Source organism: Copidosoma floridanum, unplaced genomic scaffold (assembly GCF_036245765.1).
Source record: "Copidosoma floridanum isolate Cflo_tuat_1 unplaced genomic scaffold, Cflo_Japanese_pri ptg000006l, whole genome shotgun sequence".
Classification (NCBI taxonomy): Eukaryota; Metazoa; Arthropoda; class Insecta; order Hymenoptera; family Encyrtidae; genus Copidosoma; species Copidosoma floridanum.
Window position 1 is genome coordinate 24,080,976 of NW_028321883.1, and position 121,896 is coordinate 24,202,871.

Consider the following 121,896-nt stretch of genomic DNA (forward strand, 5'->3'; position numbering starts at 1 on the left):
GACAATTGTTACCAGAGTGGAGGCGTATGATTTCTATGTTTTGTGTCGAGCGAATCTCGGGTAATTTCCTCAATCGTCTAATGATGGTCTAATGCATATATTCCCGGAAGGTACCTCCATCTACCAGAATTTATCGTAACCTGCAATGCTTTTGAACTACGGTTGGTCACGTCAAGCTTCAATTTTCTTTAGCCCGTGTAATGGTTGATGGTAAGGGAAAATTCGATCTTTTTCAATTTTAAACAAACAAATCACCCTACGTGAACGTTTTTTAAAATCAAAGGCAAGGAGATAACCACAACAACACACAATACCGCACTTTGTTTTGTTTGACATCAATTACTTTAATATAAATAATACAATAAAATCCAAGGGAGCAAAGTAATTTTAAATAATTGTTAATAATTAGAAAAAAGGCCTTTAAAAAGCAAAAGTACGTCATTAATGTTGATTTACAATCTTGGGCGATCGTGAGAAGCAACGAAATTAATGAATAATATTGCATATGCCAATTGGCAGAATATTCCATTATTGTAAAAAATAGGTCATTGTACATATTGTACGTGTACTCGTAACATCGGACAGCCCAATATTAAAGTTACGTGTATCCGTAGTTTATGTCATGACTGAGAATTACAACTGTAAGAGCCCATACGAATCACTGTGGTTGTTCAGGAACCGCGTAAAACCGTAATCTGCAAAACAAAGTACAGGAATAAATTTTAAGCGCATTCACACGTCAAAATGTCACGACATAAACAGATGTCACTGTTGCATGCAAGTCGTAAAATTATATACACACAGTGAATGCATCACAAAAGAACTTAAAAACGAGCTATCGATGTTATAAGAAGTATATTTTTTCTTGCTGCGAGACTCTGTTGTTGCGGCCTGTAAAGGAACTTTCAAACGAGTCAGGGTCTTGGCGACAATTCCTTGACTTAAATTATGCATTTACCTTGATGGTATACATCTCGCTCTCCCTCTCGCACGCAACAAGAGTATTATTACGCGTTACAGGGGTCAACAACTCGCCATGACGCCTGACTTTTTTTTTTTTTTTTTTTTTTTTTTTTGCAGTGCGAATTGATATTTTCTCAAACTACGGAAAGTTAAATACAAATGATTTTCCACTCGATTTCATTGTAAAAAAAAAAAAAGAGCGGAATGTTTTGCTTGTGCATTCGATTCCATCGGTTGATTTTATCGAGCGATTTATCAAGTATTGTTACGGCATCTGGTTGCGATGATATTTTATAGTTTTATTTGTTTTGCAACGACAACAAAAAACTTTGATATCAGATATCAGCAGAGGTAAATAAATGAAGGGCACTTTCCGAGAATTTCAATTACATTGTTTGGATTGCGAAGGTATATGTATATTGGATGACAAAAAAAGCCGTAAATTGCTGTGAACTTGTCTCGGCGTACGTTAGTTTTAAAAATGGGCCTGGATCGATTTTCTATTAAAATCTTAGCTCGTAAAATATTGTGACAATAGGACCATTGCTTTCATCACGTGAGACTTCACGAGGTCCATGCAAGGCCGCAGAGCTAATAATCAGCACTACTCTCGAAAACTTTTGCTGCAGTCCGTCCCAATCGATCAGCTATAATGTTATACCAACGCCCAACACGACGGAGCACATGGCCCCTGAAAAAACACACTATTCGGCAACTGACGCGTCGGAGACCTTGTTATCGCAGCCTCACCAGATCACGCAAAATCACGGCCCCTCTGATTTCCTCGCGATTCGCGCGATGTTGATTTTTAGGTACATTTTTAAACCCGCGCTTATGTTATCGATCGAAAATTACCTGATGTATACCTTTCGTTCAGCGTATACATAGGATTTATGTGCATTTTAGGAGAGAGAAGCAAAAAGACCGACTCTGAAGGAAAATCGGAAAAAAAAAAAAAAAGAAAAAAAAAAATTCGTTGTTCTCCAAGTGTTTCCATACGGCGACACGTGTAAATGACAGCAATCGTGCGTAGCGTGTGGGAGCTGAAAAGCAAGGCCAGGCGAACGCCACGTACATATATTATATACATCATGCGAACATCCTCCGTTGCACCTTTGGCATGAAAAGGCGAGCTGGAGTTACATCACGCATCGCGTTGCAACTGTCTTTCGTGGCTCCCAAAAATGCTTGGCTTCTACGGTGGCCATCAAAGACTTTGCAAAATTTTCAGATGTAACTGACAGCTTAGATCACATCCAACTAATTTCTTAAATGAATTTATCATCGTTTTTGTAAATAAAGATTTAACCACAATATAATAATCTTACCTCCAACATCTAGGTGAGCAAAACAACTTATATAAATTTAAACTTGCAGGTGAATTATGTTGAGGGAATAAATCTAATGATAGACCGATCGATTATTAATAACAACATTGTAGGCTAATTTCGCCCACTGGTCTGCATTTATTATTGAATGTAACAAAACAAAAATAATTTCGTAATACAAAGAAAGTTAGCTTATAATCGCGTGTATTTTGTTTATAGACGCTTGAGAGAGAGAACTTTGCTAGCGCTAATCTGCATACCTTGAATTTTATTATTGATTGATGTTGAGGCTTCTTCTCTTCCGACGATGATCTCAATCACCGCTAACTGCACTGTCGTTTTAGTGTGAATCTTCGCAAATTCATGGGGCTGGTGGATATACATATATATATATCATCCTTGGGATAATTTGCCTTGGAGCTTCGTGATAGCCGACAGCATCCAAAGGTCCGTAGTCGTCACTACGTCGAGGCGGGGACGAGCTATGCTAACGTCGCCCTGGTTTGCTGCACTATCTCGCGGCCTTGGCTAAACCGAAATGATCGTGAGCTGCCTCGCTGATCTCCCAGAGTTCTTGGCCTCAAAATCGTTGAAGAATCACTGACTCCTGCTTGTCCTGCGGAGCCTATCTCCAAGAAAAATGACTCATCTCCCCTCTACCTTTCTCGTAATCAAATCTCCCTTTCCATCTATTGTTCTCCTTTTCTTTTGTTACCCGCGGCGACCATATATTGTATCTCCTGATACTCTCCTTCTTCACCTAATATTATCATAGTTCTCTCTCTCTCTTGTTCTCTCTCTCGCTCTTATTCTTATTCGCCTACTCCTCTATCTTTCGGATTCATATTGAAGTTTTTGGGCGCGTGTAACCGATCTACACGGTTACAACACCCCCCCGGTTAGTACCGAACGTAGGAGGTTAATGATATGGTCGGCGCAATCACTTCTCTACATATATTTATATCTATTTATAATCTATACTTATTACTAAACGCTCTTGTTTTGCAAAACAATACTTAAAGACTAATTCTTAGAACTATACGTAACTTCAATTTCACTTTCCACTCAAATTTACTTCACTTTGTTTTCGTGTTACCATAATATTCACTTTGTCTATAGTCACTTATTTATTTTCCTTATTCATTATTATAATGTCTGTTTTTTTTTTTTTTTTTTTTTTTTTTTTTTTTTTTTTTTTTTCTTGTTTTTTTTTTTTTTTTTTTTTTACTTGTTTTTCTTATGATATGTTACGCAATTATTACACTTTTACTATATCAATAAAATTTAAAATGCACAATTAAAAAAATTATAGCATCTCGTTTTTCCAATGTTAATATTAAATACGCCAAAAAAAAATTTTACATTTTATCTTAATCGCAAAAATTTTTCTTTTTTTTTTTTTTTTTTTATTTGGGCGTTTCTCCTACAAATTTTTTTAAATCGCTTATGTGACAAGAGCTAGATTTCTTTTTGTCTTTCTCATCCAGTAGTACTATGTTTTTATTAACTTTTCTGATTATTTTGAATGGACCGATAAATTTGGGTGCTAGTTTAGCACTTATATTTTTTTTTGATGACGATAAAATTTTATTTTTCCTCCAGACATATTCACCGACTTCAAAATCAATTGTTCTTTTATTTTGATTGTAATATTTTTCTTGTTTATCCTTCTCTCTATCAATTTTTGGTAATACACTATCATGAATATGTTTCATTTTATTCATTCGATTTGACCAGTTTTCTATTTCTTTTTTAGGTATTTGTGTTTGCTTAACTGTTGTTTCGTCTTTTCTTTCGTTGTTCTCTCGTGATTGTTTAGCGCGGCTACGCGTATTGTACCGCATTCGCGTTTCCGTTGAATCGCTTGCGTCTTGTTCCCCCTGATCGCTATTTTCGATTTTTCGTTTCCAATGTTTAGGAAGCTTAAACTCTTGACCGAAAACTAAAAATGAAGGGGTTTTTCCAGTTGTACTGTGAACGCTTGTGTTAAACGAAAATTGAAATTGATAAATGTGTTTATCCCATTCTTTGTGATTCTCTGATATATACGCAGATATTTTCGTTTTAATATCTTTCATTACGCGTTCAACGGGGTCTGCTTGTGGATGGTATGCAGGTATTCGTTCGTGTCTTATTGAATTCTCTTTCAAAAACAATTTGAATTTATCATTAATGAATTCTTTACCGTTATCGGATATAATAGTATTGGGTACACCTATTAAAGTACATAACGTGTTTTTAATCGCTTTTTCAACTGCCGTGCTTGTTTTATTTCTGAGAGGAATACAAAAAATGAAACGTGAGAATAAATCTTGTATTACTAATAAATATTTAAAACCTGCTTTGCTCTTAGGTAATTCTCCCATCAAGTCCATCGCAACTGTTTGCCACGGTCGCTCTGTTTCCCGCGTGCCCATTAAACCTACTTGCCCTTTTTGATCGGATTTACATTGTTGGCACACTAAACATTCTTTTACAAACGTAGCAACATCTTTATACATTCCAGGCCAATAATAACATAACGCTATTCTCTTATAAGTTTTTTCAACGCCTGCATGGGCTGCGTTTGGTTCATTATGGTTTTCTATTAGAATGTTTTTTCGATTTTCTTTTGGGATTATTAATTTCCACGCATCTAAATCTTCTATAATCTCATTTATCTCTTCGTCTGGCCGGTATTTGTATATTTTATTCCCAATAATTTTCCAATCGCGATATCTACGCGGATGAGATTTAATTTGATGGAACCGTTTTTTATACCACGTATCTTGTATTTCGTTTGTAAATTTTATTGAGCATATTGATAAATTCTCTTTGGTTTCGTATATGCGGGAAAGTGCGTCAGGAACTACATTATTCGATCCCTTCCTGTGAATTACTTTGAAATCATACGCCATTAAATCCTGAGCCCATCGTCCTAGCCTACCAACTGGATCTTTTTTGCTAAATAGCCATTTGAGTGCGCTATGATCCGTAATTACCGTAAAAGACGTTCCTTCAATATATGGTCTGAATTTTTCTACGGCCCACTTTACTGCTAAGCATTCCTTTTCTGTCGTGCTAAAAACTAATTCATTCTTTTTAAGACCTCTGCTCGCGTAACATATTACTCTTTCCACTTTATTTATGCATTGTGTTAATACGGCCCCAAGACCTGTATCACTAGCATCTGTTTGAACGGAAAACTCGCTGTTCGGATCAGGCATATGTAACATTGGTGCTTCGCACAACAAATTTTTGATTGTTATAAAGGATTCCTCTTGTTCTTTTCCCCAAAAAAATTTTTCGTTCTTTCTAGTTAATTTTATTAATGGTTCTACTAATTTTGCGTGATCTTTCAAAAATCTTCTATACCATGAGGCCATTCCCGTAAACCTGCGCAGCTGTCGCAATGTTTGCGGTTTAGGATAATTCCGAATCGCCTCTGTTTTTTCTTCGTCGACTGATATGCCGTTTTCGCTAACGATAAAACCTAAAAATTTTATGCTTGACCGTCCGAATTCGCTTTTTTTTTGATTTACTGTAAGACGAGCTTTTTTTATTCTACGGAAAATTTCTTCTAATACTTCTACATGTTTTCTTAATGTTTCTGTTACAATAATAAGATCATCTAGATAGTTGTACACGTGTGGTTCTAAATCACCAATTACCTCTTCTAATAGCCTTTGAAAAGCTGCACCTGAGCTCGATAAACCCATAGGCACTCGTTTGTATTGCCATAGTCCTCGACCAGGAATTGTAAACGCGGTAATTTCACGTGACTCTTTTTCTAGCTGAATCTGATAATACGCCGATTTTAAATCTATTGATGATATATACCGGGCATTTCTTAACTTTCTCAGAATTACTTCCATGTATGGAAGCGGGTAAGCGTCTTTTTTGATTAATTTATTTACAACGCGGAAATCAATACAAGTGCGATAAGAACCGTCTTTCTTTCTTATCATTACGACCGGATTATTCCACGGACTTTTCGATTTTTCAACGACATCGGCTTTGATTAATTTATCTAATTCGTCTTGTTGAATCTTTTCCAACTTATCTGATACTGCTCTGTATCGTTGCTTTATTGGCTTAACTTTTTCTAAGAGCTCTATTTTGTGCTCGCTTAAATTTGTTGCCGGCAAAATTTCATTCTCATTTTGATCATCGGGTAGCCATTTTTTTACTAAATCATCGATTAACTTCTTTTCACATTCTTTAATTTTTACTAAACCTATACTATTGATCAAAATATTTTCTTCTACTGGACGCAAAGCACTTAATTGAAATGAATGCTTTTGTTTATGTCTCTGATCTACCAACGAAAACGAATCATCACCCGTATTTATAATCATAGAAAATTTACGCAAAGTGTCTAAGCCAATAATAAAATCAATAGGTATTTCAGGTATTATTAAAATGGGTACCACTTTTTTTATACCTTTAATGTCTATTAAAGCGGAAATTTCACCCTCAACCTGTATCGCTGAACCGTTCGCGACCTCGGCCCAATCGTATACAGAAGGTTTTAATTTGCCTATGCTTTCTACTAAATTCGTCATATTACCGCCTAGAACTGTGCGCGCAGAACCCGTATCTACAAGAGCTGTCAACATATGTTTTTCAACCTTGACTTCGAGCCAGTATCTGGAATATTCCGCTGGTCTACTTGGATCTGGCATTGTATAAATACGCGTAATAATAAGATTTTCGGGTGACTTGTTTATATTTTTTTCGTGTTGTGAGACCTTCGTTCTTGAAGCCGACGTATCGGTCTCTTTTACTCGGCTTTCGCTTCGTTTCCCTGTCCGTTCGTTCGATTCTGATTATTATTATTATTATTTCTACTAGACTCGTTATTAGCGTTCCTACTGTTAGAGTTACTGAAATTATTTGCATTTCGATTTTGATTCTGATTTTGATTTTGATTAAGATTTTGGCGGTGATTTTGGTTTTGGCCCTGGTTTTGATTCTGACTTTGATTTTCTTGTTGATTTTGTCTTGAATTTCCCCTATACTGGTTATAATTATTCCTCCCATTATTATACGGCTGATTTTGCCTCTGATTATTGTAATTTGTATTGTTACTATAGCGACTATTATTATTATCATTGTTATTCAAATTTGAATTTGTAAATATCACCGAATTATTTCGAGCATTGGGTGGGCCGGATTGCCTACCTCTATAATTATTGTTATATCCTCTACTTTGATAGTTATTGTTGTTCTGATTTTGAAAATTTCTATTCTGTCCAAAATTATTATGATTATTGTCAGGCTTATTATTATTTGCGGATTTAAATTCGGATCGTAATTCTTGAAGTAACGAATTTTTAATCGCTTGTTTCATATCATTGAAAAGTTTTTTGTTTTCATCAACCGTGTTTACTTCTACTGACGCTATCGCTGTTTTATTTGAACTTTTTATAAATTTATTCACGTTAAATGCATCGCCTATCTCGCTTGCTTTCCTTCTGAATATATTTAATCCGCAGTCCACGTAACTGCATAATAATGGGTGAAATTCGGGCTTCATATTACAGAAAATTCTATCAACTCTTTTCAGCTCGCAGGGCGGATCGCTCATTCTATTATACATCGCCTCCATATCCGCTATATAGTCTTCGACATTTTCTGTTGGGCCTTGGAAACGTGCTCGTATTTTATCTTCTATTCTTTCTGAATGATGTTTACCTAAATATCTCGCGCGCAAGCCTGTTGTAACGTCCTCCCATGTTAGCCAATTTTTACTTTTACTTCTATAAAGTTTAATTGCGTTTTCTTTAAGTAAAGTTGGAATTGCTCTCACTAATTCTTCTTCTGACAAAGCTGACATTAATCTATGCTCTTCTACACTTGTCAGAAAATCCTCAACATCTTCGTCGTCTTTACCGTGAAACTTAATATTCCATGCAGAAACTACTTTAGCTATATCACGCGGTTTGTCCCTTTTATTTTCAATATTTTCATTTTCTTTCCGAATGTTTATATTTAACGATTGTCTTGCTAAGTCATCTCTGTCTACATCTGGAACGGTTGCAAATTTCGTTACTAACTCTTCGGGTAGTTTTATTTCCTCGCCATCTGGGCTTATCATTATTATATATTTAATTTGCTCGTTGTCTTGATTCATGTTGGATTTGTTATTTGAATTAGATAAATTAGTTAACCCTTCGTGACTTAGTTTATTCTTACGCTTCGTAATATTTGAATCATCTATTTTAAATCTATCAAAGAAAGACTGTAATAAGATTGATCGACGGCTTTCAAATTCTCTTTTGTCAAATTCCCCTTGCATGAAATCTTCATATACAGATTCACCTTGTATGAAACGTGATAATCGACTAAATTTTTCCTTCAATTCTCCCTCGACTACTAACTGATATTCTCTTAGCGTGCTATCAATCCCTTCCCTCGTTAATTCCTTATAAAATGTATTTACACGTTCGCAAACCTTGTCGCTTAAATTTTCCATGAGCACCCGAAGTGAGAACGAAAACAACAGTTAGCTTTGTTTTGATTTCAATCTGTACTTGTTACCAAGGGAAATAATACAGGGAAAGATTTAACGGCACGCACTTTGGCACTTCAAGGCCTTCTTCGTAACGAAAAATCTGAGTCACGTTCTTTGAAATTCAAAAATATACTTGTTCTCAAGTATGCTCGCATCTTGAAGAAAAAATGAAAATTTTTTTTTTTTTTTTTTTTTATAGCTTTCTGTATTATTGTATAATTTTCTATTTTATTCGTCCATTCAATTTAACTTTATTTATTTAGAATTTTCTTACTTCATTTTAAATCCTCAACTTATGCTCACTACACAAATTTAATTGTACTTTACTGGGAATAAGAAACAGAAAAAAAAATCTACAGTTAATTTGGTTCTACTGATATGGGAAAAATTTATACGATTTACAAGAAAAAAAAATTTTAATGTGAATTGTTTCGTCGAGCGCCATTTGCAACTGTCTTTCGTGGCTCCCAAAAATGCTTGGCTTCTACGGTGGCCATCAAAGACTTTGCAAAATTTTCAGATGTAACTGACAGCTTAGATCACATCCAACTAATTTCTTAAATGAATTTATCATCGTTTTTGTAAATAAAGATTTAACCACAATATAATAATCTTACCTCCAACATCTAGGTGAGCAAAACAACTTATATAAATTTAAACTTGCAGGTGAATTATGTTGAGGGAATAAATCTAATGATAGACCGATCGATTATTAATAACAACATTGTAGGCTAATTTCGCCCACTGGTCTGCATTTATTATTGAATGTAACAAAACAAAAATAATTTCGTAATACAAAGAAAGTTAGCTTATAATCGCGTGTATTTTGTTTATAGACGCTTGAGAGAGAGAACTTTGCTAGCGCTAATCTGCATACCTTGAATTTTATTATTGATTGATGTTGAGGCTTCTTCTCTTCCGACGATGATCTCAATCACCGCTAACTGCACTGTCGTTTTAGTGTGAATCTTCGCAAATTCATGGGGCTGGTGGATATACATATATATATATCATCCTTGGGATAATTTGCCTTGGAGCTTCGTGATAGCCGACAGCATCCAAAGGTCCGTAGTCGTCACTACGTCGAGGCGGGGACGAGCTATGCTAACGTCGCCCTGGTTTGCTGCACTATCTCGCGGCCTTGGCTAAACCGAAATGATCGTGAGCTGCCTCGCTGATCTCCCAGAGTTCTTGGCCTCAAAATCGTTGAAGAATCACTGACTCCTGCTTGTCCTGCGGAGCCTATCTCCAAGAAAAATGACTCATCTCCCCTCTACCTTTCTCGTAATCAAATCTCCCTTTCCATCTATTGTTCTCCTTTTCTTTTGTTACCCGCGGCGACCATATATTGTATCTCCTGATACTCTCCTTCTTCACCTAATATTATCATAGTTCTCTCTCTCTCTTGTTCTCTCTCTCGCTCTTATTCTTATTCGCCTACTCCTCTATCTTTCGGATTCATATTGAAGTTTTTGGGCGCGTGTAACCGATCTACACGGTTACAGCGTATTGTTCTCTTGCGCTCTAAGGTTTTAATATCTTTTCTGTATATTCCTCTTGGATAAGTCATTGATTCCTGTTTGCGATGTCGAGTATAAAAAAAGACGCCGCCGAACACAGGAGCTCCCGTGTGCCATACACTTTGGTGAATTCCAGGCGCGTGCTACTTAATTGCTTGTACACGCGTCTTTACTTGCACGCGTTCGCGCACATGTGGAACACAATGACTTTTTTTGTCAATGGGGCGATTAGCGGCTGATCGCGATCGACAACTGTGTAATAATAACAGAAACGTCGTTCAAGGTTTCACTGAAACTTAAAAAGGATCGAACGCGTTGATTTTCTTTTTTTCTTGAGGTAAATATCTTTGGATTTCGATGTACTTCTCGGCACTTCTTACCACTTTGGGGTGATACCAAGGACGCGGCATTGTAGACCATACATATACGATGCACACAGTGTATATAGGTACGCGAGTCGACAAATTTTTCATTGCTACGATTTTTCCTCCTCTTTTATTTTAATTGGCCAAGCTCTACATACATTTTTACGACATATACGTGCAATTAATCGCTTATACGTCAGCAGTATATCTCGAGTGTAAGATTATGAGATTGGGTTTAAATGCTTCAAAGGGGTTTTTCACGATATCGCAGCAAGATAGTTAGACACATATCACACATCACCTTTAAATGATTTACCATTCAACATGGAAAGTTTTATGGAATAATTTATTATTTTAATCAGCCGAAAATTGTATTGAATTTAACTTGGAGTTCATAATGAGCGTCTATTCAAAGCGTCTTTTCTTAACCAATGGACAACATCGTGTAACTGCAGTTTACAATAAATGATAACACTAATATCTTTTTAAAAAAATGTATCTGTAATATTTCCTTTTTCAAGTGCTACTTTCGTGAAAAATAAATAAATATCTCTCATACCTTATAGACGAAAAAAAAAAACAAAAGCTGTTGTCAAAATTTGTCCACGTGATGAAAAAAAGTTGGAAAACATCACATGCATGAGATTTTTAATATAAAGGTTACCTTCTCAGGCAGTCTTTTAGTATATTATCAATATCATTATTATTTTTTTTTTTTGTTAGTCATACCCAGAAACTGTTTTCTTTTTTTAAAAGTATAATCGACGGCTACAATGATTGCACTGCTTTCGATTTGCATATTTTGCAGCGAGACTCGATGGAATACATTTACGCACACGGTCGATTTAACGCACGCTCTGTGGATTCATCGGGTACTTATAATTTCAAAATTTTCCATTTTAACGTTACAACGTTGACCAGCAACTCCAGGGTTTCGTGAAATAAGTACAGGAGTTTTACATATATTATTTTTTATTTGTAGACACACGCACTTTCCTTCAAATGGAATTAATTCAAAGTTTACCGATTACATTTCAATAGCATTAGCATCGATTGAAACGTCGGTGAGCAGCAGTAACGACATGTGATGACATTTGGCACAAGAAGTTTTGCATCGGTCGAAAATAAAGTTTCGCTAAACATGTGTTGGGACAACAATACTACTACTACTACTTTTTTTTATTTAAAATATACATTTTTTTTGTCGTCACAGTTGCGAAAATGTATTCATTCTCTGTAATATTTTGAATCTAAAATATCTGCATCCCCGTTTTTTTTTTTTTTTTTTCATACTTAATAAGTAGCTCGTTCGTCGTCTCAATTACTTAACAAGTCATAATTTAACTAAGTATTTATATCAACGAGTAACATTTTCTACAAGTTCTTCCTCATGTTGATAAATACTTGGTGGCGCAGTTGTAGAATCGAAATTAAAAATAATTTGATATTTTAACGTTAAGTTAAAAATAATTATAACATCGGTAAATTTTTTACTGCATATTGCGTAGTTATTTTTTTTAAATTATGTGCAATACTTTTTCAGTCTACGTTTTCTGTTGATAATCTCAGTGATGGATTTCAGTACTTTTGTTGGGTAAGCAAAAAATTACAATGCTCTTGCACGATAATTAGAAAAATTACTTATTGAAAGGCTTACAATAAAAATATATGTGCATGATAATGATGCAGTACATAATTAACTTTTTATAAAACACGTAGCCTCGATTTATCCCAGCACCTAGTCTGCCACTTTAAGTACTAGGTAATATAATTTTTTACACTCATGCAGCTACAATTGTGAACTAGTTTTTCTCCAACTACACGTTATGGCAATATTATAATTATTATCCCACTAGTGTGTAGTTACGGTAAGAACGAAAAGAAAAAAAAAAAGATTCCTCCGCTTGTTTTGAGATCACAGGATTTATCTCGTTCTGACCTGATTTATTTGTTTGCAAATTTGATGTATTGGACAATGTACCGTTCACCGAAACGTACTACGCTGTAATGTACGAATCTCGCACAAAAGGGTCCACGTGGCGTCACAATAGAACCATTACGCTCAATAACTTCCGCGCTAGTTTTATTTACTTTTCAAAGACAACATGGTTTTCAAAGCAACCGTGTTGCTCCAGGCGTATGATTTTTTCTTTTGAGTCACGGGTACATATGGGTCACGTGTAAATTACTCGCACAAATATTATCCATCAATTCATCCCGGGTGAGTGTTACAACAATCACTAGTTGCCATGCTTGGAAATCGTCCATTGAAATAAATAAAATTCAGTGGCAATGATAACAAACAGTAAAACAAGTTACAAGCTAACTATAAATAACTTTTTAATTGTTTCGGAAACTTCTGTATATAAAAAACAAAAAAAAAACAGAAAAAATAATAATAATAATTATAATTTTAAAGGAAACGAAATTATAAATGCGACAGCATTATTAAAACAAGGTAATCCACGGAGAGGGCAGTGCACGCCAAGTACTCAACAATGAGCAGGAAGAGACGAAAAAAAAAAAAAAAAAAAAAAAAAAAAATCGATAAAATCAGGTGACATCAAGAATTATCATTGTCGTCATCCAGCGTTCCCGTAGAATTTACTTCCCAATAAAACTTACGTGCGATATGATGTAACAGCGAGGAAGTTGCAATTTTCGTTTTGTTTTGCCGAGTCGAGGAATGAATCCTGACCGGCGATCCAAAGCAGCCAACAGATGCAAGATAGACACGCAGTGTCGGGGGAAAAAAAAAAAGATTAATTTCCCATCAGAAAAACTGGAAATGTGAAATTGCCCGGGATAATGACACATAATGCGCGCATTATACACGTGCGATATTACCTACACGTATACATTCCATCCGAAGATTGTATCTCGCGTCACTTGTGATGGTTGTGTGCAAGTTGCTCGTATAGGTGCCAATCAATTGCACGTTCGAGTGCTTATCTTTTATCGCGATTGGATAATCATATGAATCGTAAACACAAATTTTCTCGCATCAAGGTAGAAACCGATCATAGATCGCGATGTATCATTTTACTTGACCTAGTTTGAACATGATTTCTCAATTTCACAAATATTACCAATTGTTTCGAGGTACGGGAGTAAAGTAAGGTAGGTATTTATTTTTTAATTTATTCACTCGAGGAGAAGACAAAAAAATTATGCGGGGCAAATAAGTCTTTGGCGTGGGTTTTCTTGTTTTTTGACCATCTATTTATACACGCCCGAGCAGAGAGAAAAGACGCGTATGTATACGTGTATATAGCGGAGCTGTGTCAGGGGGCGGCCTATTATTGGAGGATGAAAATGGATGTGGGACAGAAAGGTGTCGCCGCGCGGCCGAGAGATTAAAACAAACGTCAAGAGAAAGAGGCACCGGTGCCCCGAACTCGGGCTGCAATTAACACGCGGTAAGATGCACAAACTTTTGATACATACTCATCCACTCCTCGAACGGATGATTCTTTATTTATTTAACAATTACCTATATTTTGCATCTAATGGTAAAACATGTTGATCGTACCATTCACTTTTGCCGTTGTTCGACATCCAAAGTCTCTGATTTAGAATTTAAAAGTATAGTATGTATACGTTTTCCATGCATCTCAAGAATAACACACTTCTGAAGATATAAATGTATAATTGGATAGTAAAATCTTTTTCACCGCCGTATAGTTTTACAGACTTCTTACTCGTATACTTGTAATAAAAATATATATTTTAGTAATTAACTGTGGCCTCGATTAGTCGGACAAAATAAAGCGTACTATTAAAAATCCATATTTCACCAAGAGTTATACCGTCAAAATGCAACGCGTTGTCGTACGAAGCTTTCGTTACCCACAATATGCACCATCGGACGAGCCTAAAAATAAGCATTTTTCAAGGAGGTGTCTATAGGGGCAAAAATAATTCAAACACCGCGCAAGTGCCATCGGCGCGTAAGCTATACGTGTAAATACGTGATTAACGTGTGACGCGCGCGTGCAAATGTAATAAAATTAGTTGAATTACACGGGTGATGCACGCGACGCGCTCACATATATTATATACATGACCCTCCGAGATGTTTGATAAACCATTTTTAGATCGGGCCTGTGTAGCTATTAATTCACGACCGATTACACGCGTCACGCGTAAGTATAACACACGCTTTACGCGTGTACATGTATGTGTGTAATACAACGTGAGTTTATTATATTTCTCCCCCCCCGGCGCTGTATCTGTACACATGCATATATATGTACGTGTTTCTTCAATTGGCTCGAATCCTGATGAATTGGAAGCTCCTACAAGCGCTAAATCAAATCGGCGCTGCTGTGCCAAAAGGGTTGCGCTGCACCAACAAACGCCGATCAAGCTACTTGACTGTTTTTTTTTTTTTTTCTTCAAGACGCAAATCGAGACAAGACGGGGCGCCGCGCACATACACATTGTATCGTAAGTATTATCGGGTGTTGAGGAGAATGTCCTTGAATGAGTCAACGGCTCAGAGACTTTTTTTCTGTCTCGATCGCGTGTGAAGTTGGATTGATCATCGGCGTTATTCGGCCCAATGAGGAAATGTAGGTAAATTGCGGTTTATTGGCGATAAACATCGAACCATACGGTGGAAAAAGGATAAAAAGTAATGGCACGGAATTGAAATTAACGCTTGTAAAGACACGCATATTGGCCCAATAACGCATAATTTCTAGTCATCGATCCGATGTATGATTGATTTTCTTTTTTCTCTGGCTTGGTGTAACAAACATGTTGCATGTGCGCGTTAGAATCTTATATTTGAGTATACACGGAGGCAAGAGTAAAGGGTCAAGTGGAGTGCACTTGTTAATAAACTTATTGACATTTCATCGCGCGGAACAGACGCGCCGCCAAGTACGCAGAGATGAGTGGCGGAAAAATACGCGGGCACCGCACGTTTCAATGAACCGAATTCTTTTTTTTTTTTTTTTTTATTATTATTTTTTGGTACACATCGTAATTCTACCGATTTGTTTGGTCAATTAATGTTAATCCGATTTAAAATAATCGTTTCGTCGGGCTAATTTTTTTTTTTTTTTTTAATTTTTTTAATCCAAAACGTTAACAATCGAGCATTTATTCGTTTAAAATACATAATAAACTTTGTTCGCAAGAATGTTTGAGATAAGAAAATAATTTGTCATCAGAGAAGCGAACGATTGTAAAAATAAATTCCAACTTTTGTTGCTCGTAAATGATTAAAAAAAAAAGAAAGTTCATAAAGGATAATATTTTTCTTCCGAGACAATATTTTCAAATACGCAATAACGTCGCGTCCTTTGGAAAGAAAACAGCTCTAGTTGCAGCGCACGATTGATTGCAAGTGCAAAAAGCGGTGGTAGTGAAGGAAGCGAGGGCGAACGTGTTATCAGCTGTGGTAATAGCGATGCTCTTTGAATAACGCTACACATGGTTGATAATTGCCGTGTCGAATTGATAAAATGACATGTACACGATGTGTTATTATTGCTCGTAAACTGCAATATTGTTGCGATAAGAATGGAATGACAAAAAAATATATTATGGTTTACAATTGTTGCAAAAATTTATTTTTAAATTACACGTGGAGGTGTACATCATCTACTTGTATCGCGTAATGTTCCATCAAATCAATAATTAGAAATCGCTCAAAGACGAGTTTCGAAAAATCGGAAGTTTACCTGGTAATGACATTTTATCAAATGCGTTATGAAATAAGAAACAACGTTTTGTCCTGATTTTTTCTTTTGATGTCTGTATACTATTACAATTAAATTTGTATAGAGGCAATACAGTCGTTGTGATTTTACTTTTCCAATGATTATTTTTCGTTCGGTTTTTTGTTTCCCACAACTTTCAACCCTTTGACCTCAACACGCAGCTTCCACGAAAGTTATTCAATGCCAAGAGTGTAAGTATTTTTAAGTACGTCCGGATTTGGTGGTGGAATACGTACAAGTTGGCGTAAGTATACTTATGTACATGTAAGAGGGAGAGACGGACAAACGCAGCAAAACGAGAAAAGGAGGGAAAAAAAAAAAAAAAAAAAAAAAAAAGAGAGAGAAAGCGGCATGGTGCGGAGCACATGTCCGTATATACAACTGGTACTTCTTCCAGTACTTTTCCACCCTTTGAGCTCGGCCACACCAGATGGGTACAGTATTCGTAAGGAGCGATGAAAGGAAGGGAGGGGGGGGGAAGGGAGTAATTATTCTAAGATGCAGCCATCACCACGAGAGCAAAAAACACACATCTGGTGCCTTTCGGAGAGAAAAAATCGCGTATAGGTATGCCATCGCACGTACGAGTGTAAATATAGGAGGGAGCATCGACACGTTCTGGTGGTGGCACCTACACACAAAGAGCACGCAATGGTATAGACGTATCGCGTTTTATCTACACACACACACACACACACACAAGTGAACTGCGCGAGGGAGAAACGGCGACGACGAGGATGGAACACATTAGCGTCGGGCAGCACGTGTCTGCCGTGGCACAGGGGTGGGGTATACGGCAGACACGGCAGTCAGCCAGCCACAGAGCCGCTCGCAGGCTGTTGAGCGTATCTGCACCGGCCGCGTAAAAATATTTTGTGGAGCAGCAAGCAGCCCCCCGGCGTCCACGTAAAGCCGCAGTCTCGCCTCGGTCGTCGTACTCCACGCGCTACACCGACTTCCAAGTGCCAGGGGAGCCCCTCTCGGTGCAAATTCACCCTCCACTCGCATACGCATACACATATATATTTATATACATATACACACACTTGCGGTGACACGGACCTCGTAGTACGGGGCAACCTCGAGTTATCCGTAAAACTTCAGGCGTGTTGTCCAACTCGAGCGGCACCACGGCGAAGAAGACGCTGCACCCGAGCGCGAGCTACCGGGGGAGAACCAGCCGTCACTTATCAATGGGCAGCTGACCACGGGCCTACAATCGGATCACCAATACAGCACCCCCGTCGTCCACAGCACCGCGAGATACGAGGTTCGTTTTCCCTCGCCCGGCTAATATATATATATATATGTAAATATGTACAATACACCCACTATCCTGTAGACTATACTTTTATCTATTTTTATTTCCAATACATGTATGTACATCCAATCGAAACTATTTTGTCGATAAGACATGTTACACGGATAAGCCAATAGTGTTCCGGGACCAACGGAGCATTATGTTCATGTCGTTGTTATCAAAAAATTTGACACTTTGCTTTTTTTTTTTTTTTTTTTTTTTTTTTTTTTTTTTTTTTTCTGCAGCAAACGAGGAAATAGACTCGGGTGACACTTGGTACGCTCTTTCCCGTTGTTAAAAATAAGAATTAAATTAAACGCGGAGCCGAGAGTCAATACTTATAATTATGTATGTTACCTATACATGGTTGCGGAGCCGCTGGTAAGGAGGACAAAAAAAATTTCCCCACAATCTCGCGAGTCACCGATAAACGCTGCCGCGATTTATTTACAATCGCCTTAAACAATTAACCGCGATCTTTTTTTTTCCCCTCCAACCGCCGTGACTCTCGCAAAAGGGAGAGAGACGGCGTTCCTCAACCTTGCGTCTACCGCAAAAAAAAGAGCGAGGCGAGGGAAAAAAAAAAAAAAAAAAATAGAAACCTTAACCAGACCATCGCGCTGTTATACTCCAAAGCCGACTCGTTCGCACGCTCGCGTCGCGATCGAGCTTCCCCCCCCCCCCGACGTAAGATATACCTACATACTTTTGATTTCAATCGGATACATTTTTTTTCTCTCTCTTTCTCTGCTACGAGCACGAGTCTCTCCTTCCTCTCTTTTTTCATTGAACCACTGCCATAGTTTTACTCGCGAAGGAAGTAAGAGGAGAGAGAGCCGATGGACAATTATTACGATATGTACACAGAGGCCGCGAAGGACCTTCGAGCCGATATACCCGCGGTATACTAATGAATATCGAGTACTTACTTATTGGTGTACGCGACACGAGTGTTTTTTATCATGACGCACAAAGACCCGGCGGCTAATTTCATTGGCTTGACGAATCCAAATTATGTGTCCTATCGGTGTATAAAAAGTGGACAATTTATTGCAGTTGAAAGCAGTTCGAGCGATTACGCTGCGTCGAGTATTTAGGTACTCCTACACTTAACCCGATTATTGCGCTTAGTTTCGTATTTGTTTGTTACCTCCCCCTCCTCCCTATCACCAATTATCGATGCGCCCTGACCTTGGCCTAGCGGGTGTCTCTGTATAATGGATGCGATAGGTCATCGTTCCGAACTCGAATGTGTATACCGATAACAGGTTGCATGTATTCATGATAATACAAAAAATTCCGTCATTATTAAGTCATTAAGTAAGTTATTCCGTATTTCGATAGATTCGAAATAGCGTCATTGTGGAAAGGAAATCAGTTGAATGTGTACCAATAACAGGTTAAGAGTGTGAAAAAAAAAAAAAAAAAAAAAAAAACATTCCGTTATTATCAAGTCATTAAGCAAGTAATTCTGTATTGGTATGGATGGGAAATAGCGTCATTTTGGAAAATAGAGAAAAACACGGATTTATTTTTACGATAACCCGTTAGCCAACGAAGCATCAGCCCTTCCACGTATATGCACACTGCACATGCTCGCATGCGCCGCGCATTATCGGTATATGCACCTAAATATCTGCAAATTCGTCTTCGTTAGCAAGTCCCAAGGGCGTCGGCGTGCAGTGCGCTAAAAGCCAGGCTTTTGGCACGCAAACTTCCGAATCGAGCCTCCTTGTCTCGGAGATACACATATAAGTACACGTGCATCAGTGCATAGGTACAACGCGTGTGCGATGGGTTTAGCCCCCCCCCCCCCGTTGTAGACAAATGCGGTTGTACATGCACACACGTGCGCTTAAAGTTGGAGCGGCGGCGCACTCGCGGGCTTTTTTACACGAGCATATAGTTATACTTATAGATTTAATTCTAAACTTAGCTACGCTTCGAGCCGGCGATCGTGTTCAATTATTTTCCGAGCGATGAAACAAATGTTATTTCCGGATTTGCCGGCCGATTCATCTTTTCGAATGCATTGGCGTGGATTTTTGTCATACGTAAGTACGCATAATATATACACAGAAATCGGTATGGAAAACCAAGTGTTTACAAGCGCGCCCGAGGAGGAATCACAACCATCGCGAACTTTATATGCAATTGAATTTACCGGTGCTGTAAATCGCTCAGACGGATTGAGATAAGAAAATTTGTATTAGTCATTTGGCGATAAAAGCTTTTTGAATTTCGAGTCACGTCTCTTTTGATTCAAATATACTTTTGCCTTTATAACGGGAAAAGAGTAAATCTACCGCGAAAAAAAAATATTGTAAGCATATATAGTATATAAAAAAAAAAAAAAAGAAGAAATTTCATGCTGATTCAGCATACCGTGACTGCAAGTCTTTATTTTACCAGAGTTACTTGGTTATCGGCAAAAATGCATACCTTTATTCTAGCCGGCAAACTGAAGTGCCCATTCGTATATATCTGCACAATAACAAATCGTAAACGTGAATCATCCGCGTGATTAAAAACGCGTGCGCGATCGTTTTATTGGATAATGTTGCTGTTACAATTACACTCGAAATGCTGATGATTAAGGGTGATTAAAAAAAAAAAAAAAAAAAAAAAAAAAAAAAAGCTCATCGTCTGTTGTTCGTTGCAATTAGAGATCCGAGGCTCAAAGTATACAAACAACCATACCTACACACATGCACATACACTCTGGGGATTGAAAATGTGTATGTGGCGCGACATGATCCGCGGAGAGGCACGCGATTCCTTCGTTATTAAAATAACTCACGAAGAAGAAGAAGAAGATTGTATCAAAGCAGGAATTCCGAAACTTCGTGTCGATTAAATCGCGTGCAGATAAATCATGTGGTTACACACTCTCGTCGTGCACGCTTTTCTCACGGGACGCCTATATTATGTGAAACGGTAGTTGTTGCGCAATCGTTAGCTCATATTTGATCATTAGCGCATTCTTCCCCCAAGTGGTACAGGCTTCTCGGTAAAAATGACAAAAGAAAAGAAGAAGAAGAACACGCAGTGAGGAAATAATATATATATATATATATATATATATATATATATATATATATATATATATATATATATATATATATATATATATATATATATATACTTAGCGTGGCTCGATGGAACCTTTCGATCGGTACCAGAGATTTGTCAACACGAAATTTATAGCGTTTCGTTGGCTCTACTTGGATAGTACGGTATTACGAATAACTCGAGCAAAGGACAAAGGTCGTTTTTTTTTTTCTTATATTTTGGAGCCTGCAACAAAGCCCATATATGTGCAGGTTTGCGTCGAGTCTCTGGCGCAACATCAGGCGCATCCATTCGACAAATGCACGTCGGCTCAAGACTCGAGATCTATTTTGGCGCTTCGTGAGTTAAAGTCACTGCCAAACTAATCCATATCTCTATAACCAGCCTCGTATAGTCAAGTCCCCCCCGGTGACGCGTGTTTGCAGCCATCGGGCAGGTACACAGACTTGCACCAATACCAATACATTATACCTATGATGTATATAAGCTTTCGTCAGACCTCCCCGGTATACAACTAAATGGTATCGATCGAAGGTGATCGGCATCGATCCGTCAATCATTCGGTCAGTGTTGAGTGCGAGTTTGAAGATCAACGACTACTACGATCATCGGAGTATAAACTGCACCGGTTTATTGTTTATTTATTTTTATTATTATTTTTTTTTTTTTCGATCGTTTGTTGTTCGTGATCAAGTGTTCGTATCATAATTGGCACAACTGTGTCAATAATAACAGTGTTTCAAGTTCCTGGTAATGAGTGTGAATTAATTTTTTTTTTTTTTTAATAATTTTCATCGCCTCTTTTGAGAGATGCGTTGGTTTTTATGAGACACTCTAACGGTGTGTTTGAGCTAACTTTGCGGGTGTATCAACGAGACGTAATTTCGGTGTGATTGCATGCCGTCCAAAACTACGGGGAAAATCGTTAATCATTAAAAAAAAAAGAAAAAAAAAACTTTATTTAATCGAGAGAAACAAGTACACCAACGATGGTTCGCCTATTAGAAAAACATTGACCAACCATGATCGCTGCCAAAAAAAAGATACGCATTGAATACGTAAAAAAAAAAAAAAAAAAAGAAAGAAAAGAAGCAAGACACCCTACTGGAGTTCCATCTATTTGATCACGCGATCGGCTTCTTTGATAACGATCGATTGAAAAACATCGGTGACATCGGAACCTAATCGTCTATCTGTACATTTTTCAGTATATTTTCCCAACAGATCTCAATAGCGTCGGCGTCAGAGACAACGGTTGCGTAATTACAAGTAATACCCTCGTTATCCTTACGTAAGAAAATCAATCGGCTTTGCGAAGGAAAACAGAGCCCAAGGAGTCGACCGTAAAGCATACAAAAAAACGTAAAATACCTATACGTCAGTCTCGGAGACCGCTTATAAGTCGGAGACTATCCGGCTATTGCGTCGAGTCGCTTGCAGCCCGACACTCGTATATCGGATTTTCGTGCGGCGCAATCTTGGAGCACTGCCGATTTTCGATCTTTTTTTTTTTTTTTCTTCTCTCCCCGCCCCCTCGCTTTCTCACACTCGGGTGCAGTTGAAAATTTTCCGATCACGAGGTGTGAGAGCAGCAGCGAAAAAAGTAATTACAAAATCGGCCTGCGCAATCGGCGACCGAGCGTGGCAAAAACTCGACGGACACGCCGAAATAGTAGGACATTCCGGTTCGAAAGAGCAAAAAGGGCTTGGCACCCGCCAAAAGTCCCCGCTAAAGATAGCGCGGACCGTACCTATTGGCGTCGCGCGCTGCCGGCTCGAAGAAGACGCTATTCCGAGGGTCCCCCTTTTTCGGTGTGGGTATACACCGGCGCGGTCCATTTCGTGTCTCCCGTGAAAACCTCTCTCGCCAATGGGGCCGGTGCTCTGTATACACGCGAAATCGAGGAGCGACGACGGTGGATCGCGGCTCTCGTGCCAATTCAACAGGGGATGAGCGATTGGTCATTATATTTTTGTTTTTTCTTTCCTTTCCACGCGCTCTGTGGGTTACGCAACTCGAGGAAGTGAGATTACCTGACTGATGTCGTCTGGACTTTTGACTCGCCAAGAAGACCGCGGCGGACGAACAAACAAATTTACGATATCTTTGCCGAGACAACGCGCAGTTACGTCTATATAAATGGGTTAAAATTTCTCTGCGACAGCCGAGAGTTTAAATGGCACTAAAATTAGTACAGATGTTTATTTTTCGGATATTAGGCGCTTAGAACTTGTTCGTTGCATATAGTATCGCGGGTGGCGCTGTAAACATTTGACGGAAGCCAAAGTATATAGAGAAAATAAACGGGTACTTCTGAAACTAAGTTGAAAAAACAAAGAGTATACGATCACGATTGAACCGAGTTTATAGCCGATGTAGGGTGCAACAATAGTGATATCATTAGGGAATAACCAAATCTATCGAAAATGAATTCTTGGAGGTTACAAGCGTGCTGTTTATATTTAATCTGCAAGAGAAGTATTGTCTTTTTTCGGCCAATTGTTTTAAGAAAAATAAAAAAATTGATAAAACAATGAATGAATAACTGATTGATTTGTTGTTGTTGTTTTAAAACACTTATCACCAACACAGAGCAAAGAAAATAGACTCTCGGAGTTGCCGCAAAAATAAGAGCGCTTACTTAATTCAGCGACGGTCGTGTACTTGGAAGTAATTTTCGGTAGGAAAATTTCCAACGACGCATCATTTAGGTAATCGTTGGTCTTCGCTTCATGCGCACAATAATAAATCGTTGGGAAAAAAAGAAAGAAAAAAAAAAGTTTAATTCGCTCACGAGCCACTTGGGAATCATTGAAAGAGACGTTGAATGCAAAACGATGATTTATTTTTTTTCCCCTCGCGTTTTTTCATGCCATCCAAACAAAAGAAAGGGACGATGATTTAACGGCTACCGCTGCAAGTGCGTTATACGAACCACAGGCCGAATCAAGTGGCATTTATCAAAGTCAATCAGTGGCTCCTTGCTCGCTTGCTTCTTATTCTTTTTTCTCTCTCTCTCTCTTCTTTCCGGCCAATCAAATTAACCGTATACGTATGTGTAACACGACGATTTTGCCAGAGGTCACGGTTCCAAGTATTAAAATAATGAAAAGACCGGCTAAATCAGCAAGTTCGGAGCCATGTCGTCTTTTCTCTCTTCCTCTCTGGCTGTCGAAGCGCTCGTGCAAATGTCACGATTCCAAGACGACGAGATAGCCGATGTATAAATACACGCAGCCGTTCAATACCGATTGCGGCGACCGATCGAAAATACATTCGGAGCGCCGGATGCGGCTTTTTTTTCAAGTTGGCAATCGGCTCGTGTTACTCGGCGCGCCAATTGTTATTTATTGCCTCTTAATCCGCAAGCTTCGACATAGTAGAGTGTTTGGGGGTATACGGAGACGCCGATCTTTCGGGGGTGATCTCGTCGCCACGTCCGTACATGTATTTACGTGTATTATAGGTGCCTTGCATTATTATGCGACGCGGTGACGCGACCGTGCTTTTATTATTAACATCGTAGAGTCTTGAATTTGCCGAGAGCCGTGAATCATCCGATTACCGCGTAATTATCTTGATGCGGTCATCATTTATTTAACACTCGTTTGTTATACCGCTCTCCCGTGGGTGCTCGCTTCACAAGGTTGATCAGAATTTTCCCTCTTGTCGTTTCCTTTTTGACGAAATTTTTGCTTTTTAACTCGCGCAACGACCGATACTCGAATCGCTCGGTAATCTCTCCATCTCAAGGAGTAAGGAAATCGAAAACTCTTTAAAATCATTAACCGTCGTAATCACTGCTATGATTTATTGCAAATAAATTGATTGCACGAGTGATCGGAAGTTTGAAACATTGTTTACGAGTAAAGTTTAACAACCTTGTCCTTTTGTTTTATAGACATCCGAGAATATTAAATTTCGTTATCAATTGAAAATTTAACTATAGGTGATGAAATTTAAAAAAGCCCTACTTCAGAGGAATTTCTCGACACAGGGGCAATGGTATTTTTTAATAAAACTATGACAAATAAACCAATTTTATTGTAACTTCATACCTCAAAAAACCACGGTATCGATCCATCAATATTTAACGATCAAACAGTTAAGGAGATATATGATTCAAATAATTTAATTGCGAGAAAGAGAGGGAAATAGTCCTTTAGGGTATCTTTTTAAGCAAATAGCACCGATTATTGTGCAAAAACTTGATTAGTAAATCAATTGGACAATCATGTACGCCATCAAACATCTGATTCCATCAACGCCATAAAGTTAAAAAAAAAAAAAAAAAGAAAAGATGCAGCACTGATGATGATCTATAAACTTGTGTTAATTGTACAACACTGTAGGTACAAATGACTCGGGTGGCGAGCGAGGCACCTTGCATAGGCAAACCCTTGAAAAGTACCTTCGAGAAAAATACCATCGTCAGCAACGGTGATTAGCTGCCGCAGCAGCCACACTGGGCTTCGCGCCTACTCGACTCCCCTGTACCACACCGTCACGGACGTTTTAAGCCAAGGCGAGCCGAGATGGAGTCGGTGCGTCCATACAACTACGTGTGCGTGTGCGTGTGCGTGTGTATTTTACAGTTTCCCAGCAGGACCGAAATCCTCACGATTTACGATCCAGTGTTTAATGACTTCCTTACTTAGTTTTTAGTCCCCGCTGTTTTTCATGTTTGGTTGCCCGTAGATTATTTTACAGTTCGCAGCTGCGTAGCCACGGAAATTGTGCGATTCTACAACGACACACACATTTTAGTCGGGATCGAGAAGTACCATTCGGAACGGCCTATGTATATGTATGAAGAAATCTACGAAAAATTACCCGTTTTTGCGTCCCCCATTTAAATAAACAAATTTTTTCGAGCCATCTCCTTGAAACCGGGCTCATTTTACTCGTAGTGCCGTGTACATGGATTACAGTGAGGGTGACACCCTTTTTCCGCGATTTGCGTGTTAAAATTATATCTGTATAAATGATATAGGTTTAGATATAATAATAGCATATAAATTGCAAAAAAAAACGGTGTCACCTCCGTTGAAACCCATGTGCATGTTTTTCCTCTCACGGTGTACAAGGCATCACGAGTAAAATAAGCCCCATCTCGAAGGTGTACCTTAAAAAAATTGTTATTATTAAAATGGGAGACAAAAAAAGGGCCATTTTTTGTGGATTTCCTCATATACTTTAGTTCTCATGGATACTACTCGATATGACATTCCCCATGTCCTATTATCTTGAGCGGAAAAATTCTCCGGGAGGGGAAAAACGCCGTCGCGTTTATCGCCCAAGTTCTGACTCAGTGTGCAGAGGCTGCAAAAATTCCACAGGCCTGGGCGACTCGAAGCGAACTTTTGTACATACTTCGTACGCTCAATGTTTTGGAGTTTGAAAAAATAAAATAAAAATAATCGTCGACGGTTTCGCAGAGTCCATATGTCATTTTGCTTGCTCGATTATTTGGAAAATCTTTTAAAGAATTGCACAATAATCTGAATAGTTTTGCCGAAACGCATTTCAAAGGAGCACAAGTAAGTCTTAGCTTCCGAGCAAAATAGAGCTTCTGTAGTAATTGTACTAGACCATACGAGATACAATAAATAATGTATAGCATCTGGACAAACGCTGAAATTACCTTTCACTAGATAAGTGATGACCCGATGGTAATTGTACAGTGTGGAATGCGTCATTGTTTCCGACGACTTGGATCTTTTTTTTTTTTTTTTTCCTTTTTATTGCACTTAACTTTAAAACTACCCATTAAACCGGAAGACGAATTTCACGCAAGTCACTCATTCGTTTTTTGTGCATCTACTACTTTACTTATGTGGGGGGTATCGCATGTCATTTTAGATGGAGTTACACACCAAGACGACTCAAAATTCAGCAACCAAGCCGCCTATATACGTTTCCAAGGAAGCCCAGCAAAAAGAAGAGAAGTAAGCAATTTTCATTTTTTTTTTTTTTCTTCGTGCACGCGATTCGCATAATGTATTCAAAGTTGGCGCTTCGACCTTTTAATGAATGACCGGTGATGAACGTTGCCCGATATTCAGCTGCGATGCAGCACTATCACCGAGTTCCTAACTAAACCTCGAGTTTTAACGTGCGCGTGTGAGTTTATATATATACACGACAGATATGTACACTTCTGTATAAATAGTGATTGATATTCTACTTGGTCAGTTGGTAACATAACGTACTTCGAGATGAATTCGGACAAGAAAACAGCCAATATTGTTTTAATAGCACACAAACAACATCTAAGCGATACGTTCCATTTAAAGACGTAAGTTCAGTTAAAAAAATCTGTATAGTACAAAACTGTTCAGTGAGTAGAACAAAATTTATCACCGCAAACACGGATATGGCTTATCAGCCGCAGTTGGACGTTGGCTTTTGACAGATGTTTGTATTGATAGCCATTACGTTGAGGAATTTCATTTTTTTTTTTTAGTACTTACCTCAGTAAGTCCGAGGGAATGGAATATTTTACTTTTTCTTATCTCGTTCTAAATTACAGCGTATATCTATATGTACTTCAGTCCCGGGCGCGTGAGTAATTGATAAATCACAGCATCTTTTAAACGAGATAATTTTTTTTGGTCTTCATATCGTGCGATCAATTCATTGTATATGTCTAATATGGTGAGAGACTGATGTAAAATAAATCGAGAGATTATTTTTATTTAACTAAAACTTTTATATCACATGTAAATGTACATCATTACGATGTATGTTAATAAAGCTGAGATATGGGTAACTATTTAAATAAAAAAATAAAAAATTACAGCACTTATGGAGCTTTTCAATCAAAAGACCCGATTCTACGGCTCGATAAGGATATCGAGGCGCGGAAAAGCTGCGGCGACGATGGCCACGGCGGAGCGCCTGCCCACACAACATCGTAAGTCTACAATATCAATACAACAGTGCAATCGTTGCAAAAGAAAAATAAAAAGTTCGTTATTACACTTAAAGGTACGTGGAGACGTTGATGCACCACTTCAAGGGCAACGTCGGCTCGGGGATTTTTGCCCTCGGCGACGCTTTCAAAAACGCCGGTCTCCTGCTCGCACCGCCGCTCACCATATTCCTCGGCTTCATATGCATCCACGCCCAACACGTGCTCGTACGTATGGCCAACATATAAATGTATACCATTCATATATATATATTTATATATTCATGAAATTCGTTGGCGTGCATGTATTTTACTCATGCATATACAAAATGAGCTACCGGTTAATCAGATCAGTTGCAACATGCATTTTTTTTCTTTCTTCTAATTATATTCAAGGCTTCGCGTCGTCGCGCATCAGCGATGACTTTTCGTCGCGGTAGATATTCTTTTTTTTTTTTTTTTTTTTTTTTTTTTTTTTTTTTTTTTTCTTTCAACCACGATGATTCGTGGAGACGTTAATGAGATGATATTGTTGAAATTTCGACAGCTCAAGTGCAACGAGGAGGTGACGCGAAGGCTCGGCGATTCATCGGACGCGCAGACCGGCTACGCGGGCACGGTAGAGATGTGCTTCGCAACCGGACCCCTCGCCCTACGAAAGTATTCAGTATTCATGAGGTAAGGCATTTTCAGATGCCACACAATTAAACGAGTACTCGTCGCATGAGTTATTCAACAATTGTATACGCACTCATGACAAGCGTATAATTATATTCATTGTCGGTCGTTTTCATTTTCGCCCAAATATAATATCGATGAAAAATGATTTTTTGTACCCGTCAAATGAAAGGGACCGATTGATGGTCATTTAATTTCACACGTCATTTTTGGCTCATTTTGTCGTGCACAGTCGGAACTTGAAAAATATACACCTTGCAAAGATATGTATAAACAATATGTAGCTCGATCTTTCCAATTGTGCACTAAAACATATTCCGATCGAAGATAAAAAGAAAAATAAGACGCTGCCCAATTGATGTCGTTCGTTATTTTCGATGTGTACTTGATTCTGCTTACGTCAATGCATTGCACAGTTACAAACACGTGTAGTAAAAGGGGAAAAACAAATAAATAAACAAATGAAAATTGGCTAGCACACGTAAATGCACTTTTGCGCTGGGTGTTGAATTGTACAAGGGAACCGTAAATAAAAGACAAAGCTGGAGAGAAGGTTTTTTCTGGGTTTTGTTTCCAGGCTGATGGACTCTTGATAGAGAGAGTCCGCAAGAATCTCTCAGTCGCAGGTAGTATGGCAGCGGTTTAGAAGATCTATTGATTAAACAGCTCTCCGGTCTAGATAGCGATCAGTCGGGTAAGCCAGCCTTCATACGCATCGCCTTTGTTTTTATTTTTATTTCATCATTTTTTTTTTTCCGTTTCAAATTTATTATTGTTATTGCTACTACTGTCATTTAATTTTTTTTTTTTTTTTTTTTTTGTTTCGTAGATACACTACATATTTTATGGAAACAAAGCCCATTTTCTATCTATTGTTAAAAACAAACAAAAAATGGTTTTTTTTTTTTTTTTTTTTGTTACATTTACGTTCATTTACAATTTATTTTATTACTTACAATGTGTTTACTTTTTAATAATTTTTTCAATTCGGCAGCGTCAACGTCAGCGGAAGAATTAATTTTCTTTTTCTTTGAAAAAAAAAAAAAATAACAAATAAAAAAATAAAATAAAATAAAAATTCTTATTATGTAAAATTTGACTTTCCGTAAAATTTTAGCATCGTATATTATAAATGTCGTATTCATTGTGCAAACAATCAACTTCCAAGAGGCTCACATTGCTTGCAAAACAAAACAAAAAATGACAATGAAGATACAGTCTGCATCAAACAATAAACAATCGCATCAACAATATACGTCCTTCGACATATATTATATATAAAATATCATCTCCAGTAAACGACCCAACCATAATGAACTGTCCGTACTCACGCAGAGCGTTGATAACTTTCTATGTCTTTCCAGAAAATTAGTTAATCTGTTTCTATGCGTTACGCAACTCGGATTTTGCTGTGTCTATTTTGTCTTTATTTCTACGAATATGCAGCAGGTGAGATTTATTTTCGGGACGCGCTAGCGTTACCCGTATTTTATTTGTCCGTTTATTTTAACTGGGGTGCTCCATATATTTCACGCACGTTATTCATCAAAAGTTTCATATACATAACATGTGATTTGCAGGCTGTTTTATTTTCAAAACGAGCAACACAGTTTTGATAAATAAAATCAACAAAAAAACAAACAAACAAAATTTATTATAAGCCTGAAGATGAAAATATCACCTGCTCCATTTTCATAGTTTTTGTTACTTTCATGAAAATGGAGCAGGTGAAATTTAACTAATAACTAACGATTTTTGTGCTTTCCATTAAAAAACTATATTTATATGTGTATATCATCAATAATAAGAAATGTCGTAGTAAAAAGAGAAAAAAAAAACACAATTCTTTTACCTGCAACCACACAAAGCTTAACTCCTTTTTTTATTACAGAGACGACACCGTAAGTATCCTTGAAATAATGTTAGTTTGAAAAAAAAAAAAAAAATCACCGCAAATCTTACCTTGAAAAAAAACCTTGTCACGCCGTGCGATTTGTGTGCCAACAGGTGCTGGGAGTCTGGGGCCTCAACTTGGACGTCCACGTCCACATGATCATCGCACTGGTCCCCATAATGCTGAGCACGTGCATCCGCAACCTAAAGTATCTGGTCCCGGTGTCTTCCGTGGCGAACATACTTGTGATATCCGGCTACGCGGCGACCCTGTACATGGTGTGTCAGGACCTACCCCCCATCTCCGAACGAAGATACGTGGCCCCTTGGAAGAACTGGCCCCTATTTTTCGGCACCGTCATCTACTCCTTTGAGGGCATCACTTTGGTAAGTTGTTCATTTCACTTGCGCGTTGTTGCATCTTCAATTCGGATGTTAATCGCAAACAACCGATGGAAAGCATTTAATCAAATCACCTTGTATGCAAACATCATCCTCGTGACGTTTTGATCTAAAAGTACAGATAAACGATCGAGCGCTTTGCGTTTAAATTCGATTCTTATCGCGGAATGAAGTAAGACATTGAATGCATAAAAGACTTAAGTTATTGAGTTTTTATCAATGAAACGTCTGCGAATTTTATCCCGTATGCTTATTTACCGATTGCGATATCGTTTCCTCAACATCGCTCGTTAAAAAAAATCCCCAATAAAATTATTAATATGCACTTGTAGGTGTTACCATTGAAGAATGAGATGAAAAAACCAAAGAACTTCGACAGGCCAATGGGCGTGCTGAACGTCGGTATGATTATCGTCGGTGCTATGTTTGTGGCTCTCGGTTTCTTGTCGTACCTGAAATACGGAGAAGATATCTTGGGATCCGTCACTTTGAATCTCGAGCCCAAATCCGACACGTAAGTTACTTTTTATAATTCATTGTCATTTCATTACACACGAATCAGCACATACTACATTATTTACATTATTGAAATAAAACACTTTCGCTCAAAACATTGAAACATCATTTTTTTTCTCTCTATCTTATAACACAGTAACAAAAATAGCGAATTAACGACTAATAACACAATTTTTCACAACAACACGATGATCATTAACAAATAAGTCGCAATTTAATGTAATACGTTACTGTTATATCTTTTTTTTTTATTTCATATTGAAGGGTACCACGAGAAGGATTTAGTTTATACAACAGGTTAATATCTATCGACTTAACAGTAAGATAACGCACGCGTGTGCCAAAGCTCGAACAACTTGTTTGCATGAAAAGAGTGCATTTGTTGTTTTTATTCAATTTTATAACGTAGAACCTTGAATTGGTTTCTTTTATATACATTCAGTTGAAGCTTTAAAACGTAGACAGCTGTTATTTATTTATTTTTTAACCCCTAGAGCATTATTTTTCCTAATTAACAAAATTATACCTTGACTCCAGTGTATGAAAAGTGCAACCCAACGATCTGTCTACGATTGATTGCTTTGTCCAGTAGTTATAATAGTATGGCATTAACGTGTCGTACTTAGAAAACGCCGTGTCGCATCTGCGCGCCAAGAGGACTAATTTTGATTTTTTTAATTTTCAGCTTACCCCAGTGCATAAAGCTCGCGTTGTCGATGAGCATCCTGTTGTCCTATGCTCTTCAATTTTATGTACCTGTCGCCATCATGTGGCCCCAATTCGAGAGCAAGTACGGCCCGTTTGGCTGGCCCGCCTGCGCGGAGCTCGCGTTCAGACTGTCCTTGTGCTTCCTAACTTGTGAGTTGAACCAAAAAAAAAAAATAAAATAAAATAAAATAAAATAAAAGAACGAAGGCGTTGTGGGTTTTATTAATTAACACGCAAACTCTTTTACAGTCGTCCTGGCGGCGGCGATCCCGCAGCTCGGGCTCTTCATCTCGCTGGTCGGGGCGGTAAGCAGCACGGCTCTGGCTCTCCTGTTTCCCCCGATAATCGAGATCGTCGTTTGCTGGCAGAACGCGACCCTCGACAAGTGGACTATCGGCAAGGACATCTGCATCCTCGTCATCGGCCTCCTCGGCTGCGTGACCGGCACCTACGAAAGTGTCACGCAAATTGTCAAGGCATTTAGCAAATAGTCTTTTAACAGGGCGCGCGCGCGATCGGTATCATCCTCATCATTATTATTTCAAAATTGTTGTGTACTATCGTGATTTCGTGTAAAAGGAAGCGCATCGTCATTTTTTTTTTTTTTTTTATAAACATAATTTTGTAGATATAATCAGATTCGTCTTTTTAAAGTGTAACAAACAAAACGAAAAAGAAATCAAAAGCTGTTGGAAACAAATTTTTAGCCGCTGAGGTAAAAGATCGTATTACCAGAGACTATTGGATGACGATTTGGATGTAAAAAGTAATTGGATAACCATTTTTGTTTCTCTACTCCAGTGATAAGGAAAAAAAAGCAATATAAATACTGAATGCGTCTGATGCTGTTGTATTGCGTGTTTAATATCTTTTAGTATCAAGCGCTGTGATGCTTTGTTTATGCTGAAGAAGCACAGATAAGTTTCGTGATAAACGTTATATGAAGGAACGAACGCCGTCACCATGTTTCAATAGTTTTAATAACTCTTGATATAAACCTATTTTTTTTGTTTTTTTCATTTCAACTTTAATCACCTACGAGAAATCACTTTTTTCTTTTAATACTCGTTTTCTATAGATAGGCGTGTTAATCGAACATCTGTGTAAAAATGTACAAAATGTTTTCTTAGCTGATACTGTAATCTTAAGATTTCTATCAATTGCTGCTTCTAGTGAAGCAATATTATAGTCAACAGTATAAAAAAAAAAAAAAAAAAAAAAACAACCAAAAGTTAAAAGTTGCGTGTCAAATTTTTATAAATATTTATTATTTGCGTAAATATTTATAATTTTTACTGAGAAAAATCGTTAAATAGATTAAAATAATGAATTTTGTTAAATTATGATGACACAATGTTAATGGTTTTTGCCATGATTTTATTTTGTATTTCTTTTTACAAAATTATCAATTAAATACATCATTTTAACGTGATATTGCAATAGATTACAAAAATACATGTAGCGAAAATAATAAAATATCACCTTGAGAAGCCAACATATTTATTCATTCGCGGTAAGAGCCATTAGATGAAAGTGTACTTCATCTGGATTGCGTTTCATGTACTCTCGGCATACGCGGGCAGCGTCATCAAGAAAAGTTACTGGACTTGATGGACCATGATTGATTGGAAATGGTTTTCTACCATCTTTCATTGAAAGAAAAATAATTTGTTTGCCTTTTTTATCGATTTAATTAAAACATTTTATAGAAAGAAATTTACCTAGATCATATATTGATCCATCCCTTTCAACAAAAGCTATAAAATGGTACAACACTTTTTCATCCTCTGCAGGAGCCTATATAATGCAGTTACAATTTTTCACTTGCTCATCTGACAAATATACTATTAGAGCACAAAAAAAAAATTTTTACCTCAGTTTGTCCTTCTTGAGCGAATATTTCATGGGCATTAGTAATACCTTCAACCTTAGTAAGTTTTTCACCCCTTTCTGAAGAACTCAAATTTTTAGTATCTTCTAAGAACTTTTTCAGCTCTCCATCTTCCAGCTGAATTCTAAATTGAACACATCAAGAATGCAGAGCAGCAGTTTAAAAATAAAAATCAACTCCTACAGTGTTTTCATCTCATAATGTTTGAAAATAAGATCTTCTTCAAGTAAAGACTTACTGATTAAGATTATTTGCAATACTATGAATTAATGCTACAGTACCACAAGCATTTGAGACATACTGGATCATGTGATAAAGCTTATCACTACTAGCACCACTTTCCTTTTCTTTTGACTCTAATTCTACCTTATAATTCTCTAACTGAATTAGGTCAGTGGTTAAAAAAAATATACTGAAACTCGTTAAAAACTAATTTTTATGGTAAGATAAATTTATCTACCTTTGGATTAACAGGATAGAGAAGTATAATGGCTAAAACAGGCTTTGGTAACATAGCTAGGAGGTCTGGATCCAAGCCATACATATCCACCAGCCCCCATTGTGTAGGAACACCGAGTTTGTGCAGGTACTAAATAAAAGTAAAATATAAATAGGAATGCTAAAATTACCTGTACTCATTTAAGTATTTGAATAAGCGCACGCTCCTATAGCTGGAAAGCTTTCATTTTCATCTAAAAAGCGCGGAATCTCACCTTCGTCATAACCTGAAAATCATTGTTGACATTTAACACGATTATTTAGATTTTTTCCAATTTTAATAAACAAATTAACCGTACCTTTGGGTCGGATTCAAGCGGTATCCAAGACATTGTTTTTAATATGTGTTTTTATACTAGCGAACTTTTTCCTCTGCAAATATATAAGCAAAAAAACGAATCGCCTACTTATAATCTAGAATTTAAATCATTCGGTAACTCGCGTACTTCTGATACGCTCATTAGTAGGTAATATTTACAAAATTTAAGTATCGATGAAGTATAATTAATAAAAACAAAAGTTCAACAGATACTTAAATCACTTTTCTTTTTTTTTTCTCTATTTTAAAAGCTAAAAAAAATAAGTCCTGTACGGAAGCCCAGTCACGACATCTACATAAACACGCAGAAAAAATTGTCAAAAAAATAAAAATAAAAAAAGTATATATATATATATATATATATATATATATATATATATATATATATATATCCTATAGGAGGTCGATTTTCAGGCAAAAGATTATTTGTAAACTTGCCGTAAACAGCACAGCCAATGTCAACTTTTTATTTTCTATCTACACAACTAGTTGCGGCTGGTTTTAGCGTTTCAGATTTCTAAACTAAAAAGTGGCCCTAAAATTCTGAAGGAAAGCTTTAGATATTTTAGGCCCTAGAGCCATGTTGTCAATTATAAACCAGCCGCAACTAATTTCATAAATACAAAATAAAAAGTTAACGTTGTTTGCACTGTTTGCGTCAAGTTTACAATTCATCTATTACCCAAAAGTGTAAATATAAGGGAGGTCGATATTGGTGTAAAACATACACTGCAAACTTGCCGCAAGTAGCACAAACATCGTTAATTATTTATTTTGTATCTATTTCAAGAGTTGCGGCTGGTTTATAAGTGATTAAACGGCTCCAGGGCTAAGCTGCCTAAAGCTCTCCATCAGAATTTCAGAAGCAATTTTTGGCCAAAAAAATCACTACCGCTAGATGGCGCTGATCCAAATGATTATTACTACTTGTAGTAGAGCCATTTGATCAATTATAAACCAGCCGCAACTGATTTTGTAAATACAAAATAAAAAGTTAGCATTGTTTGTGCTGTTTGCGGCAAGTTTGCATTGCACCTTTTATACGAATATTGACTTCCTATATATTTATACTTTCGGGTAAAAGATACATTGCAAACTTGCCGCAAACAGCACAAACAATGTTAACTTTTTATTTTGTATTTACTAAATCAGTTGCGGCTGGTTTATAAATAATTAAATGGATCTAGTATAAGTATAGTTACTATACTTATACTAGATCCATTTAATTATTTATAAACCAGCCGCAACTGATTTAGTAAATACAAAATAAAAAGTTAACATTGTTTGTACTGTTTGCGGCAAGTTTGCAATGCACCTTTTATACGAATATTGACTTCCTATATATTTATACTTTCGGGTAAAAGATACATTGCAAACTTGCCGCAAACAGCACAAACAATGTTAACTTTTTATTTTGTATTTACTTAATCAGTTGCGGCTGGTTTATAAATAATTAAATGGATCTAGTATAAGTATAGTTACTATACTTATACTAGAGCCATTTAATTACTTATAAACCAGCCGCAACTAATTTCATAAATACAAAATAAAAAGTTAACGTTGTTTGCACTGTTTGCGTCAAGTTTACGATTCATCTATTACCCGAAAGTGTAAATATAAGGGAGGTCGATATTGGTGTAAAACATACACTGCAAACTTGCCGCAAGTAGCACATCAATGTTAACTTTTTATTTTGTATTTACTAAATCAGTTGCGGCTGGTTTATAATTGATTAAATGGCTCTACTACAAGTAGTAATAATCATTTGGATCAGCGCCATCTAGCGGTAGTGATTTTTTTGGCCAAAAATTGCTTCTGAAATTCTGAAAGAGAGCTTTAGGCAGCTTAGCCCTAGAGCCATTTAGTCACTTATAAACCAGCCGCAACTCTTGAAATAAATACAAAATAAATAATTAACGATGTTTGTGCTACTTGCGGCAAGTTTGCAGTGTATGTTTTACACCAATATCGACCTCTCTTATATTTACACTTTCGGGTAATAGATGAATCGTAAACTTGACGCAAACAGTGCAAACAACGTTAACTTTTTATTTTATATTTATGAAATTAGTTGCGGCTGGTTTATAAGTAATTAAATGGCTCTAGGGCTAAGCTGCCTAAAGCTCTCTTTCAGAATTTCAGAAGCAATTTTTGGCCAAAAAAATCACTACCGCTAGATGGCGCTGATCCAAATGATTATTACTATACTTATACTAGATCCATTTAATTATTTATAAACCAGCCGCAACTGATTTAGTAAATACAAAATAAAAAGTTAACATTGTTTGTGCTGTTTGCGGCAAGTTTGCAATGTATCTTTTACCCGAAAGTATAAATATATAGGAAGTCAATATTCGTATAAAAGGTGCAATGCAAACTTGCCGCAAACAGCACAAACAATGCTAACTTTTTATTTTGTATTTACAAAATCAGTTGCGGCTGGTTTATAATTGATCAAATGGCTCTACTACAAGTAGTAATAATCATTTGGATCAGCGCCATCTAGCGGTAGTGATTTTTTTGGCCAAAAATTGCTTCTGAAATTCTGATGGAGAGCTTTAGGCAGCTTAGCCCTGGAGCCGTTTAATCACTTATAAACCAGCCGCAACTCTTGAAATAGATACAAAATAAATAATTAACGATGTTTGTGCTACTTGCGGCAAGTTTGCAGTGTATGTTTTACACCAATATCGACCTCCCTTATATTTACACTTTTGGGTAATAGATGAATTGTAAACTTGACGCAAACAGTGCAAACAACGTTAACTTTTTATTTTGTATTTATGAAATTAGTTGCGGCTGGTTTATAATTGACAACATGGCTCTAGGGCCTAAAATATCTAAAGCTTTCCTTCAGAATTTTAGGGCCACTTTTTAGTTTAGAAATCTGAAACGCTAAAACCAGCCGCAACTAGTTGTGTAGATAGAAAATAAAAAGTTGACATTGGCTGTGCTGTTTACGGCAAGTTTACAAATAATCTTTTGCCTGAAAATCGACCTCCTAAAAGAATATTAATACTTTTGTATGAATAATAATTTATCAATTGCATTGTAAAATTACGTGTGAAATGAAGAGTTAAAAGTAAAGTTTGAAATTATGTCACTGTTTACTGTCATTGAACATTTCGCATGTGTGCAATAAATTGATACAGGATTATACAGATACCTATTATTTTGCTGGGTGAGAAAGACGGATATTTGGTTTTGTTAGCATATTCCAGCGGTAATAATGCATATTTGGAATCTATGTTATATATTTATACAGCTTAAAATGTTTAAATATTAATCATGTGTGCCTATATTTACCAACTTATTTGTATAAATTGAACTTTATACAAAAACTCATGATACAATCATTGATTGTCTCAATCATTATTCTAAACGTTAGTGAAAAAGGCGGTTAAGGACGTATACTTAGCCTGCGGACTATGGGTGTATTCCGCAAATGCTGCCAGCAGTTAAGTTACGTAGGTCGTGGTAACGCCGCATGGTCGGGTAGCGCTAGCGTCAACCTGTACTAACTGTCGGTGGGTTCCGCATGTCAACAAACTCCGAAATATCAGATGGCATGGGAGCGAAAACAGTAAAAAATATCAAAGTTTGTTGACATGCGGAACCCACCGACAGTTAGTACAGGTTGACGCTAGCGCTACCCGACCATGCGGCGTTACCACGACCTACGTAACTTAACTGCTGGCAGCATTTGCGGAATACACCCATAGTATACTTGCTCTTTTTCGTGACATTTTCCGACATTCTATCGTCTGCTTTGCTTTGTTTACAATCAGAAAATGTCACGAAAAAGAGTTATAGTAGACCGACGTCGTCTGCTTTACTGCTGGTGAGATTGCGGATCACATCACCAGTAAATCGACAGTAGCGCCCCCAACCACGCAACGTTGTCACGTCGTACATATGTAACTGCTGGCGGCGATTGCGGATTACACCCATAGACATTTTTTGCTTAATTCAATGTGAACGTTCATATTGAAAAGGGGGTTCCACTGTTCCTCTAAACTCAAATTGAGTGAACAGACTGAACAGACCTATATCTCTTTTTCCATCAGGTAACAAAGCCTATGCCTATGGTCGCAACTACGTTGACTGGCAGAGAACACAGCATAGGTCTGTTAAGTCTGTTCACTCAATTTGAGTTTAGCGGAACAGTGGAACCCCCTTTTCAATATGAACGTTCACATTGAATTAAGCAAAAAATGTTTTTTTTTTTTTTTTTTTTTTTTTTTATATTATAGTGCTCTACGTCCGGCTCCTTTAATAAAGGCACTACTATGGGCACTTAGCACTTGGGAAAGGGACAAGGAAAGGGATGGGAGGCCACCCATTACAGGGAGGGGGGTAGGGGGAAATTAGGCAATTATGCTGCAAGAAGGTCGCCTAAACCCTCCTCGAGGAGCATTGCGTGGTGAAAAAGCACATGTGAAAAATCACAGAGGTACTTGCCCGAAAAAGTCGCACTATGGCCGGGAATTGAACCACGGTCTCCCGCGTGCCAATTCACGACATAGCCGACCGAGCCACCGCGCGCTCTAAGCAAAAAATGTCTATGTGAACAGCTCCAATAAACCAGCCGTAACTGTCGGCAAAGTCGGCCCTAAACCAAATTTATTTATTGCTTACCAGACCAGTCGATATGAGAGGGTGCTTTGTAACACACGCAATTATAGACTCCTGCAATAAACATTTTATCGACCGTCGGTCTTTGAGTCTGGCGCGCAAATCTCGGAGAGTTTTGGAACCTAACCCAACTGATGCGTTTTCAGATTCAGATGTAGCAGAACGATTTTACTCAGTGTGCTTGTGTTGTGTAAAAAGTATATGTATATGCGCTGCATAATATAACCTATAAAATTTCGTTTATCATATAGCAATATTGAAATTATTTTTGAAATAATTAAATATTTAGAGAAAAAAAATAAGTTACACGACATTAAATATGAATCACATGACGGATCCTAATCTACCTGTACAACCGCGAGAAAACGTATGTATTTTTTTACTTTTTTAATAAATGATAACAAAACATACTAAGTTTTTCTTATAAAATGCATTCTGATTAAGTATTCCTTTCAATTTTTTATTTTTATTTTATTTGATGCCTTTTCATTGAGTTCAGCAATGATACATTAGATAAAAGGAGTTCATTACAAAAATTGTTACTACCTCTTATTTACGATTCAGAAACGAACTTATTTGTATACATACATTTATCCACAACAAATAAAGTATTCGAAATAAAATCGAATGCTGTTTTCTTTGATTTTTTTTTTGCACCATCAGAGCTTATTAAAGTAAGTTTTGAGGAAAATTAAAATGTTACATAAAGTATCATATGCCATGATAGGTAATGTTGACTCCTGAAGAGATAAGGATTCTGAAAGAATGCGCTAGAGAAGGTATTGTTCAAAGGGCTATTCCTTTGGGTATTGTTTTTGGTGTTGGTGGCTTTATGCTAGCCAGGTCAGGGGCCTTACATCACCGTGTGTTTGGAGCGATGCCTACTACTATAGGATTTAGTGTTTTTGGATACTTATTAGGAAGATTTACGTACAGTAAGGTTTGTCTCCAAAGAGTAATGCAAGTTCCAGATGGTACTATTAGAAAAATGTTCCCTCAAAATGAAAATACTCCTAGGTACAGTCACTTTTATAACAAAGTTCAAAATATGCATTTAAAATTCAACATGTTCTTTATGTGGATATAACTCTTTTGCTTAGGGATACACTACATAATAGTCAATTTCACACTACTGTTGAAATACCAAAAACTGATGACTCACTGTGGGACACAGTCACCCCAAATTCAGATATTGATGTAGCTTCAACTGGTAGTTTTGATACTGTTCCTTCTGGTATGTTAACCATATTTTTTTTTTTTTCTTTTTCTTTTATTTATTTATTTTTTTTTTTTTCTTCTCGTAGTTATAGTATTATATTTTGTTTAAGTCATTAATAAATTTCAGATTACTATCAACCACTTCCTGAAAACTCTGAACAAAAGACGCCTTCCCAAAACTTTACTTCTTATGATGACTTGAGGAAGCAAAATAGGGAACAATTTTCAAACAAGTAAGGCCATCGTTTATTTATTATTTATTGCTATTATAATTTTTATTTTCAATAAATTTGAAGCCTACTTTACCTATAAAAAATGTATGAGTACACAACTTTTATAGATATCGAGTTCAACCACAACCAGCACCTCAAGACAGGTAGATAAATTATTTGAAAGTTTTTTTTTTTTTTTGTTTTATCGCCATTTTGTTTCAAATTATTTTTTTTCAGGTTTTACCAGAGGCGGCCTTTATCACAAGATGCACAGCCCTCAGATTTGGGTAAAAAACAAACAAAATACGGGGACACGTGGGACTAGCTTTTTTTTAATTGAAAGAAATCAATTTGCAATTTGTAATTAATTCGATAGATTTTTATATAAGTATGTAAATAAAAGATGAAAGTGGTGAATAAAAAATAATATAATTTTATAATAATGTCCAAATATGTGTCATTGACTCCCATCCCTAATTTTATTCAAATATGTGACGATTTATTAGAAGCAAAAAAAAGGATGAGTAAGGAGAAGGCTTGATCGATGATTCAACGATTCATATTTTATTTATTATTACTTTCGTTACTATTTCAACGAATCTCGTTGAACACGATACAGACTAGGTTTATCGTTTTTTTTTTTCAATTCATTTTTTCGACTCGGTGTAGTTATGTACACACAGCTATATATCTATAATATATTACGAATACTTTTTATGTAAAAATTTCGCAATTACACGAGAATAAAATTATAAACGCATTTACATTAAAATTGCGCAACGGAAACACAAAATAAAAGACAAAACGATCAAAGTGCGAAGAAAATTCTTTTTTTTTTTTTTTTTTTTATTACTAGACGCAAGAGTTTAAACTCACAAAAAGAGAGATATGAGTTCCGGTAATTTCGCGTTCCCGTCGCTTTTGAACTGTACACAAGTATTACGAAGATACAAAGTCTTGGAAGAGACGCATTAAAGAATGATATGTACGTTGCTCTCTCGGTCGACACTTTCACCGGCACCTTTTCTTTTTTTTTCCTTTCTACAGAAACTTGTCGTAAGTACACAATTTGTGAAAGATAACGCTTGAAAAAACGCCTTGGCTAAAATTTTCATTCTACTCTTTTTTTTTTTTTTTCTTGTGAGTACAACAGTGCCGGCAAAGCGATTTTGCTTACTACAGTATTATTACGAGTAAAAAATATCATATATGTTTATCATGTTTGCGCAAAAAACGTCGTTAAAGTCTTTGGAAACTGCAGTGCGCTAAAGGTCTACAATACATTATCAATACATTAATATTATTATTACATTATTATCATTACTATAATAATTATTATTATAATTTATTATTATTATTATTCCCATCTCCAGGAGACGCGAATCACTTGCTTTTGTGCTCTACATAAACTTGATGTTTGAATGTGATATGTATTTGTGTACCAAATATTAAATAGCACATTGCGTCCTCTCGGACTAGTGACGTTGTATAAATATATCCTTTTTAAGGCACAATCATGCTATTTTCCATGCAATTCATCCTTAAAGTATCAACCGCGAATCACATTTTCGAATAATTGTCTTATGTCAATATGCCCGAATGGATTTCATGTCGAGATTTTCCAGCTGCCGTAAAGGTAATTTGTATACGAAAATCCTTCAATTTCAGGAAGAAATAAAAAACGGACGATGCGTTATTACTGAAAAAGGTGAACGTCAAAATTATTCGGGCTCAAGAAGAAGTAAACAAAATAGTCGAAGCTTAATAGCGACATTTATAAAACAACCGTTTATCACCATGAAAATGGTTCTTTTATAATATTACCATCTGGCTTTTTTTTTTTTTATCGGCAAGAAATTGAAATATACATCTAATTTTTATACGTATAGATATGTATACTTTTACTTTACATCTATCTATATGGTTTTTATTTTTTTTGTCAATAAGAAAGGTGGACCAGCCACCGGTAGCGCGCCGACAGCCATGCACGATTAATTAATTTTTATCTATAATTTTCTTCAAGTATATCACGGCTTATCATTGTATACCCTAAATCGTTTGATTCCATCAATTTGATTGTTAAAATTGCATATCAACAGCACAATGAAATAGTTTAAAAATCATAATTAAGTTTCATCACTTGAATGTGCTAACGATTAAAAATAACTAAGCTTCAATTTCAAATTGCACGTTTTTTATCACGCTCTAACCGAGTTACACAATTTTGCAAAATTCACAAATGTATAAATTTTTTCTCGCCTTGTATAATACTGAATGAAACTTTACATTATAATAAAATATGTTCTCGTAAGAAGTAAATGTCGAATCAGAAATTTAAGTAGTAGTATACACGTATCACTTGGCCGGGCTGATGTAAATCGCCCGTTACTACTGATGAACTCGCCACACGGTAGGTCACACACACATTCGCGTACTCGTAAAACCGTACTTAATACCTATCTTTTAAAAATTATAGCAATAGCTCGCATTAAAATTATATAGGTACTTTGCGTACGGATTAAAAAAAAAAAACATAATTTTGATGAAAATTACTCTCAACATAATTACAAACGAATGAAAACATGGTACATGAACAACGAAGAAATATCTCGGTTGTTCCAACAAATATGTACAATCAAGAGAAATAAACTTTTATTTGAGAGGGTACAGGTGATTAGTAGCGTCACCCCAAGGGGGGACAAACGAAAAAACCTACATATAGGTGTAACCTGGAGATCAGCTGTCGCAAGCTCGCGCTCGTAAATAAATGACAACACACCTATATGAAAACGGCCGTCGGCGCGCCGGGCACCAATGATCATGTAGCGTATGTTTAAGTAGTAACAGCTCCGTATATAATAATTATGTATACAATAAAATGCGCGGCGGGTGGGAAACACCATCCTCCTAATTCGCAAACACACACACACGCGCGCGCGCATTCAGTCGTCGTCGCGGGCTACTACACAAGAGACACTTTTTTTGCCGAATACACGATATCCATCATCATATAATGCACGTTATACCTATACATACTCAATATACAATACAATACAATAAAATATATATATATATAATTACAGAAGATCATGGAGATTCGCGGTCTAAAGGTCGTGGTAGACGAGAGCATCGAGGCAACGATATAAGGGTTGTGCACCGGTAAAAAGTCACTTGGGATGCTGCTTGGGTAGGTGCCGCTTCATGTGAAGGGCGAGGTGATCGCTACGGGCGAACGAGCGCTCGCAAACCCCGCACTTGAAGGGCTTGGCGCCCGTGTGCTTCCGATAGTGGCGCGTAAGCTCGTCGCTCCTCGCGAACCGCCACTCGCACTCCGGCCACTGGCACTGGTACGGCTTTTCACCTGCAACAACGTATAAAAATGCAAAACACCCATCACAGCAGGTACCTTTTGTTTATTGTTTTTCATTCCTAAATCTATGTACAAGCTTAGCCTGTCTAGAGCGAGACGTGTCCTCCTCTTACAGAGCCAATGGTATATATGCTCAAAAATCGGGAAGCGTGAGCTTTCGCTTGCATTACCCATTAGGGTAAAAACGTGCACGTGAGAATGCGAGGGCCACGCTCGAGCCCTAAACGTACACAAGACTCCCAAAATCGCTGCACTTGTAGTGCCTGATGAAAGAAAGAAAGAAAGGAAAAGCTGCCGGGGGAGAGAGAGAGAGAGAGAAGCACGTTATACGGAGGCGCGCAATTAAGCGATCGCGTTTTGCGCGCCCGTTGCGCAACCCCCCAACAAGGAGCCCGCGGAGGAGGGAATTTGCTCGGCATATACTGTACGGGCGATGGTAGGCGGTCACGACTGTTGATACCCCCATTATAGCCGTCAGCATCGGGGATAGAGAGCATACATATACTGCAACTCCGAAGAAAAAGAGACACACACGTACGTACCTTATAACCCACGTGTACAATATATTTATCTATATTTATGTATATGTTGCCCGTGTCCCGAGTTCAAAAGGAGCTCCATGGAGAGCACGTATGCACGTATACCTACGTATTATGTGCGCGCCACACAGACAAGGCGTATATCGAGAGAGGAGCGGAATGCCGCGCTCGGAGCAGAGCTTGTCTTTCTTTTCTTCTTTCGCGGCAGAGGATTAGGCAATCCGCGGCTTTACGGGGAGGCAGTCAATAAAAAATGGAATCGTGATCCTTTCCAATCGAGTGTAACCTTCTCGCCCGCTCTCGGCGGTTCTCGAGGCACAAAAGGTCACACGTATATAAGTAGATATATACGAGGGGGGAGCCGGCCGTATAAAGAGCGAGAACGTGTATATCATATATTTTCAAGCTATACCCACCTAGGTATATATGAGCTTCGTTGTCTTTGGAGGTACCTATATGGAACATAAAAAGGGGCCGTGCACATCATCGCGGGACCAAAACTCTGTATGTACCGTGTGTCTTCGGCGTATTCGGCTCGTAAAATATACGTATATGTGTTACATTACGTCTCTCATCGCGACTCCAGCTGTTATAACATATATGCCTGTACGTCATTTCGTGTCATCTATAATTGCGATCTCGACGGCTGGTTGCTCGCGTGCGGCTTATTTGTTTTTACTTTTCGGAATATTATTCATACACCAGCCTAGAAGTGTATGCATACACATACACCCCCGTTATTGTTTGTTCTTCGCATCAGATCGGAGGAACAAACAGCATCTCTCGGCAGCTCGTTTGAATTATTGCCCCCCCTCTGAGCTCGCGCGCGTTACTTGTACGTTGGTATACATACTTGTTATGACGGATGGAGGAGAGAAAAAAAAAAAAAAAAAAAAATCAAGCGTGGCGCGTAACATCACCAGCGCGCGGTTGCCCTTTCAATTAAGATCATGTCCTTTTGACCCAAGCGTTCGAATCCTTCCATTCGCGATATTATACGGCGCAGTGTGTTGCAGAACTGTGTCTTTGCGCGCGCACATTTGAAAGATCTGTCGGCTGGCAAATACTTCAGCTCCCCCGATGATGCCGCTGTTCTTTCAAAGGGCACCACGCAATTTTACGAGAATCGCGTTTACGCTGTTTGTAAAATCATTCTATCATCATAAACCGTCGATATGTATGAGAAATTATCGAATCGAAAACACAAATATGATATAATGTAATGTACACGCGTACAATAGGGTTTACCTGTTGTGCTCTAACAAGACGATGTAACAATCGTGGGGTGGGTGATATGTATAGTATACACAAGTAAACGCTCTTGTTGTCTCTCTCGCTCGATTTCTTTATCCCCTATAATATACTTTAATTACAACGTTGTGCACAAATTCATCCAACCACACGTCGCAAGGGAAGTCGTCTCGCGCAATTACGTCGATAAATTACAGAACTGCTTGCGGGTATAATTCACGCTCATTACGATAGTGGGAGCGTCAAAAAGATAGTCATCGTCGTGCATAACATTTGCACAAGTTGCGATAAAAGTACTCGGGTGTACATTAATTTGTCAATTGTGCGATTACATGTAAGGTACAGATGGGAAGCGCATGATAGTTCGATCACTTGCGAGAAAAGTATACATGAAGATGGTTAATAGTTTTTTGGCGATAACGACATAGACAAGAAGAACTGACCTTCGACTTATGAGCCACCCCCTAAGGATTTTTGCTCAGGTGCAACTGTATGATATTTACGGCTTATACATACTCGCGCTGTGGAATGGAATGCACCTCTAGATATTTTCACGGGCCTCGAAAAGACACGCGCTTCTTTAAAATTTGCAATTCGAAAGTACAAGAAGAGAACAAGACGCTCTCTTTCATCCGGCCAATACAAAACGCTCCGTTACGAAATTACGAAGCGCAGTTGCGCGGGGATTATCATTTTCGAGAGCTCGGGCGCGCGATATGTATACCTACTCGCCGCGCTGTAATTTGCGTGGGGTATATGGATACACACAACAGTCATGGAGCCCCATTGTGTGGTGATCGGTGTATGCCTGGTTTTTCTTTTTCTTTTTTTTTCTTTTTTTTCTCCATCTCCATCTGGCTATTTTTGTTCTCGTAACGGCTTGCTAATGCGGGACCTTTATTGTTTCGGTAATATTCTTTTTAATCGTCGTTCCGTTAAGTGGGATATGTGTAGGTATGTACATAACGAATAAACACTCCATCGAGCGGAAAAAAAATGAGATGTCGATCTTGCGACTTTAGAATTCAAACGAGCGCTCCTGAGAGTTTTTTTCCTGTAACTTTGGCGCGTAGGTGGTTTTCGGTGTTCTACACTCCGTATAGGAACCACCACGTATATATACTTACCGTGTTTTTACTTCGCGGTACACGTATCGGGCGAGAAATAATTCGTGTTTGAGATTCAGCCATTATTTACGTAGGTAATGCGAGTTATTTATCGAGAAAAGTGTTTTACTTTCCTATAGGGATATATATATATATTTGGTTGTCCAAGTTTTTTAGTTAGTAACAACGCTATCGCAAGTGAATGGTGTTTTCTTTTTTCTTTGTTAAGTTGATTACACGTGTAGATCGTAAAAGCAGATGAAGCCAGAGATAGGTGGCACGGGACTTTATTTTTTATTTTTTTTTATTTTTTATTCTTTTTACGATGAAAAGTTTGAAATTTCGAATGCTAAAGGTTTGACATTAAAGGATCGTATAAGTTTTATACCTCCGGTACGACGAGAATATCAACGAGGTATGCGTACACGTAAATTTTGAATTAGTTTATTCTAACGCGATTGCCTGTGTGAAAGCTCGCGTTTTTTTTTTATTCCCCTCCTCGGTAAATTTACGATTCACTTGAGTTTTGTGTTATACTCTGCAAAACAACCAATTAGGACGTCTTGGAAAAACGAAAAAAGAAAAAATATACGAGGTGAATCGTTGCTTTTTTTTTATTTTTTTGTAAGCTTGTCTGCTTTTGGTTCACGATCACGTCCGTATCTGAGTAGTAGGATCAAAGAAAAACAGAGCTAGAGAGAAATAAAAAGGAAAAAAAGCACACGTGACATGAAAAAAAAAGACGGAATTAATTACAAAAATTTTCTCTCCGCTAAACGCATGTGTGTATACGCAACTTTCTTTTCCAAGCACTCGTAGGTACATACCGGTGTACCTGCTTTACACCGGCATCTACGTATACAGAAAAAAAAAAAAAAAAAAAAAACTTATACAACGTGTGACCACCGGTGTGTCAGCTCGTATGTACTTCAGAATATGTGTACCGTACACAAAAGAAGTAAATTACGAAGATGGACCTCCCAAAAAACGAGTTTCCTCGGTGCGTGTTGTTGCTCATGTATATACGTATACCGATTTTCATTCATGAAGATTCGTTCTCCTCTCTATCTGTATACAACGCGCGCGAGAGCCTACATAAGTAGGTATACCTCAAGTGGCAAGATCGTCCCGTTTTCCGTTCTTATACTTATACAAGCTGTAAAAATGTTATACAGGTATACAACCACGGGTGATGGAAAACAAAAAAATGAAAAGAAGAAGCAGCAGCGCAGCCCCAAGTTGGAAGCGCCTATATAATGTGCTCAAGCCGAGCTCTCGCAGGAAGAAGGTGGAATGTTGCTCGCCTCGCGCCCGCGCATTCGAGTTTCGCCGGTGCGCTCTCCTCTCATTTATATACGTGTGTACGTATATTATTACGCGCACGCACGCACTTTCCTCACACAAACCGCGTACAAGTTGTATATACGTAACGTAAGGTATAAATGGGTGTAGGTGTACGAGTGTGTCCGCATCTGGTGAATGCTCTTTCTCTCCATGGTATACATAATGTATATATATATACATGTAAGCAGCGCGAGAGAGAGCTGTACCGCGCGTATTATAGCGTATAGGTCTTGGAGGAGGAGGAGGAGGTTGGCGTTCACGAGTTTCATTCACGAAGAGCCGGACGGCGACTATAGGTGTATTTAAGAGGCAGCCACGTGCCCGAGGCTCTCAACCCGTTAGGCGAGGGAGAGAGAGCGTGCAGCGCAAACTTTCCATACGCGCGACTCGCGGCCTCGGACACGTTGTGTAAAACGCACCATCCGTGCACATGCCGCCACCACTTGACATTGCACTGTATTGTATTGCAATAAATAACGAAAGCATGAACATTTAGGTATACAGTTTGGTTTTTAATTTTATAACGAGCTGTCATGAAAAACACAAAAAAAACAAAACATTTTTTGGGATACGCGCCGGAGATGAATGGAAACGACGCGACGCCTCTTTCGGATGAATGGGCTGCTCTTTATCTCTCCCTCTCTCTTTCTTGTATGTATTTATACGCGTGGTCAGCAACCGCAGGTTCGTGTAGAGCCGTTTTTTTGGCTCGAGGTTGCTCGCGCTGCGTTTTCGAGGAGTGATAGAATAAGATTTTTTTTTTTCCTGCGGACAATGTTCTCTTCGGATGAACGTGCTTGTACAGAGGCTCAATACCGATTTTTCAATACCGATCATCGAAAAATTGACGAACTCTGCAAACTCGTAATATTCGGATCACAGTAATCGTCAAAAGTATACAAACGTAATACACGAGTCACATGGGCTGTATTTAATAAAATCATTGAAAAGAAAGCAAATGCGTATACAAACAAGCTGCATTTATTGCACTCGTAAAGCTGCGCGTGGTTGATGATAATAAAAGATCGGCGTGTGCACGTGCGTGCGTGTGGCACACTAATCAGAGAAAGAGAGTACCGTAAGAGAGCGATAAAATCTCCTCGGACGGAGGGAAAATTAGTCAAAGCGCCGAGCTATCATTACGGGCTTAGGAAAGATGCCCGCTTGTATATTTATTTATACGAGTTCGTCTGATCCATTATCTCATTCTCTCTCGGTCGACTTGTTGGAATTTCACAAAAAAAAAAAAAAACTAAAACAACATAACGTAGCGACCAAATACGATTAATGAATAAATTTTAATAAAAATAACGCTACGAAAACACCGATGTAAGTACGTTTAGAAAGTATTTTACCACCAACGAAGCGTCGTCGAGTTACTGCCCATTAAAACCCCCCAGTGGGTATTTATACCTTATACCTATGATTTGCCTTTTCACTTAATACAGTTATTAGCGCATAAGTACGGGTTTTTTAGAAACGCACTCGAAGCCATTCTTTATTTTTACAATTATTTACCACCGGCATTAAAAAAAAAACCACGTCTCCGTGATCTTAATATACCTTAACAGCCGATTAGCTTCAACGCGTATTAAAAAAAAAAAAAACGATTTTCCCGGTTTTTATTCATTGACACCCAGGAGTAAATTAAGTTATTAAAAAAAAAAAAAAAAAAAAAAAAAAAGCTCAGGCTAACCCCCCCCGACATCTCGGTTGTACATCTCACCTCGTCATCTCAGTCCCGATAATCGCCAGCTCGGATGGCTTGCGTTTTCGCGCGCACCGGAGAAAGAACCACGCCCATACAAAGAAAGAGATGCGCTCTATACACGAGAGAAAGAGTATGTTTATAGGATAGAGACTCGAGAGCCGAGCATCGGAGACCGAACTACATACCTCATTATCATTCGCGCACGACTATCTTCCTATACGAGCCTTACCTATACCTACACCCAACAACAACAACAACAACAACCCTATAGCGAGACTATTCGTCAAGCCGATCCTCCTCCAATTCCTTTTTTGCATCACGGCACGACGCTCATTTTTCACCGTCATCATCATCAATCTCTTTCGCTCGCGTTTTCGAATGCCAATTATTTGTCGATTACTTTTTTTTCCCCTGCATCGCATCCTCTCTCTCTCTCTCTCGCCACACGCGTGCAGAGCACATAATATATATACCCGCGGGAGAACGAGAAATATAGTATCGCGAGACTATGAGCTCCGGACTTGTCGGACACGGGGGACTTACCGGTGTGAATCCGCTGATGAGCCTTGAGGTGCGAGCTCTTGGTGTAGACCTTGGTGCAACCTGGAAAAATCGAACGAAAGACCATAAATTGTCACTTCATGTATGTATATATATATATGTATATACTTGTACGTAAATTCGAGCGCCCGACTAACCGTGAAAGTCACAGTGGTGGACCCTGCGCTTCTCGAGCTCGGGGTTGTTCCTGCGATTGAACTTGCCGGTCATCGAGGCCGCCTGGATCCTGTGGCTCGTCGGGTTGGCCAGCAGGGCCGGCTGGGGATACGGGGGCGGCGGTGTCCGCCTGGGCGGGCCTCCCAGGGGCGAGCCCGGGTCCGAGATCGGCGGCGTCAACGGCGACACGTACATCAACCGCGTCATCGAGCCGTACAGGGCCGCGCTCCCAGTCCCTTGTGGCTCCGTACTGCTGCCATTGTTGTTGTTACTACTCGCCGTCCCATTGTTGTTGCCACTACTACTGTTGTTGTTGTTGTTGTTGTTGTTGTTGTTGTTGTTGCTGTTGTTAAGGAAGAGGAAATAGCGTTATGTACTGCTGGTGAGACGTAGGGATTTGTCTGGTGGATATTTACTGCGTGTTGTTGTTGCTGGCAGTGGGGTTGTTGTTGTTCGCGCAGGGAAACAGCTTGAAGGCGGCAGCATTGCGATGGTGGAGCGACGTTCTGCCACTCGCCGTGGCAGCGTAGCTCGAGGACGAGGCGGGCGCCTCGAGGAGGTGGAGGGTCGGAAGGCTCGACTGGGGCTCGGTTTTGACCTCGTGGGGCGAGAGCACCGGCTGGGGCGAGGAGAGCGACGGCGGCGCCGGCTCGTCCGTCAAATTCTCCAATTTCACGTGCAACTGCGGGCCATCCGTGTAAACAACAAACACACATCAGACACACGTGAGAGATGTTGCGGTCAATAGATGTTGTGGATGTATTTGGATGAAAAAAAAAAAAATAATAATAATGGATCGAGAGCTGCGGAAGGGCGAACAATAATTGTAAAGGGGCTCACGTGCGCCGAGGTCTGGGACTGGCCGAGCATGTCGGCGTTCTCGGGATCGAGCTTCTGTATGCTGGAAGTTATGTCCTCCCAGAGGGGTGGCCTCAAAAATACGTCGTCGTCTGAGGCCGTTTGCTGCTGGTGGTGATTGTGGTGGTGGTGAGGGTGCGGGTGGTGGTGGTTCGAGTTCCGGCTCGGGTTGGCTGCGTGCACCGTCACCGCGGTAGTCGTCACGACGAAACTTGTCTGCTGCTGTTGTTGGGTCCTGCAGCCGACCGGTGGCCCGACCTCGAAAAACTCCTCCATCTGGCCATCCTTGTCCTCGTCCTCGAGCCTTTGCAGCCGCTCGAGGTCTTGCGAGGTCTGGCAGAGCAACGTATCCAGATCCGAGGTCTGTGCACAGACAAAAGCGCATCCATACATATAAGCATCCGGATATCAGATTGTACATAACTATTTGCATCATATTGTGATTATTGATAGATATATGAGATATACACTCGAAAAGCAGCTTTTGGCTGAATAAAACGGGGTGCTCAGAGGAAGGGGGGGTATCAGCGTCTTGAAATGCAGATTTTGGAAGACGTGGATTACAAGGGGGGAGGGAGGGAGTGTGTGGCAGTGTGACTTGCATTTATGGTGATTCCTGTAGGCGACACGGGGGAACCTCTTTAATATGCACCAGGTGAGAGCACGCGGCATCGAACTGCAGTGCGCGCTTGGGTATACGTATATTCCTCGGACCCCTCGGATGGGATATGTCACGCATCGCAGCAGCATTATATTGATACACCTAAGATACCATCGCAAGGAGGCGACCACCGATTCTTTTTTTTTTCTCTATTACTGGTGACATTTCGAACCAAAAAGACAGAAAAAGAAAAAAAAATCCACGCGTAGAGGGCGAAAAAATTCAAATTTACAAGGGAGGGGGGAGGGAAGGATCAGAGGTGAGATTCCTCCAAGTTGTTGCGTACATGACAATGGCACCGGAACAGAGTGCAGCGTCGCAGGCATATATACATACACGTGTACAATGCGGCAAGGATAAGGATGAGCCGAGCGTGATTTGTGGTGTGTACCCTCTCGGTGCCGCCCCTTCGACACTCGGCATCGCAGTGCACGCGTTCGCAAACGCGCATCTCAATGTCCACGGAGGGGCTGGTCCCCTCGAGCTCCTCCTCCTCCTCCTCCTCTTTGCGCGTAAGGACTCGGATCGAACGGAAAAAAAAAATATCCTTCATCCCCTTACGCGTAAAGAAAAGAAGAAGAAGAAGAAGAAGAAAAAAAGTGAATTATACATCTGTGGCGTGTCATTCTACCCTCCGGTCCCGCCTCGCCTCTGCAATCATTACATGCGCTGGCAGCGGTCGAAAAGGTGTTTTATGAAGAGCTGGTTGTTGCAGCTAAATTACGGGACAGGAAGAGCAACGAGTGCAGCACGTATACGCAAATAAAATTACCAAACTGATTTAATCCATCCAGGGGGGGGGGAGTTGAGAAATAAAGCGTGACGTATATATGCATGATTCAAGAGGCATTATAGGCAAATCGAGGCATAATCATGTGTTACACATATGCACATGCATCATCGATGACACCCCCTCTGGGAGGATGAGCTCCCAAAAACTATCGTCCTCCAGTCGGAACTTTCATCCGGTTTGTTTTGAGGTATACGATATACCTCCCTCTAATATGTGACAACGTGTTTTGATGACCGTGATTGTCGCAAACTATGTATATGTACATACATGCCTACGTTCGGACGTTCGCGACACAAGAATCATCGAAGAGACAGTCGCAAGCTCTGGCCATCCCCGAAATAACACGAGTATATCATATAGGTACATACATACATACATACATATATATATATATATATATATATATATATATATATATATATATATATATATATATATATATATACAGATGTATACGAGTAAACTCGCATTATATTATAATACAGAGGGGGACCAATATGCGTAGGGGAATAATATAATGTATACCCCCGGGAGGTAAGTAAAGGGATAGAAGCGCGTCTCCGCTGCATCCGGTTATTATAACTATTGCCGCTCTCGCCAGGTAATCATTGACGCGGTCGCGCACACACGAGCGCGGGGTCAAGGCGTCCCGTGCCTATAATAGCCACATCGTCCTCCCTCCCCCTTCGCCTTTCTTTCTCCAACACACACACACACACACACACACACACACACACACACTTATGTATAGATATATATACTCCCGCTCTGGGACACCCACGCAGACCACCTTTTCCCGTTCTCTCGCGTCTCCGCGACTATATATGTTTTATACTGCTTGTATACATGCCTGTATATCTCTACACAGCTTCTTTTCCTCCCCTTTGCTTCCTTCCTTCCTTCCCCGCCTGCGAGCAACACGCACTTCCTCTGCAACTCCGTATACTATGCATCGTGTACTTATATGTATAGGCGAGAACGAGATTCGGAGTGACGAAGGATACATCTCAATCCGAGAGGGAACAACTAATCCAAAGCTCATTTCCTCCCTACATGTGAAATAATTAACAATCACCATCCTCGTCTATCCTCGAGGATAATTTTTCACTAGTATACATAGAGATACACACACGGAGTTGACAAAAACATAATTTTGCCGATCGCGAATGGAGAAAAATTTCACGCCGTGTACACCCGGTCGACCTCGATTCCGAGCTTTACAAATGACCCGCCATTTCAATTGTATGGGTATATGGGTACGTGCCATCAGCGCGGCATTCGTGTAGTTATCGCATGCATGGAAGCAACCATGCATATCCTAGTTCGTGCTGGCGCTCGCGGCCCCTGCATGCGTGTGTGTGTGTATCGAGGGCGCGAGAGATATATCTGTGTGCATGCAGGTATATATACGTGATGTACTTGTTGTACTTGTGTATACATATACATATTGTCTATATGCAAGTGGAAAAAAAAAGAGTTTGACGATGAGCCACGTATACAACTAACAACGGTATAGAGAAGGAGAGAGAAGAAAAGCTCTGGGCGCAAATCGCGTGTCGCTCTGATTTCGCTGCCGTATGGGAGCTATCCTTAGCTACGATTGGTCGGCTCCCTGTACAATGGGGGAGGTAAAAAAAGGCACAGAGGTATATACATATACGTATATGTATGTATGTACATATAAATGTATTATCGGGGGAGGGAAGCGAAGGAAGCTCGCTCGGCCATTTTGCACTTACGCGCAAACCGCGACGTGTGTAACAGGCGAAGCGTGTCGGCGCAGAAGCCGGCGCGTCGAATCAATCTCCGTACAGGCCACACCCTTTGACCCAAAGCCATCGGCCATGGTTCGCTTGGGACGGACAGAATAAGCTATACCTTACACACGGTGGCGGCGATGATTATCGCGATCGCGATCGATCGGCCAACCTCGACTCTTTCTTTTTTTTTTTTTTTTTTTTCCCCCATTGTACCCATACAAAGCTATTGTACCCATAACTCCTGCACTGGCTGGTGCTAGCAGCTTATTTGATGAGCCGGATGATGGCTTCTGCTGCTGGTCTTTTTTTTTCTTTTCTTTTTTTTTTTTTGTGCACGTACAGGATAACGATTTTAGCTCTAATCGGCCGGAGCTTTGCGTCCATATACATACGGATCAAAGTGATGGTTCTTGCTGCGTCAATGTGTATTTGAGTTTCGAAAGGAGCAGATCGACCCATCAGATTGTTGGGTTCTTCGCAGCCCTCAACCAATAAGGCAGAGTATAGGCACAATCCATGGGTCTTCTTCGTACGAATAAAAGGATACCAATGGAACATAATTTGATAAATATATAGGACAATGACGAGGGAGAATGTAAAAGAAAGACGATTGTAGAACAGTTGCGTTAAAAGCCAAGTAAGTATAGGCGTCTTTAATTCTTTACTTCTCCGGTTTTAAATTTAAAGAGCTATCTTTTGTTTCGCTTATCTTTATTAGATTGTAGACTAAAAAAGTATATTTTTCCTTGCAGGTAAACTCTACCCAAAGGACTTTAAAGTCGATCCTAAGGTAATTTACTTCTGGCGACGGTGAATATGCGAGATTATTTCGCAAACTGTCTGTAAAACTTACACGAATAATATAATTTACGCACGTGAAGGTGGAACGGAGTGCAAAAAGATGTAAAGTCTCGATGTTTTTTATAATTAATCCTTTACTAAATTTTAATAGCGGCTATTTAACGTTTGCAGCAAAACGTTGCTTTAAAAGTTGAAAATGTCATGACCGAATTCTCTCGTTGTAATAGTAGATTTCGTCGCTGGTGCGCATCTCCTCCGGACCTTTGTGATCGTCCTAAACGGATGTGCGTCGGTGGTAAATGTTATTTTTTTCTACCGACAGCGCGATAAACCTTGAAAGTTTATGTAAAACAACGCCTCTGAAAAAATTTTTTTTTTTTTTTTGCAATAATAGAAAATCTTTGCCCCACATTTTAGTCTCATATGTATTCATATTATCCTTTTGGAAATAAATAAACGAATTTTTTCTTTCCTCCGCTTGACCATTAGATTCTCACATGTATCGAATTCAATTATTGACAATCAACACGCAAGCAAAGATGAATTTTTCGCTTTAATAAAAAACAGCTATTCCACGTATATATGTATTGCTGGATAACGATGTCGCAAATGACCGAGATCTTCCGACATAATTATATTACGTAGAGCGAAGCAATAAATAAATCACGATGAAGAAAAAAAGTTAAAAAAAAAGAAGCATACCTAATATAATTTACAAAGTACTAGAGGCACGCAGTTAAAAACCCGTTCGGTTATCGCGTACTTAGTCCGCATGCACTGCACTCAGCGTCGATACACCACGTGTAATATACATCTTCGATAAATTTCGCGCGAAAACGAATACACGTTTGAAGCCGCAAAATTGCCGTACACGCGTAAAAGGGCCGTAATGCACGTAAAATTAAAAGAAAAGTGCGCTTTGGAGGCGCGTACCGTTGCACCCGAGAGAAACAAATCGGTTGTTGTAAATAATCCAAAGATAGAGTACACACACGCGCACCGCGATGGAAAAATAGGGGTCCGGCGTGGAAAAACACCGAACGGAGTTCAGCTGTCGCACCGTTAAATTCACGGCTCGTGCGCCAAATAATTTACTACTTATTTTGTACAGGCATCACCAGCTTTGAGCTTCTGTCGGAATAATGTTCAGGAAGGATGGCTAACGGCAAAAAAAAATGACTCAAAGCACGTTATACAATCTTGGGTGAAAATTAAATTATACTTTGCTCATATAACGAACGATGCGTTTGCGATGACGATCGAGAGATGGGATCAATCAAATATAGTAGTAGGAGCTTGCGCTAATCCTCGTTAATTTGCTCTACGGTGCGCAATTTAAGTATGGACACACATTTTTTGTTCTCCTCCTAAAAGCAAAAATTACGATATCTCGTTATCGTTAAAAGGCAAAAGTTGTTAATAAAATACATACACGTTTATTTATATAGGTACGAGTCAAACGATCGAGCTTGCGTGCACTGTTTATACGTTGCATATATACATATATATGTATGTGTGTGTACGCGGCAGGTATATATAATATGCCTATATAGGCTTGGGTACACACACGTGTGCGCACTTTGGAAGGTAATGTATTGTTTGATCGTTGATTAAGCCTGTGTTTGTACACTAAATATAGCGCCAAAAGAGAGAGAGAGAGACAGAACTGACACGCTCTTACGTTACGCTGTATTTCATTATTTATCGAAACTTCAGATCGGTTTTGTGGGGAAAAAAAAGGAGCACATTATCGGAAATGTTCGAGCGCCATTAATCGTATTACGGTGTTGTATATAGCGTGCCCTTACACGCGTGTGCACAATCAATATATAGTTACTGATGGATAACAAGAGGCTGACTATACCACAATTTTTTGCCAAATTGATAAAAGCATGTAGTATGGTCGCAAAATACGTGGTAGGTACTTGTAATTTTTCATTTTACTTATACAAATATAGGTTTAACTCGGATAAAAATATAATCATCATGTTGGAATAAAACTATTGGAAAAATTTCTTTTTCGAGATCCATTACTTTTCTCGACTGTATAGGTAAATCTGTTATTTCATTATTGATTGTTTTCAGTCAAACTCGCATTAAAAGTTAAATCTTTACAGTAAAGCCTTGCCGTGATGAAAAAACGTGGATGGTATAACAATACCCAGTTAGACGATTGTGATTTATATACAAGATAATAAATAATACAAAAACTGCAGGTACATTTTTTTTTTGTTATACAGCGAGTCGAAAGTTCGCACCAACAAGCCACCAAGACGAATCATCGAAAAAGCTCGGATGGTCGAAAAAAAAAAAAAAAAAAAGTATATAAGTATATAAAAGCAAAACGAAGGTGTATGTAGTATCGATGATAAGAAAAAAAAAAAAAAAAAAAGTGGAGCAAGTCGCAAAGTGACGCGCGCGTAAAGGGATCTTAATGAATACGGACACGCGACGCATTAGCGCGTATTAAGCCCGAGAGCGTGTGTCTGCCCCATGTACACACACATATATATATATATACCTATACACACGCGTGCGGTATTAATATATACTGCAACAACAGTCGCACAAGAAGGGGATGGGGCCACGCGCCCAAGGCTATACTTTACCGCAGTGTCCATCTCAGTGACTGCGAGCGTATACAGACCGCAGTTGCCCCCTTACCTCGTTTACGGTGCATTGTATAAATATATACCTATGTACCTCATGGTATTCAATTGGGGACGTATGTATGGCACGTGGCTCGTGGAGAGAGGGAGAGAGCAACACCGCGATGCAATTGCGCACGTTATGCCGATCTTTGACTCGAGGGGCTGGTATGATGATCATCACGTCCGATATGTCTATTTTATTTGGACTACCCATGCCCCCTCTCGCCCCCTTTGCCACGTATTATTTACCCCTCGAGGCCGACTCTCGTGCGACTATCTCGTAAAGCTTTGACGACGCGGCGCTCCGGGCTATATAACTATATATTATATACTTATTGTTTACACTGATATACATATAGTGCGGAAAGGATGAGCTGTTGACTGCCGACTGAACATATTATATACACCGATGCGTGCCCCGAGTGGATTAAATTAGTTCCACGGGTACTTGTATAATATATATTTTAAAGAGGGAGCTCGTTTTTGTGAGGGGGTGCTCGAAATTTCATGTAACTCAGATTGTATCGTAAGTATCGATAGTCCAGTGTGTGTCTGGACTATGGCGATAACAAAGAAAAATTATTATTAATACTATGGGAGAATAATAAGGACACATCGATTAGGCGTCGCAGCGGCGTCGTCACTTAAAATATTTGCAAGCAATGCTTGAATGGAAAAGAAAAAAAAACTAAAATTGATCTTATCTTATATATATTATGTCCATTGCCAATGTGGCCTTAGGTATATATCCAAGCTCGGTATGGCTGAAACGTGTAACCCGCGTGCGTGTATAATAATAATAATTTCCAAGCGAGCTCGCGAGTAGGTACGCGACATTACGAAATATTGATAATATTGAAATTCCGCTCGATAAGAATTGAATGAGAAATTCTTGAGATTACGTTTGTAACGAGCGAAAACAAACACGCGCCCCACAATACACATCGCGTGCATAACGCTGTACATGCAATTTTTTACGTGGATACATATTTTTCCGTGCGCATATACACGTGCTTTCGTGCGCGCGTTTGACAACGATATACTTGCGCGTGAACAAAAATAATAACGGGAGCGAGCGATCGTTTGTATATTATTCGTTAAAAGAATTTTTGGGTACGTTTATAATATATGTATATCAAAAGTTGATTTTCAGGTAACGATCCATAAATACGTATACGAAAGGATCAAAAGAGAGAGGGTATACACGTAAAAAAAGAGGGGGGCCCCATTCACACTTGACAGAGCTAACGAGCATAACTAATCTCATCCCGTTGTTGGCCCCCTGTCTCGTTTAAAATACGCTCAGTCAGGCCTCTCTCCCGAGGCAACAACGCTACCCGCGCGCTTATACCTACTTACACCTTTGATCGATACCCTGTTTACGAAATAAATCGTGACTCGGTAAAAAATGTTGAAAAAAAAAAAAAAAAAAAAAAATGGTCATTCGTACAATTTAAGAGAGCAAACAGCGGATGTAGGCTCTAATTGAATCCAGCCGGACGAGTGGGGCGAAATAATGTAAAGTAAAAATTCAGCTATAAAAGTCGTACCTCCCTCGGGGGGATGGAAGGAAGGGTCATCGTAGTCCATGCCGTGGCGCGTGACTCAGAAACAGGAGGGCGAGCGAAAAAGAGAGCAAAGCCATCATCCACGAAACGAAAAAGGGAAGCAAAGAGCAAAGTACACGGGAGGAGAAGAAGAGCACGGAGAGAGGGGCCCGAAGGATGATCGTGCTCGGTGCATTAGTGTGATTAGCGGTGCGAGCGCTACTCTTATATGTAGACACGTGTGTAGGTATACACGCGGGTGCGCGCACACACGAGCCATTATAACATATATACCCTGTTGGCTGGCCGCCCCTCATAATTTGCACCTGGTGCTCTGATTCTATCGCCGCTCGACCTCCTCCTATATACTCCAGGCTTCTCGGGGCCTCTCTCTTGTACACCCGTCGGCGAGATCGCGATAGGGATTTAACGAACGACAGATACGGCTACTGCTTGCTACCGCGCTCCTGTCGTGTACCATACGAGTATAGCCACCCCCTACTCGAGAGCCCCGCTACTCTGCATGAATTATCGCGCTCGGCCATACGGGTGCAGTGCGCTCGACTCTCGTCAAATAAGCACGTTAATTTGTTGTTGTTTTTCTTCATAATAATTACAACGAAGCTTTTTCAGCTCACGCGGATGACTTTTTTTTTTTCCAAACAAAGTGCACATCGTGCATTGCGTTTTTCTGGTGATGCAAAGACGAGTGACCGGAGTGACGATCCGATAAAATTTATTTGTTCATTCACGTTATATTGTTTATAGGCTTATCACTCAGGATTTAGAAAAAACGGGCCTTATCTACCCGCTCAATTTATTACAGCGTTATAGTTTTGTATTCTTATTTTCCTCCAGACTAGCGCGGTCTAATTTATATATTGTACTCCTCCTGTGTTCCCCTCGTTATCTCGTCCGATGTTTTTAATAAGTATATACTTAAATGCTGGTATGGACGTATGATCGTACAATATTTCGCCGCGATTTTTTTCATTCCGTGTGTCGATCGCTACTTATTATTGATATTTTGCAGCCGCAATTAATAATTATCATTATGACGTATTGTGCGAGGAAACTAAGCCAGTGATTCGTCATATCGACTGAGAGACGTTGTTTTTTTTTTTTTTTTTTTTTCTTCACATATATTTCACACGCCAACGCGCTGTGAGGTTAAACTCGCGGATAACTTGTTGCGACTTTACGACGCGAAAATGACGAAACTGCGAAAAGCCAACGAGGAGGTATACTGTATATTAGTTTACATGTAGGTACATACATTACACATACAGACGCAGGTGGTACTAAAGATATATCTCGATTCCGCGTGATGCATTTGACGTGCACAGGCACACGTGCTTTTAAATTTTACGACTTTTCCCACAGCGCGTGGACATATTATTATCATCGAAACGGCAATGCGTCTCGCACACAGCGTCGCTGCAATAAAGATTGCATTAAGCAAATTGACGTACGCACGAAGCGGCACATAATTATATTATCCTCCACCCGCGTAAAAAAAAAAAAAAATAAAAAAAAAAAAAAAAAAAAAGATACAGGAGAAGGAGGAGAAAGAAAGAAAAGAAGAAAAAAAATCTTTTCAAACTACGTGATTACGATGAAAAATATTCCGCGGCAGCGAACAACATCAGAGAGAAATAGTACGCGGTGGTACAAGGGTATATATATTATAGGTATACATATACCCAAAGAGGAACAGTATATAGGACCCCGACTCGGCAGGGGGTAGGTATATAATACGATGGGTAACCCTATACCTGCGCGGCCTATAACCGTTCCGGTCGGACGTCGGCTGATGTGTATATAATATTATATACATATACACCACGAGCGCACACAAAAACGTTGTGGCGGCGGCCCCCGCTAATGCACTTTTAATTAATTAAATGGCTGTCCGAGCTCGCGTGCCAGCTGTCCGCACTCACTGCAAACTCATTGCCGAGCTTCTCCGCCCCTTTACCCCCTCCCCCTCCCCATCACCGTATCGTCCCTATTTTCGTGCCCGCGTTAGCGCTTGCTCACCTTCTCGCGTGTGTGTACGACAAACATTATATGACTACGTGGTATTTGTAAAATGGTCTGGCGTCGGCCGTGCACGAGGTGATGGGTATATGTATTGGAGGAGCACGGCTCTACATCGATCGGCCAGCGCGACCGATATGACGTGATGGGAATTAAGTATACAGGGGAAGAAAAGGATTGCTCGGCGTCGACGTTCGCTAATGGAATGTTTAGGATTTTTTTTTTTTTTTTTTTTTTTTTTTTTCCCCGAGTCACGCCAACTAAGGGGTGTTGTATGTGCCTACCTAAATATATAAACGTATACGATTGTTCTCCCATGTAATTAGGAATCCGAGCTTTTGGAAAACGTAAACGCGTAGAATTATAGTTTTGATTGAAAATCATATAATTATATATTTTCATATCTTGGGGCATTAGAAGCGACGCAGCCATTATACTTTACTAGATGGCATTGCGTCCAGCACTACACGACATGGATTATTTTTTATTTCCTCGCGTCTTCGCGGTAGTAGTACGTAGGAAGCGAAGGAGTAAGTAGTAGTGGTGGTGTAATAGTTATGTGGGCCATTATTGTATACGGACTCTCCGTCCGCCCCCCCCCCTTCTCTTCGTAATTAAAGTCGGCGGGTGAGTGCGGTGACGTTGATTTAGTTGTCGGTGTATGGCGCGCGCGTCCACCTCCGACTGCAGCTCAACCTCATCCTCCTCCCATTCTTCTTTCCGTTCCATAATTCTTTTCGAAACTCTTCTTTCTCTCTCCCTCTCTTTTTTCGCTCCCTCCTTCATTTTCCTTCTTGTCCGCATTATGTGCATTATATATACCTATACCTTCACTTTAACTCGATCTCGGTGTGCGTACAATATATACCTACACTCTGCGAACCTGCTTATGAGAAATTTATGCCTCTACTCCGGACACGTGCTCCCCTTTCGTCTTGCTAATACACGGCTTTTTTTGTATTTTTTTTTTTTGCCGCTCCCGATGAAATGCTTTCCATTTTTTTTTTTTTTTTTTTTCTAAATCACGCCTCGTTACCCTTTGCTTCTTCTTCTTCTAGGACGCAGAAAGAGGGAGAGATAAATTTCCCCGCTGCTCCTCTACAATATATTCCAAAACTGTCGTCGACGCTCTTGGTTTATGTTATTTTCGCTCGCTAAGGCAGTGGATACTACTTTCGTAGCATAAATTAAATTAAATATGGATAAAGGTTGGTGGTTGAAAAAAATTGATCAAAAAGTGTAATTTATAGTCAAATAATAGGGCACTCTCGTTATGATGCACGATGATTTTTTCATTGAAAAAGATTTTTAAACAAATAATGATTCACACGTTATGAAAAACAGTAGTTGTAGACATGGCAAGGGGCAATAATGTTGTTTAACTCTGAAAGATAACAATCTATTTCGACGGTGTATCATATGAGCGCAATTTATGTCCGATTGATGTATTATAAATCTCTCTACGATTGATTTCCCAAAAATTTGAGCAAATTAAAAAAAAAATGGCACATATGAAAAATCAACCTCACCCATTTTCGGGTAAACGCATCCTACGGTATATCCACTTGACGTCAAAGCTCGTTAGGTGTACAAAACTTTGACGGTCCGCTCGTGCGTATAAATATCACCAAATATGCATATATACACACGCTCGCGCTTACACACATTCGAGAGGGTGGGTGAATTTATGCGCCCGACATTTTGCCGGACCGATAAATTTCGGCAGCACGCGCTTCCTTACACCCATACGCACTTTTATTCCTCCCGCGCTCCTCCTCTGCACGCGTGTATACATCATCCAGATTCCACCCTCGCGTGTTTATATACACGAGAGCAGCAGGATCGCGTTGACTATTTTTTTTTTTTTTTGTCCACGGTCCGGTGATAACAAAGGACGCGTTCGGTGCATTAGATTCGTTGAAGATTTTTTACGGCCTCCTCTCCCTCGCCGATGTATGTAAAGGGTCGCATTATTATTCCCTTCCCTCTCGCTGTAGCGGTGTAAAGAACAAAATGTATAGGCCCATCGGCGTAAGCATAACAATATTATGTAGAATACCTATACACCATACTGTAGATATGTTGTATTACACGTACGTAGGTGACACAAGTTAAATTTATCTCGTCACGGTCGATTTTCGTGCGTGTGTTGGGTATGAAATTTTTTTGTCGCATGGGTATATACCTGCACCTATGATAAAAAAAAAAAAAAAAAAAAAACAACAACAACAAGTTAGTGTTATCTCTCTGCCATACATGTATATGTTGCGTGCCGGGTGTGGAAGTAAAGTGTACCTATATATATTCAAATGTTGAAGCGCGCGGCGGTGTAATAGAAAGTAGAGTTTCGTGTATAGCGCGTCAGCCGCTGATAATGGGTATGTATCTGTCCCCGTGTACAAGCCCAACTCACGAAAACTCCCAAAAAGCGAGAGAGAGGCATCGTTTTTTTTTTTTTTTTTTTTTTTCTTCATTTTTCATCGAAAAACCACCTATATATACACACACGCGCCCGTACGAGATGTATATGTACAAGCGGAGTCAAAGAACTTGCTTTCACGCTCTTTAGAGAGAAGAAAAAGAAACGACGACTCTTCGTGTTTCTCCCAACGCCGGTGATGCGCGTGAATGCGCGGCGTTTCTCCCCCCCCCCTCCCTCTTCGTCTCCCGTCTCGTTAATTAAATGGTTTATAGGACACTCACGCGCTCGCGTATTCTCCTCCCCCGAACAAGTCCCAATTTCGCGTGTTCCACCTCTGCTGTGTACAATACTTCGCATCGACGGGTGTATTGGTACATTCAATTAGCCACGGATGTGGGCTCGTGCCGAAAAGAACGTGTGTGTGTGTGTTGTATATATAGGTACCTCGGGAGCCGGACGCGGCCGCATCGGAGACGACGATTAGAACGAATGGCCGATATAAATCAGCTTCCTCACGAGCTTGTCTGCCTATACGTTGAATACCTGTGCGCCCTTGTATATATACGGTACAGGGAAACGTCATCCAGTATATATATATATATAATAACGTAGGTACCATCGGTGGACGATTCGCTTTGAGCGACCCTTAATTCATTTTTTTTTTTTTTTCCTTCCTTTCTCTGCTCCCCTGCTTTCGAGTGCAGCAGAGGAAATGAAGGGCCCATTTGAGATTTGGTGATTTTTTTTTTTTTTCCTCCTTGCATAAATTATGAGCGGCGTTACAGCGAAACTGTATCGTTATGTATAAGGTGGAGCTCTGATGATGATTTGCTTGAAACGATTGCTGTCCACCCACACACTGTGCCAATGTTTAAAAACAAAAGTGTGACTTTGAAAAACGGAACCTCCTTCTCAGTTCCCGTTCAACGTATATCACGTAGATATCGCACGTAGAACAGGATGTGAGCACAATAAGTGCGAGGTTTTGGCTATTGGTACTTACGGTAAAAAAAAGAAAGAAAAAAAAACGTGCGGAAAGAAAGTGTCGAATATATTATTATTATATCCGGCCAGTTACTAGCACAGGTAACATACCATACCCGAACGGAACATCTCCAAAAATTTACTGTAACGGTGACACACACACATATATATATATATATAATATATGTACAGGTACGAACGATCTTTGTTTAAGCTCTCTCTGTTTGTCGTTGAAGATCTCGTCTCGGATGACGATGACTTTTTTTTTTTTTTTTTTTTTTCGAGGCGACAAGGAGACAATTCGAGTTTCCTGTCCTTCATATACATGTCGCGATGATCGTCAAATAGGTAATAATACAAGGGCGTCAAGTTAGTCAATGCAAAGACGGCGGATGTGTCGATTCTCCACGGCACGCTTTGCGGCCCCCTCCTGCTTTATCCCACTTTACCTCGAGACGAACAAAGTTTTTAGACAATTCCCTGTATTGTATGCCATGTACACATTACAATGTATCGGTAGGTGTATATGGGTATATTATGTACACAATATTATATATACGTGTACACAAGCGTTAAAATATTATGAGGAATACCTCGATCGTTGTCGGCTTCGGAAACGGAGTACATAATATACCTACCTGTTATATAGAAAAAACTTCCGGTGATGGCTCAGCGATACCTACTTTTTTCTTTCTAAAACCGCTATACCCATCACGTAATATATATATTTAAGCGAGATTTCAAAAACACAGATTTCAATGCAAGAAAAAACTCGCGTCAATTGAACAAAAAAAAAAAAAGTAGAGAGGGAGGAACGACAAGTGTATATGCGTAATGTATTTTTTTTTTTTTTTACAAATTTCGTTTTCCAATAACGAGACTCATATCCCGTCGCTTCGATAGGTCGGCGTTGTCCCATGAGCTCGAGAGAGCGAGCGATAAGCCGATACTTTACGAGCGAGAGAGCAACAAAAGTATTTTCGGATACCCATGCGGAGGTAGGTTCGGCCGGTATGTTAATTCGCGCTTGATGAGCCCATCAGGGGAACAGGACGCGATGCGTATACATATTACAATGTGGTGGGGCGCCGGGACCCCTATTATATACGCGCTATACTATACGTGCGTTTGTAATACGACTGCAGCTTTTACACGGGACGGGCATCTAGTATATTTTTTGTTCTCTTACTTCCTTCGCAAATATATAAATTCATTTCGCGTGTCCCTCTCCTCCCGACTCGGGGGGGATACGTATATCCGATGCGTATACAGGTATGGGTGTATAGTTTCAGTCGCAGGATATGTCGTCGAAGGCGAGAAAAAAAAAAAAAAGGGTGGAAGGAGATAGGGAGGATGAGCCGAAAAATCACACGCTCGCCGAATTAACGAGCTGTAACTGATCGCGAGGACGTGTTGAATTAAGTTTTATCTCTCCCGGTCCTCTTGCCTTTACCCCCTTTTCTTTTAGTTTTTCTAATCGATGTATAAACCCCCTCTCTTGTCCTGCGAGGTAGAAAGAAATTCCGTAAGCGCAGCTTGAGAAAAAATCCTTCGTAAACTTTTAACATTTACAACACATTTTCCGTATAGCATGGAAAAAAAAAGAAAAAAAAAAAAAAACAATCCTTCTTAGCGTTAAAAACGATCGCAAGCGAGTACCTCCATTACGAGTCCGTTCGGTTGGGGGGAGGGAGGCAACGAGAAGCTCCGCCAAGGCGGAAAAGCTCCCAGCCATACGCGCAACGGTGGGAGGCGACCTGCGCTCGGCTGACAATAGAAGCCGGAGCGAAAGAAAAAAAATGGAGTTTGTACCCATATAATGTATACCACACGCGCAATATATACATATACATATATCCTACGGAACAAGTGCAGTGTACGCGATGGGAGAGGTATATAGCGCGAATGGGCGGCAATCCGCGCGCGTTACGCGTGTCGAGGAGGAGGGGAAGCTCCTCTTATATGTATAGGTATATGTGTACCCACTTCCACTTTGCTTCTATTATCCCTCCCCCCTGATGTGTATAGCGGCTAAATTAGCGAGGAAAGAGAGAGAGAGAGAGACGAGCATCAGGCAAATCAACGTCGAGCGCGTTGTTTCGCGTCTGCGCCCTAGCTACCGCGAATACCGCGATGGCTTCTTTTTTGCTTCTCCTCCGCGATCCGCTATGTTATACTTATACAATATAAGTACGCGAGGTGGGAGTCTGGGTATGTATATGTATACGTACTCACGCGAGATGGAATTATATATTGGAGCGATGACTGCATATTATGCGTATAGGTATGTTGTACATTATATTGTGTACACCGGCGAACGAGCGCGACGAATTTTAGATTAATTGTAACTTTCTTGCAAAAATATTTTTATTCGCGAAACTGGAAAAATTAAGGCCATAACGTGTGTACCGATGTAACCGTGATTTATATGTATATAGATTCGTTTGAAATTTATCGCGCTCTGATTACATTATATTCGTGATTTATGGAATTTTCAATTCATCCATATGCAGGGGACACTATCGCCTGATACGCGAGATTTAGAAAGCAAAGACTTAGTTTTATTATTATTACTACTATCATTAATAATGCAATAAATTTTAATCACTTTGACGCGATATTTCTACATCTCGCGCACTTAGATCGAATTAATACATACGTATACATATACGAGTGTAAAATAAATAAATAAAAATATTTGTCCGACGATCAGAAGGAAAAGACATGTTTCATGTACGCCCGTGATATTTTTTTTTTGCCCCGGAAAAGGGGTGAGAGTGGTCCAAAGAGTATAATTTTCATCAGTAGGAATCCAGTCGTTCTTGATACCTACACCTCCCCCCTCCCCTGCTCCGAAATGCTGTCGTTCGTCCAGAGGTACATTCATAATGGTAATAACATAATAATATCCACTTACACGTGTACATCTACAAATGTACGCTATGGAGATATTATCAACAAGTCTCTGTGTTCGTGGAATAGGTACACGTCGTATGTAAGGCTGCAGTAGCATAATATACTCGTTACCCTGCATGGTGCAGCAGTCTGTATATATTATAAGCAAGCGCTTTTTGGCGAAAGTAAAAGGACATGTGATACATACAAAAAGGAGATGTATATATACATGTTATTGTCGCGATACCGTGTACTGCAATACAATACTTGGGTATATTTGTAACAAAAAAAAAAAAAAAAAAAAAAAAAAAGTGCATATAATACAGAGACTATCACGCAGAGAGCGGATGAATGTTGTGCGGAGAGGAATAGGTACATGTATGTATACGTGTGCGGTAGCGCTCAGCGGTAGGGGCATTAACGTCCCGCTGGGGGAGTTCAGCGTACCGCGTAAGTATATTATTATATATTATATTATAGATGTGTGCCTCGGAGACAAGATTGGCCCTCCCGCGTATACGAGTGCCTATATTCATTTGTACATAAGATGCCCTCCCTGAGACGCACGTTATTGTACAACTTTCCTCTTTTTTTTTTTTTTTTTTTTTTTTTTTTCTTTATTCGGTCGTACAAGAATGGCAGATTGAGCGCTTCATTTCGCTGCACTTGGTTATACATTGTTATTCGTATTGAGGAAAAAAAAAACGAAGAAGAAGAATAAAGAACACCGATATAGAGGGTAGATGTAGCATTAATGCAAATTACATTATTTTCTTACACCTCAACTCTCTCTCTCTCTCTCTCTGTCGATCGATCGATAAGAATTCGACCGTAAAAATATATGTATATACATACAGCTCGTGTAGCCGATAAATCGGCTCTAAGCTCATCACCATATCGACTCTTTTTTTTTTGTTTCTTTTTTCTTCTCTCCTTGACAAATCGTAATCAGATATACAAGCGTACGTATATATGTACACCTGTAGAAGACGAGAGTCGAGACAGCACACGTGTGCCGGATCATCGCTGTCGAGATCCGAAGGAAAAAAAAAAAAAAAAAAAAAAGAAAAACGAATGAAAGAAAGAGAAAAGAAAAAAAAAGAAACGGGGACCACTATATATACGTGTAACGTTACGATGCAGAGTCGCTCAGTCATTTCTGAGAGTCCCGTGAGGATGAGCTGGGGGAGGAGGAGGAGGAGAGAAATCAATCGGCCCCGCTAAATTGGACTCCTTATCTCCGGAAAATCCTATTATACACTGACCGAGGGAGTGAGAGAGACACGCCCCTTGCAACACACACATATATACATATACGACAGATCGGTGTTATTAATGATGACGAATGCTCCTCTCTCTCATCCCGGGGCCCGTTCACGCAAATATGACGCCCCCCGCCCGCGTTATCCCGATCTCGAGAGCTCCTTTTGTGCGCGTATAATTGAACCTGTCGCGCTCTAGCTGCTCTCCCTGTGTATATATATACATGTTTATACACGCGGCCGATTTCATTGCGACGAGAGTCGATGAGCTATGGGCTGTTTGACAGTTCCGAGGAAACTGAGGCTTTTTTTTTTTCGTCATTGCGCAACGGAGATCTTTACTTACATAGGAGGCCAATGCGACGAAACTCCGGATCCGCTGTGTATTATCCGTCCGAGCGTTACATAAATTCCTTTTCCTTCTCTCGAAAAAAAAAAAAAAATCATCAGCGTTTCTTCCTGCGCGCTTCGGCCGTCTGGTATATGAATAGTTGAGATGAAACATAATGTGTATATATATATATATATATATATATATATATATATTTTATCATGACAAAGAGAGGATGGTCTCAGTACTCTTACACATATGTTTATATACGCGGTGTGCATTTTTATACATAGGTGCTCGAGAGCTTGAGCAACGGCCGATCATCGAGCATGAAAGAAGAAAAGAATCGGAATAATTTTCAATTCAAAGCGAAGTAGCCGAAAAAAGGGAGGAGAGGGGTAGCACCGAGCAGAGGAATCATTAGATAATAGAAGTACGTATATATAGTTGAAATGGAAAGTTATAGTTTGGCGATGCGCCTTGTATATACTGATTCCTGTATGTGCACACCCGCGCGGTTTTGGGAGAACAAAGCGATATTTACGAGTTGGGGGAGTAAAAATTATGGTAAACTCACATCAGGTACGTATACACTATAAGTGTATGCACGTATAAACTACATTCATGACAAAGAAAGAGTAAGAGAGCGACCGAGATTCATATACAGATCGGTACAGGTATAATAAATATATGTATAATAATATACACTGTATATCGAAACAAGCGGCGACGCGGGGCCACCTAATTGGCGATGATAAATCGTCGTTTATTACACGGCAACAAGCGCGCATAAGTGTGTACGTGCACCCCAAAAAGAATACCGTTCATGCAGCTTTTATGTAATTGGCTGCCGTTCAGTTTTGCAGCGTACGTACGAGACTACGATGTATAGATATATATATTATTATATTATTATTATATTATGAAAGGAATCAGTTGTACCATACCCATACGTATATACATCGGTATAATGTATATATATATTTCTATTGATCGTTTTTGTGTGTCCGCGCATATCATGTACATGTAGATGCACTGTGTGACGTGTGGCAGCTCACGTCTCCGTGCACATAATATATGCCATGTGCAATAGCATCATAGCATGTATAAGGTACATACATAAATACCTATATGTACCGAGAGCTTTAAACCGTCAAGCAGATATATATATACCTAGTAAGCAAAGAGGTGGAGGCGAGGGACGACTTTCACGAGTAGGCGGCGATTCCTCGGTTATGTGTATAATGTACCCGGGTTGCAGCTTCTCTCTTATACATGTTTTTATATATATGAACACCTATGTATGTATGGGTATACATCAATTACATTAGCTATATACAATTATATATAACACTTGGTTAGTTGTTACATATATTAAGTTTCACATACATGTGTGCAAGTATAAGACGTATGTATAGGGATATAGAAGCAATGATACATCGCAGATACATACGAAATACCACATATGCACAAAGAGAGGCGGTGAATGGACTTTCTCACGGTAAGCAGTTGATGCACAACGAGATGGGTGCTTCGAAAGTCGTTATATATATATATACACGTTATTCGTCTTTTTCAAGCTATATACATACGTAAACTCGATATGTAACGATTTACCAACCCTTTGTGGGGTATTGGTGTGCATATCTCCACGACATTTTCACCCCTTTGTCAGTAGTTGCTGATAATGAAGATCTACGGTGATGACTGATTGCTGATGATCCCGCAAAAATAAGCCATGCTCTCTCCATACATATACACAAAGTATTTCAAAAATGTATGTAATTTATCATGCATAGCACAAATGGGCCGAAAAATCGGCGATCCTAACTAAATTCTTTCAACTCCCATTCCAATTGATGGATATTGCCATGATGCACAAAACGAGGGACAAGTAAGTACTTATTACCCCGAATGAATTTCCATTCATACAACAGGTGTTTTCAAGTATATCGATAGCATATAATATATGGTGCACGGAGATGGAACCCAGCTCTGATATCTGATATCGCGACATATTTCTTTTTTCCAGCAAAAGCTCCCACGTGACACAGATATTTCTTTAAATACCTGTGCATCCATCACACAATCGCCACTGCATGCTACCTTGCCCATACTTATACACACACACACACACACACATTCGTCATACTTCATGTACACACATACGACATAAATGCACGTGGATGCAGAGAGTTCTTTGTACCGAGTAACATCAATATTTGCGTAAGGCATATCCCATCTCGCAACGCTATTAGGAGAAGTAAGTATAGAAAAGAAGAAGAAGAAGAAGAGGAGAGGGAAAAAAATTTAGCCATCTCGGGCGCAACAATGGAAAGCACACGCGTGCCCACAATTTTATAGGTACGTATATGTATTAATAGCTTCGCGCTCGCGAGTGTGTATTATACTTGTACGCCGTAAGATTTCAGAAAAGCCAAGAGATCCAGAGGTGATGTGTATATATATATGTATGGCCATAAACGCGTGTGGGCGAGTCACCGAGAATCGCGGAAAGCTGCGTACGCAGCGCGTTGTATAGCGAAATTGAATTAGCCATGGATAGACAACGCGCTCTGCACGCAATACAATATATAAATACACTATAACAACTATAGTCGAAGAAAAAGGGAAAGAAAAAAAAAAAAAAATGAGACGACGACATCGGAGAGGTGTATGGATGATCGATGCTCGGCGAGCCGCGTTGCGCGAGTTGGCATTCGCGAGTGCGTGCGTGTGTACGAGAGGAGTAGGAGGAGATATTTCAGCCTTGGGGCGTCTTGGAATTGCGCGGTCTGGCTACACATATATACGTGCTCTTTCACATCCGTTCCTCGTTCACCCTTTTTTTTTTCCAATTTGTATTTTTTACTTCGATGGTGCTCGCGGATTTGATTGTTTTGCTAATGAGCCAACTCCGTGCCGAAGCGCTTATCGGTTGGTATTCGCTGCTCTCAGGTATATTATGAAGGTATCGACGAAAAATTACCGATCCAACGTCAATAATCGATTTCAACGTATACATTATTATATGCTGTGTCTTCGAGTTTTTCCTTAAATATGTATAGCACAGGCACTTAAGTTTTGACGTACGAAGCGAAACAACGTGTACGAGAGCTTATCTTTTGCTTTTTAAAAAGATACATTTACCCAGACTACGTACATTTAATACGCGTCATTATAATGTATCTTAATGAAATAAGTAGACACGTCGCGCGGCGTTGTTATTAGCATGTCAAGGTCCTCGTGTATGTATGTATGTAGGTATTTGTAAGTTGCACTGGAGCACACACACATTTATAAAACGCGGGCAAAACGAGAGCAAAACAACATATATATATAGGCACATAATAAATATATAACGCGCTGCACGGCTGAGCGATTTGTCTAAGGTGGTGTGTATAAGGTATGTGTATATATTATACCTACAAAGATATTTCATTAATCCAGTTTCGAGAGACGCCTTTGCCGTACATACGTCCATACGCACACGTACATATATACATAAATAGCGAATAGAGCAGAGCAATGTAATAACGACGCGACCGAGACGATTTCTCACAAAGATTTTTCCCCGATAAAATTAAACTGTCACTACGTGCGGTGTGCCTTCGTTTTATTAATGACAAAAGATACGTGTAATTGCTCCCGCGGGAGGATGCTGTGGCTAAGCCATTTACTATATGTAATACTTGACTTTGTATGCGTATACATAAACACCTCGCGTGTGTAGGTATATTATATGGATACGCGAATATATGCGTGTATGCGCATGATTCATCCGCGTAATGATATTCAATTCAATTACGTGTCCCGGATAAAAAGCCGAGGAATTTTGAAAATTAAAGCAAAAAAATCGCGTATCGGTGTAGCTGTAGTGTTTGGTGTGTTTCGAAAAAACGTTACAGAACCGCACACACGTGAGGTGGCACGTGAGTGTGTTCAACTTTGTAAGTACCCCGAGCTCCGTGTACTTATATTTTTCTCCGAGTGAAAAAGGGACGCGATATGCTCCTTATGAATGAACAAACAATGCCGGACGTGATACTTCTTTTTGTTTCGTCTCTCCTCTAGACCTCCTGTGTAGCTTCGATCAACCGAGCTCGTACGTCGTATGGCTGATGGCTATGACTTTAGCTTATTGTGTATACGTATGTTGAAATTGGCCATGTATTAATAAACAAATTTTTATGTTGTTGAAAAACAAGATCTCGGTATTATACCTAAATGCACCATATACTGGTTGGCACATTCGTTTGTTTGTGCCTCTGAATCAGGACAGCTTTCCCAAAGTGATGTTTGAGAGCACGCTTACATACATGTTTTTTTTTTTTTTTTTTAATTTGATTCGATATTTTAATTTGACGCGAGGAGCAAGATGTTCCGTCGCTTTGCTCCGCTAATGATGATTGCTTGTAGCTTTCAGACTCGATCAATGATTTTTTTGTACTACTGTCCTTGGGGGAGAAAAAAAAAAAATTAACACCATCACAACGCCGCGGTGTCAAAATATCCCGATCCAGCCAAAAGCGCTCCGTCACTCTCTCACTCTCTCTCTCTCTCGTCGAGACCACAATTGAAAATTTCCTCCCGAGCTACCTGCACTCAGGTAGGTATATAAACTTATTATAAGCTGCCCGGCACACGCGGGTAATCCCCTCCGCTCCCAATGTATACGTACAAGCCGAGAGGAAGAAGAAAGAGAAACAAAAAAAAAAAAAAGACCCATCGCATCACCCGAGTTTTATACACGCGTCCATTCACTGCTCGCGGAGACGGAGAGTCAAAAGAGAGTAAAAATATACGCGTATACATTATATTATATACATATATAGGAGATCGGAGGCTATAATCTAATAAACGGCTGACTCTCTCTTTGCAGTGGATCCTTTTCGAAAGAGGAGGGAATTTATAAGCTGCGTTCACGAGTGTATATTGTATAATGCATATATATATGTATATGTACGTATGTATAAGGTGTACCAGCCGGCAGAGAGAAGAAGGATACGCGGATGTGTATGAGTATTATGGCGAGAGCCGGGCGATGGAGAGGCGAGATTTCCAGGTGGTATTATGGTAATCTCGGGTACACGTATACCATCAGCCGAGAGTAGGTCCTGCATGCATGAATATAATATAATATATATATATATACGTATACACATATGTGGGTGAGAGGCCACATGGTAATGTATATATACACGCAGATATCATCCGGGGCGAGAGAGAAGATGAGCGCGCGCCCGGAGATAAAGGGCAGAGAGGGAAGGAGAGAAAATTTGCGTAGTCACAATTGTGATGCGGGAGAGCCGAGCGGCTCGTTAAATTGTTGGCCGACAGAGATTATCATAATATTAACGCCGAGGCAAACGAGCGAGAGCTCGAAAATCGATGCGAGAGACAGATCTCTCTCTCTCTCTCTCTCTCTTCTTTTGAAACACATAAGGATGTGTATTATATTATATATGTTGTACCGCAAGGCGAGAGAGGACGAGGAAGTGGAAGGAGCTTTTTTTTCGAGAGAGGGAGGGAGTATGCCTATTTTCGGTCTTCACTCGCAGCAGGAAGAGCATATTGTACGCGTTGTTGTAAAATACGCCGATAACCCGCCGCGGGCTATATTATATACTTACCGCGGATGAAAAAAAAATCCTATACATTCACACCGACCGTTGTACAATCATTTTTTTTTTTTTTTTTTTTTTTCAGGCGGTCGTCCCGATGCAACAAATTACCGCGATTCGCCACCCGTGATCTGAAAAATAATCGGGGGAGAAAAAATATATTTACATGTTCATTGGGACTCGCGATAAATTAAACCATTAGTCCCGCGATCCCTGACGCGCGTCAAGGGGGAGAAGGAAAAACTCTTCAACTATACGCAACGTTGTAACAAGCAGTACAAGAAGAAGAAGAAGAAGAAGCCGTCAGAGAGCTGCAGCGTGGTAGTAGCGCGCGTTAAATACGCATACCGAGTTGAAGGCTCTGGAATCCGAGTTGCGGAGCGAGAGATCGTTACATGCATCCGCAAAAACAGAGAGAGGAGAGAGAGGAGGCGGGAAAAAACGGTGAATGCTGTAAGTGCACGTGCAACTTGTACATATTGCAAGCCCGAGGGGGAAGAAATATAAAAAAAAAAAAAAAAAAAAAAAAAAAAAAAAAAAAAAAAAAAAAAAAAAAAAAAAAAACTCGAGCCACCTCGTTGATACGATATAGGATACAATAGGGTAACATCGTACTGCGCGTTGTATAATTAAATATGTATACCGATTTTGGTAGCTAATCGCGAACCGCGTAAATACTGGGGGCCCCATTATATCATATATTATACGTCACACAAGTTGGGCCTGTACATTCGCACACTTGCACCTATACAATACGGGGAGTGTAATGTAAAAGGAGACCTGGATGTATAGATGCTGGGTAGGTATATATATATAGCCGTGCAGCAGCTCACATCACTGCATTCTAGGCTATTCCGCATTCTGTTCCCCTACCCACCCGATCCATGCTATACCTATACGTGTGCACAGCATGCACGCGCGCGCGGCCCATTGCACAGGTATAGATATCCTCATGACCATTGCTGCCTATATATAATACCTCTGAGCTGAGCAGAACACCTCAGCCCGGAAAAGTCCAGCCAAGAGAGAGAGAGAGAGAGAGAGCTGATGTACTTGCAGTGTGTACTTACACCTCGCCCATACGTATATGTAAGAAAAGCCAGTATTAAAGTATTACATGGTTGGAGACACACGTGCGTTACTTACGTGCTAACAAAGATTTACCGAGATGCAACGCCCGCATCGAGAAAGCAGTACAGGTGCTTAATTGAACGCAATTAGAAAAAATGCGTTACTCCTTTTTGGACTTTTATCATTTGTTGTCCGTATACATGATAATCATTGCGTCTCGAAAGGGAAATCGGTGAATGAACCCTCCCGAGATCCTCAAATTTGCTTTGAAAGATGATTGCAAAAACGCGGTACACCTGTACACATGGTAAAAAAATCGGAATCTCTCAAACGCGTATACCCTCCAAATATCGTCAAAAATATATTTTAACGCAAACGATTTTCAATTGACAAAAGTGATAAAAAATATACATCTCACAATAGGATCGATAAATAACGCGCAGCTCAATCGCTCACTGCGGATTAATGAGACAGCCGCGCGAAATCGGTAATTGAGTCGTATCTATTATTTTTTAATCAATACCAAATTGGGTGTGCACAAACGCGGAATATATTGGCCGCAGGAAAACCGATTACATAAATATAAATTGACTATGATAAAAAAAAAAAAAATAATAATCCCCTCGACTGCACTCGTGTGCAGGGCAAACAGATTTCCGGCAGATCTGCAACGCACCGCGTTTCGCTAATATCTTAATTAACGCTTATAAACGCGTATCGAAAAAAAAAAAAAAAAAAAAATGATAAGATTCAGTGATCCAGTTGTTGATAAATTTCCCTGAAAATAATAACCAACCCTGCAAAACGTCCTTGCGTATACATATACCTACATCGTAACACGCGACGTTTCAATTAGCACCGAGAGCAAAAACAATTTCCATATAACCACGCATTATCCACGTGAAATATGATTATCCTTTCGCGCGGCTGTCAATTGCCAGGCGCGAAATAAATAAATGTATAAAGAAAAAAAAAGAATCAAACAAACCGTATACACACAACCAGAAAAGTCGGGGCAATTTTCTTCCCGTATAAATGTGTATACATATATATATACAATACGAGTGTAAGTACAAGCGGTACTTACAACACGCGCAGGTGCGAGATAACACGCGCGTTCCATTGCAACGGTGGAGTGGAAGGAAAAAAAAGGGGGAGGGAGAGGGATACCGCTGGCACGAGAAAGATTCGATCCGAAGCATCATCCGCGCGCGCGTGTGCGGTTTCCCGCTCGGTGTACGACTCGAGCTTGATATTATTGCCGGGAGGAGATGATCGGGAGGTACACGTACCTATTATAAGTATATATTATACGTATGTATACAGTTTCGCGGTGAGAGTCATTATGGCACCTCTTTTGCTTTACGGTTACAGCGTCGTATATACCTTACAGTCACTCTTTTCTCCTAAATTCGGGAGAACCGATTTTTCACTCTCCGTATATGGAGTGTCCTCCGTCAGGTTTTAACAGAGAGTCAATGATGAAATCACAGGACCACGAGGTAATTAATACGTAATATATTTAATCCTGCGCTGTTCGACAGTTTTTTTTTTCCTTGAATCGGTGTACTCTCGTTTCGTGCTTCGATCGATTTTTTTTTTTTTTTTTTTTTTTTTTTGTTGCGCTATACCGATCGCTCGATCACGCAATCGAAAGAAATTCGCCATCGGTGTAGCTTACGTGTATACATGTGAAATAAGAGGATCGCTGGTTATGGAAAATAATCACGCGTGGGAAAATTAACGCGAAGAGCTCGAGTGTGTATAAGGATAACTCGTATCGACAGGTTATATACGCAAGTATAGGCAAAAAAACTCACAGTTCGCGTGCATCGGGTGTCTATGTGCTACATGTGTGAATGTATGGACGTATCGAATAAAGTGTAACCTTCTGTGAGAACGCATGCGTATATTGTATATGTGTATAATATAGCTTCGCCTGATTTCAATAAAAATCGGCACGTAAATGAGCGCCGATCGAGCGATCGCTGATTATCTGAAAACACACGCGTGCGCACACGCTCTCATGGGCTCTCCGACGGCTCGGTGTTGCTGGTCGCTCCGATAATAATACACATAACACGTATATCCTACAACATTTCATTACATAATTGCAAAAACAGAAGGCTACCGCTGTATACTATGGCTATATATAAGCTTTAGCATCAAGGTATATAGCGTCACCTGCGTTGTCGTCTCTTTATTTATTTTTTTTATTCTTTTTCTTTTTCTCACCCGCGAAGCAGGAACTTATCGAAGAATACAAATGTCGTACAAAAATACTTGATGCATTGTTCCCGATATATCCTTTTCAACGATTTTTCAAAAAGATCATTATTCTCACCACCTTGAATTTAAATTTACCGAACGGCTTACGCAACAACGCGTGGATTTCATTGACGCTTTGGTTTTGCATTTTTTTCGGAGACGCCAATAGTTGTTGAATCCTCGTTCGAAAAGTGAGAGAAAAAAATGTAGCCCAGAGCTCACCTACTCCACGATGATCACGAAAACTCAAACGTCGATTCCCTCAGTCTTTGGGCGCAAATCGATCTCCCCTAAAGAACCATTACCCACAAATCGGCGGGCAATCATAGAAAGCCGATCGATCGATCGTGAGCCGCATTGTAACCCTGTGCTTTTTATAGCTCCCAATTTCCGAGCGACACCGTCAGTCTATAATGCCCCAGAATCCGAGTTGCCGATTTTCATTGCCGATCCAGTGCAGGTCTATATATATACAATCTCCTTATATTATATACCGCACGCACGCGTCACTCAAGTCCACGTATATATATATATATATATACAGGTAAGTACGACCATGCCGGTCGGTCGGCATAAATCGCGACCTTGGAATTGGCCACGTAAACCGATACAGCAAACCTTCGCGCGTATGTATACATGTAAGTTGGTATAGGTACTCTTGAGCAACTTTCGCCCGTAACTAAATATAAATATACATATGTATATAAGCTGCATAATACACGTAAAGCTACATAGGTAATATACCTACGTATATATTGTATAGCTGCACCGACACGAGATATACGCTTACATGTACTCCCGCGCTCGCTGGCGCTATATTATATACATTGTACACGTATAATACCTACCTATAGGATATTGGATTGGCGCACTCGAGGACTATGATAACCTTGACACGATCGTTCGCGTATACACGAACGTGTTTGCAAGCGTGCGATATACATATCATACGTGTGTTTATTTTATATAAATATAAGGTACCCGCGAAGCAGAGAGCGTCATCGATACGGTAGCCACGGGTATGTACGTTGAGCCGAGTATTGTGGGCGAAATCTCGCAGAGAGAGAGAGCGACGACGACTCGCAAGGAGGAGGAGGAGTAGGTGGTGTGTATGAGGTAGGCATAAACGTGTACTATAAAATGTACACCCAACGAGCGCAAAACTCGCGTCTGTCTTGGATGTATCGGGTGCTCGCTGCTGTTTCATCGTTTCTCTATCCTGGAACAAAACTTTCCCACAGTGAGAGAAGGCGCCTCGTATATACACACCCGTGGAGCTGCTGCCCGGGTGAGGTGAGCGGCGCGCGCCAGCCACCATACAACTCCTCCTCCTCCTCCGATGATGTGCCAATGTAACTGCTGCTGTAGCTCCACTCGGGGGTCTCTTATTAGAGTACATGCATTATTTTTGACGTGTGTGCACAAGAGAGCACATGAATGGATCGAGGGACTCGAGCACTATCGCAAAGAGAGAGAGAGAGAGCGGGGGATGTTGTTTCTTCGGACTTAATTGTTAGAGTAGGCGAGATGAGCTGCTGTTGCTTTTACTGCTCGCCTATGCGATTATATGTATATATACATACGTGCACCTATTGCCTAATAGGAGATTCGAGGGAGTCCCTCGTTCGTTATGCGATCAACAGAAGCAGCAGCTCACGGGTACTTATCTCTTCTTTGTCGAAATTTTTTTTTCTTTTTCTTTGTTTTTGGGTTTGGACGAGGGGCTTTTGTCTTCCAAAGGCAACAATAAACACCGTGCTCCGCACAATTGGTGTTTTTTTGAAGGTAACTTTTTTGACGTTGAACAATTTTTTTTTGAAAAAGACATCAAGTGTCAGTAGTAAATTTTATCGCAAAGTTTTAAGGTTCGTTCCGAGTAAAGAGAGAAAGAAAAACAAACAGTGTAAATAGCCAAAACTGCCACTCGGCAATGAAAAAAAAAAAAAAAAAAAAAAAAAAAAAAAAGGACACAATAGAGAGGGCGGCCGACCACAAAGGTGTACGACGTTGTACACATCACACGTGCCGCGTTTCGCAAACATCGGAAATTCGGAATGAAAGGCCGATAAAAGAGCGCTGTGTCAACTATAACGTATCTTGCACTGAGCGAGGTCGATACACCCCTTCGCTCTCCGTTCAAAGGGTAAAAGTATCCTCTCTCGCGTGAATTCTCGGGGCTACGGGTCGCGGGGCGGTCCGCGCCTGCACGTGTTACGTAAGAATCGTATTGTCAACTGCATCGGCAGACGAGAGAAAGGGAGTAGGTACCGATATAGATAATACGTACACCTATACATGCACATATAGGCGGCGAGGGAGGGTATGGAGCGAGAGACGTACTTATATACTACTTACTTGTGGAAAAAAATAAATATATATAGTATAGAGCGCTACCGCGATGGCGCGACAACGTTATACGCTACGTATGTATACGTGTAACGAAGGCCGACGCCCACCTGGATTATCGATTCCGTCTTTCGCGCGCCAGGAGCTGCTGCTGTTCTAGAGCACGACGATGGCAAAGAAAAAAAAAATCTCTTGGGGATATGTACACTTGCACAGGTATACACGGTATCGGGGAGCCAATGAAAATAAAATACGCAAGAAAGGGATACATTGTTATATTTCATATACTATATTGTATATAGGTATTGGGTTTATGGTGTAGGGTGATGCTGTGCATATATCGATAGCTGTGGGTACCTACTATACGGCCAGCCAGACACGCGCGTCATCCGGAACCGCGCAGTTACGCGTTTGACATGATACTAATATTGTTGTTGTGATCTCAGCGTTTATTTTTTTCTTCCTCGAGGCTCGTTTTGGTGTTCTCCCCACGCTTTTAGGTATTATTACGTTGTACGAGGTACACGCCATTCACTTACACGATGAGGAATAATAGTTTATGGCTTCGGATCTGCCGATAAGAACGCTGGTTGGCGCTAAATTAGCAACAATTGCAATTACAATGAGGATACAATTTGTGCCACCACAGCTCGACAGTACGTATAATATGTAGCTATGGATGAGATATTTTTACGCGTGTATATACCGTTTGGCACGAGAGAATATATTTTCACGAAGGTGGATTTTTGCGGAAAAATAGATCGACAATGTCATGAATAGGGACAATCGTATGTGGCACGGGCTGCTGAAATTTCGGCAACAAGAGGAAGAAAAGAGGATGAGTAGTCGTTGCAAACTTCCTTTGACGAGCTTTCCGGCTCTCTTGTTTACCCGGGACCGTCTTATCAATATATATATGCGCGAGCGAGGTGTTGCGAACCCACACACACGTATATTGTGTGCGTATATAGTGCCCGTGTATAGTTGCTCCGGAGCTCAATGTCACATTGAGATTAGAATGTTTGCCGTTTGACGACGACGACGAAGGGAGAGGAGGAGAAAGAGAGCGAGATATAGACCGGGTAGGGACTTTTTTTTTTTTTTCTTTTTTCTCATTATTTGCACGGATTATCCGACGTGTGTGTACAAGCACGGGGCGTTATCTTGCTTCGGGAATCCGAAAATCCCCGAGTGTCCGCGCAGTGCGTCGCGCGAAAAGAAAGTCTTGCTGTATGTCCACATATATTATACACACTTACAATTACAGGTACAACTTTGAACCCGAGCAAACATATATTATTGTGCACGAAAAGAGAATTCCTTTGTTTTGCATCGAGATGCACGATGGGCACTATTACGTGAAACCATTTTAATTATACCCACGATCGAAGGGGGGGGGGGTAAAAAACAAAAAATCACTTTTACGTGTACGAGAGCCGGGAGCGTGCAAACAGCCTCCCTCTTTATAGGCATTCTAAAAACCAATACGAGAGCGCATCCTTGAAAGAATCCTTTTCTCGGTGCTTGAAAGAAAGGGTGGGAAAAAAAAAAAAAAAAAACTAGCTAATCCTCGCGAGTTCGAGAGATCGTGGTGGCCCGCCGATACGCGCGCACGTATATGTGCATGTTTGTATGGTACACAGCGAGGTGAACTCCGAAAGGAGGAGGGTGTACGGAGCACCCGCGACCCGCAGCTCTATCTGTTGCGTTTGCCGGGCTGGTGCAGGATGATGATTTTTGCGTCTCAAGCTTCTTTGTTTCGCGCTCTGCTCTCTCCCTCTCCCTGTATACATATACAGCTATAACCTGCAGGAGCATGTGTGTGTGTGTGTGTGTGTGTGTGTGTACGTGTGTGCTCACGTGTATCGAGAGAGCAGCTCGCGCGCGGGAGTTACGAAGGCATGAGCCGGCGCTCGGTCACGTTAGAAAGTCATAGTCCTCCGGTGCTCTCTAAAGCCGAGCCGTATGGGCGCACACAGCGAGCTACATATACACACATAGTATATGAGCAAGCGAGCAGATAGCAATCTTGTTTCTTGACCTATATCCGCCTTTGCATCCTTGCGCAATATTATCTCCTCGAAAGGCGTCTTCGGGAAAAACTAGTGGGAGATGGTGGTTGTTGGGCCCAATCCCTCTCCTTCGAGACTTTGTCAACCGCGCACGGGTATACCTTTCTTCCTGGTTGTACACAAAGCGATCTCATTCTTTAGGTCGATCGGCGATGTGTCCTTGACAAGATGTTTGGGTTGATTTTTTTTTTTTTTTTTTTTTTTTTTTTTGTTGGTCATGTTTCAATTGAACACCGCGAGCTCGCACAGTTCGGTCGGTCGAGTGTGTGGTATACGACTGACCGAATAAAGACCAATGAAGCTGTTATGCCATTCGTTACAAGGTCTAAATATGTGTCAATTTTTAAATCGTATGTGTTGTAGTCGAGGTGATTGTTATTTTTGTCTCATTTTACAAAATAAAGTTCAATTAAATCTAAAAACTTACAATAGGTATATGTAGTAAGTAGATACATGCCGAGTTACGGTAAGACGGTCTTACTGTTTTGTACGAACGTGTGTGTAATTTATGGTCTCCTCGCACTTCCTGTGTACGGAATAATATAACAATATTTCGAGAGAGACAGAGGAAACGGGCACTTTTGTCGGAGCCAACACGCGAAATAGGAACTTTTGGCCGCGAAACGAGTACGAAGGTGCGCGTACGGGATAAACGTGTGGGATTTCGCACAAAGAAATGATTATACATGTATATACGTATAGGTATACTATAGAGACTCCGATGCTATAACCGTATGGTACAAAGCTACTACTGTTTTTGTTGTTGCTGTTGTTGTTTATACTACTACCGAAGACAATGAAAAGGTCCATATACATAAATATAGGCGCAAAGTCTCGCATCTTTGATAGGTATACGATAATCTGTTGACTGGTGATGACTTGTATACATATACATATACGTACGTATATTCTCTCCGTACTACACTTATATAAATATACGAAAAACTAGAGAGAGAGAGGGAGAAGTATATACATTGAAAAATATCTATTATAATAGATTATGGAGGAGAGAAGCCATTGAAGAGCGAAAACAGTAACATTTTTTTTTTTTTCGTAGCAGCCTCGAATTCGATGATTTTTGAGATCAGGCCACAAAGGCAATGGGTCTTATAATACGGAGCTACTTTTTTTCCAACTCGAACTTTATATACATATGGAGCATATAGGCAATGTATTCACACACAAAAAATTGGATACGGCCATCGAAGAGGGGGCACAAAGTTATTACAATCATGAGCATCGCTAATCACATCGGCGCTGTTAACTTTCGGCCAATCGAAGGGAGTAAACGTGTCGGGCAATATCTCCCTCGCTCCAGCAGGACCACCCCTCTCTCTATATTATATACACCAGCTTAATCGATTTCAAGAGGATATTAAAAAACAGTAGTATATATATATGCACCAGATGGGAGTCCTTACGTAATCGTAGGTATAAGTACACCGATAGGCGACTAATTACATAGAGGGAGAGCCCCCACGAGGCTGTATCACCCGAGCATCTCCGTCTACATCCCGGACCCTTTTTTTTTTTCATACGTTATATGTGTATACGTACCGGTGAAGAACCCGCGCGCTCGAGAGAGCGGGCCGATGATGTTGTTGTTGTTTTTTTTAACCTCGCAGGGCGGCGCGCACACGCGAAACTCGATGATCCTACCAACCCGGGCTCTCTCTCTCTCGCGGGACCGCTGCTGCGCTTACGAACCGCGGCTACAGAGAACGCGATTAGGTCATCCTAGCGGTACCCTCGCAATAAACATCCTTTTACTGTGGCACGCGTGCGTAATCACGTACCTGTATAATATATATATATATATACCTACCCACGTGTGTGTATAGAAGCCTATTTATATAATATATGTACACGTGAACACGTGTTGGTATATAAAATGTATAGCCGGCGTGTGGAGAGAGCGCGAAAACGCCTCTCGGCGCGCGAGCGATGCAGCGCGAATTTTTACTGAGACCGATATACTGTATGTGTATGGGGAGGGAGGGAGGAGGGTGAGATAGTACCTATACTGCGGTATAATCCATAGCCCGACAGATAAATCATTCGATAGTATACATGATGTAACATACAGAGCTCCGTCATCGTTATAGGTATAATACGTGTCGCTCTTCGCACTTGTTATAAAGTATAAAAGTAACGCTGCCGCTCTCCTATATGTGTACAAACGCGTGTAATGCGTCGTCGTGGATATCTTTGGGCTCCTCCTGCGAGTACCTATACATGTATATGTATATGTATACTCCCGATGCGGTGCATTATTCATGCGCGCGACTTTTTCTCCGTTGGGGGAGGACGAGTGTGCGCAGCGACGTGGCTTAAAATTTGCACCTATTATTAAAATTAATATCACTGAATGCCCAACGGTATATACATACATACGCAATAATGAATGCAACAGCGGTGCGTATATATATATAATATATATGCATATGCACATGCGGATGGGACTCTCGAAAAAAATACGACACACGGCAGACACGAGCCGAGGAAGGGGAGGCGTGTACCTATAAAACACTATGTGTGTTTCGCGCATGCAGATAATGTACCCATGCGTACATATATAATGTAGGTATATAAATTACCCCGTGCTCGGCTTGCGCTCGAAGATTAATTTCAGCCATTAGCCTAATAGGCTTACTTTTTTTTTCCGAAACTCGCGATATACCTCGTTTCTTCCAAAAAACACCCCACCCCCTATTCGTCTGATATGTAAAAATATTGGCAAAACTGAAGTGATGTTATTATTATTATTTTTTTTTTTTTTCAACTTGGTAAATATAATATAATATAATATATAATGTATATGTGGGCCAAAAAGCAGAACCAATTGCGTTGCGAAATTGTTAGGAAACTCTTCCAACTAGGCGCGTGTGACCTTTTCGGGTTTTTATAATGCACCGATACCGCACGAAAACCAAATCAATCTCATCAAATTATAAATAATCGTGTGTGTAATGGTCTCTATAATCTACCGGAGGTAATTGTCCATTGATGAGCGTGGGTATATGTATATGTATGAGTAGGTATGCGCAAGCCCTTGCCCATTAAAGTTGTACAGGCACAACTTACTTTTCGTGTAGCAATAGAAGAAGAAGAAGCATTTAGTTTCGCTCATTTCCATGTTTAATTTTCCACTCAACCACGAACGCATGTATACCCGTACCTCGTGTTACGTGGATATAGCTTGATTGCGCGCAAATTCATCAAAAATAATGCTTCCTGTCTCCTTTCCGTTTGCGCTCAAATCGAGACGACCCGGCCATGGGTGTGGCGTGGCCGAGGAAACAAAAGATCCGCCCGCCGCCACGCCGCACGAGCCATTTGTAAAAATTACGACCACGTATATACTATACTTATGTACGTACGTAAGTGGCTATACATGTCACCGAGGAGGGAAAAAAAAAAAAAAAAAAAAAGTTCAACAGAACCTCGAATCTTTTACAGGACGAGCGCGCATCGGTCTAATGACGTATAATGATGATGCCCGATTTAATCATAACAATTACATGGCCTACACGCTATACCCCCCCATTTGCACAGTAAGTAGGTATACGGTTCTTGCTTCATCGTTCGATCCGATGTTTATATATGTATATTATGTGGGCACACACGCGTACGACATTCGCGTGCCGTTTACATCCACTTTTACAATGACAACTAGATCCAAAATTTAGAATTACAACGATTCAACTTTTTTACGTACACGTATAATATATAGGTATAACGGCTACTCTGTCAATGTTAATCGTTGTATACGTCGATCCCTCGACTTTCTAACATATTTACGATCAAACGGCTAAGGTCTCAGGTAACGATGTGTGCGCGATGAGGCGCGAGATCCAAATGTTCATATCCCCAAAGTCTTTTTCCTCGTATATATACATATATTATACGTATATGGTAATGTATACCACATCTAAATAATATACACCGGGGGGAGCTTCCCCGTTATCGCGTTAAAATCCGCGGCATGCACGTACTACTCTGACCCGCTGAAAGAGAGAGAGAGAGATATGGGCTACGATCACTAGCGCCGGCAGGAGGAGGGGCCCCATCATCATCATCATCATCATCGAGCCAATCAATCAGAAATCGGTCGGTCGAGCGTGTATAATATATATGTAGGAAAAGAAGACGGAGGCACATCATCCTCGCAATGGTATATATACATACACCCATATTATAATACACTTGTATAGCGTATGTGCTATACGTAAACCACTTGTATATATGTATGTGCTCCCCGAGGCGGCCTCGCGAAACTATCTCTCCACGAGGTATACGGATCCTCTCGGGTGCTCGGGGCGGAGGCTGCAATGCGCTACCATATACCGCTGCTGCTCCGCGCCCGATGGGTACATACCGTTACGCGCGAGTAGGGTGGGCAGGGGGCACACAGCATACAAGAGCATACCCACACACACACACACACACACAGAAATGCGCGCATCGTCCTCCAGCGTATGTACATGCGCTGTTGCTCTCCGCGAAGATAGCAGCCTCCTCCTCCTCCTCCTTTCTTTCTTTCTTTCGGAGCACTTTAGCAGCGACTGCGGAATAGCGCAAGGATGCGCTGGGCCGTATGTGCGCGCAAGAGAGAGAGAGAGATGAGTCCGGCGTACGGTAAAGCTCTGATTAGTCCGGGGTGGCGAACTGCCGCGCGGATGCCGCAATGGGCCTCGCCGATATATATCGACTGGTTATAGGCACACACACACACACATATATATACATTTGTATATACATATAGGTACACAGCAACGTATGGGACAGAGAGACCCCGCGAGTAACTGGATACACGCGTACATATGCGTGAGCGCATGCTTGAAATTTAATGGAAGCCAGCAGCAGATCCTCTTCCTATATATATATATGGACTTATACCTTATTGGTACATACTTAAATGTATACCTATATACGCTTGGCTTTTATTGCCGGTAATTAAACCGCGCGCTAAGGATGAATACTTTATATGTTACATCCATCCTCGCATTTTGAGACGAGGCAAAAGAAAGAAAAAAAAAAAAAAAAAGCGCCACCGGAGAGTTCCTTTTCCTATTACATATTCTTCGGCTCATCTCCTTTTATCTCTCCACCCCACAATATATATATATACATACATTTATAAATGCCCCATGTAACGTGTATATATTATTATATATACAGCCTGTCCTCTACCGCTTCGTTAAATTATTTCGTTGTTGCTATTACGAGTCGTATCTCTATATTATATATCTACATGTAATATTGCGACCTATGCATTGTAAGTGCAACGCGCGCGTGATACATTACACGCGATTGGAATCTCTTTCTCTCTATCCATCGATAAGTGGATAAACCGATGAGTACTTTTATATACACGTATACGCAACCCTCTCATCTAGTTTGGAGCTCATACTTCCGTATAATACATATATATATATACCGCGAGAGGAGCACAAGACATGATATATATACATATACATTGTATACACCAGCATCGCTATACTCTATATTTATTATGTTGTGTACCATTATTATCACCCGATGTAAGTACCCACACACGTATATACGCATGGTGGCCGCGTGTGTGCGTGGCTAGCCCATTGTATGCAACGCGAGCAGCGAGAGTTAACAACGTGTACCCGTGTACGTACCTATGGGCAAAGGGGGAGGAAAGGGGGTGAAAAGAAAAAAAAAATGACGCATGTACGTGTACGTTCGTATACACGTATATATATATATGGATTGTCTTTGCGCGCTATGCGGCACGTCGTACCTGTATACGACATACCGTGTACGCGCGAGTCTCACTCCTCCTCCTCCTCCCGCACGATGCTCCTTTTCCTCTTATTCTCTCTTTTTGTCTCCGCCGTGGGGGCGTGAGCCGAATTAAAATCCCGTGTGTACGATGTAGGTAGCGCCGTATAGGCACAATATATTACGAATGAAGAGTTTGGCGCGTTTGTCCCTTTTCCTTTTTTTTTTTTCTTTCTTAAAATTTTGTTTTGTTTCTCGTTTCTGCGAATTTCCCCGTTTTGCGTGGGTGTACGAGAGTGGCTGACAGCCAATTTTATACGAATAAGAAAAAAATGGCACTTTTTCAATTAATTACTTAAATATAGACTCGAGTTGCTTACGCATAGTAACAACACACAGCTAGGATACACAGTGCACATGCACGCGACGCGAGTACAATATTTGTGAAAATAATAAATTGCGTCCTGATCGATAAGCATCCGCATGTAAGAAAGTCGCGTTAACAACGACGCGCAATAAAAAAAAAAAAAAAAAAAAAAAGTCGCTAACAAGAGCTCTCTCTCTCTCTCTCTCGATTAATTTTCTTCCGCATGAGCTCCGGTATATGTATATTAGAGTTAAACAAATAACACCAGAGTATACATTATGGAGCCTCTTATTTTCCCTCGATATGATTTTTCATTTCACGTAAATACGGCGAAAGCACAACATAATATCATTGGTATCATTTCCGCGTGCGGCTGCAAAATTGCCCGCAATTATCACCGTGGCGCACGCGATTTCCAATCGCTACCATACATATTGTATATATAAACCTACTCAGGTATACATTGTCTATACACTTATATATTATTATATATATACTTATGTGAAAATATGTATGGCCATCACGTGCGTGGGACACCTCTGATCAAAAAAAGTTCCCACATGACATATATAGATCGATAACTCTTGGCATAGTGACGCGTCCTTAAGCTTTTTGTCTCGGCTCTTTTCTGTTCCGCGTCGTAATAAATGTTATATGCAGTATAAGTACACACGGGGCGGACACACGTGCTGTTGGCCGCCTCATCTCGTATGAAGCTCACGGGCTCGCTGCACAGTTATCACACGCGGTTAAAACACCACGCAACTACTTACATACGTGCATACGTCATATACAGTCCTTGAATCGCGTGTTATCCGCTAAAAACTATGTATATATACTATATACCACCGCGTGTACCAATACACAAGTTGTGTTCCTGGATATCTGTCCGTCGTACCTACGCCGCGTAGCTCTCTTCGGGTATACCAACTCCCGGAGCAATGCCAATGCCGATGCGTACGAACGAACGTGCGTACCTGCACATGCCAAGCGAAACCTTATAAGTATGCGTTTTCTTTTTTCTTTCTTCCTCTCTCTCATTAATCGTTTCTCGCTGTTTCATTCAGCTATCGGGTACGGGTATACGGTGGGTATAGGGAAGACAGTTGTTTGAAAAACGATCGGCTACATGCGTCGTCTAGAAAAATCGGGGATATCTGGTATTCATATAACAATAAAAAGGAGCAAAGATGAAGCTATTGGACGATTTGACAATTTTACTGCGAGTGTTTATATTTACATGCACGAGTATATATAGGCATCATCGTTTACTCATACGTTATACGTGTGCAAGCGTATTATACGGGGACAATGCCATCCATATACTGTCTCACGATTTCGTGCCCCTCGTTACCTGTACTTCCATCTGTATATTATGTATTATGCACTTACCAATGTTGGGTACATCATAGGATCGGTGCGGAGTGTGTATCACGTATACATGTACTACAGCAGAGAGAACTTTGCTCAACGGTCACCCAACAACGTTAAAATCATATACATATATATATACCTGTTACCTACACCAAGTACATGATTGGATAGGTGTATACAAGTAGACAAAGCGAGCGACGAGGCAATCGCGCACGACGACAATTGGGCCGCCGCTGCGAGCAATTTCCTGTCCACTAGCTTGAAGCTTGTGCTTATATGATGCCCATACATATACGTACGTATACACAAACACAAAGTACATCCAAGTTGTATATACCTATCTGTATTTATATGTATGTATAAGCGCTCATTAAACAAGAGAGAGAACAGAGAATCAAGCAGCTACCTATACTATTTACTGCGTGCTCCTTGTTTTTTACTACATTATTTGTAGGTGTACTTATATTATAGGTATAAGCCAATAAGCTATGTAGAGAAACAAAAAAAAAAAAAAAAGGTCGGCACGCAGCGGCAGAAGGTTAAAGGTTTATTGTGTATTATGTGTCTTCCCCTTCCTGTGATCGGTAGCACATGGGTATATTATAATAAGCATCCGCGCGTGTAATTTGCGGGACGACCTCTGTCGAAGATTGACCGTTGTTTTCTTCCTTTTCGCAATGACAAGTGTCAAGCCGCATGATTTATTAACGATTCCAATGATAATTGGAAAATTACTTTTATGTACGCGTATCGGAGTATCGCTCGTATAATGGCAGCGCGCACACACACGTCCGTGTCCATATATATTTTCCTAAAAGGGAAGAGAAAAAAAAAAGAAAAGGAGACTCGTCCGCTCAATCGGGATTTAATTATCATTTTAATAATCTCGCCGTGCGCGGGTATATATTATGCGTGTATAGGGTACGTACTTACATACACGAGCTTTAATGTAATTGAAATTAAATTTTACTGTCAATTACAAACTGCAAATGGCCGCGTTTATGCTTCCTTTGCCGGCGATAAGCATACATGGGTATGTATACATATATAATATATAATAACAACCCCTTTGTTTTGGGGACGCGCGTGTCGTGATGAAAACGACCTCGTGTATTTTTCCTCCCCCGCACTCACGTTTTCATTTCCGAGATATATTTTTACGATGCCCATATACATATACTTTTGAGTTGCAATGAGTTATCGATTTTTTGCTTGAAAGGATCGAGCGTGTATAGTATTGGAGGGGGGGAAAAAAAGCTCCCGAATTTTCCAAGTTGGTTAACTAACCCAAACGTGGGAATCCCAGGAATATCGAACGTACATACGCGTACAGTATAGTGCCATCGGAGGGTCAAAAGCTCGTGCTCGCGAGTGCATGTAATCGATGGGCACGGGGGTATTTTGTTTCGGTCTTTCATGCTCCGCGACGCGCGTCATATCTCTCCTGCTTCCTGTGTTCCCCTTCCCCCCTTCCCAGCACTATTTTACCTGTTAAACAATGCGAGTAACCCTCTCTCGCAATTACACACATATGTATATATAAACCGGACGAAATCTCATAACCGAGTCAAAGGTAGGTACTTACGGAGTTGTGTATACACGTACACCCCGAATTCACACCGGCGCCCACCGCTAATAATCATAACGATCCCCGTCACGCTCGACGGCTCCGCTCTTTCCAAGGGTACTTGTATATACGTGTAGCTACCTACAGGTACTTATAGGTGTACCTCCGTTTTTTTTTTATGTGCGTCTATAATATGCACCCGGGTATGGTCACGGTAATGTAGTTTGGGTGTGGGGGGGGGAGGATAAAAGACGAGAAGGCAAATAGTGCAGGGTATATTATGAGTATATATATATAAGGGAAGTCGGTGCCCGGTATATATATTATACTCGTGCAGTGTATGGGTAACTCGTGTGTGAACTCGAGTGGTGGTTCATCGTTTTCGACTTTTTCTGCTCGAGTACCCATATACGCTTAATTTAGATGTCTCGCGTAAAACCAAAGGAGAGTCGTCCTCGTGTGAATTTATCTTGTTTTACGACAAACCTGTTCAAATTTTTTTCTTTTTCTTTTTTTTTTTCATTTCTTTGACTCGGTGGAACTATGATTCCCAGCAACTAGCCTCAGGTAAATAAAAACGAAATCCTTTAATTTTTATTTTCTACGTAGGACAATAATTGCGCTGTAAATGTATTATGAAATTCTCTGCGAACAAATAGGCGCGCGGCTCGTCAACATATTCCAGCAGCTCAGAGCTGAATGTTCAAACGCGCGCTCCTCTCTCAATAAAACAAAAAGAAAGGAAAGAAAAAAAAGAAAAAAAAATCAACGCAGAGTCCAACTCTCTCGGCACTTATAAATAGTGTGGCGTGTCTATCTCCATACCTATGTATACCAGAGCGCTTTTGTCTATTTAGCCGTGGCCAATATAAATACCTGCAGAAGAGGAGGAGGAAGAGGAAGTGCCTGATATGGTGCCTCGCACACAAACACATGCGCACTGTGAAACAGTTCACTTTTGTAACTAATTTCGAGAGTAAATTGTCCGTAACATTGGCTCTCTCGCGATCCGATGTATACATGTATACAAACGTCCGAGATTACGTGCAAACGCTCTGCGAACGGACGCAATTTCGTGTCGTACGGCATGGATACGTACAGCAAAGACGAAAAGTATAATGGAGGCAGTTTTTTCCCTCACCCCTTTTTTCGTGCCATCCGCCTTCTCCTTGTCCCATTCTCAAATTCCCAAGTGCCGCAAAGGATAGTACGACAAACTAAGTATGACGGAAAGAAAAAAAAAAAAAATGCGCGCCATACCGTATAATTTTATTCATCCATTCCCAGACGCGATCGCGCGTTCATTCCAGTCACTCGTCTAGGGTGGCTGCATATACCTATACGCACGCAGACAATACCTACACATTACCGAGCGACGCAATGTATACTTATTCCCCGTAAGCTTCGCGGTATTCTAAGCGTTCCGAGCGATTTCCTTTCTCGTGGATTAACGATTCCACGCAATACATTATCGCGTGAACCTAAAGGGGTACCTCGCGATTTTTTCCGGGGAGAGGGAGCCCCCCGTACACATTTGTTTCTCGACGACGATTAAAAGCCTCGTCTCTTTTCCGGCGCGTTTGATTAATCATCGGCAAAATTATCATCCGGTGGATTGTAGCTCAACACAAAATTACTTTTTTTTTTTTTTTTTCTTTTTTCGAGCGTTCCGCGAATATATTTTATCTATATCGGATAAAGCGCGATAATACCGATGGCGTTGTTTTTCGCTCTCTGGGCGAGAAATTTTCAGTGTTTGCGCTGCGCGCGATAGCCCGAGCCGGGAACACGACGCGATTTTTCGAGGCGCGCGTGTTGAGGCTGATCGATAAAAAAAAAAAAAAAAGGAATGAAAAAAGTACGGCGCACGAATTATTATTTATCACCGTCGCGTGTTGGCGCACCGCGAGAGATAAGGATTGATCGGGCTTCGATCGAAATACAAAGTGATGCGATGCTCGGCAGCCATTACCTAAAATACACACATGCATGTAGTTGGTGATTATTTGCGCGTGGCCCTTACACTCGGGCAGGAGCGACTCCCATCAAGGAAATAAAATCGGTTTTATGGACGCGTCGATCCTCGGGATGAATAATTCATCCGAGCGCCATCGTCCGCGCCGATCGTTTAATTTCATCCCACATGCACGTGTGTACGTATAAACTTGTACATTTTTAATTGCCACCGCATCGAAGAAAATGATCGACCCCCGAGTTTCTCGTATAGTCGGTGTGTAGGTATATTTTTTGGCATTTTGTGAAAAATCGGACATTCAGGATAATGCAAACAATGACGTTGATCGGTCCGTTGTATACAAAACGATACTCTGCACCGGTACAAATATATATATATTTATTATACACGCACGCACACTTACGTTACATTGATGCAACGCAACAAATCTGCAAATTTGCATGGGAGCATATATATACCGATACGCAGAAAAACCTGTGGATTCGCTCTCGCCATCGTCGGCGTTACAACGCAAGTGTGTGAGTTGCGTTGCGCGAGCTGCAGAGTATATATATATAGGTACAAAGGTATACGCGTGTTATAGGTGTCGGTAGGTATATATACATCATGTATAGGTAACTTGGTACGCCCACGCGCGTCTATATGTATGTATTGCCTATACTTCGATTCGAGGTGAGTCACGGGCCTGCGTAAACAGCGTCTTCGATGACCGAGTCTCTCGGCGTAGAATCGTTTCGTACTCGTTCGCAAGAGCAAGCGCTTTGTTTACCAACTGGCAATCATACCTCCGTGTAGTGGCGATGCACAATACGGACGCACGATTTTTCGACACTCGCCAACTGAAGGCTTGCCGATCGCGTGGTGCAAGTCGCGGGAAAAGCTTATACGCAAAATTTTTCGTTTTGCTAAAGTTATTGTGACTCGCATGCACCCAATACTTATATACGTACATATAAATAATATGAGTTTAAATGATAATCGGCTTCTTTGACAAGGCTCCTTGCTTGCTCGTAACGAGGTCGAAAAATCGTTTACGGAGAAGCATAAACTCGAGGTTTGAAATAATACATCGACGCGCTGTATTCTTTATAAGACATTGTCCATAACTTTTCTAGGTTGTCCATATTATATCTACTGGGTCGTACATTGCAAGAAAAGTATCCCTTCATCCCGTTTTACATTGCAATGGGCGAACGTGCAAAAAAAAAGAAAAAAATCGCAAGACAATTCGTGTAGACGTGAAACAATCAAACCGAGTAACAACAGCATGCAACCATCAAAGAGTTACCTAAGCTCAGCTTAATTACAAAATGTTAATGTGTATATACATTGTCGGGCGATAAATTAAAAGCTTTTAAGGTTGCGCTTTTATCGGACGGCAATAAATTCAACTTGTGAGTTTGTGTATATACCTACACACGTATCAACTGGAGTAAGTAACGCGACGGGAGAGACAAAAAAAAATCCAACCATGTACATGGATTTCACGTGAGTATATATTATTATTATATTTACCTACCCCGTCGAAAGCTCGCCGCACGCGCGCACCGCGAAATTCTTCTCAAAAAGTAATCCACTCGCAACCCCCCGAGAGTCCATACTACATTGTACATATACACAGGCGTCGCACATGTTGTATGTATACAAAGCACGGCACGCACAATTATATTGCTTGTATTCGTATAGGCATATGAGAGAAAAGTCGGGACAAGAGTATCCCGGAGATCTGCGCGATAGTCCAAGTTTTTATGTGTTGTGTAACGCGTGAATTCTTAATCAAAATACCAGAATTACGACCGTCGGAGGCAGTTCGTGCGGGCATTATTTACGAGACAATGTCGTATCTCCGTCAAAATAGCTGAAACCCATGCACCGCGGCAGTTGAGATAGTAATATATTTCTCTCGTATTTTACGTATGCGTATATATAATATATGAACGCACAAGTGCTGCATGCATGGTGCCTTACATTCCGTCTAATGCCTGCATTATGTGTGTAATATACATATACATATATACATATATATCCCTTTACAGCGCCGTATACGAATGGGTGGTGTGCGCGGTACGAAACCTTGCTTATCGTTCGTTGAACTCACCAGGATTTCGCACAGGTATATATATATAAGTATGAGCTGTGTACGGGACGAAACGACCTTTCCGCGTTTACGTGTGTGTGGGGAGTTGCGTGTTTGCGATTGAAAAAAAAAAAAAATTCCTCTGCGCTCTGTGTATGTACCAGAGCTAATGCGCGAATTAATGCTAGGCGTAAAAGCGCCACGGGATCACCTCTAATTGACCGTTATGGACCGTTTGGCGCGTGTGCATGGGAATCCTGGTTTATTAACCGTTGCGAATGAGTCGGGCCGGGAGATTTTTGGATTAAAAAAAAAAAAAAAAAAAGAAAGAAAAGGAAACCCAACAACACTGGTGTTTTACTATGGTGAATTGAATTTTCCTCCTCTACGGTATGTATAAGTAATCGTTTTTAACCATAACATTTGAAAAACAAGAAGAAAAAAAATTAATACTTTAGTTTAGAGCTTTGCACGTTTTTTTGTTCGTAACTGTAACTTGTATATACACCTATGATTTGGAAAATTATGACTTGTGTTTACTTTTAACAACGTACCTGCACCTGTTCAAACCTTAAATTTCAATTTTCATTCTTGATGTTAATCTCCGTGTTGGATTGAATCTATTGTACTTGTCTTATCAGTATAGGCTTCATCGTTGGTGTTGAAGAGTTACAATCAGTTCAATATTGATTCGGCACTTTAAAAAAAAAAAAAAAAAAAGAAATGTACCCTCGTGTTTAAAATCATGAAAAATTGTATTTGCAGAGTTCATCGATAACGTCTGGTATGAATTAAACATGAAAATCCACATGAGTTTTCGATAATGGTGCTGGTAACCAACAGATCGGTATCGGATCGGTAAAGTAAAGAAATGTCACAAACGTCTCTCAGTTTGTACACGATCGTTTTTTCCTCATCCTATAAATAACCATCAGGGGAGGAAAAAAAGCATCCGATGTACTCTTGGATAGCTATTGAACTGATTGGTTATTCTTCGAAAAAAGTTATAGTAGCGCATTACGCTTTTCGGTATAGGCCAAACAAAGAACTTTCCAGTAGGTTACATGAAAATGATGGAAAACTTGGATAATTAAAATACAGGTGAAATATATGCATACATACACGTATATACCTCACCCTCGAACAAGAAGAAGCAGCCCCGCTAAAATTTATTCGTCCCGCACCTACGCCTAATGCGACCCGTTTATAATTGAGCCCTCGGTCAATTTAATCGAGCTCGGTAGATCCGATCGGTAGAGGGGGGCGCACGTCACCGAAAAACCCATAAAAGTACACGCACCGAGTCCCTTCGACCCTTTACGTGCGATGCAAGTGCATATTTTATACTCGTACTGTATACAAAAGAAGACCGTACGTAGCGCTTCGGTCCGCACGAGCCAAAGCTAAGCAGCTGAAGCGTGGAAAAACGATTCGTCGTCCGGTGATGGTCAAACCTATTGCGCTCGCGCGGGTCGTTAGTGCGTGCATGGGTATTATTATATATACATGCATTGCCCTACGCGCGCTTATATTCCGGATACCGATAATCGCGAGTTTCCGGCATACCGATTCACGAGTATACTTATGGGTACCTATACGCGTATGCGTACAAATGTAACAGAGCTCGTGTCATTCTCCACGCCACCTATATATATATATATATATATATATATATATATATATATATATATATATATATATATATATATATATCTCCATTGTGGAAATTAACAAATGCGCCGGTGCCGTCGGTGCGCGATTCCCTTTGCTTCGTATAGGGTGTTCCAGAGAGAGCTGTGCGTATAGCGCCGCACCGATGGCCGATCACGTTCACACCGACAATGTAAATCATGCAGTGTGTATTAATTACGCCCCACGGAGGTAATATTTGTTATGTCGTCCGCTCATGATCGTTTATTGTCGTCGTCGACATTCCGGTGCACTTGTTAAGGGATGTGCATTAATCGGAGGGGGTTTTTTCTTTCTTCTTTTCGAATTAGTACGCGATTACGGCGAGGGAAGGAATTTCAAGTTGTATCGTACCGCGATCAAAAAGTTGTACGTACAATTTTTAGGGTATATAATGTATTAATCGGTTGTGCAGGTAAAGGTGAAATAATTATTAAAAATTGTTTTTTTTTTTTTTTTTTCCGAGTATCGGTTGTGGTGTGTATACGCGAGAGAGCAAGGTGGTTGTTGTTTTTTTCCTTCTTCTTCCAACGAACCGATGCACCGCGAACAATTGATCCGTTCCGTCGCTTTAATTGCTTCATTGTGAAGAGTTATACGACGGGAACGGGGCGTAAATCATGTGACACACATTTTCGTACGCCATATACCCCCCAACGGTACGTTACGTATCCTATATGCATATATAACTTTGCGAAGCTTCGTTGTAATCGTCAACCTTATTATCTGCAGGTAGGTATAAAATATACGTAATTGGGTGGTCCTCCAATCTATTTTTTAATTTGCAATTATTAACGGTGTAAGGGTTTCTTATTATTTCTCGTGGACTAGAAAAAGCGTTTATACTACGTACCCGAGACTATGTGGGTTTATTTTTCTTCGAACACAATTAGTTTGCCGTGTATTATTGCTCTTTCGTGCTTTGGAACAAAGATATTTCCAACTACTTTGCGCATACTCGAGCTTTTGGCTTACATGATATATTGCGTACACGAGCAGTTTCGGTGACTAGTACGGGGTGTGGGATCTTTTTGCTCCTAAAGCTTGCGAGATAATTGAAAGCCCCCCCCCCCCCGGTGCTTTACCAATGGAAAAAAAGTTGATTGCAAAATTGGTTCATTTTTAAAAGAAATGTTTTTATTTTATTTTTATCGCAACTTTTGCTAATGGAAACAAACAAATGCCATTTCGATGAGAATAAACATCAAGAAGTACCCAAACGAGGAAAAGCCACGACCCGCGTGAGCGCAATTACTTTTACAACTGTTAATTCACCCAGTGTACATAAACAATAATGAAAAGAAAACCTTTTTATTTTGTGGCGGATCTATAAATTTAAATAAAAAACACGTGTAATGCACGCACGATCGAACACACGTGAATAATATACACATGTATGCTTGAAAGTTACACGTGTAGTTTGTGCATTCATAAGTGTACATCAAAAGCTCGCGGAAGGCCTACTGCGCCTGAATTTAAACGAGGGTCATGTATATTATATATATTGTGTAGAATATATACAAGAGTATATATATGTACCTTATATCACGTCGAGGGTAATTCGTGTCTTTTTGTGCCTGTACAGCTACCTATCATTTTCAAGCCTAATCAACAATAAAATGTTCAAAATGTACGGGCAAAAAAGTACTCAAGTTGTTCGGGGAAGTAAAAGAAAAAATAAAAAAAATAAGTCTCTCATACCAGACAACAGTTCGAGCCGAGCGATTACGTATGCCCAACGCAACGCGCACTCAAGCACATATATTTATATGCACGCACTGCAGGCATCAAAGAATCTCGAATCGCGTAGCGATACCATGTAACATACCTGTACACGCATCTATCTATCGTGCATATAGCACAACCCCCCAAAGTAATCTCTCGCCTCGGCGACAAAGGCTACACTTAATTTCGCGTCTCTCTCGCGAGCGCGCGACCGCGAAGCGCCAATATTGTATATGCAAAACGCGTCACCGCAAAGTCGAGCCTCGAAGGTTCACCATAATACGCGTATCCTACAATTAATGCAACGAGAGAGAGAGAGAGAGAGAGAGATACATGTATACATCTTATGCGTATGGAAGAAAGAAAAAGGGACAAGTGTCCTTTGCGAAGCGGAGCGCGCCATTGTGTTCCGAGAAAAGTGGCGACAGAGAGTACCTTATATACATGTATTCGAGTAGCGCGCGGAGGGGCTCCCCCCCCCCACGACTCTCTCGGCGTTCCAGGGATGTTAATTCCGTCTAATTAGATGATTTCAGCGCTCGCTCTGAGCATTTTATACATACATACCGCGGCTCATTGACAATAATAATAATACCATTGTAGGTACGCCTACGAAGGTGATCCGCGAATACTTACTCGCAGATCCCGGTGATTTACTAGTGACGCATCGTTTCATTATTTCGCAAAAGGGAACACAGCGCGTAAATGTTTATACAGATATATTTTCGGGGGTGCTGAGGAGCACTGCCAAACAGATGCGATGTAATTGAGTCATTGTTTGTTTTTTTTACTCATACCTGCCCCTCGTATCAGTTTGGGTTAACCGTTAAAAATCATTGGGACGTTTTTACACGTTGAAAGCGCAAAAGATAATGTTCCACATGCACCCCTCCATCATCCAGGAGCCAATGGGCGCGTCGGGCGGCAAAGGATTTAAAATTCGAAAGCTGAGCTTTCCAGAGTCCCGATTGTCGATACGAGCCCATATAATATCCAGGGTGCAAAATGTAGGCATGAAAGGTAATAAGTAATAAGTAATGTTACACACACACACCTGCATCTGCAGCCAGGAGTAGTCGATGTAGGCGGGCGCTGCGTGAGCCTGTCCGGTCTGCCAGAGTTGTTGCTGTTGGACCGGGGTGTTGTCCTGGCTCGCCAGTAGTCCCGACAGTCCATGGCCCTGCACGAGATCTAGTCGCTCCGGGACTATCTGGTCGGCGACGTAGTGGTACGGCTGGCTGATCACCTGCGCCTGCAATAATCCCGCACCCGTCACGGCACCACTCGGCGACGACGAGGACGACGAGGACGACGAGGACGACGAGGACGAGGACGACGAAGACGACGGGGCGACGGCCGTCGGCTGCTGGCCAGGCGCCACTGCAATAGCTACCGACGCGGACGAGGAGGATGCAGGGGGTAGGGTCGTTTGGGGTGGCGGGGGCGCGGGCGGTGGCTGCCCCTGCTGTTGGGGCAGACAGCACACGCTCGCCTCCATACGGCCCCAGCAGCTAGCGGCGAACAGTGGCAGCGAGTCCTCCTCTACCCCGTGGTAGGCCCAATGCCCGTCCCCGTAGAACGTGGCCAGCTGCTCGTCTTCCTCCTCGAGGGCCAGCCGCTGCTCGGGGCTACCGCTCACTGGCACCAACAACAGGCTCCCGCCGCTGTTACCGCAAGACAAGAACCCTGGCAGTGGCTGCTCTTGTTGTTGTTGTTGTTGTTGTTGTTGTTGTGGCTGGAGAACCGTCCTTGCCCAGCGGAGCATCCAACCGGCTCCCAGCGCGGCCCCGGCCAGTGCCTGGCGCGCGCTACGACTGCTACTTCTTTCGCCAACCCCGGTGATGATGCCGATAATTCTCTCTTGATTCTCCTCCGATGCCCGATCTTGGAGTACCTTTGCACCAAGTACCCACTGGCTTCAGCTCCTACCGACACTACGGCTCTTCTACTTGTACAGCGACACGGACAGTCAGAGCCTTGGTCCCGGACACCGGCGCTCCGTAGCGGCATGGTCCCTCACGCCGCCGCCGTCCATCCCCCTTGACGACGACGACGACGATGACTATTGGCACTGCAACCGGCACACTGTACCGATAGTCAAACCGCCGATCTCTGAATGAACCCTTATTGCTCCCTCCACGCGCGGCTAATGTTTAGAATTACAACCGGCAGGGCCACGTGCCACGTACTTAATCGTCAAACTGTATATACGCCGCGGTTTTTAAACGATACCCGGGCGATTAATGTACGTTCGGGCAAAACGAGAACGACGAGGGGTACGTATGCTGTTGAATGTTGCTGGAGATCGGTAAGTACGCACGGTGAGTTGTAAGGGCACAAGCCGAGAGAGAGAGAGAGGCGGGCGATGATGATGTTGATAAGGTACGTATATGGGGAGGCAGAGTCACTCGGTGTTGTTTGTTTTTTTTTTTTGGTAGTTGATTGTATAAATGTATAGGCACACGTGCGTGATGTCGTCGGGGCAACGGTTCCGCGCTAACTGGCCGACATCCCGACTGGCTCGTTGCTCTCTCGCCCTCTCTCTTTCTCGATCGCGAGGGCCTAGCCGCGCGCGCGATCACGCCCCGCTCGCGCGCCCGCCTCCCACCATCACGCACGACGACACACAACTTAACCGATTCACCTCGCGCTTAAATATATATATGTATATACAGTATATGCATGGGCACACGTAAATAGGTGTATACACCATATTATACTTGTTACTCCTCGAGAGTAGAGAGAGAGTTATTATATATGGGAGAGAAGAAGAGAGAGACACACACGGCCAATCTAGCATAAAAGGTGGAGGTATCCATACTCTAACTCTACTGTTCCCCGTATATGTATACGAGTGTGTGGAGATAGTACATACGCGTCTGTCTCATCGTTTCTCCATATACGTGTGCAGTGTTGGAGAGTATATATATACCCATGCTGCCTCTGCCATGTGCCAAGAAGGAGTGTGTGGGCGACTTACTCTCGCGGGAGAGCGTTTCCGCTTCCAGGACTCGTTTTCTTGGGGGGCATATACACACAAGCGACCGGGTACATAAATATATGCACATGTATACGAAAGAGAGAGAGAGTGTGGGTCCCCATTCATGCATCGGGATATATCGGAGATCAGTTGGAGAGAGAGAAGCTGCACGCGCTCGCTCGCTTTTGCCCCCGTAATCACTGCTCTGTGTACCTACACGTATATGAATGTGTGGACACCCGTACCTGGCCGTATCTACTGGCTCATCCGCGCACGGATCGGAGGCTTTTGTGCCCAAGTGTATTTTCATTATACAGTGTTTGCCGATTATTTTTTACTTTATTTTTTTACGTGATGAAAAAAATATACCCTTTGATTTCGTGAATTTCATCATTTTTCCACAATTGATGGATGCTGCGCTGTTTTCGTAATTCACCTTTATATTGTACGTATTACATGTACCGATACTGCGATCGTTACGCTCACTCGCGACGCAACGCTCGCCGTGTTTTAGGCACATACATTTATTGTAATAACTTCCTGTATTGGGCAATCGCGTTTCGAAGAAACTTCACGCAAGATTATCATAGATAGTCGCGTACGGGGTACAAAATTAAATATTGCGGCAGCAGATTTATTTATTATTATTATTATTTTATTTTTTTTTTTCTTTTCAGCAAACCTTCGCAACTCGAATAATCCATTTGGGCACTTTTGAACCTGTAACGCGCTTTGTTGAACCGCTCGAAAATAAACTCAACATGGTAATGGTAACGAGACACGGTGTTGGCACACTGAAAATCCAAATGCAATGTTACTGTAAGCAAGTGCCGCCATGCCTTTGCATATTACATCAAGTTCTAACCGATTTTCTTTTCCCTCCCAGCCAACACCTGCAACGCTCGACCCTCGATCGGCTAAAAGTCGTCTTATCACGCGCGCTCGATCTTTCTAACGCGTATACTTACATGGTACATGTGTATATATACATATATAGTGGTAACGGCGCTAAGCGTGACTACATTTAAGCATCTCATGGGTAAATTATTCAACGCGACGATTTTGAAAAGCCGATTTGCCTACCGCAGTTTTAATTTATTGGATACCGGATTGTTTTGTGTTTGTTTCTTTCCTCACCCGTTCGACCAGAGCACAAGTGTACCTCTCGTTGCAATGCTACGTATTTCATGGGTGGTGGATAAATCGGTTAAGAATATCATAGCGGAATGGACCAAACGGAGAGTAGGAAAAGTGGAATCGGTAGATCCACAAACAGTGGAGTTTCCAAAGTCCGTTTTAATTGGTCGCAAGATGGACAAAAAGAGAGAATCGCGCTCGGTAATCGAGCACTCGGGGGAAGACAAATCGATCGAACCGAAGGCAATGTAAAACAGAATAAAATCCAACCAACAGCGACAACGGATCGGCATTCGAGGCTTATATGTGCCGCCGTGCCAGTCATTACATATATTATATATGGACTCTCTTGTGCGTGCGATGCAAATTAAGCCTGCGTGTGCACTTAGGTACAAGTATACTTAATATATAATATAAAGTATATGCGAGCTGCGCGACGCGTGACACCCAGAGTTGTTACCTATATGCACATGTAAGTACGTACGCATAGGTAAACGCGACGAACGCTGCAGTGTACATGCGACATTGTCATAATGTAATACGCCTATAGGTATACCAACAGACGGCGATGGACCAATTATCTCGCGGCTGACATATGTTAAGTGCACTCCACTGGAGTGTATGTTGTAGGGGGAGAGCTTCGATGATGAGAGAGCGGCGGTGGAATATGGGCACGTCCAAGGTAATGAGGTGACAGCGCGCGCCACGCGTGTTGTATACATATATACATGTCACAAATGTACCGAGGAAATCGTCGCACAGAGAGCTGCCGCTGCCGCGGTATGTAATAAACATCGCGCGTTTTAGCGGGGCCTCTCTCATTTCTTCGGTCTATTGTTGTATACACTGCGCAGGCCGCGGTTGTTCCTTCTTTTTTTTTTCTGCTTAATTTCATAGATATTGTTCGTTCGTCGCGCTGCTCAAGTGTGCAAGCCCGTACTTTTTATTTGGAATGTTCTTTTCTTCGTTGGTGTAGGAATCTTTTTTTTTCACAGTAGCCCTTTGTCGACAACAAAACAATCATCCGACGATCTGTTGGGATAATTAAAATGTGCTTTTATTTAACAAATAGATTGTTCGATTTACACTTGTTTCCTAACATAAGCTACTTACAATTAATGCCGTTTATACATGTACTATTGAAATTAATCTTTCCTTGGACATTGATTTACGATTAAGTGTTATTTTTAAAAAATAAGGATCATCATGATATCAAAATGATCTTAATAAATATACATACAATATATATATATTGGCATCACGATCGACAGTTACGTCTACTCGCAATTACAAAATTATGAGTAATCAATGCGTTTGAGTTTTGCAAATGCGAAGAAAAAGGACATAACGATTTACTTCACAATTTTACTACTTTAACGTATACACACACACATATACATACATATATATTTATAACACATTTTATAGATCCATCACAAAGATAAAACAAATTTTCGTTTCTTGTCTAGTATTTCATGAGTGCATGCATATCATGTGTATATATATACATATATATGCAAGTGCATATGATAAATATATATATATATATGTCAGTACAAATTCATAAGAAAAATAATCTTTTCCCATTTCGTCCTTTCGTTTGTCAACGTTCTCGCAAATCGTCCCAACCGATCATAAAAATCAAATAATCACATCATCCAAATATTAATACTCTACCACAATTCGAAGACTTTGCGATTTATTCATAACCATTTTATACAAGTAACAATATTCGAGAACGTCGATTTCCATGCATTAAATATACCCATTCATATACATTTGATGCATTACATTGAATTTCAATAACTGACTATGCGCAGCACGATAAAATGATAAGACTGGAGAAGGAAATTGTTTAAAATAGATTATACACGTAGCTCACTTACTGGTTCCTAATCCAAGAGTGCGGTAATGCTGTGTTTCAATTTGTTCTTTTTATACTTTCAATCTTTACCGGCATTGAGAAAAAATTCATTCTACCTTCCAGTGCACTTCATCAGACTATTTTCGCTCACTTGAGTTACTTGACATTTGTTTGTTTTTTTTTTTTTTTTTTTTTTTTTTTTCTTTTTTAAGATAAAATAATTCATATAAAACCATATTCAATTAAATAAGACAGAATTGGGGTCCTCGTCGTCAAGCTGTTTCACATGCCTCAGTACGTCTTTCTTGGTAATGACTCCCAACAGCCGTCTGGAAATTTAAAGATACAATTTAAACAAATAACTTTCAAGTCAGTCAACTCGTATATTCGAAAGACCACATACCCGTTGTGTGTGACGAGAACTTGTCGCAAGCCCAATTTCCTAAACATATCAACAACAGTTTCCATAGGCGTCTGATCCGTGATCGTGATCGGAGCCATATCTAAAATTTTCTTCAGCTTGAGCGCCGGGTATGCGTGTGTCTGAAGGTTCGTTCCGTTCGTGAAAACTACAATGGATTGCCTGTTGATACCTTCCAACATGCGTTTGGCATTGGCCAGAGCTAAATTCAGATCTCTTCGTAAAACAAAGCCTACAAGGTACTGAGACTCTTTTGAAACGATCACCGGGAAGCCATTGTGCTCCGTTTCTTTCAATAAATTTTCAACATCCTCCACTGTCATCGAATCTTGTGTAAGTACGTGAAGAGTTTCGTTGCGCCTGTGAAAAAAAAATTAAAAAATAAAAACCATGCATAAAATGTTCAACACTTTATCGTGATCTTTCAACTGTTTACTCACTTGGGCTGCATAACATCGGCTGCAAGGGTCGTGTGCTGAAACTCGTCTTTGCTATCAAGGAACGGATACCCATTCAATCCAATGTGGGCATCGTAAATTCCTTGTTTTCCAAGAGCATCGCCGACCCATTTGCTAGCCATTGCAGCTGCCATAAGGGGAACAATGTATCTTACTCCGCCAGTCAATTCGAACATGATAACTACCAACGAGACCGTCATTCGAGTAACTCCGCCTAAAACCGCTGCCGCTCCAACTATTGCGTACAATCCAGGAGTTATGCAACCTTCGCCCGTCGAACATTCCTCGCTAAACATCCATATGGTAGGATAATGATAAGCGAGCTGTTCCATGGCTATGCCCACTATACGGCCAACTATCGCTCCGAGACACAGGGACGGTATGAAAAGACCGCAGGGTACCTTCATGCCGAAGGTAAAGACGGTCATGACTAATTTAAAAATAAAGGCCAGTACCAGCAGGTAAACCGAGTTGACATCGGCAAAGTTTTGTTGATAATCGCTGTTTTTTTGGATAAACACAAGCTCATTGAATCAAATAGTACAAACTTGTGACGGAAAATTTTTAATAATGTTCCAAATCGCGTGTGTATTGGTAAAAGTTCGATCGGAACATTATTTCATCTCGTATGAAGTGTACAATTTTACGTGCCACATATAGTTTTGACGGAAAGTAAACATTTCTGGAAGTATTTTTACTTTCCGACTGTTGGTACGTAAAAATAATTGCAATCATGAAAAATTTCAGGATGTGTACTCACCATAGCATATTGTTATTGGATACGCCACATTTTCTAAATAACAAATAAATCAGCTGGCTTGTGCTCATTCGCGTATACGGATTAGGATATGCAATGACTGATGTAAGCGCCGTAACGACTAATACTTCGGTTACTGGGTATTGCCCAAGCTTAGATGATTTGCGGTATCGACACCAGCGCAGATTGGCTCTGATGAACAATGTTCCGATAACACCCTGTTGAAATAAAATATAACATTTAACGCGAGTACTTGGCATTATTGTGATCGTGAGTGATAGTATACTAACTCCAATTATTCCAAGTATGATAAAGGGGATGAGTTCAAAGAATATCCATGGCTTGTTGTATTCGACATAAAAGAGTACCGACTGTTTATTACCAAACGGATTTATGGAGCGCAACACGAAAGCAGCCACCAGAGCGCAAAAAAAGGACCGCCATAAGGTTTTGAGCGGAAAATAGTAACTGACCTGTAATAAATTAATTTTTGATAATTTTTTGGTTGAGGAGTAAAAAGCAAATTCATTTTTTGATTTATATTACCTCTTCTAAACTAAAAAGTACACCTCCTATTGGTGCACCGAAAGCGACGGATACTCCAGCGGCAGCTGCTGCAGATAAAATTTCTCTTTTCTTGGCTTCGTTTTTTCCGTACTTTGGAAACAAATAGGAAAGAATATTGCCAATACAGCAGGCAATGTGGACCATTGGTCCCTCCTTTCCGAGATTCAGACCCGCTGATACAGAGAGAATCAATCCCACGCATTTTATAATTAACGTCCATTTACCCAAGTATCCGCGGATAATGAACCCACTTAGGATCGTTTTGATCTAAACATAAAAAAATTGTTTGAAATTCTTTGAACGTACTTTACGAAAAGTTATTATTTTACTAGTTTTACCTCAGGTATACCAGATCCACAAGCATAAGGAGCAAACATTCGAACTAAGGATGCAGATAGTGATGCAAACAAAAGTGCCCATGCAATGTAAAACAAATACGACAAAATGTAGACGCCAACGCCTGAATCTGCTTGGGTGAAAAATTCCGACCACGTTCTCCACTAAAAATATACATTTTTTCATAAGTTAGTACAACACTTGAGTTATTGCATTCAAATTTCTTGTAAATAAATTATACCTGAGAACAGTTGTCACCAGTAAACGACGTTTCGCTGTAACTCCAACAACACTGTTCTTTGTTCAACCAAAATGCTTGAGGACAAATGCCAAATTTAAGATCCGTCATCCATGATGCTCCAATATCAATGACACCAGCAGTCACGCCGGTCAAGAGGCCAACGAGTAATACACAAAGCCAGCCTGACCACGCATCATGGGCACCTTTGATCAAATCCCATATAGAGTCATGTTTCTTTTTCAGTATATATCTGTGATGCATGCGATCCCTTGCAATGTCTCTTTGCCAGTCAATTGTGTGAAAGTCATCATACTGGCCGATTCCTGGGATATCATCAGCATCACCTGAAACTGTGAAAGATTATGTTAAAAAAAAGAAAAAGTAATACTAGACGTGTTTCAAAACACATACAATGTGATGATGCATCATCCATTCGAATATCCCTGTCGAAATAAGGATTGTTTTCATTTTGACTCTGATGAGAAACAGTCTGCTGTTTTACATCAATCATCTCTTCATCACTGCTTATACTTATAGTTCTACTAGAAACTCCACTTCTATAATTGGGATTATCTACACAACTACTTTCTATACCATTGGATTTCTGAAAATAGAATAAACTGATTAATTAACATTAATACAAAACACTTTCTAGAATGTTAATAAGCATGAAATGCAACATTTTTAAATTATGTTAATAAACCTCAGAGTAAATTTTGTTTCTTCAAAAATTAAACTTGCCTGAACTTTTCATCACTTTAGCCAACTATACTTTACAATGATAAGAAACATATGATGGTGACAAAAAGTAAAATGTTCCATTAAAAATTTAGTGCAGCTAAACGTGTAAAAAAGCAGTTATGAAAAAATCTCAGTATAAAATATACTTGAAAATAATATTTGATACAATAAATTAAATCATGAAACAAATTGACATATTTTCACGTCTAAGATTTTTTCTGTAAAAGGAGAAGGAAAGGCTGTAAGATGCCTACCTTGGCATCAACCGAATTATAGGTTGTAAGCGAACTGGCATTTGCTTTGTTGAATGAAGTTAGTGAAGTGGTTCCTTTTAGAGGAAATTTCTCCATGGCATCTTGTTGATCTAATTAGCATAAAAACAAATACTTACTTAACTATCAATCATCTCACATTGGGTATGGATCATGATCTAGAGTTTAAGCACAAGATTTAGGAAGATTTTCAGAGCAAAATAATACAAAAACTTGTTTTTAAAACTATGGAAACAAAACATAAATTACATGAAAGTAACACAATAATGTGGATGCATATGAATTTTAATTTATAGAAATAAACTATTTTTTAAGCTTACCTTATAACTTTGTAATGCCATACAATGTGACTTAATTGATGTTATGACAGATTAACAAAAATGTACTTTCAACTTAACCAGATGCAAAACGACACCCAATTATTAAATGAATTGACTGTAATTGACTATATACATGTTGATAAGTACGAAATAAAGACATGAGTGGCAACAACAAAAATTGACGTGATTAGTAGAAGGCACCAGACATTTCAATGATAATTTTTAGTAATCCCAAAAACAGTGACAGTAACAAATTTACGTCTAGGAGCACGTGATTGAAAACAAGTTCCAAAGAAAGCTAGAACGACTGCAACCACACATATACATGTATGCAAGAATATCTCTATCTTTCAATAAATGAATCACGACAACGAGCTGCACTCACACAAATCGATAAAAGTGCGGATAAAAATTATGTCAAAAAAGAACACAAAAACTCAATGACATTATGCTACAAGTAGAATTCTTTCGAAAATAATATGAAACAATACCAAAGTCATGCTAGCGTATGTATATATGTATATGTTTTCTTTCAAGCTTGACATTTCACAGCTGTCTGCATGATAATTGATACTTAATGCAGTATGGATAACATTAGTACTATCAATCTGTGGCTGTAGGTGTATGTATGTTTTATCGCATGCTCGCTAGTCGCTAGCTGATTGTCGTACCATTTTTCTTCGGATAAATCCTCACCACACAAAACTTGGTGATAAACTATTTGAGCCTCCCACTAATCAAACCATTGAATATACATGTATGGTTGTTCAGTTTGGAGAGTTCAGACAATGTCAGACATGCAGTTTTTTACAGATCAAAGTAACACTTCACAGACGGTCAGTGTACACTATCCCCGCGAAAAGGAGTTAGTTCAGTCGATGGTCGTACGTCTTCCTCGTCCATAACCACGAAACTAAGCACTGCCTGGCACTAAGTACAGTGTGGAATTACGAGTTCACCCATGCAGTCTACATTAAAACAGTCATCTTGTTTTTTTACGCATGATATACCTTATAACACATCATCATCCATTGATGAGCAAATAAGATACTTTTTTAAGGCCATGCAGCATATGCGAAGCGACCTAAAACTTAAGTTACGTTTGCAAGTGAATGTCAGTGGTGGACTATTTAGGGCATATTTTTACTGGAGCTAGCACGGCAGCTACTACGCGCCAACCAATCGCGTTCCAGCTAGAGAGAGATAGCTACCACTAAAAAAGCATTGCTCTCTCCTCCAGTAGTTGCTGTAACAGGTTCGCTGGATTCCTATAGACTCTGGACTCTGAGAGGGAGTCTGGATTGACTGATCACTGGTCACTGGGTTGACGTTTGCCACACGTAACGGTTTTTTTTTTTTTTTTTAACTTCTTGGCAACATCGGCATCAGGAGTCGATTTCAGCCAAACACGTAACGGTGTATATTTGCTGTATGTGGTCTTTAGGTTTGTTCAAGCTGATTCTCGGGGACACTCGGAGAGACTCTGGGAGTCTCCGAGAATGGAATGAACAAGTATTCTTCTCCGAGTGTCTCCGAGAGACTCTGACTGACAGTGACTGTCCCCGAGAATGTATATGCACACGTTAGGTTAGGTAAGTGCAAAAAGTAAACAGAATGTCTTAGTGTTAGAGTGAATCTACATAGGATTTTAATTTATCTAACGATCTAACCTAACGTGTGCATATACATTCTCGGGGACAGTCAGAGTCTCTCCGAGTGTCCCCGAGAATCAGCTTGAACAAACCTATTGTCTACTACTTAATCTCTGGGTCGTCGCTGCAGTGTCCATTGAGATTTTGCCTCTACCACGTGACCTCAGTATATATATGACTAATATAGATGCGAAATAACACAGGTCTTATGGGAGGAATCTTGTTTTTATTTTTTTTTCGCACTTAAAAAGATATTGAGCTTTAAAAGGTTGTTAATTCCATGTTACTGACATAATGAGAATTACGTAGTTATTTTTTTCCTTGGGTGAATTCGTTCATGAAGGTTGAAACAGCGTTTTGAACGTATACGGAGTGCCGTTTAACCCTACTTTGAGCTGTTTGTTTCAGCTGTTGCTGCTGCTGCGCCACTGCTGCTGATGCTCAGAGGTAAACAAACAGCTCAAAGTAGGGTTAACGGCACTCCGTATACGTTCTAAACGCTTTTTCAACCTTCATGAACGAATTCACCCAAGGAAAAAAATAACTACGTAACTCTCATTATGTCAGTAACATGGAATTAACAACCTTTTAAAGCTCAATATCTTTTTAAGTGCGAAAAAAAAATAAAAACAAGATTCCTCCCATAAGACCTGTGTTATTTCGAATCTATATTAGTCATATATATACTGAGGTCACGTGGTAGAGGCATAATCCCAATAGGACACTGTCTGCAGACTATACGACGATAAAAAACTCACGTCACTTGTGTGTTTACGTGAAACCGAGGCGTGCAAATAAATTGTCCATACTTAAGTTTGAAACAAAATCTTTGGTTTGAAAATGTTAGTATATACCTACTTACGTTCTATAAAGTCTGGCTGAAATGTAATGCGCTCATTTGCTAAAATGAAAACAATATTTTTTTCTAGGTCAGACAAGAGTGCAGATAGTGGTTATCTGAAATCGGGTATTAGGAAAAAAAAACGTTGGACGGAGACGGAAAAACGCAATTTACTGTCAGCCCTTAAGAAGTTTGGAGCACAAAATATTAGTAATTTAAAGACTGTTTTACCTGACAGATCAGAAAATGAAATTGCACAGATGATTAGAAAGTACCGATCGATTGCCGATTTGGGTAAAAAAAAAGTAAATTCGCCATTAGATGTATGGTTGAGAAGCGGATTTTTTGATGAAGGAAATCATCTTTTGACTCAATCATTGTTGTTTATATATTTGTTTGAAGATCAGCCACCACCAGAAGAATGTGCAGGTTTCGATCTAAAGTAAGAAAGCGTCTAATAGCTTCATTTCACTATATCACTGATAACTGATTGATTGATTTATTTATACACTTACAGGTCGGCTTATAAATTTTTATATGAAGCGTCAAAAAGACAGGTAACGACTAATTTACCCACAAAAACAGAAGAAATGATTAAAGACTTAATAATTACTGCAGATGAAGAAGTATGGCCTGCTTGTGAGTTAAGCACTACTGAGTATTTGGTAAATAAATTGAATACTTCTGTAGGAGCAGAAAAAACGTATGTCAAAAAACAAAACAAATCGTAATGCACATTTCAAGTCCAAGAAGATTTACAAAATCGTTGAAATAACTTATTTTTATACAAAGTAGAGATAAAGACCCGTGACCTCAAAGATATTTTTTTCATATTAATTGTAAGGTAATAAAAATAAAGAGCACTAAGTTTAATACAAATGAGTCTTTTTATACTTGTATTTTACACATGCACTTGTCACAGCAAGTCAAATTAATTTACAGATTTTCTATTAAATATATGGAATATGATAAATATTTTCATAATATCTACAATCATAAAACAAATTTATACTGATATCAAATAATGATTTTTAACAAACCAGTTTCACTTTAATAGAAAAGACGGTTTGGAGTATAAAAAATACTATGACCTTGTTACTGTTAATTAAACCACGAACGGCGACACAGCTCGTTTTCTACCTAAAGTTGTGAGAATCAAAAAATAATCCTGCTTTGACACAAAAATTTATTAGATTTTTCAATAAATTTTCTTGTATAGCTTATTTACAATTACAAGGTTGTGCATTTTAAATTAAATATGTAGGAAGAATGTATAAATATTTAAAATTATCTTTTGTTACCTAAATACTTTAATCATCAATGCAACAATAATATCTCTGAAGTATTACTACTAATTATAATAACAATAATTGAACAACTTAAAAGTTAATTAGAATTGATTCAATAAGGCATTATGGCCATTTGTAAATTGATTATTTTTATAAATTGTACAATTTTAACTAGCTTTCGCATTAATGTAAATCATATGGTCAAGGTCTCATTGAATTTTTAACACTATTAATCGAGATTAATTTTTTAATACCTCCCAGGCTTCATCTTCAAGTTTAGCATTCCAATTTGAATTGGCTTGATCCGTTTCAAAATTTATCAGAGAGTCTTCTTTTTTCTTTTCTTTTATTTTCTTTACAGACTTACTATCTACACTTGCATCTTTCGGCTTTGAACTTGAATCCCATCCCCAATCAGCATCAGACGCGTCAGATGATCTATTTATAAATTTAGTTTTAAATATAGAATAAGCGTTTTTTATCTTAATGCGTAAAACAAACAATTTACTTTTGATTTGGGCTTCTCATTCCAGATCTTTCTTCAGAATATCTTCTCAGATCACTATTATTCTGGTAAGAACTGGGTGAGTCTTGATAGTTTCCATGTGAGTTGTAACCATCACCAGAATTATTCCCAGAAACGTCTCCCCAACCTCTTCTGCCAAGATCACTAACCTGATCATTAAAAATAAACTTTAATTTTTGAAAAAAATGTTATTTATGCAATTATAAAGCAAATTAAGAGAAACTAGAATTAAATTGTCTATGAAACAAAGTCTACCTTAGCGGCTAAATTATTAACTTGGCTTCCTACTTCTTCCAAAAGAGTACCTTCACGTACCTTTAATATTACATAAACCAAACAAAATCATAAAAAACCAAATAAAATCATAATAAACCAAATAAAATAATAAAACAAAATTATTTTGAAAAAAAGCAACTAAACAAACCTTTTCACCTACAGAAACTGATATTTCAGATACCTTTTGTGTAGCCATTCCTCCATACTTAATAGCATTTTCTGTTGCTTTACTAGCTATTTTAGTTGCTGAAGAAGAAAATAACGACCAACCCTAAAATAGTTACTTCTGTCAATGCGTGTTGAATAAATTATTTTTAGTCATAATAGTTAATTTTTACACTAGCAAGAGATGACAAAGCAGTATCAACAAATTCTTGAGATGAACTTTTAGGAATAGGATTGGCCTGGTAGCCAAATCCACCGTATTTACCGCCTTGGTTTGGTGGAACGTTTCTTAAAGTTGTAAATAACATTAGAAATAAATTTTCTTATTTTGACAAAAAAAAAAAAAAAAAAAAAAAAAGCCAAAGATTCTTACTCTGAACGATTTGCATTTTCAGACTGTATTCTAGAAAAAAAGTCCTCAGTTTGAGCTTTGAATTCAGGAGAATGAATGTTTTGATATGAAAAACCAGAGTCGCCACTCTGATATGAACAATTACTGTTACTGTAGTCTTTTTTACTACCAACGTAAGTTGATGTGAAGTCTTTAGCGCTGGACCTGCTAGGACTCCAAGGCTCTCCACGCGCCAGGGTATTGATCTGCAAATTATGAGTGATAAATATGAAAGGGCTTTAATCGAAAAGATAGAAAGTAAAATAAGCAAAAAAAATTTACTTTGTCTCTGTATAAGGCAGCAGCCTTGGTATTGTATTTTTGCGTTATACTCATGGAATCATCCCAGTCGGGCTGAGATTCAAAAAATAATCTAGCATTTCTATTTCCTCCGACTTTCATTTTTTCTAATTCAATGTCCTTCCACTTGTCCATTGAAACAGATCGGACAAAGGATAAATGCACTCCCAGACCTCTATGCTTACCTGAGCACTCCAAGCATATCCAGATACCATATGTAACTGAGACCCACTGTGGATTGTGAGCTCCACATTCGTAGCATTTCTGTAAAACAGAGAAAAACAATTTCAAAAAGTTAACGAAGAAAACAATAAAAAACATGCATACGCAGCACATTCACCTACATTATTCTCATCATGGGGCTTTAAATCGCTCAAGACACGTCGAGTCCTTGGACTAGCCATTTTTCTCCAGATTTTCTAGCTTGACTCTCCTTCTTCAGTTTGTCGCTGCAATAACAAGATGTTGACTATTTCTACGAGTATTGAGGTATTCTGTTAGTGAAATGATGATAAAAACTCGGTCATAATAATTATAATCTCTCGACAAAACTTCTCCAGCTGGCTGACAAAATTGACGGATGTAAGTAAGTTGTAGCCGTCGTAACGTATAGGTATACAAAGCGAGCACGCGGAGAAACTCCGAACCGAACTTACGGTGAACCTCTGACTCAAGACTGACTGAACCCCTTGATAAAAGTTTTGTTCGCTATTAAGTAGTCCCCTCGCCCCCCAATGTTCTGAATGTTCTCTGATATCTGCGATCTGCGATACTTTAATTATTGCTGTGTTGCGCGTATATATACATGTATATCATATTCCATCTTCCAATAACCATATACAGATATACACATATTGTACATGCTTTTGCCACGCATAGACGTCATATATATGTGTGGTCATATCAGGCATATGCAACTTGCAACATATGAAGCATTTAATTTTTTTGTTAGTTTTTAATAAATAGGTTTAACTTTTGGTCTGGACACTATACAGCTTCTGATGCATAGATATAATATAAGTACCTTACATGCATTGGTAAATATAGCGGTGTTATTTATTTGATTCTTATAACAAATAAAAACACTGCGAGTTTTCGTCTACTGATAATTACCAAACCGACTAATAATTAAGATTTTTATACAATACTTTAAGTGTTTAGCTCACTTTTAGTTTAGGTTGTACAGTAATTCCGTAATTTTTGTATTCAATCAAATATTAAGTACCTAAACTTACTAGTCATTACAGTGTAATCGAGGTGTATTTCAAACAAAAAAAGTTTTTTCTCAACGCTCAAGAATTAAATGTACTTAAATAAATTTTTTTAACTTTAAACACACCGATCAATTCTGAACATTAACATATTTTCAAAGTCAGGGTCAGGGTGTGTTCCGAAAGTCAAGCTCGTCACTTATCAGTAACTTAATTATGACAAAAGATTAATTAAGACTCACTTGAGCTATATACCAAATTAATGAGCTTGATTTTCGAAACCCAGCCTCAATCACTTGACATGTCCAATTTTTACATACAAGTCAAACGTGCCCGCGGTCCACCAATGCCTGGTTGTCCACGAATCGGATCAATGGATTGACATTTTGATGTTTCGAACGGATGGCGTGCAGTGCTGCCGCCACACACACACACTGTCCACAGTTACGCGTTGTCACGTTGGCATTGCGTTTGCGTTCTCAAATCTCAATCAGTCTCAGTCAGTGACTCGTCGGATTTCATTGGGGTATCTACGTAGCCGTGCGCGTTGTCCCCCTTGCAGCAGTTGTTACTGTTCACAATTTTCTTTCTATTTAAATTGCCACTTGAATACGATTGAAACCGGCTAGTCAAACAACCCCTTTCTCCAATTATCTCCAGCCTAGTCGAGTTTAGACTCTGTGTGTTGATTTTAATTACACGTCTTACCCCCACGTTCTCCTGCATCTCTGCTCTTGAGGGCGTCACTTGCAATTTTTGCAGCTGTATATTTCCAAGGAACACCTTTTATTTGTCGTATGTCCATCCAGAATCTAAACACTTTTGGTAAGTACTGATTCGCCATAAAAATACTAACTTCTTTGGGGCAAAAGTTTCATGCGATTCGGGTCGAAAAGCGAGAAAGGAGATATCCACTTGGGGCTGGGCAGAAAGTGTAGGGATATCGCGCCTCAAGGACGTTAAATGTAAGCGTACACGGGTAGAGAGAGAGAAAGAGCATCGGTTGCTGCGTGTCCCTCTCGCATCAAAATGGCCGTGGCGTCTTCTCTCTTACACCATGCGACGCAACCGCGCGCAGGCCAGCTCTCTTGCTCTGCTCGCAAGGCCATAACTTTCGAAAAGAAAAAAAAAAAAAAAAAAATTTTAATAAAATTAAACAAAATTGTGGCCCAACCTCTTCTATCGCTCTTGTATGTCCCCTTTTTCTCTCATCTCGAAGCACTTGTGGATATATCCGTATGAAGTAAAGAAGCTGCGCGCTAGATTTCGACAGTACTTCTTATAGAGGAAATTTTCACTTACACATGAGCTCGTACCCCGCCCGCCCATCTATTAACATATTTATACGCTCCGTTTCGGTTTTTCCCTACCCTCGCACGCAAATCGCTTTCGGGTAATGTCAAGCCGAGGTGACGATTACCGACAATGACAAACGGATGCTCATACAATTACGTATATATGGCTTATCATTGTCATAAAATTATGAACCCGTGAATCAAGCGTACCAATAACGTGTGATCGAGGAGGGAAAGGGTGAAAACTTTCGTCTTCGTCATATGGTACTCGGGGATGAGTCATTTCTTAACTTTTTTTTTTTTTGCAGACCCCTTTGCAGATGCAAAGGCCAAAAAGGGCAAAGAAGAGGATGTCCGGGACGGCCTCGTGCACATAAGAATCCAGCAGCGAAATGGTCGCAAGACTTTAACCACCGTTCAGGGCCTCTCGTCTGAATATGACTTGAAGAAAATTGTACGAGCATGTAAAAAGGTGAGCGATAAAGAGCCCTTGCTTTCCTTGTGTTTCCCTGTCCATAGCATACATACATTTTAACACCGTTGGGCTACCATTGCCCACTATAACTATGCCCATGCAAGATGTATCTTGAGTATTTTGTCCCGTTGTTTCTCGAATGGAGGGAGCGCTCCGTTCGCCTTCGAGGACAATTTTTCCAATCCGCCTTCACGCTGTTGCGCGATTAAAAATAGACGTTTGATAGATTGCAGGTTTCTTTGTGTGTGTATGTGTGCGCGAATAAATACATAATTCATGAGTTTTATATGCTACAAATTCTCGCAAACCTGTTACATTTTGTTTACGTTACTTTAAAGTCGCTTAAGATCTTTCTCGCGTCGTTATTTCTGGTGCGACTAGTTTTTTTTATTTATTTATTTATTTATTTTTTTATATATATATTTAACAGAATTTAATAATGTCATAATGTAAATATTAAATATTTTATGAATAGTTTCTCTTCTCTTATGAGCAAATACTCTGGAGTAACTCAACAATTTTAATATCTCCTTAACCAATTGAAATCATGTAGCAATCGTGATATAGCTTGTAAATTCTTTTAAACTTAATTATGTGCATTATTTTCCGTGAATTCATAGCATCCTGAAAGCATATCGGTCTGCTTATAAAATTCGTTTGTCAGTTTTTTTAAATTAATCATTTTTTATCTTAAAATCCAAACAACAGGTTTCACTCAAACATCTATTAATATATGCAGGTTGTGTATCTCAAAAATTTTAATGTTGCTATACATATACGAAAGTGACCTTAACTGTCATTCAAAATTAAAATTATTTTTATTATTTTTTTTAATGCACTGCTTTAATCATCTCGATTTGTATAAATAACATATTTTTAAGAATTCAAATTTGAAATGAGTTACATCTTCTCAAAAATATTTTTTTATAAAAAAGAGTTATTATATAAATATGTGACTAATTTCATGACATTTATTTTCAATAACTTATCCTGCAATATAAAAGGAAGTACCATCAGCATTAATTTGTATATAATGTAATCACACATGTTTTTTTTTTTTTTTTCTTTTCTTTTTTTTCAGGAGTTTGCCTGCAATGGGACTGTAATTGAACACCCGGAATACGGGGAGGTATTGCAGCTGCAGGGGGATCAGCGAGAAAATATATGTCAGTGGTTAACAAAATCTCAACTGGCTAAACCTGAGCAATTGAAGGTTCATGGTTTCTAATTGACGAAACGGACAAAAAAACATCCATGTCACAACAATCGAAAAAACTACTCCACCTTTACTGTTCTTAAATTGATAATAGTAAAAATAACCGTAATCATCTGAAATTCTTTGCATCAGTCACTATTATTCTTGTTGCTACTACTTGTGGATGAATTCCCATCACATGTGTGCATGTATATTTCAATAAAAAAAAAAAGTTTACCAAGTATATAACAATACCGATATAAGCTTAGGCTCAATACTATTTTAATCTGTTAGCAATTTTATATAAGAAAAGAAAATTGTAGGGAAGAAGCAATATTCCACAGCCTTATGTTAGATGATCTGACGTGGACGATTAAGAAGATTACAAAGACAACGCGAACTCATTTTGTGTAATAGGGATAAACAAAACTAGACATTTCTAAGAGAATACGTAATAAAGCGATAAACACTGTTTGTGGCGAATGGATTTTCATTTTGATTGTAGATAATATGTATTTGGACGCAATTGATGTGTTCAGAGAGTTATAAATTATTTATTTTCTTAGGGCTCAAATTAGCTTTTTCTTTTATTATTGTAACTCCATTACTTTTCAACTTGGTGGAAATTGTTTTATTTTTTACACAATATTAAGCATATATAAAGACATGAAGGACGTAGTTTCTGCGAAATCACGATGTTGAATGACTAAAAAGTCATAGGTTCTCTCAACTTTTGTGCCTTTAAGTCTGCATCGATTTAACACATACTTTATTTAGTGAACACTTGACAAGTTTTTTTCTATATAATGTTACGCGATGCGACTCATTTTTAAAAACAAGTGTTGATAAATAAATCCTTTGTTTCTCTTTTCCCATTAAATGTGGCTGTTCTAGATAAATAAATGGCAATTCACCAAATTTATACATTTGATTTGTTTTATTAAGTCTTTCCCCGATCCAGTGTCCATGTGAAGTTGCAGAATTCGATTAAAATTTTCCAAACCAGCACAATATCGCTTATGATATCTTGTACGAACATTACTTACAAAAAATACCTCGGAAATACAAATATATCTACAACATCCTCATTATAGAGTGGTACCTATTAAGTGATAATTAAATAACCTAATAGCATTTTAATCATACTCATTAAAATTTAATATTTAATTTGAACTCGAAGTTCGTCTACAAGCACAAAAAATGTTGAGCTACAAATTTTTTAAACTTATGAAAATGTAAATCCGGTTGAAAACTTTTTGGATTTTGCGCCACAACGGTGCAACAACAGTTTTCCACACCCACAAAAAAAAAATGAGTAAGAGTAGGAGGCTGCTTGTTAGCATTTATATAGCACTCAGAACAGTCAGAATATTAGATTTGTTCGGAATAAAGCTTGGAGCAGCTCGGAGCGCTCCTTTTTCTATAATCAATGTATTGAAGTTATTACATTGACTATAAAAAAAAGGAGCGCTCCGAGCTGCTCCAAGCTTTATTCCGAACAAATCTATTGGTAAATTTGAGCTTGAAAGATTTCTCAAAGTATCAGCTTTGTATACCTCTTTTCGTCGTATTGCATAAAAGATAGTTACTTGTAAAATTACTAATTAACGGAATTTATTGCGAGAAAGCCATCGGTAAGGTAGAAACTCCCGTCGATACACCGAAAAGCACAAAAGGTGCGAGAGAGCTATAGGAAGGTATTCCATGGCTCGGTTCATTTTCCTTATCTTTTTCTATTCTATACCTGAGCGATCATTGAGCAGCTTATTCCTTATATCATGTCTATGAAAAATAAAAATTTAATTAAAACACTTGAGTACACATAAGCACTTGCAGATGGCTCTGCTCACAGAAAAAAACACGCCGCGCCGCTCTCGTGAGTGCATCCCGAATAGAAATGTGCCGTAGCTTGCCTGACTGCCTGTGCAGGTCCTGCACAGGCAAGATAGGCATTTTATGCATATGTGAGTTCAGGCTGTGCACAGTTCCTGAACAGGTCCGGTGCTCTTGCCTGAACTGACATCAACTGTCTGCTACTACAGTATAGTCTTAACCTTTTTTTCAATTAATCTTAAATGGAGCAGAACCATTATTCTTGACGAAAGACGCGAAATAAATATAGAATGTAAATTATTCGTAAAAGAAAAATTTCGGAAAAAAGAAAATCATATAGATTTATTGGAAATAATAAAAAAAAGCTAAACTTACAGATAATATTAGTGAAAACTTAACTGTACAGTTTGATAAGCAAGAAATTTAGAGCGATATTCAGCAAGAAATTTTTGAAGAATTAAACACAACTAATGACAGTGCGTAAGATAAAAAAAAAAAAAAAAAAAAAAAAAAAAAATAACAAATAAACAAGTGTCAATATTGATAAAGTTCGTGATTTGTATGAACAACTTCGAGTGTTTTATTGCAAATAGCCACATGGATAAAATTTAAAAAATATTGCAATATCACATTCCCAGCTTACCTGTATCGCATAAGACTTTATAACTGAAATCAACTACTCTGTTTAAAAACATTTTTTTATGTAACATAACCTTACTATTTAATTGTGTAAAAGTCAGT

At 39.7% G+C, this 121,896-nt stretch overlaps 8 protein-coding genes across 18 annotated transcripts; 4 read left to right on the top strand and 4 right to left on the bottom strand.

The window, feature by feature from the left end:
- Positions 1–17,216: 17,216 nt before the first annotated feature.
- LOC106640300 (proton-coupled amino acid transporter 2) lies at positions 17,217–33,603 on the top strand. 5 transcript variants are annotated; one of them, XM_014354285.3, is made up of 12 exons: positions 17,217–17,674; positions 25,130–25,321; positions 26,640–26,725; positions 27,580–27,693; positions 27,768–27,918; positions 28,238–28,368; positions 29,733–29,817; positions 30,376–30,648; positions 30,996–31,177; positions 31,444–31,476; positions 31,865–32,037; positions 32,137–33,603. In XM_014354285.3, exons 2-12 carry the CDS (start codon positions 25,313–25,315, stop codon positions 32,376–32,378), a joined length of 1,479 nt encoding a protein of 492 aa, XP_014209771.2. In that variant the 5' UTR covers positions 17,217–17,674; positions 25,130–25,312; the 3' UTR covers positions 32,379–33,603. The 5 variants fall into 5 exon arrangements, with proteins under 5 accessions (XP_014209771.2, XP_014209772.2, XP_014209773.2 ...); XM_014354284.3 differs by lacking the exon at positions 17,217–17,674 and adding an exon at positions 21,294–21,526; XM_014354286.3 differs by lacking the exon at positions 25,130–25,321.
- Positions 33,260–34,801, bottom strand: Uch (Ubiquitin carboxyl-terminal hydrolase). Its single transcript, XM_014354288.3, has 7 exons — positions 34,576–34,801; positions 34,492–34,503; positions 34,239–34,367; positions 34,017–34,159; positions 33,761–33,902; positions 33,609–33,684; positions 33,260–33,533 (listed from the first exon to the last, which is right to left on the bottom strand). The coding sequence occupies exons 1-7, from the start codon at positions 34,606–34,608 to the stop codon at positions 33,388–33,390; spliced, it is 681 nt and encodes a 226-aa protein (XP_014209774.2). The 5' UTR covers positions 34,609–34,801; the 3' UTR covers positions 33,260–33,387.
- A 4,634-nt stretch (positions 34,802–39,435) lies between these two features.
- Positions 39,436–41,081, top strand: LOC106640203 (OCIA domain-containing protein asrij). The gene is made up of 6 exons (XM_089598573.1): positions 39,436–39,597; positions 39,958–40,247; positions 40,331–40,464; positions 40,576–40,681; positions 40,789–40,824; positions 40,898–41,081. Exons 1-6 carry the CDS (start codon positions 39,550–39,552, stop codon positions 40,983–40,985), a joined length of 702 nt encoding a protein of 233 aa, XP_089454699.1. The 5' UTR covers positions 39,436–39,549; the 3' UTR covers positions 40,986–41,081.
- Positions 41,082–43,584: 2,503 nt separating this feature from the next.
- Positions 43,585–101,622, bottom strand: LOC106640202 (uncharacterized). The gene is given in 7 exon segments (XM_089598816.1): positions 43,585–44,021; positions 50,525–50,584; positions 50,680–50,924; positions 50,998–51,380; positions 51,539–51,919; positions 100,667–101,496; positions 101,580–101,622. Coding segments are annotated over 7 exon segments (2,136 nt in total). The 3' UTR covers positions 43,585–43,827.
- A 3,155-nt stretch (positions 101,623–104,777) lies between these two features.
- ClC-c (chloride channel protein 3) lies at positions 104,778–111,042 on the bottom strand. 4 transcript variants are annotated; one of them, XM_014354202.2, is made up of 11 exons: positions 110,378–111,042; positions 109,369–109,478; positions 108,785–108,977; positions 108,374–108,723; positions 108,135–108,296; positions 107,776–108,063; positions 107,520–107,702; positions 107,233–107,447; positions 106,455–106,973; positions 105,997–106,374; positions 104,778–105,922 (listed from the first exon to the last, which is right to left on the bottom strand). In XM_014354202.2, exons 2-11 carry the CDS (start codon positions 109,462–109,464, stop codon positions 105,832–105,834), a joined length of 2,475 nt encoding a protein of 824 aa, XP_014209688.1. In that variant the 5' UTR covers positions 109,465–109,478; positions 110,378–111,042; the 3' UTR covers positions 104,778–105,831. The 4 variants fall into 4 exon arrangements, with proteins under 4 accessions (XP_014209688.1, XP_014209687.1, XP_014209690.1 ...); XM_014354201.2 differs by lacking the exon at positions 110,378–111,042 and adding an exon at positions 109,707–110,203; XM_014354204.2 differs by lacking the exon at positions 109,369–109,478.
- LOC106640292 (uncharacterized) lies at positions 110,958–113,052 on the top strand. The gene is made up of 4 exons (XM_089598314.1): positions 110,958–111,135; positions 112,079–112,200; positions 112,288–112,641; positions 112,717–113,052. Coding segments are annotated over exons 2-4 (570 nt in total). The 5' UTR covers positions 110,958–111,135; positions 112,079–112,198; the 3' UTR covers positions 112,931–113,052.
- A 60-nt stretch (positions 113,053–113,112) lies between these two features.
- ArfGAP1 (ADP-ribosylation factor GTPase-activating protein 1) lies at positions 113,113–116,702 on the bottom strand. Of its 4 annotated transcripts, none has more exons than XM_089598413.1 (9): positions 116,678–116,702; positions 115,491–115,595; positions 115,129–115,410; positions 114,829–115,052; positions 114,629–114,743; positions 114,439–114,561; positions 114,270–114,329; positions 113,997–114,163; positions 113,113–113,926 (listed from the first exon to the last, which is right to left on the bottom strand). In XM_089598413.1, the coding sequence occupies exons 2-9, from the start codon at positions 115,548–115,550 to the stop codon at positions 113,728–113,730; spliced, it is 1,230 nt and encodes a 409-aa protein (XP_089454539.1). In that variant the 5' UTR covers positions 115,551–115,595; positions 116,678–116,702; the 3' UTR covers positions 113,113–113,727. The 4 variants fall into 4 exon arrangements, with proteins under 4 accessions (XP_089454539.1, XP_089454538.1, XP_089454540.1 ...); XM_089598412.1 differs by lacking the exon at positions 116,678–116,702 and adding an exon at positions 115,803–115,942; XM_089598414.1 differs by lacking the exon at positions 116,678–116,702 and having other exon boundaries at positions 114,472–114,561; positions 115,491–115,942.
- Positions 116,703–116,813: 111 nt separating this feature from the next.
- Positions 116,814–120,244, top strand: eIF1 (eukaryotic translation initiation factor eIF1). Its single transcript, XM_014354238.2, has 3 exons — positions 116,814–117,182; positions 117,961–118,124; positions 119,209–120,244. Exons 1-3 carry the CDS (start codon positions 117,155–117,157, stop codon positions 119,353–119,355), a joined length of 339 nt encoding a protein of 112 aa, XP_014209724.2. The 5' UTR covers positions 116,814–117,154; the 3' UTR covers positions 119,356–120,244.
- The last annotated feature ends 1,652 nt before the right edge of the window (positions 120,245–121,896 follow it).

Coding starts and splice junctions, on each gene's coding strand:
- LOC106640300 (XM_014354285.3), top strand. Junction 27,694..27,767: donor GCGCCTGCCCACACAACATC/GTAAGTCTACAA, acceptor TTACACTTAAAG/GTACGTGGAGACGTTGATGC. Junction 30,649..30,995: donor CCTTTGAGGGCATCACTTTG/GTAAGTTGTTCA, acceptor ATGCACTTGTAG/GTGTTACCATTGAAGAATGA.
- Uch (XM_014354288.3), bottom strand. CDS start 34,608: ATGTCTTGGATACCGCTTGAATCCGACCCAAAG. Junction 34,160..34,238: donor TCTATCCTGTTAATCCAAAG/GTAGATAAATTT, acceptor GACCTAATTCAG/TTAGAGAATTATAAGGTAGA. Junction 33,534..33,608: donor TGGATCAATATATGATCTAG/GTAAATTTCTTT, acceptor TTTCAATGAAAG/ATGGTAGAAAACCATTTCCA.
- LOC106640203 (XM_089598573.1), top strand. CDS start 39,550: ATGAATCACATGACGGATCCTAATCTACCTGTACAACCGCGAGAAAAC. Junction 39,598..39,957: donor CTGTACAACCGCGAGAAAAC/GTATGTATTTTT, acceptor ATGCCATGATAG/GTAATGTTGACTCCTGAAGA. Junction 40,682..40,788: donor AGGGAACAATTTTCAAACAA/GTAAGGCCATCG, acceptor CAACTTTTATAG/ATATCGAGTTCAACCACAAC.
- ClC-c (XM_014354202.2), bottom strand. CDS start 109,464: ATGGAGAAATTTCCTCTAAAAGGAACCACTTCACTAACTTCATTCAAC. Junction 108,724..108,784: donor GGATGATGCATCATCACATT/GTATGTGTTTTG, acceptor AATCTTTCACAG/TTTCAGGTGATGCTGATGAT. Junction 106,974..107,232: donor TCCAATAACAATATGCTATG/GTGAGTACACAT, acceptor CCAAAAAAACAG/CGATTATCAACAAAACTTTG.
- LOC106640292 (XM_089598314.1), top strand. Junction 112,642..112,716: donor TGTGCAGGTTTCGATCTAAA/GTAAGAAAGCGT, acceptor ATACACTTACAG/GTCGGCTTATAAATTTTTAT.
- ArfGAP1 (XM_089598413.1), bottom strand. CDS start 115,550: ATGGCTAGTCCAAGGACTCGACGTGTCTTGAGCGATTTAAAGCCCCAT. Junction 115,411..115,490: donor AGCCCCATGATGAGAATAAT/GTAGGTGAATGT, acceptor TCTGTTTTACAG/AAATGCTACGAATGTGGAGC. Junction 115,053..115,128: donor CTGCCTTATACAGAGACAAA/GTAAATTTTTTT, acceptor CATAATTTGCAG/ATCAATACCCTGGCGCGTGG.
- eIF1 (XM_014354238.2), top strand. CDS start 117,155: ATGTCCATCCAGAATCTAAACACTTTTG. Junction 117,183..117,960: donor CCAGAATCTAAACACTTTTG/GTAAGTACTGAT, acceptor TTTTTTTTGCAG/ACCCCTTTGCAGATGCAAAG. Junction 118,125..119,208: donor TTGTACGAGCATGTAAAAAG/GTGAGCGATAAA, acceptor CTTTTTTTTCAG/GAGTTTGCCTGCAATGGGAC.